General features: G+C 45.5%; 3 protein-coding genes across 7 annotated transcripts; 2 read left to right on the top strand and 1 right to left on the bottom strand.

The window, feature by feature from the left end:
- The first annotated feature begins 2,509 nt into the window (after nt 1-2,509).
- HDAC6 (histone deacetylase 6) lies at nt 2,510-39,218 on the top strand. 3 transcript variants are annotated; one of them, XM_066613996.1, is made up of 29 exons: nt 2,510-2,719; nt 6,200-6,298; nt 6,462-6,566; nt 7,490-7,578; nt 12,017-12,101; nt 12,253-12,293; nt 12,412-12,508; nt 14,589-14,686; nt 17,097-17,201; nt 19,896-19,964; nt 20,258-20,384; nt 20,623-20,688; nt 21,697-21,756; nt 21,968-22,057; nt 22,150-22,256; nt 22,349-22,416; nt 22,569-22,749; nt 23,177-23,305; nt 23,477-23,645; nt 24,066-24,199; nt 24,428-24,496; nt 25,582-25,774; nt 27,267-27,416; nt 28,335-28,509; nt 32,075-32,565; nt 33,829-33,948; nt 34,155-34,301; nt 35,281-35,409; nt 37,439-39,218. In XM_066613996.1, the coding sequence occupies exons 2-29, from the start codon at nt 6,224-6,226 to the stop codon at nt 37,505-37,507; spliced, it is 3,438 nt and encodes a 1,145-aa protein (XP_066470093.1). In that variant the 5' UTR covers nt 2,510-2,719; nt 6,200-6,223; the 3' UTR covers nt 37,508-39,218. The 3 variants fall into 3 exon arrangements, with proteins under 3 accessions (XP_066470093.1, XP_066470092.1, XP_066470094.1); XM_066613995.1 differs by lacking the exon at nt 2,510-2,719 and adding an exon at nt 3,093-3,200; XM_066613997.1 differs by lacking the exons at nt 2,510-2,719; nt 6,200-6,298; nt 6,462-6,566; nt 12,017-12,101 and adding an exon at nt 11,910-11,965 and having other exon boundaries at nt 7,506-7,578.
- Nucleotides 39,219-42,973: 3,755 nt separating this feature from the next.
- Nucleotides 42,974-48,928, top strand: LOC136641342 (LHFPL tetraspan subfamily member 5 protein-like). The gene is made up of 3 exons (XM_066617072.1): nt 42,974-43,451; nt 44,190-44,432; nt 48,855-48,928. The coding sequence occupies exons 1-3, from the start codon at nt 43,019-43,021 to the stop codon at nt 48,881-48,883; spliced, it is 705 nt and encodes a 234-aa protein (XP_066473169.1). The 5' UTR covers nt 42,974-43,018; the 3' UTR covers nt 48,884-48,928.
- A 612-nt stretch (nt 48,929-49,540) lies between these two features.
- On the bottom strand, nt 49,541-55,754 carry PCSK1N (proprotein convertase subtilisin/kexin type 1 inhibitor). Of its 3 annotated transcripts, none has more exons than XM_066617199.1 (4): nt 55,554-55,754; nt 53,967-54,177; nt 52,439-53,034; nt 49,541-50,438 (listed from the first exon to the last, which is right to left on the bottom strand). In XM_066617199.1, the coding sequence occupies exons 2-4, from the start codon at nt 54,036-54,038 to the stop codon at nt 50,177-50,179; spliced, it is 930 nt and encodes a 309-aa protein (XP_066473296.1). In that variant the 5' UTR covers nt 54,039-54,177; nt 55,554-55,754; the 3' UTR covers nt 49,541-50,176. The 3 variants fall into 3 exon arrangements, with proteins under 3 accessions (XP_066473296.1, XP_066473294.1, XP_066473297.1); XM_066617197.1 differs by having other exon boundaries at nt 53,967-54,074; XM_066617200.1 differs by lacking the exon at nt 53,967-54,177.
- Nucleotides 55,755-122,958: the final 67,204 nt, after the last annotated feature.

The following is a 122,958-nucleotide window of genomic DNA, read 5'->3' as shown; positions in this document are numbered from 1 at the left end:
GTTTCTCAACCAGTGGTATGCGTACCATCAGAGGTACTTGAGGTGGTGTCTGGTGGTACTCACAAGACCCCTGGACACCTGCCACCTGGCAGTGAGACCAGGAACGTGACACAACAAACAGTGATAAGAGGCTCAGCTCAGTGGGCAGAGCTCCAAAACATGCTTTTCCGCACTGTCTAACCTGAGCTTTTTACTGGCGTTTGCTGTGTTGCATCTGGCCTCCAACCCCAGAAGTAACTGGCGAATATGCCATCACCAATTACTTTTGGTGGTACTTTGAATAGGTGGATCATGTGAAGTGGTACGGTAGAGGACAAATGTTGAGAAACACTGTGATATGAAGATTGTGACATAGCTCACGACTGCCTCTGTCATTTTACAGCTGCAACTTGATTTCTCACCTGCTTTGTCAATCTCCCTCCCATTTCACAAGTCCTGCATTATTTTTAAAATATGTGAGACCTGCCTGGCATTCAGGTATCACAGCTCCAGGACCATCGTTGCCACCTTCCTGCAGCATCTGTCACGGGGGTTGCATGTCTTTATCTGTGTCAATGTCAGAGAGCTGGCCTATGCTGCGCATTCACATCGACACCTTTCCAAACACAAGTATTTTACTTCCACATTAACTTCAGCACTGAAGTATTTCACTTATGTCCTGCTGCACAGATGCTTTAGAGTTGATTTGTTTATTTATCTATTACATTAATCAGGGGATTTCTGCTCCACCTTTCTACACTTGGGGGGAGGGGATTCAATGTGCCTTACATGTTAAAGAAAAGTACAATTGTTCAATAAAATCAATACATTTAAAAACATAATAAAACAATATCAAACTAAACAACTGTGTAGACAAAGACCATTTAACCAAGTGATAGAAAACTGACAATGTAAGGTCAACCAGGCCTCAAAGGGGAGGAATTTCATAATGGGAGTTGTGACCAAGAAAACCCTGGTGTGGTGTCTAACCCCAGTGGATTTCAGAAGGAGGGGAAACACAGAGCTGAGCTTCACGTGCTGAACAAGAGTGGGTGGGCGGATTCAAATGAGGGAGATGGTCCCTTAAATAACTCGCACAGCCTCCTCAACCCTCAGAAGGCCTTCTGAAGGCCAGAAAATAGTTACTTCTGGTTCCAAAAACCAGAAGTGGCAATTTCTGGCCCTCAGAAGACCTTCTAAGGGTTGGGGAGGCCGTGTGCAGCCTCCCCGGTCCTCAGAAAGCCCTCCAAGTTGGCTTTTCTACAGTCCAATAACAGCTCCATCCAGTAGCATAGCGGAGTAACAGAGGAAATGCCTCCATTTTGCTCTAGTGACCCAGAATGGCTCTGAAGGGGAGAGGCTGCTTGCATGCCACAGTGAGGTGCCATGCAAAACTTAGTGCTTTGCACCTCCTCTAGCTATGCTACTGCCTCCATCTTGTCTGGATTAAAGTTTATTTAAGCCTCAGTTTATTTAGGACAGTGGTTTTCAACCACTGTGCAGTGGCTCACTGATGTGCCACAAATGGTCTGCAGAGGTGCCCCAGGAGTTTGGTGGAGGATCATTTATTAGTAGGGTCATTGGGGGATGTGAGCCTCCTATTGGCAGCGCAGTGTGCCTTGTCGATTGTCAAAGGCCTGATGGTGCACCTTGACAACTTTAGCGCCTTGTCAATGTGCCGTGAGACAAAAAGGTTGAAAATCACTGATGGTGCAGTATGGTCTGAGTCATAAAATCTAATCTACCAACCCCCTTACTTAAGCCACTTCCCACCTATCACTGCCTAGGGCAATCCCCCAAAGTCCTAGCCTGAGCTCATTTCAGAAGATGCTCATCCTGCTTCTCCAGTAATTTCACAGTCAGTTTTAAACAAGCAACAAGCTGTTGTTATAATCTTAGCCATTAAATTAGCACATTATAGTGGGATACATTAGAACAGAGGTTCTCACACATTTAGCACCGGGACCCACTTTTTAGAATGAGAATCTGTCAGGACCAACTGGAAGTGATGTCATGACCGAAAGTGACATCATCAAGCAGGAAAATTTTTAACTATCCTACTCAAACTTACCCAGAAGTAAGTCCCCATTGACTATCATTGTTAAAAGAATATACATAGTAGCTTGTTAAAAGTACAGGTCTGTAACATTTCCCCAAATGCAGTCACATACCATGGCAGCATCAAGTCTAATATTTTTTTTTAAAAAATTTGAAATTAATGGGGCCCCACCTGACATTGGCTCACGACCCACCTAGTGGGTCCCAACCCACAGTTTGAGAAACACTGCAGAAGTTGCACAAATAGAGACCCATCTCATGAAACAAAGAAACTGAAAGGGATGGCTTGTGTGACTCCACCCTATAAGAGGATTCCCCCCCCCCATCAGTGCAGTGAATGACCTCGTCTAACTTCCCCCTTTTCCTGCCGCTTTATCTCCCGATTGGTCCGGCCCAATCTTGAGTTTTCCCCCCCGAAAGCAGAATGGTTTCGCCCAGTGCCTGCTGGGTGCGTTCATGGTTTCCTTGTCAAGGCAAGGGCGGCGCTGGGTGACAGCATCAGCCGGCGCCCTGGGAGAGACCAAGAGCCTGGAAGTGGGTGGGTTCTCAAGACCCTCAAGTGAGGAGGAGACACACCCCTGTTAGAGGGGGGGGGGCTTGGTTGTTGCATCCCCCTCCGGATTGTTCGTGGTTGCAGCATCCAGACCCGTTGCTGTCTTCTGATTCCGTCCCCTGCAGGGAGGTGAGTGGGCGGGGTCCAGGCTGTCTTGCTTCTGGGCTGGGTCCTCTGAAGTTGACCTCTCGGGGGGGGGGGGATAAGACTAAGATCAGTATTGATATGTTGTCAGAGGATGGGGGGAGGGCTTGAGGATATTCCCTCCCCAGTCAGGGGATGGAGGTTGGGCTCCTAGGGGTCTCTGGAGGCTCCTTTGTTGTACCTGTTCAGGTACCTGCAACAGCAGGTGCTGCACATGGGTGCTCAGCATAGGCAGGGGGACAGGGCTCTCTCTGTGGGCTGAAAGGATTCATGCACCCCTGCCAAACAGTTTAGAACAGATGGTGGGGACAAGGGGGAAAAAACACTGATGGGAAGCGGGTGTCTGCAGCGCACAATAGGCACAGGGAGTGAAATGCTCTTTCCAAGAAGAGGGTGTGCAACCCTGGAGCTGAGAGCAGGCTTGGCAGAGGGAGAAATACAGGCAAGGAGATTTCCAGAGCAAAGGGTGAGTGTGCATAGCGGTCAATGACAGGTTGCACGTGTCCCACCTAAAGCACTTCTGGATCTCCTGTTGTTGGTGTGCGTGTGTGAAAGGTGGAAAGGCAATTTCGAGTGTGCTTTTCTTGTCATTTGAAAGTACTTGCTTCCCAGGAAGGTGACCTTTTCATTTTAGCCCATCTGTGCTTTTAAGTCACCCATTTCTATCAGTGCATTTTAGTCTTCTGCCTGCCTTTTTTTTTTTTTTTTTACCATTTGGTACACATTTCACAATGGTTCCTTTCACAATTTAGCTTAAAAACTGAACCTACATACTATTTAGAACAACAGTAGAACTCTACCCTTTGGGCTGGTACTCAACAGCCTGATTTTGCAAGTATGGTGTAATTTTTAACCTTGCTGGTTTTCTTGGTGTAATTTTTAACTTTGTTGACTGTCCTGTTTTTATACTGTTTTGTGTAGCTGTTAGTAGTTGTAACCTGTTCTGAACCCTTAAAGAAGAGACAGCCTAGAAATTGAATTCAAGAAATCAACAGAGGAACTTTGAAACCCTATGTGTGTTGACTAGAATGTGAATGAGTGGTGTCTGTTATGATAGATGCATGCATTATCTTTTTTTTAAAAAAGTATTTTTTTCCTTAAAAGAAAAAGGTTTGTATGCTATTTTATATGTTCCACAGCACAATCCTGTGCATTTTTGCTCAGATGTAAGTCCTGTTATGTACACTGGGGTTTACCCTGGGTAAGTCTGTATGGAATTGCAATCTAAATATAGTACAGTATTGGTTCATCAGCTAAGGCTACAATTCTTTGCGCACTTAATTGGGGAGTTTGTCCCACTGAATTCTGGAATGTACTTGCTAGTGCATATGTTTTGGGTTGAGCTACATGATTTCTTTAGTCAGCTAGATAACCTAAGTTAGGCAGTCTAATTCTATACATGGATATGTTTTGCTGTGTTCAAGGGGACCTCCTCCCAAGTAAGTGTACAGGGGATTGCAGCATTTAATTGAAATTCCTGAGGAGTTAAAATAAGAATTTTGAAGAAGGGAAATGTACTTTTCCTCTGGGTGGCATGTTTGTGCCTTATAGCAGGCACGGTCTTTCCCTTTGTGAGAGTGAGCAAGTGCAAGGGGGGGGGGAGGATGCCTCTTTTAAGATAGCATCTGCCACATGCAATTTCTGTAAGGCTGATCTGTTTAGAAAGGGCTTTGGAATTCTGGAGGGCTGAAAAAATCTGGTCTTTGTTTCCTGATGCTTGCATGGACTATAGTTGTTAGATGTGTTAGACGATCGCTTCTCGTCCAGACAGGCTGGTAGATAGTGCTGGGGAGGAGGTAGTGGTTGTGGTGCATGTCGGCATCAACGATGTGGGCAAGTGTAGCCGGGAGGTCCTGGAGGCTACATTTAGGCTATTGGGTAGGAAACTGAAAGCCAGGACCCCAAAGGTAGCGTTCTCAGAAGTGCTACCTGTTCCATGCGCAGGGCCAGCTAGGCAGGCAGAGATCAGGGCTCTCAATGCATGGATGAAACAGTGGTGTAGGGAGGAGGGGTTTAGATTCTTTAGGCACTGGGGAACGTTTTGGGACAAGCAGGGCCTGTACAAGAGGGACAGGCTTCACTTGAACCAGAATGGAACCAGACTGCTGGCACATAACATTAAAAAGGTGGCAGAGCAGCTTCTAAACTGATCCCTGGGGGAAAGCCAACAGGAGCCAAGGGGCATCCGGTTCAGGACTCCTCATCCCTATGAGATGAGGATGGGGAGGTTAGAGAACAACAAGATAAAGACAGAGTAGGAGAAGAAATTGGGATTGGAAGCATGATGGGATGTGATAGATGGTTTGGCACAATGAGAGGAGGCAGGGATAAAGGAGCTAATAAGCAGCCCATCTTGGAGGGGCGTGTTGGAGGTGGGGTGGTCATTTATGTTAAAGAAGGGGTAGAATCCAGCAAAGTAGAAATTCGAAGCCGGTCTGACTCTAGAATCTCTGTGGGTTAAATTACCAGGCCTGAGGAGTGATGTAATACTGGGGGCATACTATCCTCCTCCAGACCAGAAACCTGAAGGGGACCTTGAAATGAGGAAACAGTTCAGGGAGGTGACAAAGAAAAAGTGAACAAAGTGACAAAGAAAAGGTGACAAAGAAAAGGTGAAAAAGAGAGCAACTAAGATGATTACTGGGCTGGGGCACCTTCCTTATGAGGAAAGGCTACGGCGTTTGGATCTCTTCAGCCTAGAAAAGAGGCGCCTGATGTGGGACATGATTGAGACATACAAAATTATCCATGGGAAGGATAGAGTGGATAGAGAGATGCTCTTTAAAATCTCATATAACACCAGAACCAGGGAACATCCACTAAAATGAGTGTTGGGAGAGTTAGGACAGACAAAAGAAAATATTTCTTTACTCAGCATGTGGTTGGTCTGTGGAACTCTTTGCCACAGGATGTGGTGATGGCATCTGGCCTAGATGCCTTTAAAAGGGGATTGGACAAATTTCTGGAGGAAAAATCCATTATGGGTTACAAGCCATGATGTGTATGTGCAACCTCCTGATTTTAGAAATGGGCTATGACAGATGCAAGGCAGGGCACCAGGATGCAGGTCTGTTGTTATCTGGTGTGCTCCCTGGGGCACTTGGTGGGCCGCTGTGAGATACAGGAAGCTGGACTAGATGGGCCTATGGCCTGATCCAGTGGGGCTGTTCTTACGTTCTTATGTGTACATTTTTAATTAAAAATATTGATTCATATACCCCTGTTTAGCAAAATTTCACCAAACAAGAAGAGAAACCAGCATGCTTTTGATGGGTTTTTCAGTGGCATGTGTTAGGAATTCTTCTTATATTTATAAATTGCTTTGAGAGTCCCACAGGGCTAGTTGAAGCAATGCTCTGTCACTTGATAGTCATGACAATCTTAAATACCAATTAATTAGTGCACGAATTATTATATTTAGCATTTATGCCCATTTTTGTAACATGGGATTCCTCTCTCCCACAGGACTGGGGCTTGTTTGCCCCTGTAATGGCTTCTGAACTGGGAGATGCTGCAGTACTGGAACCTCCCTCTGTGCCCCTTTTGGAGACCCAGGCACCTTCGGTAAAATAATTGGGGTCTTATTGGGGTAGGGGTAATGGAAGGCCATGGCTAGTCCATTCTCAGTCAGGCTCTGTGGAAAGCACCCACTCTTGGAGGGGAGGGATGCGTGGTTTCTGTGGTATGTATTGAGTTGACACTTTCTGCAATTTCTTGGCATTTCCAGAGAAAAGCCAACAAAAAGGGAGGACTGCCAGAGGCCAAGCGGAAAGGACGGGCCAAGCGCTTGAATAAAGATGCAGAGGAACTGCTGTCAGGCCTGCAGCGATTGGTAGGTTGAAGGCTTGGGCATCAGAGCTCTGGGGCGGGAAAGCAGCAGTTGGAGGCTTCATTGGCTGTCCAGTGAAGGTGAGCTGTGCATTCAGTTGCGAAAGCGAGCAGGGCATGGTTGGAGACAGCATGGCAGTATAAGTTTTGGTGATGGCAGGGGAGTGCCACCTTTTAAAAACGTTCAACAGAGTTGTCCCTGAGGTGGGTACCTCCCAGTGCAGCACATACCTGGAGAAGTTTGGGGATCCGGAAGTTCAGGGATGACATAATGACGTAATCGCATCGCTTTTCCATGCTACCACATTAAAAGCAATGTGAAAAGCTTGCCTCCAGGCTGCCTCTGTTTGGCAATCTTTGGCCTGCTCCAAGCCAGTCACTTTGTGTTCTTGACAGCGAGTGATGAAAAAACATGAAAGTTAGTGAGAGCACAAGGCGGCTGGGCCCAGAGTGGGGCAAAGATAGCTGAAGAGAGTCTCAGGCAGTGGGGTGACACCCAGTGTAGGTCGCATTCCCATTGTGATGCAACTGGTTTCAAAGCAGTTCTGGGGGCTCTGTTCTCTGTATGTCAATAGAAGTGTGGAGAGTGTTAAAAACTTCTAAATATGGGATGCCAGATTTCTGCTAAGAATTCATCTCTTTGTCCTGGAAAGAAGTTCTGATCTGTAATTGTAAGAGTTTGGGGGCAAACTGTTTTTGCTTACTTGGTAGAAATGGAAGAGTACTCTGTACATGTGCAGAGATTCTTTTCTTTAGTGTATAATAATATCTGGTACTTTAAAGAGGAGGCATTGCTACAGATAAGAGAGAATGGAACTGTTGTAAGTGAATGTGGTTGGAAGAGGAAGGTTGAGGTTACAAGGCCATTGTTGCCTGTAAGAGAGTTGTCTGCTTATGCCATTGTTCAATTTTGTTCCTTTTAACCAGGATATCACCACAGAATGCGCAGTACCAGTGGGAACTGGCCTGGCTTGGGACAAACGGATGACTGAGTTTCACTGCCTGTGGGATGAGAGGTACTTTGGGGTGGAGTAGTAAGTGTTTGGAGCCTTGAGTGCAAAAGGGTTGAATGTATGCTTCATACTCAAAGTGGCTTAACTTTCAGTGTTCTCAAGAATCTCTGGAGATTATAGATGAGAAGAAATATTGAGATCTATGCAATGATCTCAGCCCATTTTAAAGAACTGCACTGCCCTTGATTCCTTGGGGTGATGCCATGATGGTGAGACTGCTTTAAAGCTTGTAATGTAGATGTGCTCCTAAATTCTTCCCCAAAATTTGAGGAAGGAACCCTTTTGTGCTTACCCTGATTGCAGTTCCTTAATCCCAGTCTCATGTGCTCCTAATCATAATTTAAAACTATCTCCATCTATCTCTGTTTGCTTCCCCCTCCTGCTTATGGGGTCATTCTTTTTGTGAATGATCTCATGTGGATTAACACTTGTACACGTTCACACAGTAAGGTTTCTTGAAAAATATATCTTTTTAATTGTGAGAAAGGGGTTTTTGTTTTTAAAGAGATGGAAATTTCAAATTGTTAGCTGCCCTGAGTCTTTGAGTTAGAGTAGGATAAAAATCCAAGAGATAAATATTCCAGAGAATAAAAGGAGAGCAAGAGGCTTATGTAGCAGGAGCCCTCTGTGAGTGTGTGTGTGTGTGTGTGTGAGGGAGGGAGGGAGGGAGGGAAATTGTGAACGCGTTGTTGTGCACTTATTTTAGTTGGCATACACTGCAAGTTCAAAGAGCTTCAAAAAAAAAAAAAAAAGGATCAGACCAGTTAATGGAGGGGCAGCCTATTGGTGGTTATTATCCGTGGTGTTGTAATCAAAAGCTATTTTCCCATGCAGTAATACTGCATTATCTGGGGGGGGGGGGGGGGAAATGAGAACAGTGGAGGTAGTGGATGGAATTTTCACCTTCATGCCCTTTCTTTTGGGTTGACTGGCCCTTGCTGGAAAAGGAATGCTGGATTTTTGTCTGACCCAGCTCTTCATAGGTTAATCCTAAACTTGTTTTGGATTGCTCAAGTCTCTATTTTATATTATGCTGAAATATGTAGTTTGTCTCTCTGTTTTCCTTTTGTAAATAGTAGATGCAAGGAGGGGATGATGATCAGGATGGGGACTACAGTGTAGGGGGGGAGAGAGTGGGTTTTTTTAACCCTTCTTTTCCTCCATCTCCCCCCAGTTGGTGCTGCAGCCCAAATAAATAATTATATATAAAACTGTAAAACTATAGATGTTGTAATAGCCAGATTGCATCAGTTTTAAGATCAGCACTGATGTTAACAATTCTGAATTGACAGTTTCAGGTCAAATGATAGTTTATATCGCTTTCCTCAGGCTTTGTCATTCCTCCTTTTATCTAATCCCAGTCTGTGCCCCACTCACTCAGCAATCATAATATAAGATGTCTACAGGTATGCCCAAAAGCTAGTTGGTATATAGGTGTTTTTTCATCTGAAAGGTGAGCCTTGTTTTCTCTTATCTTCACACTGCAAGTGTCAGAACTACTTGCCTCCAACTCAGTGTTCTAAAATAATATTTTGGTCTTCCCTTTTGCTCCTCCTCAGGTGGGCTATGGGCTTTTTGCTTTAAGTGTCACATGAATATGTGTTTGACAGTTCATTTTCTGCGGGTGGGGAGATGGATTGTTGATGTTCCAGGTGCTAGCCAATCAGTTCTATATACAGCTAACTTTTGCTGCTAGCTGGCAGAATGGGTTTTCTTTGAGCTTGGTCCTGGAAAGAAGATCTTATTTTTGACCAAAATACTGAGAATGCTAATCCATGGCAGCCTCATCACAGGTTCTAAGTGTGTCTGTACAAACCCAAAGCTTAGTGTTTGGTTAATGGTGATTGCTTCTACTGATGTTTGAAAGCTTGAAAAGAGAATGGGGTGGGAAGATGGAAAGAAGTTTCTTGTTTGAAAGCACATACTAAGGTACATGTGGGTATTGTAGTCCCAGACCCTGCAGGACTACATTCCCACTATGCACTGTGCTGTAAGCATTTTTGGAGTTTTATATATGTTTCCTAATTCCAAAACCATTGATTATTTTTTTCCTGGCAGAGGGGGAAAAGTACCCTTGGTTTGGATGTGGGTAAATATAATCCTGATTTTATTCCCTTTTGTTCTGCCTGTAAATGTATGGTGGTTTTTTTTTTATCCCACTCCACCTACCTTTTCTTGGCTCACTCTTCCAGTGTAGTCTTCAAAAGTTCCCTCATACATCTGGCATATGGTGGCCATTATCCTTCATTTCTCTCTTGACTTCTCTGACTGTCATTAATAACCAACCTTAATCCTCTCCCTACCACTGAATCCTCTAAATTGTCCTCACTGTTAAAAACAATCTTCCTCTCTTTCAGTGTTTCTCAAACTTTATGAAATCGTAAGCCCTTGAATTTGATATACTGTTTTTTGACCAGCTGCCTACAAATCTTATCAGGTTTTTGAATAAGTTACCTATCCACACACACACACACACCCCACTTCTCCCTCGTTCCTGTTTAAACCCTCTTTTTGTGCCACTTTGGGCCTTTCTTGTGTAGCATGAGAACCATTTCCATATAACTAGATCTCACAAAATCATGTGGGTCAGGAGAACCAGGCCTGATGTGACAACAGCAGGTATTACTGGAATGGCATGGATTTTTTTGTCAAAGTGGCTCCTACTGCATTTTGTAAAATCATCGGAGTACAGCTGCAGGCAGGTAGGAAAGTTCTTTTGTAAGTTTGGCTTCTACCCCATTTTAGACAACAGTCTCCTGCATGTAGAAATCTAGCATCTCAGGAGTCAAGGGTTTAGTCAGTCTTCCTGATATTTTTTTTTCTGTGTACAGGGTTTTTTTCTGTTTCATGTGGAGCATTCAAACATGCAATCTCTGTATCAACCCAAAGAATTGACTCATCTTCTCCTTCCTGGGGTAACTGGGTTTCTAGCATTCAGATGTCACTACACCATCTTCTTGCTGGTCTGGATGAATTTGTGAATTTTCCCATACGTGGAAAAACCCTGTGCCTTGGCTTTTTGGAGGCATATTACTAATAATTCTGTTTAGGGGCCCAAATAGCAGGCTGTATATTGGGGGGGGGGGCAAAGTGATATAAATAAATGCAAAATTGTTTGAGAAACACTGACATTATCTAGCTCCTTTCTACGATACAATCTTTCTGTGCCTTTGCTCCATGATTCCTATTGTCTGCATTCGTACTGGACCACTTCAAAAACTTTTTATCTACAAGGGTCTTAAAAATCTTTGAAGAGATCCATGTCACTGTTGCGTTTGAACTGCTGGATAATGTGTCCATTTCACATCAGTTTCACTGGTGAGATCTTGTTTTTAAGATTATGTTGATAAAAAGATGGCATCTGAAGTGGTTCGGCATCCTGGTATGATTTTCACAGAGATTAGAGCAGTAGATTATGGTGGTCAAGAGTAGAGAGGAAGGGGCTGGAGTTACATTGCCAAGTGGAGCAAGGTGTAGGTAGCAGGGGGAAAATCCAGATTCTGTTGTTTTGAATAAACTATCCTGATCAAGTACGTTTGTGCGAACTTGGTTTTACTGTACAAACATTTGTATGTGGAATTTGGAATTCTTATTTTCAGGAGTTTGAGACAAATGGGGGAGAGATACAAGATTGGGATTTTGACAAGAACATTGACAAGCAATAGGTGTGTTTGAGGCAAGAGGACAAAGGTTGCTGGCCTTGACTGTGGATTGGAAGCTATGGCAGTAAAGACGCATAGGCACGCTTACACTGGTTCCATAGAGTTCCCAAACTCTAAGTAGGAACTCTTCCCCATAACCATGAGACCTAGAAACTTGCACCATAGCAGTATTCTGCGTGATCAGACTTATCAGGAGTCTATATGAGCTAGTGGATTCTCTGCCAATTGCCATATTTAGTGTTTCTCAGCTCAATCTTAGCTATGCAGATTCTTAGACTCACATGCTAGACCACTGTGAATAGTGCTTGAGCTTGGTCGGCTCCTTTCCCTCAGCTCTTCTCCCCTAATATCCACTCTTCTCCACTTTAATCCCAGATTCCTCCTTCCACACTTTGCTGCCTTCTCTTTCATTTATCCTACTCTTTCTTGATGATAACAGTTTAAAATACTAAGCATAATTTGTTCCATATTACAACAATGTCCTGTGTCTCTTCATCCGCACCTGGTTGTCTTGCTATCCTCTTAATCTATCAGATTAAAGGACTGGGCTCTAGATTACCAGTTTTCCTCTGACTGGATGCCATCAGATCTTACCTCAGCTGAAGAGGTATTGAATGTGTGTCTGTGTATTTTGGTCAGGTTTGATATTGTTGGTGGTCTCTTGGTTCACAGGACAGGATCGGTCCCCTTGTTTGTTCTCCCATCCCACCCTTGCTACCCTCCTCCAGGTGAGTATGTGTTTGACCTACTCATACACCCCTTTGTTACCTCTTTGGCAGTTTCCCAGAGTGCCCGGAACGATTGATGGCCATGCGAGATAAATTGCTGCAAAGTGGACTGCTAGAGCGTTGCATTCCAGTGGCGGTGAGGAGGGACCTGGTGGGAGATATAAATCCTTGGTGGGAGGTGATGATACTGGCAACGCTGTTGGTTAATCCACAGTGGGCTCTAGCTGGAGAACAAGAAATCTGGATTCCTTCCCTGGGTACTTAGGTCTATATTTTTCTCCTTACAGGCCCGAGAAATTTCTGAGAAAGAGATCCTCTTGGCTCACAGGTGAAAGCTGGTCTTGAAGTGGGGGAGGAGCAAGCTGTGAACTTATGGGAGACAAATCAACATTGGGTAACATCTGCATGCCTAGCCCCGCTGACTGTAATAACTTTTTTTTAATCAGTCAGGAGTATCTGACTCTGATGAAATCAACCGAAATGATGAATGAGACTGAGCTCAAATCTCTGTCAGACACGTATGATTCCGTCTACCTGCACCCGGTGAGTATTTCTAAAGCTGTGTGTGTTCTACCTAGAATCTGACATCTAGTCTAGCATTTTGAGTTTTGGTTTTATTTGTATGCAGTTTCTAGTCCTTGCAGTTTGAGATGCCAATTCCTGACCCAGATGCGGTACCTCTGCTGCCTCCATCAGTATCTGTTGATTTTTTTAAAGAACCGCCAGGCAGTGGTGTTATGGAGCATTGCTTTTCCCTCCCAGATGCTACAGCAGTGTACTTGCCTGCTTTATGTGCAGAAGAGTTGCTGTAGGAGCAGACACTGAGTGTAAATGAACTTCTGCAACCCTAGAGTCATAAGTTGTTAAAACAAGAAGCTGATGGGTTTGAGTTTCAAAACTGGCAACTTGGTGCCAAGAAACCCTTGACAGTATGAGTGCATCTTGCAAAATCTTGTGGAGTGAACGGGAGCTCACTAGGCAGGGCTTTCCACAGTGATGGAGTTTGTATTTCAGTTCTCCTTCTTAATGTTTTCTCTGTAGCCATGGTTACGTGGAAGGGAGGCTGATCCCTGCACATAGCCTGCCTTTTCTCATTGTGAAAGTGTTTTGCACTAGTGCTTATAAATTCTTTAAAAAGCCAAATCTTAGAAGCCTTGTTCAAGCAATTTTGCCAAAGTCCGATTTAATAGTTTCTTCATATTGTGTTGTCTTGGTACAGGAATCAATTTTTCCTCTTGAAAACACAGAAGGCGTCTTAATGTGTGTATCCCCTGAATAGCAAGTCAGATTTGTTTGGCCCTGACCAGGAAAGGAAAGGAACTAAGAATTAGCAAAATTAAATCCAGCTGTTGGTTTTGATAAGAGAGTTTTAAGAACATAAGAAGAGCCCTGCTGGATCAGGCTGAAGACCCATCTAGTCCAAATTCCTGTATCTCACAGAGGCCCACCAAATGCCCCAGGGAGCACACAAGACAACAGACACAACCTGCGTCCTGGTGCCTTCCCCTGCATCAGGCAATCAGAGGCAGCCTGCCTCTAAAATCAAGAGCTTGCACGTACAAGAGCTTGACTTGTAACCCGTAATGAACTTTTCCTCCAGAAATTTGTCCAATTCCCTCTTAAAGGCATCCAGTGATGCCATCACAACTTCCTGTGGCAAAGAGTTCCACAAACTAATTACACGCTGGGTAAAGAAATATTTTCTTCTGTCTGTCCTAGCTCTCCCAACACTCAACTTTTGTGGATGTCCCCTGGTTCTGATGTTATGTGAGAGGGAAAAGAGTGTCTCTCTACCCACTCTGTCCATCCCCGGCATGATTTTGTATGTCTCAATCTTGTCCCCCCTCAAGTGCCTCTTTTCTAGACTGAAGAGGCCCAAACACTGTAGCCTTTCCTCATAGGGAAGGTGCCCCAGCCCAGTAATCATTTTGGTTGCTCTCTTTTGCACTTTTTCCATCTGCACTATATCCTTTTTGAGATGTGGAAGCCAGAACTGGACACAATACTCCAGGTGTGGCCTTTGTACAACAGCATTACAATATTAGCTGTCTTATTCTCAATGCCTTTCCTAATGATCCCAAGCATGGAATTAGCCCCCTTCACTGCCGCCGCACATTGGGTTGACACTTTCATCGAGCTGTCCACAAGAACCCCAAGATCTCTCTCCTGATCTGTCTCAGACAGCTCAGAATCCATTAGCCTATATGTCACGTTTTGATTTTTTGCCCCAATGTGCATGACTTTACACTTACGGACATTGAAGCGCATCTGCCATTTTGCTACCCAGACTCCCAGTTTGGAGAGATCCTTCTGGAGCTCTTCACAATCTCTTCTGGTCTTCACCACTCAGAAAAGTTTGGTGTCATCTGCAAACTTGGCCACCTCACTGCTTAGCCCTGCTTCCAGGTCATTTATGAACAGGTTGAAAACTACAGGTCCCAGGACAGATCCTTGGGGCACTCCACTTTCCACCTCTCTCCGTTGTGAAAATTGCCCATTGACACCCACTCTCTGTTTCCTGGTTTTGTTTCACCCTTTTGGGGGGAGGATAACCTATTGCTGGGATGGTAGATATCAAGTTTGTCAACTGTTTCTCTCCTTTCACCACCACCCCCAATTCAAGAATTCCTACCGCTGTGCCTGTCTTGCTGCTGGTTTCGTTCTGCAACTTGTGGAGAAAGTGTTGGCTGGAGAACTTCGAAATGGGCTGGCTGTGGTCAGGTATGACGATAACAGTCTTATTTAAATGTGGCCACAAGCTGCATTCAAGAACACACAGATTATCTTTCTCTTTTGGGTGAAAGGAGGAAAACACTCTCCCAAAATGTTGTGTGCGGATGCCTCTTTCTGACACTCTCCTCTGCAGCCGAGAGAGATTTACTCTGTCCACTACAGATCAGAGAGGAGCCAATGAGTTAAACAACGGGCTTAAGTTAAAAGCACAAATAAAATCTCCTAGGCTTATCTTGGCATTAGATATGATGTGGAGAATGCACATGTCATGTGAATGTGCTGGGAAGTGGGAGGCAGATTTGCAAGGTGTGTGTCTTTTTAACCTGTATCCATTTTTTTTTTCCTGTGCAACCTTCCCTTTCCAGGACCTTTTCCCAGCCTTAACAGGCTTCTTTTCAGTCTTGGAGCCCAGCCAGGTGAAAAGCAGGGTGGTGGCGGTAGGGTGCTGGGTAAGGGAAGGGTTAAGCACCCATCCACCTGCATGCCACCCCTTCAAATCCTCTTCATTCACATTGGGCAACAAATGTGGGGTCTGGAGTTCTACGTTCACTTTGTGACATCCGTTTCCAGCAGCTGCTTGTGGGATTTCGGTTTTATTTCATTACCACACAGAACATGAAAGCCCTGAATTTAGCCCAGTCCTGTTTCTTTAATGTAACTGCAGTTCTGGTGACCCCTCCCATAGGAAAAACTAGCATGGAAGTCAGGGGAGAGGGCAGGATGTGCCTGTAGTGTGAGCACCCGCGTTGCTAGTGGCATGGGACTGGTTCAAGCACTGAAGTATTGTCCAGATTACTATGCAACATCAGTAACTGTCATGTCTTGGTTAGAATACTGAGGATTCTCATGTGATTTCTTATAAAAGCTTATGATGGAATAAACGTGGTTACCCTTGAATTTACCACAGGGCCCTTGGAGGTTCCTGGTTTTCTCCCCTTGCCCACAGAACTACAAATCCCAGAGTTTCTGGAGAAGAGGGAGTGACCATTTAAATCTGAAGTTTAGATATACAGGCTGAGACTAATTCCATGGGTTCCATTCCAAGCACTCAGTGGATGGGGAAAAAACTGCACTATAGCAAATCAATTTAAAAAACAAAGTTTCTTTGCTCCAGTGATTTAAAAACAGCCTTGCTGACCTTTTGACTCTAAGATAAGAGTCATTAAGAAGACAATCCATCAATCAGTCCTCCTCCAACCACTTCACTCAGCCCCTCCCTTCACCAATACAAATGCACCAGTGCTCAGGGGGAAGGGAGGGGCCGCTGGAGAGAGAAGGATTGATGGATTGTCAGCCAGCTGCCCTCTCTCTTTCTCATTAAGGAGGCTGTTGTTAAAGGACTGTTCAGTTTTTTAAACTGATTCTAAAAGGGGTGCATTTTCCCCCTTCTCCAGGGATCAGCATTTCCAAGGATCAGCATTTCTTCTCATTTGCAAGAGAATTTGCAAGAGAATTTCCAAGGATTCTCCAAGGATCAGCATTCCTTCTCATTTGCAGGGGCCATTCCTGTTGAGTCAAATCCTTGTATTAAAAATCCATGTATAGATAGGCTGGACCTGTACTCTTATACTGATTTTCCCTCTTAAAGCTGTTTTTTCAATCTTTTTAAATGTTTGCTCCACAATGGGTATTTCTTGTTTTCTTTCTGTGATAGCCTGCCCCAGTCAAGATTGATGTGCTCCCCAGAGTTGTTTGAAGCACATAAATCTTGAATCTAAATGAGTGAGAGTGCAATCGAAACAGCACCCTAGGCCAGCGCAAGCCTGCTGCACTGGCCTCCCAGTGTTGCAAAAGTGCTGTAAGGCAGTTCTGCACCACTGAGCAAGTTGGGAGGCTGAATGCAGCCCTGACAGCACCGATGAAAGGTAAGTATGCGCTGGCAGCAGGCCACCAGCACAGGGATCTCAGGAGGGGAGGCGTTGGAGAGTCATTCCAGGGTGGGGGAAGGACAGACATTGGGCAGGCGGGCCCATAGGTGGACCGGACCCAGGAGGGGGGTGGAGTCAGGATCCAGCACTTAGGCCGGATCCTAACCCCCTCCTGGGCAGCCTGGCCTAGTGCCAGGTTGCTCGATCTGCACTGCCTCTTTTGGTGGCGCAGATCCAAGTAGCCCCATTTGGGCCACTGCCGTCTTACCCAGGGGAAGGGTAGTTGATTCCTCTTGCCCCGGGTTGCACCGCAGCCAGTCCCAACCCTGTGCTGAATATGGCACAGGCCAGTCGGCCTGCCTGTTCCAGCACAGAGTAGAATTGGGCTGCCCATCACAGAGGATATTTGTGCCAGTGTGGCATTCAACTTCGGGTGCTCTGGCACCTCCTTCTCGGTGCTTTGATCTTACTGATGGCCTTCCTGTGGCTTTCTAGTTCTGGAGTTAGCTCATGTATCTTCTGGGTTTCAGACCACCTGGACACCATGCTCAGAGGGACAGGATGGATGGCTACTGCATGTTCAACAGCGTAGGCATTGCAGCCCAATATGCCCGACAGAAGTTGAAGGTGGAGCGGTGAGTGACAGCAATCCAGTTGAGGTGGACAGAGCCAGGTCTTCTTGGATTCACTCTTCAGTTTAGAGCAGGTGTTTTCAAGCTTTTGCCTCAGTGGAGAGACCAAGGAAAATGGTCCTCAATTTTTTTTTTGTGGGGGGCTGGGGGCTCAGGTTAATGGAGCTGCAGAAGACAGAGTCCTACCCCCAGTATCCCTCTGCAGTCTGGCAGCTGCTCATATTGAAAATGGGTGGAAATGCTCCCCAATTTAGGTTTCAGTATCTATTACCATTTCTTTAAAGTCAAATGCATTATGAATCTGCATTTTATGTAGAACTGTGAATGGCGTAGCAGCTTATTATTATTATTATTATTATTATTAACAACAACTTTATTTTTACCCCATCTTTCTCTCTGGAGGGACTCAAGGCGGCTTACAACAAAGGTTAAAACAAATTTAAAAACATGGTTTAAAAACAGATAAATCAGATAATCAGATAAAAGCATATTAACAACAGATAAAAAACAGATAAAAGCATATTAACAACATATCATAAAAACAGTAGTCAGATAAAAAGTATTCAGGTAAAAGAGCATAGAGCAGCAAATCATAAAAGGATCAGGCTTGTAACCAGGTTTAAAAAAAGATATTAACAGATGTTAAAAAGGCCAGGAACTCAGAAGGCTTGTCTAAACAGAAGGGTCTTCAGGCCTCACCGAAAAGTTTCAAGAGAGAGAGCAATTCTTAAGTCAAGGGGAAGGAAATTCCATAGCGTTGGTGCCACTACTGAGAAGGCCCTATTTCTTGCCGCCGCCCCACGTACCTCCCTAGGCGGCGGCACTTGTAAAAAGACCTTCTCTGATGACCTAAGAGGACGAGCCAGATTGTACAGGAGTAGGCAATCTCTAAGATACCCTGGCCCAGAGCAGTATAGGGCTTTAAAGGTCAAAACCAGCACCTTGAATTGGGCCCAGAAACGAATGGGCAGCCATTGCAGCCACTGGAGAAGCGGACTGACAGAGTCAAACCACCTACCTCCAGTAACTACACGGGCCGCCGCATTCTACACTAGTTGCAGTTTCCGAACCGCCTTCAAGGGCAGCCCCACAAAGAGCGTGTTACAATAATCTAACCTTGATGTTACCATGGCATGGATCACCGTGGCCAGGTCTGCACGATCCAAGTACAGCCGCAGCTGGCGCACCAGCCAAAGCTGAGCGAAGGCCCCCCCTTAGCCACAGCCACCACCTGGGAATCCAGGAGCAGCTGTGAGTCCAGGTGGACCCCCAAGCTGCGGAGCTGCTCCTTCAGGGGAAGTGCAACCCCATTCAGTGCAAGCCGATACTCCAGCACCTGCATCGAGGATTTCCGAACCAGGCGAGCCTCTGTCTTATCCGGATTTAATTTCAGCTTGTTAGCCCCCATCCAGATCCTCATTGCCTCCAGACAGCACTCCAAGACCTCAACTGCCACCCTGGAGTCTGGAGGAAAGGAGAGATAGAGCTGGGTGTCATCGGCATATTGATGGCACCCCACTCCAAATCCCCGGATGACCTCTCCCAGTGGTTTCATGTAGATGTTAAATAGCATAGGGGACAGAATTGAACCCTGTGGCACCCCGCACCTCAAGGGCCAGGGTGTCGAACAGGCATCCCCCAGCACCACCATCTGGAACCGATCCTCCAAGTAGGAGCGGAACCACCACAGAACAGTGCCTCCAACTCCCAACTTGGCCAATCGGCCCAGAAGGATATCATCGTCGATGGTATCGAAGGCCACTGAGAGGTCCAGCAGGACCAACAGGGACGCACTCCCCCTGTCCAGTCCCAGCGTAGGTCATCCACCAAGGTGACCAAGGTGGTTTCTGTCCCAAAGCCCGGCCTGAAACCAAATTGAAAAGGATCTAGATAATCCACTTCATCCACACTTCATCCACACTGGATCCGTTTCATCCACACCCTGTGAGCTAAGGGTGTGAGCTCACCAGGAGCCCCTCTCACTTCTGCTGCAACCTCATTATGTGGGCAAGCCTAATAGCTTCAGTCACCACCACCTGAAATGTGGGTATAATAATATTGACCTGACTTGCAATAGCTCTGTAAGGCAGTGTTTCTCAAACTGTGGGTCAGGACCCACTAGGTGGGTCATGAGACAATTTCAGGTGGGTCCCCATTCATTTCAATATTTTATTTTTAATATATTAGACTTGATGCTACCATGATATGTAACTGCATTTGGGGAAATGTTATAGACCTGTACTTTTAACAAACTATTATGTACGATTATATGTAAACTATTATATACTCTTTTAAATGATAGTAAAGGAAACTTACTCCTGGGTAAGTGTGGGTAGGATTGCAGCCTAGGATAGTTAAAAATTTTCCTGCTTGATGATGTCACTTCCAGTCATGACATCACTTCAGGTTCTCATTCTGTCCTGTTGGGTCCCAGTGCTAAATGTGTGAGAACCCCTGTTGTAAGGACTAGTAGGATAACATATTAACACTTGAAGCGTGCTGGTTCTTGTAAGTACCAAGAACTAGATAACTCAGCCAATCATATCTTATTCAAATAATTGTCCAAAATGCTGAAAAATAGACAGAAGTTAGGGGGAAAGAACAGGGGATTCATTACACGCATAGTGTGTGCTTTTTCAGAAACTGTGCTCTTGTTTAGTTCTCTTTGTTACCTCTTGTATTTCTTTCCCTTTTCAGGGTGCTTATTGTGGACTGGGATGTGCATCACGGACAAGGCACCCAGTATCTTTTTGAGGACAATCCCAGGTGCAGAATAAAATGGTGTCTCTTGATTTCACAGTGTGCCCGGGGGATTTCCATTGTGGATGAATGGGAACTGGCAAAGGAGGAGGCAGCCTAATTCTAGGCTACTTGTAGTCTGCAGGCTGTGGTGTTCTCAGCCAGTCTGGATTAACTCATTTTTGCCTGGCATACAGGTGTACATATTTGGTCCCTGTTGTGTATATGCAATGTTGGGCAGAAATGCCTGAAGAGGGTTGGGGCTTTGCTGGAGGGCAGAATTTCTTCTCATTGCTGGATCTGCTGTGTCTTCCCCCCAGTGTCCTTTATTTCTCAGTCCATCGGTATGAAGGGGGCAGCTTCTGGCCCCACCTTCCAGAATCTGACAGTCATGCTGTGGGACGAGGGCGAGGAGAGGGTTACAACATCAATGTGCCCTGGAACCAGGTAGGAAAAAGCAGGTGGTGTGGTGCCATTAGGGTTAATCTTACTCAGAACTGGGAAGAACTTCCCTTTGTTGCAAGAAAGAACCAGCTCAGTCCATTGAATTTGGATCTGGGCTCCAAATCTCTACTCAGTAGAAAAAAGACATTGGGCAGATCCAAATCTTGAGCTTGTGTGTGTTTAAATGGATTCTCTCTAGATTTGGGGTCTCCTGCAGGAATTTAACATCCTCTCTCCCTAGATAGGAATGCGAGATGCTGACTACCTCTCTGCCTTTTTGCATATCTTGCTGCCTGTGGCCTTGGAGGTAAGACACATGGCAGGAAATAATATCTGAAGGGATGGGTGATCTCTGTATTCAGTGGACATGTGATGACCTAGTGGAGCAAGACAGGTGTGGGCTCAGTCATCTTGTATGTGAATGGGAATGTGAATGTGAATTGGGATGGGGAGGAGAGACTGCTACCTATCACAGTTTGGGGTCACACGCACAACTTGCTTCAGTTCCCTTTATTCTTTAGGATTCCCCAAACCTATTAAAAGTTCTTTTCAGGTACAGTTGTTGATGTAAGGTGACTCTTTATGCTTTGAGTTTAAGATGACCACTTTATTTTATTTACCAATTTATACCCTGCTTTATCTCCCTAATATACATTCAAAGCAGATGATGCCCCTTCTCCCCCGCCCCACACCTGCACATGTGGATGGTTCAGGAACAGATCTGGAGCTGTCATGTGTCTCTCCATGCTCTCCTCATTATGCATAAAACACAGTGCCCAAACTGGGATACCATGTTTATTTGTATGCCTGATCTCCCTTACCTTGTAGTCCAGATCCAGTCAGAACACTGTCTTCTGAACAAACTCTAAGGGTGCTCCCTGAAGTCTTTGGATGGAACTCCCTCCTTTTCAGGGCATGGAATTCCTGAAAAACCAGCATTCCCTACCCCCCAGACCCATGCATTTTGGGCTGCTGCTTGCATTGCCATTTCATAGGTGTAGAAGGGTGAATCGTGAATTGCATGCAGTAGATCTGTGTGTTTTTGAAACAGTCAAGTGAGAAGTAGCTCTTAGTTCAGAGTTACTCACCTGACCTTGTTCTTCGGACTCCAGTAGACGTACCCAGTTTCCAATCCCTGTTATTGGTTCCTGCTTCCTGGCAGTTGTTCTGACAATTAGCTAAGAGCACATTTATCTGAAAGCCCTTCTAGGGCCTTTGGCTTTCATCGATCCCAGTGTTGCAAAGCAAAATTAACTGGCCAGTAGGATGACAAATGAGGTTTTGACCAATGCCTGTGTTTTTTTTTTTCCCCCAGTTTCAGCCCCAGCTGGTCCTGGTTGCCGCTGGTTTTGACTCCGTCATTGGTGATCCTAAGGTATGAAAAATATCTTCAGGAGGTTTTTTTCAGGCTTCGGTCTCAAGGGTTTTTTTTTTTTTCTACGTAAGACATAGGACAGGGTTTTTTCTGTGGCACAGCTTTTCCTTTTATAAATCAACCAAAAATGTGTCCTCTCTCCCACCTAACCCTCAAAATCTGTGCCTCTGGCATTAAAATAGGTGAGTCTGACCCTTCTTTGCATCCTTAGGGGGAGATGGCAGCCACCCCAGCATGCTTTGCTCACCTGACACATCTGCTGATGTCATTGGCTGGGGGCAAGCTAGTTCTGTCTCTGGAGGTGAGTAGCTTGCCCTTTCCACTTCTCTGCTGGAAGACCAGCTGCTCTGCCAGTGAAGGCAGTCTCATTTCTCCCCCCCCCCTTTTCTTCAGGGTGGGTACAATATCCAGTCCTTGGTGGAGGGAAGCTGTGCAGCCCTCAAGACTCTCTTGGGAGACCCTTGTCCTCTGCTGGAATCTCCCCTCGCTCCATGTAGCAGGTGAGAGAGGATCCTTTTCCTGCCTTGCTCCATCCCAAGCATCAAGCCTGAGCTCCAGCTGACTGGCCCTCTTCATCTTTCCGTCTTGACAGTGCCCTCCTCTCTGTGTCCCAGACACTTGCGGCTCACAGCAAGTATTGGAAGAATCTACGCAGGATCAGTAAGTGCCAAAGTCTTGCTCTTCTCTTTGGTCAGCCAAGATTTCCAAACCTCTTTTATAGCCTCACAGCCCTTTCCTGCCCAAGCTCTGCCGGTCCTCTGGAAAACGGAAGAATCCCCAAACTCCAGTTCTCTCCTCTCTCTCCAATTCAGGTGCTGACATGCTCCAGGTGGACCAAGGGGAGGAGACTGTAACTTCACCTTCAGCTAGCCCCCTGTCTGTAGATGAGGTCCTGTCCAAGTCAGCAGCTGAATTGAAGCAACCCCTGCCCCCTTTCTGCACAGGCCTGGTCTATGATGAGAAGATGACAGAGCATTACAATATGTGGGACAGGTAAGGAGTAACTTGATGCATGGCTTGGTAATTTGAATGGTGGTTGATGGTTGGCAACCTCCAGTCTCGAAAGGCTATGGTATAAGCCTACAGCACCCAGTATTCCCAGGTGGTCTCCCATCCAAGTACTAACCAGGCCTGACCCTGCTTAGCTTCCAAGATCAGACAAGATTGGGCATGTGCAGGGTTACAGTTGCTGATGTTTGCATCCTTTTTTTAAAAAAAAAAAAAATTCCCTGGCAAGTGCATATTGCCCCTTCCTTATTTAGAAATAATTGTAAACACAGCTAGTAGAGCAGAATGATGGAGAAACTTTAAATTCTTGCCCTTAGGGTTGGGAGCAGGGTGTCGCAGCTCCTTGAATTCCATCTCTGTTGGGGGTTCTGTCTCCCAGCTCTTCTGATTCTCTGTTCTCTCTTTTCTACAGCCAACATCCAGAGCTGCCCCAGAGGGTCTCCCGGATCTTCCAGCGTCACAGTGAACTACGTCTGACAGAAAGGTGCTGCCGACTCCCGGCCCGGCTGGCCTCTGAAGAGGAACTGCAGATGTGCCACAGGTGGTGTGGAGTTTTAGTGACTGGAGCCCCTCCCAGCTTGTATTTCTATCTCTTGGAGGGATGACAGGCTTCTAGTGGGTAGGGGTGCTGCTTACATTGGGAGGGTGTCTTTGTTTTCCTACCTACCATGGAGGAGGGAGTCGGGGCTCACTCTGTCTCTCATTTCTCCAGCCTCACCTACGTGGAGACGGTGAAGTCCACCGCCACCATGAAGCCCCGCGACCTCCATCGGCAGGGTGACCAGTACAATTCCATCTACATCTGTGCCAGCTCCTATGAGTGTGCCCGGTTGGCAGCTGGTTCTGCATTCAGTGCAGTACAGGCTGTGCTTTCCGGAGAGGTGAGCAGCACAGGAGCTTTCTGGGGCAAGGAGAGACATAAGGAGCAGTCATTGCTGGTAGTTGGTGCCGATCACCCTGGTGGCATGAAAACAAGAAGGGGAAATATTTTTTGCCAGTTTAAAATGGGTGGATTGGTTTCAGATTATACCTCTGAGACTGTCCTGTGTAGGATATTGGGGAGTGCCTACTTCACAACTCGATGATGGACTTTTAGGTCTTGAGACCTCAGCTGCTTAGTGGTGGCATCATCTCCATGCTGTGGGTTGTAAAGGCCTCTGGGCAGCTCTCGCCCTGCCTAGGAGCCTTTTTAGCATATCCATGCCCAAGTGGAGATAGACTTCCTTATTCAAGTGTCAGTGATGGTGCTTAACTTCTGTGTGACCGTGAATCGAAGTAATTATTCTGTTTGGGGTCCTCAGGTCCGAAATGCTTTGGCCATTGTCCGACCACCGGGGCATCATGCTGAATCAGACACAGCCTGTGGCTTCTGCTTCTTCAACTCAGTGGCCTTGGCAGCGCGATACGCTCAACGCCTGGCTGGGCGACCTATGAAGTGAGGTGGCCCCAGTGCTGGTAGTTCAAGAGCACAGGTTGCTCTGCAGATTTAAGCAACTCTAGCTGTCGAGATTCATTCTCTGACTTGGAACCCTGAGAATTGCTCTGTTTAGGCTGGGCAAAAATTCCTGGGGGGAATGCTTGACAGTTAATCTATATGCTTGAGTGTCCTTTAAATTTACAGCACAGGTATAGTTGCAGATCTGATTTTTGTCTTTTTATTCAGGGTGATGATACTAGACTGGGATGTTCACCATGGCAATGGGACACAACACATGTTTGAAGAAGATCCCAGGTACTGTGTGTGGTCTTTCCCTGCCCCTTTCAAGTCACTCTGACACTAATGTGGCCTAGTGATGGGGGGGGGGCAGGTTCCTGCTTGGCCACGGGTGAGCTTTCATTTTCATTTGGGTAGCTGTGTTGCTTTCTACTGAGGGATTTCTACTAGGGAGCAAAAGACTTCAAATCTGTGACCAGAAACCCCAGGCTTGGGCAACAGATATAAACTATACACATTATAGAAACTTTACACCTTTTACCTTTATACCTTTATACCCTGGGGGCTGGGGATAAGAATAGGCCCTCGGTTTGGCTGTACTTGTCGTAAGAGGTGACTAAACAGCCACGGGGTAGATGGGACTCATTAGCCTAGGAAGGCAGCTCATCTGAGAGAAGGAAAACTCTGATCCCAAACCTCCACTGCCTTGTGGCTACATCCAGTTATGGAAGAGGCTTCAGGAGTCAACCTCGAGGCAAAATCTGGAGCCGGAGTCCCTGAGGCAGTTCATGGCTGAACACAGTCATGTTCTGGCAACTCCTGCGACGCCGCTGGAACCAACCGTATTGGCTTCTGCCTTTCCATTGGACCATTTCAGCAGCATGGAGAGGGGGGATTTGCTGCATGGGTAACAGTCTGTCCTCCATATCTACTCTACCCAGGCTTTGCGCACTGGAGAGGACACTCTGTTCCAGAACCACCATTCAGAGCGCAATACCATAGTCTTCCGAGACTGAAGGGTGCCAACAACACCTTTTATATACTTGCCTTAATGATGCTGTGCATCAATTGCTAAACATCATTGTTCAAAAATGAACTGTCTTTTTTAAAAGTGAAAATTGTGTTGACTGTCCAATTTGCAGGGAGGGAGAGGCCCAGGGGTCACAAGAGTTACTAGTGTAAGGAGGCAAGTGGAGGTCTACAAGCATCCCTGTGGTCTTTTCAATCTTTAGGGAAGAACTTTCCAGTGGTTTCAGTGGCAGGCTGTAACCACATCCTGTGCTTCTTAGGCAGCCTGATATGGCAATGTTGAGAATGGAGGGGGTGGGGGGACAGGCCAGGCATTCATCTCCCTTTCTGATTACCTTCCTCTACTAATCTAGCGTCCTGTATGTCTCCCTCCATCGCTATGACAATGGAACCTTTTTCCCCACCTCCGAGGATGCAGACTATGATCAAGTTGGCCGGGGAGCTGGCGAGGGCTTCACCGTGAATGTGCCTTGGAACTGTCCCCGCATGGGAGACTCCGAGTACCTGGCTGCATTTCACCAGATTGTCTTGCCTGTCGGCTATGAGGTAGGGGATGCAACTGAATATTCTGGAGTTGGAGTGGGTGGGTCAGTACGGTGCTCCAATTTCTAGGAGCCACACACACTTCTACTTGTACTGCAGATATAAAACTATGTCAATTTAACTGATAAATTGACATGACTTCTCCTAAGTGCAGTTCAGTGAAGATGCTGAGAATTGTTAGATTGCTAGCTTAGAGATCATGCTCCCCCCAACTGTAGTTCCCTAGGAAGAGAAAAATTATTAAGCTACTCTGAACTCTGTAGTGTGACTATATCCTCAAATTTCAAATAACAATAGTTAATTCCAAGTGCGTTTTTCATACCAGCTGCCCAGCATGTCTGCATGTTCACAAATATGTCAGAAAGGATACAATGCTGCAGGGACTAGATAAGGGGGGTCCACGTGCACTTTTGTGCTCATTACAGTTTTGGGATAGGGATGAATTTGGTGCATGTAAGGGAAGGGAAAAGACTCCATTTATAGAGCAGGTCTAAGGGAGCAGGTGGCAATTGCTTTATCAGTAGATACTGGAAGCCACTAGGCCGACCAAAAATGGACTTGCACAGAATGAAGTGAGCAGAGACATGTTGCTGAGATGGAGGAGAGATGGTCCATGGACGAGAATGTTAAAAGGGCTTTAGGGTGAATTTTTGTTTAAAGCTTAACCCTTATTTTCTGTAAATAGGTACATTTCGTTTCCCATAATAAAAGAATTATTATTATTAACAGTATTTATATACCGCTTTTCAACCAAAAGTTCACAAAGTGGTTTACAGAGAAAAATCAAATTACTAAATGATTATTTTGTACAGAGAGCAAATGAGAGATTTTACTTTTTTAGCATGCAACCACAAGTTTCCCCCTCTCCCAAGAGCAGCAGAATAAAATATATTTGACAACCCAGGCTTCCCTATCATTATATATGAGCATTTTTCAAGTTTTCTTCACTCTCAAGATGAGTAGAAGCTAGTTAGTTAAGAGCAGAATTTGATGGTATAGGGTAAGCATGACTGTCACTAAAAATACTAGCTCCTCCCCTCTCCCTCAGTATCATCCTAGTAAGGCAAAGCTCATCACAGAACATCACATCTGGTATTTTCCCTTCCCTACGAGCAGCAGACATTGAACTGGAGCAGGCCTGGAGAGAACTGGAACGTGATGTTGGTGTGACATGCAGCATATTTCCTTTTTTACAGTACTAGGCAATACCAGGGAGACACAGGGCGGCAGTGGTTGCTTCTGCTTTTAGCGGCCATGTGTCTCTTCTGTCATGTAGTTCCAGCCTCATCGAAAAGATCAGTGTTAGGGCTGCTCTTCCGTGCTCTGCAGTCAGTCACGGTCATTCACTCATACAGAGAGATGGACAGGCCTACTAATTCCAGTGAGATGTGGACTATGGTGGTCATAGCCTTTTGCGTCCTATTTCTGCATCAGGGAAGCAGAGTGGATTAGCATGAGAGGAGTGCCCACTTTTTTGTCTTCTTTTTAATTGTAGTTTAATCCAGAGCTGGTTCTGGTTTCTGCTGGTTTTGACGCTGCTCGGGGGGACCCATTAGGTGGATGCCTTGTGACTCCAGAGTGTTACGCACACATGACCCACCTGCTCTTGGGCTTGGCAGGTGGCAAGATGGCTGTTGTGCTGGAGGTAGGCCAACTTCAATAACTTGGAAGGGTATGACTCACGAGCCAGCTTTGGGTCAGGAAAGCACCTGGCTGTCTTGGGGCAGGAAGGGAAGTGTGGGACTGGCAGCCACAGTAAAATAAAATAAAAATCAGTAAATATGGCAACAATTTAGGTATTTTTGTAAACGTAAACCTTGCAAACATGGGTTTGGAATGCTTGGAGTAAAAGGAGTTGGGAAAAACAGACGATCATGTGAAGAGTTGCCTCATCTGTCTCATGGAGTAAATGGTCAAGGCTAACAGCCTGTCCTGCTTGCAGCCTGTGCCAAGTTGGTGATGCCAAGTTGGTATTGGCTAAGAGAAGGAGCTATAACCTGGGTACTCCTGAGTCCCTCTCTTGGCCTAAGTCTCATCCCATTTGGCCCCCCCCCCCCATCGGAACTGTTGGGTGAATAATACTGACTTATCTTACAAGGTTGTAAAGGTTACAACAAGGTAATGAACGTGAAGTGCTTTGAACACCTAGGCAGTATGTAATACTAACCATGAATACTTAAGCACTATGTAAATACTAAGTACTGGTAGTATTAAACCATCTTCCATCAGTCTTTCCATTCCATTCCTTGTTCCTTTCTGTTTCATTTCAAATACAGCAATTGACATCTTGGTCTTCATTTGACACCCCAGAGACTGTTGAGGATGCCCTCTGTTTTCTAGGGCTGCTGCTGAACTTGATTTGGTGTTTTGGAAGCAATAAGGGCTAGAAACCTGCTTTTAGTGTGTTTAAAATTTAAAGTGGACACTTCTGAGATTCAATGTTCATGTAGGGTAGCAGGTTCCATGCCTGTGTTGTAGGATGTGAATTTGCATAGCAGACCTGCACAGAGACAACCAACTTGTTGCGTGATGGGTCAGGTCTTTGATCCTTTTCCTTTTCCAGGGTGGCTACAACCTAGAATCCATCTCTGAATCAATGACAATGTGCACACGCAGCCTCCTGGGGGATCCTCCTCCCCTACTGGGACGCCTCAAGGCTCCCCACCCCAGCGCCCTGCAGTCTTTGGCCCATGTTGCTGCCGTGCACCGCAAGTATTGGGCAAGCCTCCGACTGGAAGGTAAATGATCTGAGGGTCTACAATGCTGAATGGAGCCATTGTAGGTTGGCGGCCAAGTGTGTGAGCCATGGGCTGGGAGGTTCTCAGTTCTCATCTTGTCTCTTCCAAGAACTGTTGTTCTTATGTTCTTAACTCACTGGGTAGCAGGCCACAGAACAGTGGTAGGCCACTGTTTCATAATCCTGGCACTCCTCATCATCGGTCTCAAATCTAGGGTTACTAGTCCTGGGTGGTTATGAGAATTATTGGGGTAATGTGAAGCCTTCTGAGTACTTTTGATTCTCTGTCACACTATTCCAGGTGTCTGCACTCATCTGTTTTCATTCTTGGGACTATCTCCCCACTGTGGGTTGGAGAACTTTGGAATGGAGAAGGGAAATGGCTATCTTGGGGGAACCTTTGAGTGCACCTGAGGGATGACTCAACAAATGCTACATCCTGCTAGGAACACCAATAGGGACAAACAAGCTCTCAGTGCAGTTGTGACATTTCCAGCCCAGTCATTGCCTTCTGCCCCGTAGATCTGAAAATTCCAAGTTCCAACCACAAAGTAAACTTGTGCTTAGGGGATCCTGTGATGGTCATGTTACAGCCTGTTAAGACTGTTTTAAAAGGCGTAGAGCAGGGGTGCTCACACTTTTTTGGCTCGAGAGCTACTTTGAAACTCAGCAAGGCCGGAGATCTACCAGAGTTTTTTTAAAATCCCATTATAGTCAGTGGGGCTTACTCCTGTGTAAATGTGGACAGAATTGCAACCTCAGAGCCCAACCCTATGGTGTCTACTCAGAAGTAAGTCCCATGCTAGTCAATGGGGTCTACTCTCCGGTAAGTGTGGATAGGAGCTTTAGAGCAGGGGTGCTCAAACTTTCAACTTTAGGGATCCTGGACCTTTAAAATTGTGTAGGAGAGAATTTCAGCAGGTGCAGCTTGTCATCTGTGGGATGACAAGTTGCACCTGCTGAAATTCTCTCTTCTATACACTTGTTAAAGGTCCAGCATCCCTAAAGTTGAAAGTTTGAGCACCCCTGCTTTAGAGTCCAATCTTTTGCATGTCCCCTCAGAAGCAAACTCCATGCTAGTCAATGGGGCTTACTCCCGGATAAGTGTGGAGAGGATTGCAGCTTGGGTGCCCAAGCCTAAGCCTGTCTCCTCAGAAGTAAGTCCCATGCTAGTCAATGGGGCTTACTCCCGGGTAAGTGAGGAGAGGACCGCAGCCTTGGGCACCTGCATCTCTCAATTGCTGCTGAACTTCCCCAGCCAGAGGCTGCCACCACCCTGCATCAGCGGCACTTCTGAGTGGCTCCAAGCAACTCCTCCAGACAGTCCCGGGCTGCTCCCGAGCCCTTCTGGAGACGCTCCTCAGGTTCTCCAAGGCACAACCGAAGTTCTGCTCCGAGCCTTCCCTGCAAAGTCAAGCCCAACCCTTGTTTAGCTCCACTACAGTTACCTGGGTGTAAGAACCATTGACTATAATGGGACTGACTTCTGAGTAGACAGGCATAGGATTGATCCTATGCACATTTACCTGGGAGTAAGCACCATTGCCTATAATGGAATTTAATTCAGGGTAGAACAAGCATAGGACTGTGTTGTAGGGCTGCAATCCTATCCATGCTTTCCTGGGAGCAAGTCCCATTGATTATAATGAGATGTACTTCTGAGTAGACATGCGTGGGATTGGGCTCCAAAGCCCATTTTATCAGATGCATAAAGTGTCTGCATTTAGCAAACAGAAGCACAGGGGGATACAAAGAAAAAGTTATAGGGGGAAAAAAGCGATTAACAGTACAGTTTTCTGCATGTTTACTCAGAAGTAAATCTGTGATCAAAGGATTCACCTCCAGGGAAGTGTGAAGTGATGGTACAAAACAACCTTGCAGTTCCTTTGGGACTGAATTGAATATGTGGCTCAGTTTTAGTTCCACGAAGCCAGAGCCCCATCCTATGCATGTCTACTCAGAAGTAAGCCCCATTAGAGCCAGTGGGGCTTCCTCCCAGGAAAGTGTGGACAAGCTTGCAGCCTCAGAGCCCCATCCTAGGCATGTCTACTCAGAAGAAAGCCCCATTAGAGCCAACAGGGCTTACCCCTGTGTAAGTGGCTAGCACTGCAGCCCCAGCCAGGCTCCTTCCCACACATACCTTGGGGCAGAAATCAGCAGCCTACCTGCTGCCCCCGAACCAACCTCTCCGCTCCCACGTGGCCCGGTTGGGAGAGGTCTAGCTAGAGCTCCGCAATGATTAGTGAGGGCTGTCCTGCAAAGTCAAGCCCAACCCTTTAGCAGCTAAAGGCAAAATGAGTCGATCGCAGAGCCCTTAGTCTAGTCTAAGGGCTCCGCGATTGACTCATTTTGCCTGGCGATCGACCGGTAGCTCGGGATCGACGTGTTGAGCTCCCCTGATTTAGTGAGTGTCTTCCTCAACTGGCCTCGAAGAAGAGTTGCAACTCAATAGGAGTACAGAGAGGAAGGAGGCAGGGCCTGGAGGTGAGAGTTCAGAGTGGTGGAGGGCAATTAACAGCTGTACATCTTAAGCATTGTGGGAGGGGTTTGAACATAACAGGCCCTGTAGTCCTGAAGACTACAAATGTATTGGAATGCAACAGATGTTTACAACTGAAACTACTTCCTCCACACTTGGAACATATATTTACCTTCCCTGGTATGGAGAAGAAAGCAGGAGGCAAGGAAAAGAAATGTAGGGGAAAACCAACTATGGAAGAAGCTGAGGCTGGTACTCACTCAGCTGTGGTGCATCTTTATGGCCACCTGTCCATGGATGATGTTCCCTTCTGGTGGGAAGGAAAGAGAATATCTTGAAGTTGAGTCGGAAGGGAAGGTCACAGAATGTGATTGGGTAAGCGGCAGCCTTTCATCTGGAAGGAAGCTCCAGTAATAGTTTGGATCCCTCCCAAAATTGTGTAAGGCAGTGTGCTGTGGTACCTGAGGGCACCATGACAAACTCACAGGGGCTCTGTGGGATGTCCCTGGCATTCTTCCTGGCTCTCCTGAGCACTGCCATCCTGGATCATGGAAGATCTCATGCGATCAAAGATGGTGGCACCCATGAGACCCTGGAAGAAGAGGCTGCTGTGAATTAAGGGCGCCATGACTGTGGTAAGTTTGGGAACCATGTGTGAGGAAATAGATCTGTTTAGTCCCCAGGGGCAGGGGAGACCAGGGGCTTTTGTGATGACAGCAGGCGCTGCACCAATCCCCAGGTTTTTCTGTGGTTGCTGCAGCACACCTAGCAACCAGCAACGTAGCAACGATTGATGTTGCAGAAGCCTCCCTTGACTATATAACACAGCCACAGGGATGGGCTCCAGCAGGTTAGTACTAAAGGGAGGAGAGGAAGGAAGGAGTAGGAGGACAGAATCAAGGAAGATGTTACGGGGCTAAGGGTAAGTGAGGCAAAACAAACTGAGAAACTTCCAAGGGAAGTTGGAGCAGTTACTCATCAATCTTCTCATTTACAGCACAGCTTTGTCACCCTATTTCCATAGGTGTTCCAGCATTTTTGGTGGGCATCTCACTTGTACCAATAATGTTATGTCTTCCCCCACTAGTGCCTGCTATTCTACGGGAAAAGCCCAGGACCCGGGCTGGAAGAGGAATTCCCATTCCAGATGAAATCCCCAGAAAAGACTCCCCTGAACTGATGACAATCCTCACTGCTCAACCTGTAGAGACAATGTCTGATGAGGCTGCAAGCCCTACACCTCAGCCTGTGGAGACTTCGGTCAATATGGTTGTCAACTCTACACCTCAACCTATGAAGGTTACAGTGGTTGTGATCACAACCCCTACAGCTCAGCCTGTGGAGACTGTGGATGATGCAGTCATGGCTTTGGGCTCCCTTCAGCTAGAAGACAACCCTGTGGAGGAGAGTGAGACGGCCTCAAGTTCTCTCTCTCCTGACTCCAGTCCAGTGGGTGGGGCTAGGCAGAAGGACAGAAGCTCCCCTGACAAGGCTGAGCCGGCTGAGGATATCAAGAGAGGAGGCTTGTCAACAGAAAGTTCTTCTGGTGAAGCAGAATCTTCTGACAAAGAGGCAGAGGTAGGTTTCTCTAGGCTGGTGCTTGTCTCTAGGTTTCTCTAGGCTGGTGCTTCAGGGAATGCTTTCTGCATCTGCTCTTTGGCACAGAATTCCTAGGCATTGCAAAGGATTCTGGGCCATGTTGCAGCTGCATACTCAGGCCATGGAGTTTATTGGCTAGACTTGTTGGGCTTCACCATCCCCTGCCTTGTATGAGCAGAGTGTGTCCTAGAACACACCAAACACTTTCCCTATGCTTTGCACTTTCCCTATGCATTGTAGGAGAAAGATTGATAGAGGTGAGGAAGATGCTTTCCTGGGAAACTTGTTCTCTATTCTGCTGTTGAGGAACCTGTAATTATGATGATCATGTAACTTGAAGACTGAATTGAAAGGAGAAGTTTTCAACTTCTCAAACTTGGGTGCCACATGGAAGCCTCATCTGATTTTTTTTTTTGCATGTGTCTGTCCTTTCCTTCTCCCTCCCACCCATCAACCCCACAGTCTTTCTCTCTTAAGCTGTTTTTAAAAAATGCTTGCAGTGTTGCTGAAGCTGGAGTCACAAATCACTTGTGGGTTCCAAATCTACCAGTTGAAGACTGGTGCCCTAAATAGCAAGCCTGGAAAATGTTTTTAAATGAGGGCATCTTATTTCAGAATTTTGTTTTGGGTGAATGGGCAGGAACTATAGGGTCAGGGTTCTGCATTTGTATTGAGGGGGATGATTGAGAATTGCCATCTTAGAGTTAGAAGGGGCCTTCAAGGCCATCCAGTCATAGAATCATAGAGTTGGAAGGGGCCTAATAGGTCATCTAGTCCAACCCCCTGCCTTAGGCAGGAAATCCTCTTAGAGCATCTCCAACAGGTGCTTGTTGAACCTGTGCTTGAATATCTCTATTGAGGGAGAGTCCACCACCTCTCTCGACAATCTGTTCCACTGCCAAACTGCCCTGATTGTCAGGAATTTTTTCCTGATGTCCAGTTGAAATCTCCTCTCTTGCAGTTTGTACCCATCAGTTCTAGTTCTACTTTCAGAGACAGATGAGAATAAATTATTCGCACTCCAACTCCTTGCTATTTGGCCCAATCAGGAGTTCCATACAAACCAAAATGGAAGAGAGCGTTTCCTCCACCCCCTCCCACTTCAGCAACTGCCCCACCTCTACTGAGTGAAGTGTGGACTTGCAGGTGGTGGTTCTGGTACAATAGCAGGACTTCAAATGCCCCTGTTTTCAAGGGAGCATCTCAGTCTCCTTCCTCTTGTTTTCTCACTTCCACCCCCAGTCCAGCCAGGTGAGCCCACAAGATCTCCCCCCTTCACCAACTGAGATGACTCTGCTTGATGAAGCTGCAGGTGGCTGTTCTGCTTTCTGTGAACTGCTTGGAGAAGATCTGAAAGACACAGTGAGTGTTGGGGAGCCAGGATAGTGGCGGGGAGGGAGGAAGAAGGTTTTGAAAAATAACTAATAGAGAAGGATTTCTTCAACTTCAAGGAGATTGGAGACTGGGCTGGCTTATATGCCAATAAAGGTATTATTGTATTGTATTGTATTGACTGGGATGGCTCCCAGGATATATGGATTATATACTGCTTTTATTCCCTCCTCCAGGGGCTGTTTTATGCTGTGACACCTCTACCATGGTGCCCTCATCTTGACTCAGTGCTACCTGTACCTCTGACTGGCTTGGATGTGCTGGAGCCCTGTGCAGAATGTGGGAGCCAGGATGAGAACTGGGTCTGTCTGATTTGCTATAAGGTAAACTGTCTGATACAGTCTGCCTCAGCATGGAGCGTGATGTGCCTGGAATCCTTGAATTTGGTTCCCTTGTTCAGTCATCAGCTAATTTTGGGTGGTCTTAGGCAAGTCATTCTGCTAGCCTGGAAAGTGGAATTAACCATGTCTGGTTTAAGAGAACTTTTGAGGAAGATAATGTTAGAATTGTATTCACGCAGCCTACTTACTGATATAGAGGAGCAGAGGATCAGGAATCAAAATACAGCAGGAATTTTTAAGGAAATTGTAGTAAGTTAATCAGTCTTTATATAAATTGAATACATCTGCATAAATTTGCATATGGCTAAAAACATTTTGAGGGAAAAGTACTTTGCTTTTAGATGATGTATTCATGTGCTGTTGGAGGTGGCAACATGGAAGAGGCAGTCCCTGCTCTGTGCATAAGAGAGAAGAGGGAATGCTTCCTTTTATGGTGGTGCTTGCCATCTTCACTTTGGAAATTGTCTTCCCAGTGCTTTAAAAAAAACTGCACGAGCTCCCAGGATTCAGAGCATAATTCCAAGTGCTGGTGTTTACTTTTGAAAGCCCTACGTGGTTTGGGACCTAAGCAGCCTGCTCCTTTCAGAGAGACAGGTATCAGATACCTGTGTGGTTGGCAATAGCGAAAGGCTTACCTTATTTCCTGGGCCTTCTGATAAGACTGTTTAGTCCTCTGAGCTTTTTTTTAATAGTCTGCTATGTTCTAAAATTCTTTGAATGTTATTGTGTTCTTGCTTTTGTATTTGGCTAAGTCACACTGAACATTCTTATTTTGAAGGGAGGGATATAGATTGCTTAAGTAAAGGGGGGGAATGTAGCTGTGTGGACTGGGAATGGGATTGAACTTTTTGTGACTTTTTGGATCCAGACAGTTTTAAAATCTTCTGCAGATGGATATTGGTCCATTCTCTCAACTACCTTCCATCTTTGCCTGACTTGTTCATCTTTGCCTCCTGTTCAGGTTGGCTGTGGCCGCTATATCAATCAGCACATGGTAGCTCACAACTCGAAGACTGGGCATCCACTGGTACTCAGCTTTGCAGACCTTTCTGTCTGGTGCTACGAATGCCAAGCCTATGTCCACCACCCAGTGAGTTGTTTGTCATCTGCTCCTCTTCTTCTATCCAGGGATTTGCCTTTCAACTTTAAAAATATAGAATCAACACAAGATAGTCACTTGATAGAATACTGTTAATCTTTCCCCCAAACAGGACCACAATAGAAGTTAAAGAAAATTGTGGTGGATTCAAATCCCTTGGTCAACACAAATAGTATATAGCCATCCATGCTGCATTCATTGGAAGTTAGTGTTACAAATCCTAACCTTATCAAGAATTGCACAGACCCAAAATGAGAGGGCTTGAGGTCAGTGAGGCAGAGTTTGTGCCTTTTCTCATAACTGCCTGCTCTATAAGGTTTGAGCAATACAGCTTTTAAGGGAGTTCCAATACCCAGTACAATTTGATCAGCATGTATGGTTTACAGTTGTACTGGGCTGTCTGGGTGATAACCAATTCTAGGTATATAATGTGTGCTTTGTCAAGATGTGGCGGTAGTAATTTCCCCCAATCCACATGATGGCCCTGCCACCCCCATAGCAGCTTTCAAACAGAAACACGAAGTGAAGGCTGTATGTCTGTCACTCTCATCTTTTATTAGTAGCTTTAAAGGGAGTAAGCTGAGGGTGTGTGGATGGAATATTCCATTTGTATTGATAGGAAATCATTCTCTGATAGGTAGAATTGTTCCATTAATGTAGAATCTAGAGGGATTTCTCTTCCAGCATGTGCATGTTCTATTTTGTTCCATTCCATTATGCCAGTAGTTGAGCAAATGTTTACCTTGTGGGGAAAGTTCAGTAAGCTACTAAATGGAATATCTCTGGTGGTGGTTGTGGTAAAATGTACATCTCCAAAAGGGAAGTGTGTGTGTTGGGGGGGGGGATGGTGGTTTTGAGACCTATTTTTAATTGGTGGTTATTTAATGCAGAAACTTGATGAAGAAGATTCCTGGGTTTTTAGCTGGAGCATCCTTGCTCTATAGATTGCCTGTCCCAGGGGTGTCAAACTCACTTCATATAGCAGGCCAAATAGCATTCATGGTGCCTGCTGAGGGCCAGAAATGACATCATTAAGCAGGAAGTGACATCATTAAGCAGATGATGACCAAAAATAAGCACTTTGTTCTCAAGTAGGAACACATTAGCTGCTAATGACAGAAGAAAAAACACACAAATCTAGATCATATTTTCAAAATATAGCCCAGTTATCATACGAACTGCTCTTTCAGTAGTGCTGCTTCTGCCAAGGTGTCACTTTGCAGCTCAGCAGCTGAGAGGTCCTCTGTGGAGTGACACCTCAACAGACACAGCGCTGCTGAAAGGAAGGTCCACATGATGATTACAGTCTCCCTGTGCCTCAGCAGAGACTCCCTCTCTTACCAGTCTTGGTCTGCCTCTTCCCTTCTGATGCCTCCTTCTGTCTCTTCCTCCCTGAGCCTCAGCAGAAGCAGTGCTGCCGAAAGAGCAGCACAGGGATAGCCCAATTATCATGTGGACTGGATAAGTAGCTTGCATGGGGCATTTTCAGCTCATGGGCCTTGTTTGACATTCCTGGTTAATACTGTAAAATAAGTCTTTAAAAAAATGAAAAAAAACCAAGCTGAAAACCATTTGGGAAAGAGACCATTGAGAGTCATTGTCTAGGTAGTGCAACCTGAAAATAGTGAGGCAGAAAACGTACCAGCTATGAGTCACCATCTACTTTGGTGGTTTCATGGCACTGGGTAATGTATTGCTATTGTTTGTACTGGAAAGTATTCGTGATTGCATCTTTCCTTGTGAAAGGAAGAGTAGAGCAGGGTACTCACAATGGCTCTAAAACGTAGGTTAAGATTGAGAGTGCATCTCATCTAAGGCCACCCAATAAGCTTTCCAACTGAGCCCTCAGTCAGTGTATCAGTCCAACCACTACACCGTGCTTTTTCTCATCCTCTGTGTTGCTAACGGTGTCACTATATGAGCTTACCTCTCTTGGATTTTCTGTTTTCTGGGACTCAGTTTTCTATTTGGATTGTGTATTTGTGTATGTGAGGTTGTATAAGTGTTTTTTTTTTTTCAGGCTCTCTTTGAAGCCAAGTGTCAAGCTCACAAGATGAAGTTTGGAGTGGACATGGCCGTACCTTCCTAAAACGACTCCAGGAAGGAGCAAATAACAAATGCAGCACAATCTGTCATTCCATCATTTGACCTCAGTGACCTGAACCTGATGCTTAAAGGGCTCTTTGATGTGCCAAAAATAGTCAGCAATCATCAATGCAAGACCACCAGCAGCCATGAATCAAACACCAGCAACCTCACTGCTTCCACTAGGACCAAGAATATTCTCCTCCCCCACCATCCTCAAAAGAGGTCAAGAGTGGCGCATTGCATCACTGGGCACAACCAAGTCAGACTGTAGCAGAGATACTTTCACTTCCAAATTTTGGAGGGAATTGGCTTTTCCCAATGCTGAAAAAGCATCAGTGCGATTTGTTTTTGTGATGGGTGGGGTGAACATCTGTCTATCCTTTCTCCTTTTCTCTTCCACCTCCAGTCTCTTTTGTATTTCAACAGATCAGTTCTTCCTCCTGTAACAATGGCTTTCTGTTCAGCTGGGGGGAAAACCGTACTGAATTTGCAGGCAGGGAGTGGGTCGGTGAATGTGGAGAAGCAGAACTATTGCTTCTTTTTCCCTTTCTTTCCCTTCCCCACCTCCCCATCAAGAATTACCTGCATCTAGTTGAGAGGGAGAGAGAAGCATGTTTTGATACATGGGATGGCAGTCTTTGGTTTACTGGCTCAAAGGCTCTGGGATTTGGTCCTGCAGTAAGGGAATGTTCAAGGAGCTTTAAAAAATGGGATACAGCATCTTTGCTGCCTAGATTAGGGGAATAGAGAGGTGGGAGCTGAAAGATGTAATAGACCAGACTCTCTTCTGACCCTGACAAGGACTTCAGTCGTGTTTCTGAGGCTAAAGTCTTACGTTTAACTTCAAAGGTGGTGGCAGCAAACTTCATGTGTTTGTGTAAATGAGCGAGGGAAGCATTCCCAGAGCACAGTGACTGTGGCCGCCGCCTCAGAAACACTTGTTTTCAGGTGCTTACACTAATGACTCAAAATGGTCATGTTCCATGCATAAGAAGCCTTGCGTGCACTCTGCATCTCTTGGAGCTCATCCCAAATGGGCGGGACTGTGTCCACCATGCTGCAGAAGACATGAGAATTGGACTGCAGTTAGCAGGCTGATGTTTAAGAGTGGGGACAAGCAGGAAGCTGGGCTGGCTCTGCCAAATGGCAAGTGGAAACCCCGCTCTGTTCAGTGATTGGGGATGGTGGTCACTGCTTGTTCCACAGTATTTCCAGGTTCAGATTCCAAAAGAACCTGAAGGAACTTAAGTATGTAAATTGAAAGCCTTCCTTTGCCACCCTCTCTCGCTCAGCATGGTTGGAAGCCACCTCTTGGAGCTTCCTAGCAAGCGCAAGTTGCTCCTGTACCCGGAACCAGGTAACAACTGAATGGGGGTTGAATGGGAAGGGGCAAGTCTAACTTAACCTCTCTGTCTTAAAAAGATAAGGGGGTGGGTGGGTGAGAGAGCCTGGGTTGGAAAAGGGATAATTGGGGAGGATGGCAGGGAGGAAGTGGGGCATGTTGCCAGGACTGGCTCCTGTGGGGTGGGGGTTGGACATAGACTGAACTTGTATGGGTATTATGGAAGGGGGAATGGGAGTGGGTGGATGCTATCTATAGAAAGGGGGAGTTTGTTATGTTGGAGCCTCCTGAAAAGTTTCTTTGTGTATGTTTCTCTGCTTCATTTTATAATTCCTTTTGATTATTCAAATAAAGTGTTGCTGTACAAGTAGCTGTGATCATGTGTGTTCCAAATTTGAGGATATTGAGGCAGCTTGATGCCGTGTTTTAGCTGTTAAATTGTGGGACAGGTCAGTTCTGACCTACCCCTCCCTGTGAATTGTCACTGATACAGATGCTGCTTTCACTGTTTGCCAGCACCGTAGTGAACTTTTGCATTGGTCTACACTCGTTGGAGAGGCTTCAGCCACAACCACCATCACCACCCTGTGGCTGCAGGGAGAAGTCTATGCTCCACCACAGAGGGCTGGTGGAAGGTGGGGTTCTGATGTGTTTTCCTCCCCCACTGGTTTCTACATGTGTGTTTGGGTTTGTACACCAGTATGGATACTAGTGTAGTGTTCTGCTGATACTTGGGATGTGTCTGTTATGTGGAGGGGACCTAAAATATGGCAGCTTTCAGTTCCTCTCTGTTCATGGCTCCACCCCATCTGAGTGCTGTTGTGTCAGTTGTGAAGTTATACTGACACTGAGGTGTGCTGGGGTGAATGAATAAACCTTTATTAGGCATAGATAGAGAAATCATAAAAGCAAACATAATTAGTCCCAATCCCATTTATCAGAAACGGAGTTAAGATACTAAATTATTAATAGAACATTTACAGTTCAACATAAAATATCAACATTTTTGACAAATTACATTAAGAAGGCTTAGAAATCGCCAAAAGTAAAAATTTAGAAATTCCCTCTAGCACATCTGGTGAGCAGTCATTTAGGAGACACTTCAGTTTTGCCTCTGCCGAAAGCCCATTCATTTTGCCAAGAAGTGGAGTCATGTAAGTGTGGCGGGATCTAGTGTGCCGAGGACAATAAAAAAGAATGTGTATGATTGATTCAACATTTCCCAAATTACAAGGGCAGAGGCGTTCTCTATATGGTATTTGCCTATATCTGCCTTCTGTGACCTTGGATGGAAACACATTGAATCTTGCCAAGGAGATTGCACGACGTTCAGAAGTGTTGATCAGAATACTCAGATAAGGAGCCATTTGCCCATACTTTAGCGGGATAGAGAAATTAAGAGGGGTGCTGGGGTGTATCTGCAGGCTGGACTGGGGCTGTACTGGCAGGGCTTTGATGCCACAACTAGAGTTGTGCCAGTGTTCAAAGGTGGCTATCATATCCTGTGCTCCTCAGAATAATATTTCCAGAGTAACAATAATAATAAAATAACTAGGTATTTATATACCACCTTTCTGGTCATCGGATTACTCCTCTGACTTCATTCAAGGCGGCTTACATAGGCAGGTGTTTCTAAATCCCTCAAGGGAATTTTTACAATCATAAATGGTTCTCTCTCTCTCGAGAACCACACATTTCAAATGGATCTTCCTGGTCTGATCTCACTTCTGGCCTCCAGTGCCTCCCACGCAGGCTGACAAGCAGCTCCTTCATCTCTCACATGGAGGGCAGCCAAGACGCTTTTTCACACACACCGAGGAGCAGATGGAATAACTCGTATAGGATTGGGCTGTTCAAGGCTTGCCCTGGATGTATTCAAGGGCAGGAGTTTGGCTTCTGCCCTCTTGCTTACCGTGAAGTCTTCAATTTGCTGGATGATAACTGAAGACTGTTCTTCACAATACTGACCCAAGTACTTCCTAGCCTTGTGCTGGGTCCACAGTGCTCATTCTTTCTTCTCCATATTGTCTCTGGTCTTGCATAACACTGTCATCCTCTGTTAGCTCTTCTTCTTCCACCCTCTGCATCCTGTTTTCATTACTCCACTTTTCCATCATCCTCCCTCAAAGCTCTCTCTGCACCACATTTTCTTCAGTCTCTGTATCCCCAGTTGTCACTTCCCTTTTTGTCCTTTTCTACCCCAAAGATCTCTGGTCTACACTTCAGTTCTCCCTTTTTCCTCCCCCCCCCCCATTTTTCTGTGTTCTCCTCGCCATGGTTAGCAGCAAACATGCTCCCAATAATTCTAACAGAGACAACATCTTAGGTACAAGTCAACCCTGGAAGATGAGTGAGTGTGTGGCAGTTTCCAACAGCTTGGAAAGATTCTACTATGTACCTCTGAATCCATAAAGAGAAAGACCAATGCAGGCATTCTTCTAACCCCAATTCTTGTTAGGCAAGCCTTGGGTATTCCTCCTCCCCCACAAAAAAAGGAAAAGGTAGCAAACAAGGGGAAATTGCAGTTTCCCCCAGGGAGTGCAGAATAGTCAAGGAGGAGGCTGCAATCTATTGACAAACCATGTGATGCTCATGTCTGCTGTAGCCATTTGGGTGCTTCTGACCTCTCTTGCCTTTCTGAGAGCTAGAGTGACACCCTACCTGCCTCCCTGGACGTAAGGCTACTGTTTTTTCCCCATCTCCTCCCATTTCATAATGACGAAACAAGACATTTGGAATGAACCTACAATTGGTGTTGGCAACGTCTTGCAAAAAACTTGTCTAGAGACATCTAGTTTCAAATTCTTTCTGGCCCGTAAGAGATTGACTCACCAGCCTTAGGAAACTATGGGCTTCATTACTACAAACTAATGTGATTGATGGCTGGTTCCTTTAAAAAGGTATTGGCTATGGTGAAGTATAAGCATCTATCACTGGTCATCTAAATGGTTGCTAAATGGAACCACCACATATAGAAGGAAGATGCTTCTGAAAAGCAGACACAGTGGTCACATGGGATGTTTATCATCGCTAGGCTAGACTTTCTTCTTGATTATTGTTTGCATGGTGGAGCAATCGCACAAGTCCCCATCTGTATTCTGAAGCGGGTATAGCTCAGACAGTGTTACCGCCACCACGAAGATCTAGCCCAGGGGTCTGCAACCTACAGCCCTCAGGCTGCATCCGGCCCAAAGTTATCTAACCTACATGGAGCTTAGCTTGGGAGGTAAAGCCTCCTGCCCAATTTGCCAGTCACCAGTCAGGGAACAGCACACCCGCCTGCTCAGGTTTGTGGAGTCCCGATGCTGCTTTAACTCTCAAGTTGATCTCCATGCAGCCGCTTCTGGGAGCACAGCAGCCCAGAAGTTCAGTGATGATGTCATCGCCACACATCTGGTCCCTTTGAATGAAAAGGTTGCTGATCCTGATCTAGCTCCTTTGCCACTATGTATACTAATGGTGAAAGAGGTATCCAGAAAAGTAACTCCAACCCGCCCCCCCCTTGTCCAATTCCTCCTCTGCAGAGGACAATGTGGGGTTGTGTTTGTGAAGCTTGTGCTAATGTGAATTGTTTCACGCTTGCCTCCTGTGTGGGCGATGGCAGTGGACGGGTGGCCTGAGCCAGGCAGTCATCTTCCCTCCCGGTCTTCCCCACAGCTCTTGCAAAGTGACAGAGCGAAACGGGAACAAGGCGAGAGTGACTAGAACTGGGCATCTGGCCAAGTGGCTGCTTCTTTCTCCGGCACTGGAGGAGTGAAGCTGAAGTATGAAATGAGGATGGGGGGGGGGGAAGCAGCTCCCTCCTTCTGCCTTCTGCAAAAAGAAAGTAACCAATCTCTAGGAAGGTGGTAATGTAGCAGCCCCCAGCAGAGACCGCAGAGGAAGAGAGCTCAGCAGCCCTCAGCCTGAGAGGGTACTTGGAACCAGCAACTGTGCCAGCTTCCAATGAAGGAGAATTGTAGCTGCTGGAGCAGCAGAATGCAGACATTTCCCAGAGGAGGAGAGCCAGAGTAGTGCAGCTGGATTCTGGAGTGAGGGAACCTGCCAGCTCCTTTCGAGGAGAACACTGTAGGCCATCTCTGGAAAGAGGGAAGCAGAGCCTGTTTTCCTGGTGAAGGGTGTTTGGAGTGAAGGAGCGCCGCAGCAGGCCCCTTGAAGGAGAAGTGGGCCATGCTGGCCGCCCGAGAAGCAGCAGCCCTCTACCAGACGGATTTTGTGCGTAATGCTCGAGCAGTGGGTGCTCTCTGGGCCGGCTGTACCCTCTGCTTTGGTATCCTGGAGGTTGTAGTGCTGATCCAGCCAGCGTGGGTGCAGACGGCACCACTGACCTACCAACTGCCCCCCTCGGGGATACTGCCCGATCCCAGCGTGAGTGCCGTGGGAGCCTTTGGCCTCTATCAAGTCTGCACAGAGCGGGAGGGCACCCTCCAGTGTGAGGGTTCGCTGGTGACCCTTATGCCCATCCCGTCCTTCAAGGCAGCCGCGGTCTTTGTCCTGATGGCCCTGGTGCTGGTAATGGGCAGTGTGGCCTCTTTGGGTCTCTTCTGGGTCTGCAGTCCTGGGACTGTCTACAAGGTGTGTGCTTGGCAACAGCTTTCAGCAGGTGAGAGAGCATGTGTATGTCTGAGTGCGCAAATGGCTGATTCCTGGGGTATGGCTGTGCGGGAAGGTTTGGGTCCCTAAAAGGAACCAGGGCGGGAGGACATAACTGTGCTTAATCTGCAAAACGAGAGGTGCTGGGGCCGAATCCCGGGTTTGGTGCAATGGTACAAGCAACTTGCATGGTTACTTAGTTATCCATTTAAAAACCCATTTCCAGCATTCTATCACACTTTTGTGTGTGACCAAGAAACACAACCCAACTTCATAAATGAGCTTTGTGTTGTGGCTCTGATGAAAATTCCACCCCCACCCCACTATTTGCCTCTTGGCAGGTGCAGAGTGTCCTTTGCCTTGCCCTTGCATTTTCTCTTTCATAATTTCTCGGTTTCCAGGACTGAGTCCTAGTAGAAACAAGAACTCTACTGAGCTCTGCTTCAAACTGACTCTGGGTTGGCAGGCTATGGAGGCCGACCCTGGAAGTTCCAATATATTGCCACATGGTCTTCTCCTACTATGAGCCCCCAGAAGGAACCTGCTTCAGATCAACCTGATTGATCTTGTTCCCCATCAGGACTTAGAAAAGAAGAAGAAACATTTGAGAACCCTGTGATGGGGCTTAGGTGGAATAGAGGAGCAGGGAATCCATCTGGAGAAAAGTGAAAGTGGGCTTGCACCATATGAGGACTGTCAATATCAATAACACCTGCTTTCTCCCCACCCCTTAATGTCCGTCTCACAGCGACATGTCAGGCACTTGGCTGCCTAGTTTTCCCAGATGGCTGGGGAGCACCTGAGGTGAGAGCTCTGTGTGGGCCTCGGGCGAGGAGCTACGCTCTGGGCACCTGTACAATCCACTGGGCCTTTGCCCTTGCCTTGTTGGGCATAGCCGATGCTTTGGTCCTGGCTACTCTCGCTTTTGTGTTGGGGAATCGGCAGGATGCTCTGCTACCTGCAGGATACACACCACCCCTGGAGGGAAGAGGTAAGCCATGGGTTGCTCCCCTCCCCCCTTTTCCCTGGAAATAACAGGAACCAGCAGATGCTGCAAGCCAGTACCAGCTGCTAGAAGAAGCAGGGTCTGACAGCTGTGTTAGCTGTTGCTTGGCAACAGCCAATGAGACACAAGGGTGAGACCAAACTAGGGGAAGGTGGAAGAGGCTGGCAGTTCTCTGAGACTGATGAAATAAAAGAAGCACTTGCATTCCTCTGACATGTCTAAGCAGACACCCTCACTATAAAAAATAGAGGGCAGAGCATTGCCTCTTTCTCCTCTGCCACACGGTGGGATTCAGGACACTTGATTCCTACTCCTAATGTTGGCATTGTTGCCACAAAAATGAAGGTGGGGTACCAGGCTCTTTTTCTCCTCCCCCATTTCTGATAGCCTAATTCTGGACTCTGTGTGTAGGCACATGCATGTGTTCTAAAAAAAAAAAATTCCACTTCATGGTGCAAAGCTTGCACCAAGAAAGGCTGGATCCTATGACTTGCAAATTGACTTCTTTAGTACAATTCTGCTAGTTGTGGGGAGAAAGATGAGAAATGTGCTGAACTTATAGCCAGCACCAGATGTCTATGGAGCTGGGAAGGTATCTGCCCAGTTCCAAGGTCCACCTGCCAAGAACAAGGTCTGCTGTTTTGGATTCTCACTTGAGGCCTGACCTGGTCTGATTAGACAAGGCAGTGCATACTTATCCCTCGACATTCCTGTGGTGGTGCACAAACAGCTCTGGAAAATTCTCCTAGTTTGCCTACTTCCTTCCTATATTAATCCTAGACAGTTATGGGACCCTCTTAGGCAAAGATTTTCCCAAAGCAGAAGCTGGTCCTTGCAGTCCCATGAAGCATTGGCTACTAGAAGCCTTCCCATCCCCGTCCCTTCTGAAACTTCATAAGGTTTCTGCCCATGTACCTGTAAACCTATCTTCCTAGCCTTCAAGGTAAGGTGGATGAAAAGCAGCAGCTACATCTGCTGAGATTCTCAGTCAAATTCTACTACACCTTCATGGAAAACATACAACTCTAATATGGGCAGCACATAAAAAATGAACAACTCCAAATTGTAAGCTTCTTTTAAACTAGCAGTGTACTGGGCTTTAGTGAGAAGGGATCAGTAGCTAAAGCAAACTGTCTTGGGAAAGGAAATGGAATCTGGAGTTCTGGAGGAAAGAATTGGAAAAGAAAAAGACAGAAGAGAGGAAGAAGCAGAAGATCACAATGTCCTCATCTGTCTCTCATATTTTGGATCACAGGTGATTTGGCAGGGACATTTATTGGCCAGTGCTGTATTCTGAAGGCATATGATGCTTAGCTTCTGTGTTGAAGCTAAGCAGTTCTGGATAATACAGTGCTTTGGGCAATTCAATTCTAAATTAGTTTAAGCAGTTCTGTGAGCCTTGTGAATCTTATTTTCCTTGTCTCCTTGCTCTTTGTCCTAGGGCTGCCAGCTGCTTCTGCCTGGTCTCCTTAGCTGTGCTTTGATATGTAGACATTAAGGAGGTGGTAATGGGCTAATTCAGATACTGTCCCTACCTGCCAAGCCATGAGGGAGTACACTCATGTCCTCCCCCCCCCCACCAGCTTTCAATCCACATAATTGTGTGTGCACACAGCAGCAGTGTTGTGACACTGAGCCATGCAATGATCAAGAGGGAGGAGTTAGCAGAAAAAAAGTGCCAAAAAGGAATGGGTTAAATTGGGATGCAGGGGATGAAATGGTACAGAATTAGATGGGGATCCACACACCATATTTCATTATTTGTATTATTTCTTTGTTTATGACTTTCCACCTGCAGGACTCTTTCCCTGCCAGAGACCACAATGAGACAGTAAATAAAGATTAAAGGTTTGTGAGTGTTAGTCAAAAGGTGGTTAGATTAGCTGATGTATTATTAGTTTTTCCCCAGTCTTATTAGTTTTTCCCCAGTATTTCTTAGGGGGGGGGGGGTTTAGGTTGTATATCTTTTATTTTTCTGGATCACTATTTTTTTTAATTATAAATAAAGCCATGTTTACTTTGCTTCTTGCTTTTTATAGTCATGGTACAGAGAACGCCACTGTTTCTAAAAGAAGAGTGGTCTGAGGGTTTGCTTAGTTTAGAACTGTCTAATGAGAGAGAAGACTTACTGCATGGAGGAAATGTCTTTCTCCATTATTTATTTAAAAAAATTGCTGTTAACATTCTGCCAAAAACATACTCAAAGCTATGCACCATAAAAGCAAAATATAAAAAATCAAAACAAAAACACTTAAGAAGAGCCCTGCTGTTTCAGGCTAAAAGCCCATCCAGTTCAGCATCTTGTTTTCTCCCAGTAGCCCACCAGCTGCCTCTGGGAAGCCCATAAGCAAGAAAAAAAAAGCATATGTCTCTCCCTTCTGAATTCAGATTCATTCCTTCTGAATACCAATTGCAGGGGAGTATACTGTTGCTGAACCAAGTGCTAATACACAGACATCATGACTGGTAGCCATTGATAGGCCTGTCCTCTGATGGTTTTGTCTAATCCTCTTTTAAAGCCAACCAGGCTATAGCCACTTCATGAAGGCTAACCAGAGTATACCCACTTCTATACCCACTGGGTGAAGAAGTACCTCCTTTTGTCCATGCTACAGCTCCCTCAACCAGTTTCATTGGATGATTCCTGGTTCTCCTATTTGAAAATACAATGGGTACAAACTCCAAGAGAGGTGACTCTGGTTGGACATCAGGAAGAAATTCTTAACAGTAAGGGTGGTTCAGCAGTAGAACAAATTACTAAGGCAAGTGGTGGACTCTCCCTCACTGGAGATCTTCAAGCAGAGGCTCAACAAACACCTGCTAGAGATACTGCAGGAGGATTTCCTGCTACAAACAGGGGGTTGGACTAGATGATCTTGAGGGTCATTTCCAACTCTATGATACTATGAAAAACTTATCTCTATCCCCTCTCCCTGTAGCTTGCATAATTCTGTCTCAATCACACACACCCCTGCCTTGCCTTGCCTTTTTTTTCCAAACTAAGAAGCCCCAAATATTGTAGCATTTTCTCATAAGGAAGCTGCTGCAGGCCTCAGAATATTTGAGTTGCCCTCTTTAATTGCACCTCTCCAGCTCTGCAACATCCTTGTTGAGGTTGAGCGATGAGATCGGTACACAGTATTCCAAATGTGGTCGCACTGTGAATTTGTAGAGGCATAATATTAGAAATCTTATTCTTGATTGCTTCCTAATGACCCCTAGCAGTAATTTGCCTTCTTCATAAATGCCATGCTCAGGATTGATACTTTCATTGAGCTATCCAACATGACCCCATGATCTCTTTTCTGGTTTGTGACCATAGCTCAGGCCCCATCAGTATGGGGTTTTGTTTGTGCTTGTTTTTGCCTCAGTGTGTATCACTTTACACTTATTGACATTGAACCACGCTTCCATTTGGTTACCCATTCACCCAATTTGAAGCGGCCCTTTTAGAGCTCTTCACAATTCACTCTGGTTTTTTTAACCAACTTGAAGCATATGTTGCCATCTGTAGACTTGGCCACCTTGCTGTTTACTCCTAACTCCAGATTACTTACAAACCAGTTAAAAATCATTAATCCCTAGACAGATCCTTGGGAGACCCTTCTTCTTACTCTCCTTCCCATTTATCCGTTTCCTGTTCTTTGGCCAGTAACCAGTTCATAAAAGAACCTGTCCTCTCATTCCATAACTAGGTTTACTCAAAACATTGTCAAAAGACTTCTTTGGAAGTCCAAGTATACAATGTCAACTGGATTGCCTCCATTCACTTGTCTGTAGAAGTTCTCAAAGAACACTAGATGTTTAATGAGGCAGGACTTACCTTTGCAGAAATGAAGCTATTTCTCCTTCACTAGGGCTTGTTCTTCTATATGCTTTATAATTTTTTTTAATTATGCTTTCCACCATTTTAACCAGAGCAGCTATTGAGCTGACTGGCCTGTCACTTCTTGGATCCCTTTTTAAGTACTGGTGCTACAGTGGCAATCTTTCATTCCTCTGGCATAGAGACTAATTTAAAAAACAAGTTACGTAGTTGTGCTTAGAAGATCAGCCATTTTGCATTTGAGTTCCTTAAGAACTCTTGGGTGGATGCCACTTGGACCCAGTGATTTGTTAATTTTTAATTTGTCAATAAGCTCTACATTTTCTACCATTAAAAAACAAAGCAGCCATCAATCCATAAGAATAGCCAAAGCTGAACCAGGCAGGCCAGGCCCTAAGCCTAGAAGAAGAGTGGCTTCCCACTTTCTCTTTTTTTCTTTGCCCCTTCTTTTAGCAACAAGAACGAAAGTGATGGTAGTGCCTCTTTTGAGTCACAACACTCAGCTAAACACCAGTGGGCTGCTTAGGAAGTCTTTCTTACACTCTCTCTTCCTTCTCCCCTGCCCCTATGTCCATACACAGGTGTTACCTCAGCACTGACTCCAGAATGATTCTTTCCACCAGTAACCTCCTTTTCCAGTGGCCATTCTTCAGTCGGACACTCACTACACGGGGGCTATGCCTGACGGCTGCAATAAAGATGTGCTTTTCAACTATAACAGACTGGTGTGATGTGATTATAATGCCTAGTGCAGTTGTAATGTGGTTTAACAAAAGAGCTGTCGTCTTCTCAGATCTCCTCATGGGAACCCTCTGAAGCAAGTAATTATTTAGACTTGCTTTAGGAATAGGGTACTGAGGCCGAGAACAACAACACTGAGGCTAGTGCCACTGTAAAGACTTGCCACTGTAAAGACTTGCAAGTTTATTTCAGCACAAGCTTATGTGGACTACAGTCCACTCCATCCAGTATGTGAACTAACATGACTCTAGGGCAAGAAGGGTGTAACTGCCAATGGTTCTCTCAAGTTCACATGTGTGAGGGGACTTGAATCCAACTTGAAAGTGGACTGTTCTGGCCAGAAGAATAAAATGGCCTCTGTTCCTATAGCTTTACAACAAAAGTGAGGAGTGAGTGGGGCACAGGGCTTTGTAAGCTGCAGTCCTATTGTTTCTAGTGTGCTGCTCTTTACAAAAGTCTGTGAGCAGAAGCCCCCATTTGGCATTTCAGCAAGGTACACAAAAGATGACACCAATGAAGCTGCAGCTACGTTAAAATACCTGATGGATTTTTTATTAATTCATCAACACCAAAACTCTGGCCACAAGCGTTATCAAACATGGCAACAAGTCAGCAGGGGCTTTATATGATTCTCTGTGTGTGTTTGTATTGAGTGGTGGTTGACACAAGAGGTGTCACAAACCAGACAGACATAAGCAGGTGGAAACTGTGGGTTGGGGAGGGACAGAGGACAAGGTCAATTGACCAGGGAATATTAAGGCAGAAGGAAGATTGGGGGGGGCTGGAAGTTTGTTTGAGCCACACCTTAAAATGCCAGGATGTTAGGAAATGGGGGGGTCGAGGAGCATGGACTCCATATCTGGGTACAGTGGGTGGGGAAAGGCTGATCATCATTAAAATGCATCAGCTTAACTGAAGTGGCAATTTCTAACAGGGCACTCAAAAGTGTTTGGAGAAGGGCCCCTCCCACTATAACAACAGGACTGAGATAGGGAGATCCCAGCCAAAAGCTATCCTCTTTCCTCCCCAGTATTTTGGAATCAAGAGGCAGAAACAAGCAGGAAAAAACACGAGGTGTCACAGTCCATTGATACTTGAGGCCTGGGGGAGGGGCAGTGGCAAAGTGGCTCCCCCAATTTTTTTACAGAGCGGCAAATTCCTGCTATTCAGGGTGGTACTGCAGCCTCTGGGTTCCCCCAGTCACAGCCTTCCTCCTCCCACCTCCTTCTCCCTCTGTCCGCTTGACCCGTTGCAGCTGCAGCTCGCCTCCGTTCTCCCCACCGAGTCGCTTGACCCGCAGAAGATTGGGAGGTTCCGGTAAGTCCCCTCCATCAAAGAGGGCACGCCGCAGGCGCCTGGGGGACACAGGGGGACGCTGGGGGCCCAGGTTGCTCATTCCTGACAAGATCTTGCCTACCAGGTACCTGCAAAAGACAGGAAGACAAAAAGAGTGATGGAACTCTGGTACCCTGTCCACCAGCTGGCTCTGCCTCAGTTTCAACTCCCCAAACTCTCTTGCTAGAGCCAGGAATAGATCTTTGACTCCTAAAGTTGCCCCCCCCCCCACTTCCACTCCAAGAGACATGGATGAAAATTATAATTCCTGCCTCACTAAGCCGGGCTCCTAGAAGAACTTGGAAAAGCCAGTGTGGCCAGGAACCCATACAAAGGTGTGGGGCTGGGTGAGTATTTCTGGATCTGCCTCTCTGGAAAGATTAGTCATTCCTGGAGCCTTCTAATTCCTAGATTGGTCTCCCCATACCTGAGGGCAGTTATCTGCTAGCTAATGTTGCAAGCAGCACAGACAGGGCTTCTCCCAAACCTCAATGAAAAGATCACTGAAGACGGCCAGCCCATCATGATCAATCTCTCTTTGCAGTGTGCAGCCAGGATTTTGGAGGTGCTCTGGGGGAGCGCTCCCTTTGTGCAGGAGCCCAAATGGCTGGCCAGTGTCCTGTGCTCACTAACTGTCCACGATGTCTCTGCACTAGGGCTGAGGCTCCATGGGCTAATGTACAGGTTTTTCTCAGGAGATAAGTCTATAACCCCTGCTAACTGGTTAAGAGGCACTTTTTCAAGTGGGTGCTCCTCTTTTATTTAGCAGAAGGAGAGTAACTGGCCCACCTCACCCCAGCAGTGCCTTTTTTAGTGGTTGTCTGCTGGTGTTGCATCTTTTTAGATTGTGAGCCCTTTTGGGACAGGGAGCCATTACTTATTTGATTTTTTTTCCTGTAAACTGCTTTGTGAACTTTTTGTTGAAAAGTGGTATATAAATACTGTTAATAACAACAATAATAATAACAATAGCAATAATGTGGAGAGGGTTCCCCAAAGGTAGAAAGAAGGGAAAACATTTTGGACAGCCTATGTGGTGGTGTGTAACTGAAGAGCATCGAATTCAAATCCTCACTCAGTTATGAAACTGACAGTAGGTGAATCACTGGCTTGGATAGAAGGGGGAAGGGAAAGAATCCTGAACCCCAGTTGAAGCTCCTTGGAGGATGGGTGGGATAGAAATGAAATAAGTAACCATGCGCCCATAGAGTGGAAGGGTAAACCAGGAGAGCCAGCATTTGGCAATGCATGAGAATTTTGGAATCATAGCGATCCAAACTGGCCTGTTAGGGCACCATCCTAACCCACTTTCCAGCACTGGCATAGCTGTGCCATTGGGGCATGTGCTGCATCCTGCAGTTAGGGAGCAGTCATGGAGGCCTCCTCAAAATAAGGCAATGTTTGTTCCCTTACCTCGGAGTTGCATTGCCCTTACGTCAGTGCTGGAAAGTGGGTTAGGATTGTGGCCTTCATCTCCTATCTTAGCAACTATGTAATATTTCTAAACAAATGATGCCCTGAAGGGACAGTTTATGCATTCAGCACAATCAAGGCTTTTTGGATTACACCACTGGGAGAGTAGGTTTGGGTGTATGAACATAGCAAAATTGCACATTAGGGAGACGGCTAGGCCAAAACCTTTTCCCTGACATGCATCTTATATAGATGAAAGAGGATTCTTTTGTTTTGTTTTGTTTTTTTAAATGTTAGAGGGAATATTCAACTTATTCATGCAAACCCCCACTTAAAAATACCTGCAAAATGAAATGATACAAAGCAATCTCTGCTGCTTGATTCTGGTGAACACATGCACTGGTCTCGGATGATCTCATGAACTGCTTCCCATTTCACAAAGTATTCCCTGCACCATGGCCATTTTGTTGGCTTTTAAATAAATACATAAAATAAAATGAAAGCCTTCAGTGCTGGAGGAAGGGTGGATAATTTGCACATGCTCATAAGTACCCCTTTCCTTATTATGTCCTACATTCTAGGACTGAGACATGGCATTCAGAATAAGTTCTGGGGTTGAACCCTGGTTCAAATGAGGGCCAAACATTTTTTTCTCTAAGGAGCCCATTCCAGCTACCTCAGCATTTCAGGGTCCATCTCTCCAGCAGGTTCTTCCTCCCCTCCCAGCTCTTCTTGGGGTTCAAAATTCCCTTCGGGTGCCCAATAGCGATTCAGCAATGCTCTAGGTGGAGAGGAGCCCCCAGCCAGACCAGTCTCATCATACTCAGGATACAAGGCGGCACCCTTCGCTTCCTCCCAGAGCCTCAACAGGTTGGCCAGATACACAGATTCCTGGTCCCGACGATGCCCATCCTGAAGGAGACGCTGCAGAGCAAGAGCGAGGCGCTCATCTGGCTGGAACTGGTTAGTTGGGGGTACCACAGCTCTCTCTAGTGCCTGGGCCAAGCGCTCTTCTTGAAGCTGGTTGCCAGAGGAAGCCATGGCTCTTTCAAATGCTTGGGCAAGGTGCTCATCCTGCAGCTGACCTCCAGGGGGCGACATGGCTCTCTCCAGCGCTGCCAGCCGGACCAGTTCAGGATAATATACTTCATTGGCCAAGGCACTCTCAACAGCCTCATATGGCGCCCCCTGAAGGTCACGGCGAACCCGCCGGACCCCCCCTGACAAATTGTTGTTCAGCCCTCCATGGAAGCTGCCTGTGGTGGAGAGAGGCTGTAAAAAAACAGGGAAGGTTATTGGAAATGAGTGAAGACAAAGATAAAAAAAATCAAGGTGGTAACAAAAGGGGGGAGCACACACCACACGCACCCCAGCAGGTCTGTAGCTGGAAATGTGGGGGGGGGGGCATCATAAGTCAATGTGAAGCAGCAAAAAAAAGATAAAGGCCTAAGCAGAAATACTGTAGCTGAATACATTTAAATGACTTTAGAATTAACATTTTAAAATTCTGGAAAGTAAAACCCAGCCGCATGAAGCACCTTCAAGTCCCACAGACTGAGTGAAGGGAATGTGCTCAGTTCTCCCAGTGAAATCAACGGGGCTTGAACATGACTGGGTTGCGCTTTATGAACCAAGAGCTTGTCAGTCACCTTGGTATCTTCCTTTCACATATAAGCCAGGAGGAAGAGGGACAACAAACTGGGTCAAAAACTACCTGTCCATTTTCCCTTATTATCTCTGTCAACAAATGAGCTAGAGGCACCATAAAGAATATTTAGACAGCTGACCATTCAAGAAATGGGGCTAGCTGAAATACCCCTGAGTCCACTCTGACCCACTCCCCAGATAGCCAAGGCCCTTCTTGAAAGCCGGAGACATTCTAGATTTTTCTCTTCCATTTCAGACTGAACTTTCCTCCCACAAATGATTGATGAGTAGCCTTCTCCAGCAGCAAGAAGACAACAAAAGTGGTGGTAGTTTGTGGAGACCCACCGGAATATGTAGGTCAGAACTACATGAGTATTTGGAGGACACAAAAACAAGCACCACAACAAATGAATTTGTTTGTTGACACACACCACAACCTTTATTTATTTTTGCTTTTGTAGATATGAGTGTGTTATACTGCTGCATCTCCAAATGTTATGCATGCACACACACATAAATGCATGCAGACAGAGTCCCTGGTCCCCACCTCTGCCCACCTTCTCAATAGATTCCAATAGAATGTACGTGGACACTCTCTTCATCATTGCAGATCCCTGGCTCTTCTTCATGCAGCCAAAAGGAGGAGGGGAACAGAGAGCCCTTGGCTGGGTAAATAGGGATGATCCATGAGGGTCAGGGCTCTCCTGAGCTTTAGATGTCGGGGTGATCTCCGCACTCCACCTCCCACTCCTCCACCTCCACTGATGTCTGTTTCACAGATCCGAAAAATCCTTTCAACATCCAATCTGTGCCTGGCTTTGTGCTCAGAGCTAACTGCCACACCACCTCCACCCCCAGGTCCCTATGGATCAGTCCCAGGGCTCAGATGTGTGACACAAGATTACAGACACACCGATAGCTTACATAAAAGTCCCTAATGGCATGCATTTCAACACACTACACGTCACCTTGCACACATGTCCCTGTGCGCACACATGCCACCTTGCATAGTCCTTTCATAACAGCAAACATAATGTTGCACTTCTTTTTTGGGCACACCCACCCAAACATTACACATCTGTTAGGAAAAGCATTCCCTCCATGCGCTTTCTACACACAATCAAATGCCTTCACTTTTTAGACCTCTTCCATAACAGATGATCCCAATTTCGTCACATGTGCCCACATTTTGCACACTCCTTACACACTACAGTGCCTCTTATCACTCACTCACTTGTCCTTTTACGTACACAATCATGCTTGACACACACACACACCTATACACTCCCCAGCACATAAGCACATGCAGTTTGTAACACATCCTCACCTTCCCACCCACAAGCACCCACACACCAGCTCCACGATGTAAAGGCAGTTTATCAATATGCACACATATGAATCATGCACACATGTCAAATTACAAATCCCTCTCCACTCAAGTCAAGGAACACACACACACACTGGATTACTGGGTGAAAAAGTGCGCACTGATTCACTGCCTCTGCTTTCCCACAACCCTTTCACTAGGATTGCCAGATGTCCCTTGCTAATTACAGAGCTACATAATCCCAGATCACAACAATTGTACACACAAATATATAAGACAATGGAGATGGAGGATCTCTTGCTTTTCCATGTTTCACCCTTGCTTTGAATGATCACAGTTGCTCTTCCCTTCATGCCACACCTTTGACGTGCTCCTTAGTTTGGGCAGGTTTTTATTTTAATTATTGTCTGTTTTATAAATGAATCATGGAGTCAAAAGGGGTGAAAAGGTCTACTCCACCCCCTGCTGGCAAATGCTGGTGGGTTATTCAGCCACCAGCCTCCACAGAGATCAACAGCCCAATCCTATCCACATTTTCCTGGGAGTAAGCCCCATTGACTCTGATGGGACTTACTTCTGAGTAGACAGGCATAGGCTTGAGCTGCAAATCTACACAACCCAGGCGGAGGCTTTCTAGAGGAAAGGAAACAGAGAGATGCTGGCAAAATCAGTGGAGATGTCTCCAGCCAGTGAGCCAAGCCCTAAACCCAAGGCCACCAGCAGCCCTCCGCAAGGGCATCGGAGACCAACATATAGACTGGGTTGCATCGCTGGCAGAGCCCCAGCAGAAGGTGGGCTCCGGGTTGGAATGTCCTACCTTGGCGGCTCCGAGGCCCGAGAGCAGCGCGAGCAGCAGCGCCGGGCCCATCGCTCCCTTCAAGGCGGTCGGGAGACAGAGGCTGCCCAGGCGGCGGCGGCGGCGACAGCAGGCGAGCGTCGGATCCGAGCCGGGACTGCACCAGAGGAGAGGAGAGCGCCAGACAACACAGGGCGCTCCGCCCAGCCCTGCCCTGCCCAGCCGCCTTGGCTCCGCCTCCGCCCACCGCCCCGCTCCCGGGCATCCTTGTGTCAAGGGCAGGCGAGGGAGGGACACTCTCTGGCGTGACCCACTGAGAAGCCGTGTCCATCGTTTCACACAAAACCTCCCAGCCTTCTTGAGTGCCAGCGGGCATCTGGATCCAGGCAACCCAGCCAGCGATTGTCAGCCTTTTTCAGCTCACTGCACACTCACAAGCTACTGAAATTGTCACCAGCTTTTGGACAATTGACAAGGCACACCGTGCTGTTGGTGGGGGGCTGACATCCCGCAATGGCTCTACTAATAAGTGACCCTCCCCCAAACTCCCGTGGCACACCTACAGACCATTCACGGCACACCGGTGTGCCACAGCACAGCGGTTGAACTGATCCCAAGTTCTTTTTTTTCTGGTTGGTCACTGCCAGCTCAGGTCCATCACTCACTATGCAAAGCTGGAATTTTGTGCCCCACTGAGCGGCTCTTTATACTTACTGACGTTGAACCACATTTGCCTTTTGGGGACTCAGGGCCCAATCCTGTCCAACTTCCCTGCATCAGTGCAGCCACAATGCAACCCTGCGGTAAGGGAATAAATGTTCCCATATCTTGAGGAGGCCTCTGAGACTGACTCCCCAACACAGGGAGCAGTGCATACCCTATAGACACAGCAGCAGCAGCACTGGAAAATTGGATAGAATTGGGCCCTCAACCAGCAAACCTCTTAGCCACACTTACCTGAGAATAAGCTCCACTGACTATAATGTGACAGAAGTCACCTTATAGTCAATGGGGCTTACTCTCAGGTAAGTGTGACTAAGAATTGCAGCTTGAGTCCCCAAAAAGCAAATGTGGTTCAACGTCAATAACTATAAACTGATGCACTCTGGGACAAGAAAAGATACAGTATCTCTAGGCTGGGTGATCAGCAGCACAATCCTATGTATGTCAACTCAGAAGACATGTGTAGGATTGGGCTGCCAATCACCCAGTCTGGAGATACTGTATCTTTTTGGACCTCTTTGTAATCTGCAAACTTGGCCACCTCTCTGTTTACTCCTAACTCCAGATCATTTACGAACAAATTGAAACCTTGTGGGATCCCGCTTCTTACTACCCTCTGTGCCAGCCATTTTCAACCAATGCACCGTGACACACTGGCGTGCCACCGATGGTCTGCCGTGAGAGTTTGGGGGAGGTACATTTGTTAGCAGGGCCACTGGGGGTCGCGAGCCCCTGCTGTCAATGGGTGTGGCTTGCCAATTGTCAAAAAACTGGTGATGTGCCTTGACAATTTTAGTGACTTAGTGTACCATGAGATGAAAAAGATTGAAAATCACTGGGTTAGACTGTGCGATGAAAATCTTGACACAGTATGTGGCAACTGTTGGAATACTACGTCCACTTCTGGTCACCACATCTCAAGAAGGATATTGTAGAGCTGAAAAATATTGTAGAACTGGAAATGATCAGAGGGCTGGAGCACTTTCCTTATGGGGAAAGGCTACACTACAGCATTTGGGGCTATTTAGCTTGGGAAAAAAGGTGATTAAGGGGGGGATGTGATTGAGACTAACGTCCCAATCCCTTGTTATCCACAGCATGAGTACCCCACCGGCGCGGCAACCCCTACACTAGTCTGCTCGCTACTGCTGCTAATACAGCAGGCAGAAAGCCTTGTGCTGCCATCAAATTGACCACTAGTGGTATTCTGCTGTCAGAGGGGCGGATTAGGGTGGGGATTGGGATGGGACAGTGTTGAGTCACTGTAGGGCCAGCTGCCAGTCTCTTCACAGGATGCTGCATTGAATGTGATGGCCAAAGCACTGGCAGCCCTGTATCCCTTGCACCTGCACAGGATTGGGCTTTTAGAAAATTATGCATGATGTGGAGAGTGGAGAGAGGTCTGCCCGTCTGAATACTACAACCATGGTCATTCACTGAAATTGATTGTAAGGAAATTTAGGACTGACCAAAGGAAGCAATTCATTACTACAAGATGTGATGATGACCAATAGATGGGTGAGTTTTGGGGAAGAGGACTTAAAATTTCTGTGTTGCTACAGACTGAGAAGGAATAAACAGGAAGCAATGAACTGCATAGCCTGACATGTCCTTGAAGCAAAATCCGTCCATGCCGCGCCCTCAGGCAGCTCCTGGAGAGCTTCTGGTTCAGGCACTTCTGGTAACCAGGCTACCAGGACCCATGACTACGCCGGCAGTGCCTGTGCTTGACTTCCAGCAAACTCTGCATATCCTGTGCAGTTGGCTAGATGACTACTTCAAATGGCTTTTATTAAGACATCCCACTCTGCATTGGAGAAATCCCTAAGAGCAGTGTCCCCATCATCTCCTTGGAGGAGATGAAATATGCTGCCCAAAGCAGCATCATGCCCGGAGTGGTAGAGTGATGTCCCCGGGTGGAAAAAAACCCAAGACCACCACTGTCCTCACATCTGTTCATAGCATATCTCTTCTAGCCCCAAGAGATCCATTTTCCTCTCCTCTTTCTCCATCCAGCCCTTCTTGTCGATTCTACATTTTCCTCCTGCTGAGCAACATTTCAGGGAAGGAAATCCCTCTCTGGTTTGGGATCAGATATGTTTTTAAAAAAAAAAATGGAGAAGTGGTCCTCCCATCCTGTGTCTCATTTCCGAACATGCAAGGCCATAGTCTCAGACACAAACTTCTGTGAAAAATTCCACTGAAATCAGTAGGATTGCTCTTCCCATTCCATGCCTAGGTGAAGAGTGTCAAAAAGTAGCTCTCTTTCACTTCCTCATGTCAGAGACATCAGAATCAAAAGCCTCACAGAGAGCTGGTGTGGTATAGTAGTTTGAACATTGGACTATGTTGAGGGAGACCCAAGTTCAAATTTCCACTCAGCTATGAAGTTCCGTGGGTGATCTTAGACCAGTCTCAAAGCCTAACCTACCTCACAGGGTTGTTGGGAGGAAAAAATTGAATTGGTGGGGGGGACTGTGTTTGCTATCATGAAATGTATTCAACAGAATAAAATGAATGATTTGTTCTTATTGGCTCTGTTGTCATTTCTTACTTCTTTTGGAGACTTTTATGTCTAGCAGGGTTTCGAATTTAGGAAACGTAGGTACACTCCCATGTACCATGTATTACTGGTGGCTGACCTGTTCCTGTTGTTTAGATTGCTAGTTAAAAGATTAATGGCTCAATCCTATTCAGATGCTGCACTGATGTCACTTGGATGCTGATGTGATGTCCATCATATTCTAGGCCCGTTCAGGCAACGCCACACTAGCGTAGCCCTCCCAGTAACGCCAACACAGCCCTTCCCAGCAACACTGGCAGTGTCCATGGAAACCCTGATACAGCCCATGACCCAAAGAGCAGCATTGTCACATTGGCATGCCATTGGCACAATGTCTGTTTCTGATCAGTATTACATCTAGGTGTCTTCAGTGTGATGTCCAGGGAGCCAATCTCAGCATCCAACCAGCCTGAATGTGGGCAGCAAGAGTGGTATCACCAGAGTGAATGGAACAGGAGGCAGTGTCATGTGCAGAGCCAAAGAGCAGCCAATGCTGGGGGGCACCCTCACCAGCCATTGGAAATCAACAGCAGATCAATGTGCACCCCACTAACCATGGGGAGATGACCCCACCACACAGACACACACACAACACACACACACACAACTAGTGGGATTACCAGCCTTCTCCCAGCAATGCTATTGTGCCTTTACAAGTTATCCAACAGGAAGCCAATCAACAGGTGCAAGTGAGGATTGACCACATCAGTTGGCTCATTGCCTGCCATGGAGCTTGAAAGCAACAAGGGTCTGATGCAGGGGTGCCCAAACCCCAGCCCTGGGGCCACTTGTGGCCCTTGAAAACTCTCAATGCAGCCCTCAGGGAACTCTCAGTTTCCAATGAGCCTTTGGCCCTCTGGAGATTTGTGGAGCCCGCACTGGTCCCACACAACTGCTCTCAGCGTGAGGGCGACTCTTTGTCCTCTCACGTGAGCTGTGGGATGAAGGCTCCCTCCACTGCTTGCTGTTTCACGTCTGTGATGCAGTAGCAGAGGCAAAGAAAAGGCCAGCCTTGCTTTGTGCAAGGCCTTTTATAGGTCTTGAGCTATTGCAAGACCTTCATTCATTCATATAAGTTCATCTTTAATATATTCATTTATGCAAACTTATGTAAATTTATTCAAATTTTAAATGTAAATTAATTCTTTTTTCCCCCAGCCCCTGACACAGTGTCAGAGAGATGATGTGGCCCTCCTGTCAAAAACTTTGGACACCCCTGGTCTGATGGAATGAATAGTCCAGCAGTCCTGCCAAACAGCAGCTGGTCTCACATTGGTCACTATGGCCAGATAGACTTCCCTTGGAGTCTGTACAGTGTACTCACCTGAGGGATAGCTGCCTGTGGGGAGCAAAGAGGAACACCGAAGGCATAACAAGGAATTGACAACAGCATCTGGTTCCAAGCTATGTATCTTTTCATGGGCGCTATCAGCACCTGCCAAGATCAGATAAGTCTCTGATGTCTGTAGATGTTCCGAGGATTCACTAAGCTGGGCCTCAGAGTTAGTTCCCCCTTATATTGCAAGTCAACAAGGACTCACCAGTTAGAAAAATAGCTGGACAACACAAATCAGTATGGACTGGCACTCTAAGCTCATACAATTCTTGTGATTTCTCAGCCCAGTCTTAGACCTCTCTTTGTGCCCTTTGACTGTTGCTTTATCTGCTCTAGGTGGGGGTCAAGGCCCATGTCTATCAGAGGGTTCAGCCAGCTGAGCCAACTCCAAACTCTCAATTATTGCTCAGTATTCAGTGGTAGGCAGGGGGTGTCAGCAACACCCCCCAGGGCAGAGCTTTGCCCCAGGGCCCTCAGCAACCTACAGGCAGCACTAGAAGTACCCCTGGCTTTGTCCCCTTGTCATAGTCCTGAAAATTGTTATATTTTTTCTATTTTTATTTTTTTTTGCTTTTGAATGTAAATTTTGTAAAACTGAAAAACTATTTGAAACATAGCTTTAAAATAAAAGAAGAAGAAATAAGCAAAGACCATGGATGTGACCCACCCAAGCAATACTCTCCCACCTTGGAAAGGGCCAGATCTCTTGACCAGGGACCCCCAAAGGTCTAGAACTGGACTTGCTTTCTTCCCTCTCAAAAAGTCACGAATGACCATACAGTATAGTGAGCACCAGTTGTTTGGTTAGGTGACTTGTGGTTTGGTTGGTTAGTTGTTTGCTTGTGGTTGTTTTTTTTTTTAAAACCTGATCAATGTGCACAGTCAGGAGGATTGTCACTGGTGGGAAGGGCAGGGTGGGGTGAGTTTGCTTTTGGTAAATCAAGGAATGGAACCTGTTATTTGGTTCAGGGAACTTTGGTGGATCAGAGAACTTGGCAGATTTTGGCAGATAAGGGGCCATCTCAATAGCAAAGAAAAACACTGCTCAAAATAGTTACTTTATTCAACAAAATCTCCAACACCAAACTGTAAGTAAAAAATACTGAATGGGCGGATAAAATATCTGGCAGCTGGCACCCCTGCTGTTGAGGTCACCTCCACAGGCGATTTGTCTTTTAATAGCTGCAGCATCAGATGGCAACCTGCATGTGTGAATGAATCATGACCAGTCAAACTACACAGTTGGTTCACATATTCCATAGTGAGTCAGTGAGTGCTGAGTAATCAAGGGATGGGCATGAATGTGTGAACCACCCTGAGGCACTCAGGTGTGGGTTTTGGATGCAGAGGATCTGCTGCACTCTCCTAGAAGGTGAAGGTTGTTTTGTCTCCTGAGTTCCACCTCCTCTCTTCAGTCAGTTGATTTTTCCCCCCCAGATGCTATAATAAACAGTTATTGCCATGTAAGTCACAAATGATCAGAAATAACAGATAGGGTTTGGTTAACTTTCCATTCTGCCGGATGTACCCAATTTTCTGTGTGATATAAAAGCAGATATATATTGGATCAACTCCTGCTTGTTTCAGACTATTTTATGTAATCCGTAAGCAGGGCCAGCTCATCCATAAGGCCAATGAAGCAGTCACCTCAGGCAGCAGATTGGTGAGGGGCATTCCTCTCTATCTACCTTCCTGTCCCCACTGCTGCCCCTCCCCCTCCCGTGGTTGGAAAAGGAAGAAGGGGGCAGAGAGGAAGGAGAAAATGTGGAGGGGAGAAGAGTGCTGAGCTAGAACACTGGAGAGCAGCAGCTGCAGAGACTGCCATGTCATCAGGGAAGGAGGGAACGGACTTAGCATGCTGCCTCGGGCATCAGGAGGCCTTGGATCAGCTCTGTCTGTAAATCAGCAGAGCTTTGGTGAGTCCTGGACAAGTACTATAGGGGAACTGCAGATGTGAAGATCAAGGATGATAATAAAATCCAGAGTTTTAGGTAGAGAGTTTGACTTGGGAGACGTCAGCATCAAGTTTGTCCTCAACCAGCAAGCCATTAGACAACCTTCTGCAAATCACTCTCCAAATCAATTCTCCTGTTTGTAATATGGGAATAATGAGCTGTGTAATCAGGTTATAAAAGAAGTAAGAATTACCTTGCTGGTTGAGATCAAAGGTCTCTCTTGTCCAGCATTCTGTTTTATTGGAGTGATCAGGTCTCCAAGCAAGAGAGAAGCTTTAGAGCCAGTGCTACTGGCTTAACTTTCTTTGTATGAGAAATCACGTGTGGTGCCTTGTGACATTTGTTTTATTCACAAATGTATAAGGAGAGTATAGCAGCACAGGAAAACAGTGGGCAGTCCTCCAAAGCAGCAGATCTACTAATCTGGCATCAGATCCCCTGGAAGAGACCACCCTGCACCCCAAGGTGCTACAGCTTCAAACAGCTCTCTCTGTCCTTATCTGGCTGCCAACAAGAAGCACTGCAGTTTCCCACACACAGTTTGCCAAGCACTCATCCCAGACCCTACCCTTGTCAGATAATTACCCACTCAGGGAAACATCCTTACCCATTAAAGGAACATTAAAGTCCTTTTCTATCAAATCCTGGCTCAGTATAGGCAAGACTGTAGACTCCTTCAGAACAATCTGAGAGTATGCTTCCAACAATATGCTCTTTGCCTAATTTGATCAACATTTTTCTTCCAAAATATATGGATAAGAAGAATATATTATATTTAGTTGCACTTTCATCAAATACGCAAAATCGGCATTAAGGAATCTTCATCTCCAGTAATGAACTTGGTTCATTTTTATAAGCCTTGCTTTTTAGAAGATGTAAGACACCAACAATCCAGTACTTTCCAGTGAATCTTTCTAAAATGTTTACATGGAGATGCTGCTGGATCCTTTGTCAAAAGCAGGAACTCCAGTAGTTTTTGCGATATCGTGCCTTGTGAATTTGCACATTCAGCCATTGTAGAGACAGACATTCAAGTTCTTGCTCCCCTTCCCCCACATAGTTATTACAATTTTTGCCTTCTGCAGCCTCCGTCACCATGGGGACATAATGACTCATTTAGGAATTAGAGATGGTTGTGGTGGGAGACAGGTGTGATGCATGATGGGATTGGCCTGCAGCAATCTGCAATGAAGCAGATGTTTTCCTTTTCTAATGATGCTCTAGGGAGCCAAAGAGAGGAATTTCCGGATGCCGCATGATGCCCACCTCTGCTACCCCAGCCCTGCCTATTTTTCCCAGTCTACAAACACAGATGCAAACACACACACACCCCACTGTCCTTGCCAAGCAAGCCACGTGGTCCCCTCCCACTGTCTCAATGTCCCTCCATTCTAGCCTACAGCAATCAAGTGAATAAATGGATGCTGAGCTTTCCTGGCCCATTTCCCATTCCACCTCAAGTTAATGGCTCTTTAGAAATCTGTAAGTAATCCTAGCCCAGCCTGGAGCTCTGGGAGGCATAGCCCACCCCACTGGGAGACCAGTTCTCACACTCTCCTAAGTGGGATGAATTACTTATGGTTGAATCCATTACCTCTTATGCTTTTCTTTATGTCCTCTGGTCTCCCACACAGCTTCCTCTATCTCCCATCTTTATTTCCCACCAATCTAGTGCTCAGATGCAGCTGCTTCTGGTGTACAGTGAGTTTTTTGCATGTCCAGTGAGGGTGATGCAGCAGCCTTTGAAACAGAAACAATTATACTGAGCTAGATGTTCCTGAAACACATGCTTGCTCCATTAATCTGTACAGTGGGGATAGAGAATATACCTTTCATACCAAAAGCAAAGTGCAGGGGAGGGAATGACTCCCCACTCTGAGCTCAGCTGTTTTAAATAGCTTTCTTCTTGCCCTGTTGACTTTGATGACTGGAACAGGGCTGGGAAAAATTAATTATCAACAGTGAACACTGTCAGGTGGAGCATGTCATAGTAAGGATTGCTTTGCTTCCCCACACACTCTTTTTTTCTACAAGAAGTACAACAAACCTGTAAGGCTGGCAAATATATAATATGGCAAATGGTGGGGAGCAGAGAAGGACTGGTTTGCCTTAGTGAAATCATAGTTCAGGTGAGATTTGAATGGGGGATTTCTAAATTCACAGACTTAGCACCTGCATTGTCCCATCCCATTTAAAAGACATCCAAGCAGTGGCGTAGCTAAGAGAGTGCAGGGGGTAGCAGTTGCACTGGGCAACAAGTTTTAGGGGGGCAACAAGCTGAGCTAGACATTAATGGCCAAACTGTGAAACCTTTTGGTATGTACAAATAATACCATCATGTTATATGTCATTGGAAAGGTAGAAAAGGTAATTTAATGCAGAATGCAATGAAACAAACTGCATTGGACTATCTGTATTCTATCAAAAGTTATGGCCAATTAACTGGAAAATGAAAACACAATTGCCTTATGGAACAAAAAGTGGACTTAATTATTTCAGTGGAAAAATGGTGGTTAAAGATACTGAACCTTGCAGAAATGGACAAAGTTAGAATAATTAAAGATAAGTCAGTACAAACATTTGTGGACAATTGGAAACCGTTCATGGACCCCCTGCGCACAAAGGGGAAAATGGGTCAAATGAACTATGGATTTGATGAGTGGACAATGGATATATAACATTTTTTCTTTTTCGTTGTTGAAAATGCACTTTAGAATAATTATCAGACTGTTTAAGATGTGATACCCAATATGTTATATGATTTTGTAGAACAAAGAAATGTAGATTGAGAACACTGCACCTGCCACACAACTTTCAATATCTGTTTTTTTCTTTTTTAAAAAAAATTTTTTATTTTCATCTATTTCTAATTGGTATTTCTAATTTACTGAGTTTGAATGTTCCAATCTTTGATCTTTTAAAATAAAACTATAACTTTAAAAAAATAGGGATTAAAAAAAAGTGGATTTCTTTAATGCAAAACTGACCCATGAGACTGACTGTTTTGAGAGCCAATGAGATGTTGTTATGATACAGCATGGAACCAATAAGGTGTTACTGTGAATAAGCTCTCATTTCCATGTATCATAATACAGTTACCCCTTCTAACTGGGTAGAGAGACCAAGTGGTGCTCCTCTTATATTCAGCAGAGGGGGAATAATAACCATCTCTCTCCACCCCAGCACTCTCTAACAAATAAAGGGCACACTGTATTGATTTACTTAATTAAATTTGATTTTGTTGTGGGGGTGGCTACAAAATCTTCTTTGACCCCAGGTAGCAGATAGATGCCTTACAGCCCAATCCTGAGCTGCCTGGGGCGCCCAGGCTTGGTGGCACCGAGAACGGCTGCTGCTGGATCCTGTGTGCCCTGGGCTACCACGGGAGGCACCTCGGGAGAAGGGGACTTTTGTCCCCTTCCCCTGGGTAAGGTAAGCAGCCCTGCAATGGGGTTACTCACTTTAGGTGCTCACTTTTAGTGCACTTTAGGCACTTTACTACTCACTTTAGTAAAGTAGGGTGCGGAGCCCTCCACGAGCGCCTTGGATCCTGCCGAGCGGAGCTCCACAGACCCACCTCCCTCCCCCCAGCATGCTCCAGCCCCCCGCCTCACGCTTCCACGTCACATCTCCCCCCGCCCTCTCTCCGCCCCGCGCCGGCCTCCCCCCTCCCCGGAACGCCTCCTCCCCGCCCCTGTCCCCGCTACTGCTTACCGTGCCGCAGCTCAGCAGTCCAGGAGACCGCCGAGCTGCGGAGTCTGCGCGACCACCCCACACTGTGCAATCGGCCGGCAGAGAGGCTCGCAAACGTACCATAAGGCACGTTTGTGACAGTGCTCAGTGGCACAAAGCCGTGCCGCTGAGCACAGGATTGGGCTCTTAGCTATACCACTGGCTGTGGGAAGGTGGCAGAGCAAGTGGGTGGCAAGCTGCTGGGGGAGAGGAGGCAACTTTCCCCCTGATTTTCACTTTTTTAAAAGCCCGGACATTCTGGTTGTGACATCACTTCCAGGGCATCATTTTGAGTTCATCCCCAGTCTACACGATAATTAACGACGCCACTGCATCCAAGCTCGTGGCCATTGCCACATCTGTGACAATGAGTTCCACAGACTGATCATGTGATGACATGAAATGTCTGCGATGGGCACATGGTTCCCGGAGAGCAGCAGAAGTGACCAACAGCCGCAGCACAACCAAAGCGGTAGCAGTTGTTAGCGACCTTTTGATTTCGCAGCAGAGCAGCTGCTTCTTAGTGACTGCCCCAGGAGGGGTTGTAATCAGGGAGGTATCACCAATATTCCCCCTCCCCCAATGCATTATCAGAGGGAGGACAAGGTCAACTTGGGGAGCCCAGGCAGGCTGTTGCTCCAGGGCCCACAGTAACTTGGTGACGGCACTGCTGTTCAGCAGTGTGTCTTTTTTCCAGGTTGCTGGTGTCTCTTTTGTGCCCGTCCTTTTTTAGATTGTGAACCTTCTTGGAACAGGGAACCATCCTTCCATATTGTTTGTTATGTCAGTGGTTTCCAGCCTTTACAAGCCCATGGACCACTAAGCAGGGGCGTTCAGTGGGTGAGGAGGCAGGTGAGGCAGAGCCTCCCCACCAGAGTCCTTCAAAAAGTGCCAGCACTGTGTTGTAAGGCGTGCAAGCACTCTCAGCCCACATGCTCTGCCACCTCACACGGTGGCGGCACTTTTTGGAGGCTCCTGGTGGGGAGGCTCTGCCTCACCTGCCACCCTACCCACTGCAAGTCCCTGCCACTAAGCCAAAAATTGGAATAGTTGTGGAAACACAGTGCAACGTGGGTGGTCTCTGCCCTCTCTGGTGGTCTGTCTCCCAAGTGCTGTCTGTCTCACAGGCTATCAGAGACAATAGGGAATGGACCACCCACAGCCACAGCTGACATTTCAGTGGCTGTGGGCAGTCTGTTCTCCTCCCTCTTTGGTGGTCCATGAGATATTGCTTGGTTGGTGAGACACTGGAAGAGATCAAGGGTGATTTTTTTCCCCTGAGACCTCATGGACCACTTCTCAGGGTCTCATGAACCACAGCTGGGAACCAGTGTGCTGTGTAAACCACAGTGACCACTTTTGCTGTCATTGAGTAAGTTATACTATAAAACTATGCATCATCATGATTGACTTAATTACTTGCCTGCATGTCACACTGGTTAAATATGGTAGGCTGTGAACCAAGCATCAAGGATGTAGCCTAGTAAAAGATGGCGCCTGAGGGCTTAGAGCGCAGGGAAGGACTGCTGCAAACATGGCCATATAAGGGAAGATGAAGCTGCTTGAAGCTATAAAAGAGACATGCAGGCATTTGGGGTTGGGCTTCTCTGCTGAGTTTTGTACCAGTAACTTGTTGCTTGTGAGTGAGCTAATAAAGTTACTTAAGAACTTGCTGGCGTTGTTGATTGACTAGCAGTGGGAGAACAAACTTGAGACAGCCCCTTTGAAGACTGTTCAGGGCAGGGGCTCACATAACAACATACAGGGTACTATGGCCAAGAAAGCGCCTTCCTCAGATAGGGGAGCAGTTCTGAGAAAGATCTCTAGCAAAGAAGGTAAAGTTCATGGAGGTTTCTGTGATGGACAGTCATCCGTTATTACAGTACCATGGACTGGAGTTTGAGGCTGAGAAATAGCAGCTTGTTTAGGCTGCCCAGTGATTTTAGTTTGTGGTTAGATTTGTACTAAGGACTTGCCAGATCACAGTTGATCTCTTGGCCATACGTTATACCAGTGCTGGGCCAACCCAAGAGGCAGTGAAGGCAGTGCCTAGATGGTAGTAGTGCCACGGCTTCAGGGTAATGGAGAACTTTGTCTTGGGGGAACATAATCTCTTTCCACCCTAGAATCTTGGGACAGAGATTTTCCACTTCTACCACGCCATACAAGTGGATAGATGGATTTAACTTGCATACACTGGTAGCATCCCTTCCCTTTGGTTCATTCACTTGTGGTATGGGCTTGGATTAGGAAAAACGTGAGTTGAAATTCCAGGTCATTTGTGAAGCTGACTGGAAGCTCGTTAACTTCTCTCACCTTAAGCTATCTCACCGTGCTATTGTGAGGAGTTTGGTCATTTGTGAAGCTGACTGGAAGCTCGTTAACTTCTCTCACCTTAAGCTATCTCACCGTGCTATTGTGAGGAGTTTGTAGGCAGTGGGAGAGGACAGAGGGCCTCAGAGGAAGGGTGAAATAAACATGTAATAAAATAAGGTAGAATGAGGTCTGAAACTGGGGAAAAACTTGAGAAGAAAATGCAGTTCTCTCCCTGCATCTAGCAAGATACAGGGGAAGAGTGGCTAAAGGAATCTGTCAAATGAGTCTGTTCTCAACTCCAACCTCTTTTCCAGTGTGAGGTGCAGTTGCCTGCCTTTGGAGTGGAGGCTGTTGTTCAGTAGAGCAGGCACTGAGATTCAGCAGCATCTTGGGTGTGGAACAGCTTACAGCTGAAATTCCAGAGGGAGATAAAAGGCTCTTTTAATGTGAACCTATCCAGCTCGCTCCCTGGACCCCTGCCCAGGCCAGTACCAAGGCAGGGGGATGGGAGTGGCCACTTCATGTGATATGATATTGTTTCCCTCCCCGGCTATCAGGCTGAGCTACACTCAGGATGTTATGACGACAGAAGAACTAGAGCATCAGCCAGCCTGGAATGGACCGAGTGTGAAAGGCGGGCATTGAGGAGCCTGTGCCAAGCTGCCCGTGTGCATGGCTTGCACAGCACCTGTGGTAAGGTGCTGTGGTGAAGGAGTGGAAAGAGAAGGCTTGGCCATTTCTGGGGCCTGAGCTGTTTACAGGTAAGTGGGGGCTTCATCAGTGCTGAGGTTGTCTTTTCGGAGGCTTCAGGGCTGTTGCCACCTTAATACCCAGTTCCTTGTCGTTAATCCTGACACTTGCCTGTAATGTTCCCTCTGCCTTGATCCGCCTGGCATCTGTTTCTACAAGGCTTCATGCATGTTTAGCTTTTTAAATGTGTGTGGAAGTTAGCATGTTGTGGATGGACATCCTTTTGCATGAATTCACACATTGTAATTGAACATGTTTGCTGAGAAATGTGTAGCTAACCATCTTCAGTTTTTTTTTTTCTTTCAAAGATATATACTTATATCTTGTGCAAAATTTTGGGAGCTGTGTACAGTTGCATGCTTTGTTTAGGGCTTTCCCAAAATGTTCTTGTGCCTGCAGAAGACAATCCAAATAGGACTATCTCCCACTGATTGACATGGTGTAAATCCTGCACGATGGTGTTTCACGAGAGCCTCTTTGAAACAAATGCTCTTGTGCAACTTCTGCACATTCCTGGAAGGCCTGCTCAGGAAAACGTGATTTATGCCAGATCATCTCCCACTCTGCCACGCTTTGTGGCACTCAGAAGCTGCCACTTAAAATGATGTTTAAAGTATGCATTTCTCAAATCAAGTAGCTGAGCCCCTCTCTTCATTTGACTTTGCTGTTTTGGCAGGGAGGGAACTGCTGCTTTGACCATGGGCTAGCTTTTTGAAGAGTATCCTGGATGGGTTTCATCACAGAGGGGCCCCAAATACACTGTCAGTCGCCATTATGATTAAATGAGATGATCTTGTTGCTGATAAGCCTGGCAAAGTGCAGCTCTCGAATGGAAGAAAAAATTCCAGGAAGTGGGATGTACAACCACCAATCAGAAAAGCCCGTAACACAAATATACTGGCATTTTGAATATAGGTCATACTCCCCCCCCCTTTAATCCTTGCATATGGACCCTCCAAGTACAAGGCCAAGCCTGGTCTGTGTTTACCTCCAGCTTCTTTCAGTGGTACCTGAAAACAGTGGCTTACCTGGTGCAAGTGAGGGAGAATGGCAGGCTGTACATGGGAACAGGTTGCAACTACTGTGGCATAAACATTGCACAGATACAGCGTACGCACAAACCCTGCTTGTATGTGTATCTTTGTGCTATTCAGCCAGCTGGATATCAATAAGTTGATCTCATTAAGGGCGCAATCCTAACCCCTTATGTCAGTGCTTTCCGGCACTGACATAAGGGCAATGCAGCTTTGTGGTAAGGGAACAAACATTCCCTTACTTTGAGGAGACCTCCATGAGTAACACCCAACTGCAGGATGCAGCACACGTCCCGTTGGCACCGCTATGCCAGTGCTGGAAAGCACTGACATAAGGGGTTAGGATTGTGGCCTAAGTGGGTAAATGGATTGGCTAGACTGCAAAAAGTGGCAGGGCAGAAATTAATTGGTTGGTTGTGGCCCAGGCATTTGACAACTACCAGCTTTAGCAGAAGCGGAGTTACTCTATCTCTGACCTCAAATGAGTGGCATCTACCTCACCTATACAAGGTATGCCATGCTGAAGCTGGTCTGTAGTGAAAACAAAGCCAGAGTCTGCATGCCAGTGGTGGAAATGGGAGCACAGAGCACTATCCAAACCCAGATGTGCTGCCTGATCCACTTTGAAATGAATTCAGGGAGAGGGTTTAGTGTGTGCCCCTCTGAGCCAGTTAGTCCTCGACCTCCCAATCCAACACATACAGTATTTACTTGAAGTTCTGTGGAAGTTACTTGAAAAACTATGGAGTTCTGTGGAGTATTTAATCCCAAGTCAGCATGCACAGGTGAACTGCCTTCAATACCAAGCAGTTTTACGTCTTTTTTCTATTATGGACAAGGTGCAATCTTGTACTTAAAACAAAAAAACAAAAAAACAAAACCTAGTTTGAGCAGCAAAAGATTTAGTTAAAGCTCCTTAACTTGAGAAATGCCTCTGCTTTGCTGCTGTGTCAGTGGAATGCTACACCAGCATGTCTGCACCATAGGATCACCCAGTCCCATACTGACTGTTCTGGAATGCCTTATTGCTTCATGTTTGTTACATTTCATTCTCTTTGTTTTATTACACTTTTATTCCAGTCTTCCTGTATGGTGCTCCCCCCTCCCTATTTTATCCTCACAACAACACTGTGAGGTGGATTACACTAAGAGAGCACAGCTGGCCCAAGGTCACCCAGTAAACATCATGGTTGTATGGGAACTTGAACCTAGTCTCCCCATTTGCAGTTAGACACAGAAACTACCGCTGTACACATTTTTTATTGAATATGCAGAGCTATTAACATACATGGGATTCATTAGCAAAAGCATAAAATAAAAGGACAATCCCTGCCCAAGGGAGCATACAACCTTGAAGTAGTACAAGAACATAGTATAGGCATTCTTGAGGCAGCAACGGAAAATGGCGAGAGTTTGATTTGTTGTTGCTGATTGTTTATATCTGTGCCATGATCATATATGGCATCTTGCAGATTACAAAGGGCACAATCCTAACCAGGTCTACTCAGAAGTAAGTCCTAGTTTGTTCAATGGGGCTTACTCTCAGGAAAGTGTGGTTAGGATTGCAGCCAGAGAGACATATCCTTGATCCAAGAAATCTACAATTTAAAATAGATAATGGTAGAGTGGTGATGGTGGGGGAATGAATGTTGGCAAATGCAACTACTGTATGTGTTGCAGTGGAGAATGAGGACTGAGAGCCCAATCCTATGCATGTCAACTCAGAAGTAAGTCCTATGATAGTCAATGGGGTTTACTCCCAGGAAAGTATGGATAGGATTGTAGCCTAAGACAATAAACCACAACCAGGAAGTATTTGAGAGATGATATTTGAGGAAAGTGAGAGAGATGGCACCACACATGGTTGGAGGTAGAATTCTAGGCATAACAAGCTGCAATGGATAGAGTAGTTTATTCAGCTCATTTTCTTTTCAGTGCTTAGAAAATATTGTTCTTCTTTGAGACTTTTAGTCTGCTGAGGGCTGTGGAATTGGAAGAGCCAAGGTCCCAGGCGAGGCAAGCACCCTCTCCTGTTTGCTAGTAGTTCCAGAAAAGTGGCTGAGGGTTGGAGAGGACCAAATGATCATTTTGATTGTTGGGGTAAGAAGACAAGCTCTGTAATGAGTAGGACAGGTTTTTTGTTTTGTGTTTTGTTTTTCTAAGCGAATTTAGCATTTAGAATTTAGTGGAGTGAATCTAAGTGAATTTAGCAGGTTTTCACTGTGGAATTTTTGCATCTTTTGTCTGACTACGGTTTGTCTTTTAAAAAAAATTGGCAACCTTGTGCCCAAGCTCCTAAGCCCCTCTGCTCCAGCCCACAAAAACCATGCTGTTCTCCCTGCCCAAGAACCCAGGCATCCGGGCTGCCTCCCAACTCCTATGCTTTTGTTCCTGCTGTTTTGCCTTCCCCTGTTATTCTAGCCTCAGTAGGGTGGGAGGTTAATGGGCCTGTTGTTTCCTGTCTCCCCCTCCCAGAGCTTTGAACTGACTGGGTTAGCTGGGAGGATGGGGGAAGCTCAGGAAACCACCACCCAGCAGCAGCCTCACCTCTAGGCCCCTTGTGCCTTTCATCTCCACACCAGCCCAGCTTCCTCCTGTGCGCATACAACCTGATCTATAAACCAGTTAAACTGAAATACATGCTATACATCTACAGCATCTCCAACAATAGGCTGAAATCCAAATGCTTTACTTTCACTGCAGCTGGCTGTTAATGCTAACACCACCATCTTCTTTTCCAGTTTCAGATCAGTAGTGGTATTTAGTTAGGCTGATCTGTCCCGTTGAAGAAGGAAAGTTGGGCTCTTCCCCCCCCCCCAATCAGTCTTTCAAGGCAGCTGACATCCCCCTTCAATGATAAGGGATGTTAGCAGATGGTTGAAGGTGTCCAGTTTATCTAGCAGTCCATCCCTGATAAGTTGAAACAAACAACATCTCCTTTTGTCTCTCTCCTGTCTCCCCAACTCTGGCAGAATTCTTCATCATGCAAAGATATATCAGTAGTTTTTAGAGACTATTTTTGTGTGGTTTTCTTCTTCTTGTATTATGAGGAACTGCTATTGCTTAGTTATGACAAAGTTTGAGAACTTTGAGAAAGCCACTTAATTACTCAGTGGAGGATCTGTGAGCCATTTCCACCTGACTCTCTAGCTTTTATCTCTTTTCTCTTTTCTATTACTAATAAATAGATATACCCTAATTATTCACAGATTTTTCACCCATGGTTTTATGAGAAATTAAAGGAAAAACATCCCTTTTGAAAACAGCCTCACATACCATTGTAATGGGGGAGAACTGGCAGCAGTCAGACAATCAATCTCTCTGTCTCTCCAGGCACTTAGAAAGGCTTCATTCCTAGGCAAGCAACCCCTCTCTTCCCTGGAGCATGTGAAAATGAAAAGCAGAAGTGATTATCACCTCTGCTTTACATTCTTTTTGCATTCTTTCCTGAGCTCCAGGTGAAGTGAAGGGAGGGGTCACTTGTCTAGGAGCGAAACCTTTCTAAGTGCCTGGAGAGGGGGAGAGAGAGAGAGAAAGAGAAATTGATTGATTGACTGTCTGTTTGCTGCCACTCTTGTGCATTACAAAGGTAAGCAAGACTGTGAGCAAAGAGACATAGTTTTTTTTATTTTTATTTTTATTTTCACTCTTTATTATCTTAAAAGAAAAAGAGGAAAGAAAAAGAAAACACACAATAAAATGAGAAAAGGGACATTGTTTTTTAAAGGGATTTCCTTGAACATGATTTTTGGCATTGCAGGGGTTCTGGGAATGGTACCCTCGCGGATACAGGCACTCAACCTGTAGTACTGTATATAGAATCCAAAAGACATGGTTCTACCCAGAACTTAAAAAAGAAAGAAAAAGTATGGAAACTCAGTTTCACAAAGAAGCTATATTTGATAATAGTTTGATAATATTTATTTGATTTGAATTTGATAGTTATTTGATTTTTCTCTATAAACCAGTTTACAGAGTAAAAAGTTTACAGAGTAAACCAGTTTACAGAGTAAAAAGTGTAAAAAGTTTGTGAACTTTTTTTGCTGAAAAGCGGTATACAAATACTGTTAATAATAATAAATAATAATAATTAATAACTTGAATGTTTTGTTCCCTAAGCTGAGCAAGTGCTATGATAAATGAAAAATCTTCTGTACGTGCTCTTGGTAACTCCCCTCTTTGTTATTTCACCTCTCAGGAGTGTGCCAAAGCCTTGAAAACAGCTTCATTGTGGGTGAATCCTGGCTTAAATTCAGCCACTGTTCCACTCCTTATATGCTTGGATGAGCACAAGCCCACAAAAGTGACTTGCCTTCAATTTTCTTTTTATGAGTCTGTCGACAAACACATAACTGTGATGACTAATTGTTGTGGATGACCTGAAAAGAGGGAGGGAAAGAAGAAGCTGCAAATATTTCTCTGCCTTGTGACCTTGAGAGAATTCTTATTCCTCGTAGGAGTTGTAAATAGGCAAATGAACGTGGGGTGTGGAGGATCTGAAGACAGAGCCCGCCTCTTCTCCCCTGATCTGCCCCTGTGCCAGGGCCAAACTCAGTAGTCTGCTGCCATCAGAAGGACAATGCCAGCATAGAGAGAGACCATCCTCAAAAACTTCCCTCTCAGTTATGTGGAGAATTTCCCCAAAAGTTAAACAGTAGTGTGTAGTCAAAGGTCCAGGAGAACCGGGACAAGGCTCTGACTGAATTCAACTGACCATAGGAAGGTAAAGACTTAAAATATATAAAGAGTTTATTTTTAAAAAGGGAGGTGGATAATGCAAGGAGTACAGAATAGAACAAGTAGGCTTGGAAATGGCCTGGATATTACAAATGTCCAATTATGAATCTTAGCAAAATTAAACCAGGCAATTGCAGACAATCTAATTCAAAATAACTCTCTAATGCAGTGATGTTCAATCTTTTTCATCTCATGGTACACTGACAAGTCACTAAAATTGTCAAGGCACATCACCAGTTTTTTGACAATTGGCAAGCCACACCCATTGCCAGCAGGGGCTCACAACCCCCAGAGGCCTTACTAACAAATGTACCTCCCCCAAACTCTCGCGGCAGACCTTCCATGGCACGCCAGTGTGTCACGGTGCATTGGATGAAAATGGCTGGCACAGAGAAGAAGTGGGATCCCCCAAGGTTTCAGTTTGTTCGTAAATGATCTGGAGTTAGGGGTAAACAGAGAGATGGCCAAGTTTGCTGATGATACCAAACTATTCAGAGTGGTTAAGAGTAAAGCAGCTTACAAAGAGGTCCAAAAAGATACAGAATCTCCAGACTGGGTGCTTGGCAGCCCAATTCTACACGTCTTCTGAGTAGACATGCATAGGATTGTGCTGCCAATCACCCAGCCTGGAGATACTGTATCTGTTTTTGTCCCAGAGTGCATCAGTTTATGCTTATTGATGTTGAACCACATTTGCTTTTTGGGAACTCAAGCTGCAATCCTAAGAACATAAGACCAGCCCCGCCGGATCAGGCCATAGGCCCATCTAGTCCAGCTTCCTGTATCTCACAGCAGCCCACCAAATGCCCCAGGGAGCATACTAGATAACAAGAGACCTGCATCCTGGTGCCCTCCCTTGCATTGGCATTCTGACATAGCCCATTTCTAAAATCAGGAACAAATCCTGGACTTCTGTCACCTTATAGTCAATGGGGCTTATTCTCAGGTAAGGGCCCAATCCTATCCAATTTTGCAATGCTGGTGCTGCTGTGTCTATAGGGTATGCACTGCTTCCTGTGTTGGGGAGGCAGTCACAGAGGCCTCCTCAAGGTATGGGAACATTTATTCTCTTACAGCAGGGTTGCATTGTGGCTGCACTGATGCAGGGAAGTTGGACAGGATTGGGTCCTGAGTCCCCAAAGGCAAATGTGGTTCAATGTCCATAAGTATAAAGTGATGCACAGTGGGGCAAAAAATTCCAGCTTCACATAGTGCAGTGATTTTCAACCCTTTTCATTGCAGGACACACTGACAAGGCACTAAAATTGTCAAGGCACACTGCCAGTTTTTTGACCACTGACAAGGCACACCACACTGACAACAGGGGCTCACATCCCCCAGTGGCCCTACTAACAAATGATCCTCCCCCATACTCCTGTGGCACAGCTGTAGACCATTCATGGTGCCACAGCACAGTGGTTGAAAATAGCTGCTCTAATGTGTATAGCAGCGCAAACTTAGACAGATTTACTCAGAAGTAAGTTCTACTATGTTCAGTGAAGCTTACTTCCAGGCCAGTTTGCCAATGATTGCATTATAAGTCTGACCATTACCTCACTGTACTTACCACATAATCAACTTGCAGGGTCCGTTCCACCACCCTGATTTCCAGGGATGCAAGGAAGGTGCATTATCTGAGGAAGCCAAGCCAGCACACACATGCACTGGTGTTCCTGGAAGGGGGAGCAAAATGCTAAGTTTTTTTCAGGTGCAGGGACACCTGTGTAAAGTGCTCCCCCCTTGCCTTCTTAGCCAGTTGCGGCTGCAAAGGCAAGGATGAGGGAGTGCTTTACACAGTTATAAAGGTAGGTGAGGCTGAGAGAAAGTGACTGGCCCAAGGTCACCCAGGAAGCTTCATGGCTGAGGGGGGATTTGAACCTGGATCTTCCAGGTCTAAGTCCACCTTTCAAACCACTACACCACCCTGGCTCTCAACTGATGATGTCATTGATGATTGATGATGTCATTGCCCCATGTGATGGATGTTTAATGACCACAGGCATCCTACCTTCTCTCTACCTTCCCTCTGACCTCTCAGTTGGACTTGGATACCCAACCAACAGGTGTATCCCAGCAGGTGGGCTGGCTAGATTTGATTGTTCTTGGGAGCATCCTGATGAAGAAAACAGAAAACCACAAAATGACCTGCCTGCTTGCCCATTCCATCTTTCTACAAAGGTGTCTCTTGAGCTTGATGTAGAGGCTTCCTTGAGGGGGCGAATTAGAAAAAAAGGGAGCAAGGGGTCATCTCTCAGTCATCACAGAGAAAATTGAAAATAATGATAGTAAGTATATGGAAAGACAATTAAGTAAGATCATGATGTGGAAATTAAGTAAACTTCTCTCACTAACTAGCATTCTGAAGCAGGGATGGGCAGAAGGTCAGTCAGGATCAGCTAGTTGCTCGCTGGCTGCTTTGTGGTAAGAGTTCCTAACTTCCAATTGTCCAGTGACAGCCACAACAAAACAGTCTCTTTCCTCTAAATTAGGCTGCTGTGTTGAAGAAAATGAAAGAGAGGATTTTTATGTGAAAAGATTCTGAGATTAGATCTGGTACTGAAATCAAATGGCTGGCTTGAGCATATCCTCAGAGGGTACCCTATTCCTGAATTCTAAATCTCCCCCCTGAGCACCTTGCGCCTGGCTCCAGGTGGCAGACTTCTGAATTCTAGTGAACAAGTTCCCACAAGCTGGATGTTTGTCCACCTTTGCTCTATCGCACGTTTTCAAGTGTTTGAAATGCTTGAAATAGGTTAGTGTTATTTTTCCATATTGGCTTCTTTGGTCTGGGTCTTATCATGGCTTTCCTTGCTTGTGGACAAAAGTGTCTTTCAAACCATCCTCTTCCATCTGCATCACCACTGGTAAGAGTTTACAGTGGAGAGAAAAAGGAAAATGGACTGTAGTTTGGCATTGAGCAGCATCAAATCTGGGGAAAGACTGTCTAACTCTTATTCCATCTTTTTCCCTCACTATTCCACATTTTCAGCCCCCAGATGTCAGCAGTCAACTCGGATGTACCTGATGCCACTGACGGAAGAATTACAGAATCCAGAAGCAGCACAGCAGATGCTACAAAAAATGCTTCAGATTCAGGTAAGAAACTGGACTACCTTTTTCAGGGTAAATTCTCCTGGATATCAGGTAAGGTTGATTGATTTATGGAACCTTATGTCTTACGTATGTGTGTGTAATGCTTTCTCCCATGGTTAGTTATTGCTCCTCACCTAGTTACATCCCTGTTATGAACAATGGAACAAACAACAAAGTGGCAACAAGACTTGCTGGCTGGGTAATTGCCTGGTTTAAAAAATTCTTCCACCCCAAGTGGGTGTACTGCACAATAAGGGCCTCTATTCATGGAGGATAAGTCTGTCAACAGTTGCTAGCATGATGATTACGTGCTACCTCTGGTTCAGCAGCAGGATGCCTTTGAATGCCTGTAGCAGGGGAGCAACAGCAAGAGAGCAGTTTGCTTCTCTCTTCTGCATATGTGCTTCCCAGAGGCAGCTGGTGGAATATGGTGGGAAACAGGTGGAAATGCTGGACTAAATGAGAAATGCTTGACTAGGTGGGCCTTTGGCCTAATGCGGCAGGGCTCTTCTGTTCTTTCCAATGGACCACAAAAAATTGAACTGGCAGGGGTACTGCATTTGTTCATTTTTTACTTTGGGACGAGTTTCTGGAAAAGCAAAGAGAGAGGCCATTCCCTCTGTACACATAACGACTGTGTTCTGCCTTAAAATGAAAAAACTGTACAACGTAGATGAACAGATAACTTTTGCATAATTGGACTCTGCCCCTTGACCTGGCCCCATCCATGGATGAAGATCCACTAATGGCAATCCATTGATCTGGCCAATAAACAAACACCAAGCTGTGAACTCCAGGGGCACAGCACTGCTTCGTTGATGCCCTTAAAATATTGCTGTTTCAAGTGACTGTTTAGCTTGGCCCAGGTACTCTAGGATGCGGGACGTTAAATGCTAGAGGCATGCTGCTGTGTTCCACTGCTGGGTATGATGAGTACAGAGTCTCTGAAAGGGGGGAAAGGAGGATGTTGGTGGGGGGGGGGGAAATGTTGTTGCCAAATGACAAAGTATTCTAAAAAGCATGTCTGTGTAGGTGATAGAGTTGTGAGCTGCCTGGCAATGATTCAGGGAAAGTTCTATTATTCCAGAGGTGGCCCCACCATGTGGAAAGTGAGGTGGCTGCCTCAAGTGGTTGATTTTGAATGTCATTAAGGGCAACAGAGCCGAAGATGAACTGATCCGTCTTATGCAATCCACTACAGAAGTCCTTCTGCCCAAGCCCCATTGAAATGAATGGGAGCTGGGCAAGAGCACAGTACTGCTCTTTCCCAGAGGCTTAGGTCCACTGTCCATTAGTGGAAGGGATGGAGATGTTTGGATTTTCTGCTTAAGGCACAAAAGTATTTTGGAACAGCAAGTCATATCTCCACAGCAAAATATGGTGGGAGAATTGTGCATGCAAAGGCAAGGATTTCTATATTCTGAGCAACTGCATTTAGTGCTCTGAGTGCTGGGAAATGATGCTTTGCTGGAGGCATGAGGGATTAATGGTGGCTACTGTGCAGTTTATGTTCCAGAACCACCTTTCAGAGCACGATACCATAGTCTTTCGAGACTGAAGGTTGCCAACATGTGCAGTTTACCACTCTTCTGGGAAAACCAGTGTCTGTAGTGTACAGCTATGCTGTAACTGTGAATTCCTCAGACTGCTTGGGGGGTCTTTTGCTCTTGAGGTCAGTAGAATGAATCTATGGTAAGTTTAAAACCTTGCTTTGATGAGACCTAGAGAGCAACAACTCTCTATAAAGAATCCTGACATCACAATTAAAATTAAATCAAAAAGGGCAATTAAACCTCTACTAAGTGCCTTTTAATTTGATTTGATCTTCTTGTTTTATTATGCTATGCTGTATACAAGTGGTGATTAATCAGGATTTTGCATTATTCATTCAAAATTATGAGAGCTATTCTTTAAAGTGTTTTCTGCTATCAATGGGCCACAGTGTTCATAAATAGATGGAATACAGAAGGCAAGCTGCATTCAGCTCCAGAGCTGGATAGAGATTGAATTAACTATTGCAGGGCTGCGTAGTAATTTCTAAAGGAGAGGGGTTGGGGCATCAAGGATGACTGGAAGCAAGGTTGGCCAATGACTTTTTTGTGTGGACTGCCTAAATGGTACCTTCATCCCACTAATTAACACTGGGAACAAACCACTGGGAAGCGATCTTATGAAGCTCTGTTTATTTTAGTGGGGCTTGCGTGTGAGAGCTTCACAGTGCATTGTGCCATAATCTTTTTTTCTTCCTTTGTTGTGATGTTATAATTTTCTTCCTATGTCTCAGTATAAAATTGTAATGATATGGAACATGATATTTGGAAGGTACAAAATAGTACTATAACTGTGTTGATGTTTGCTGATGAACCATTTTATAATACAGTTTAATCCCCAAATGCATTGTGCCCCATGTATCAGATCTGTCTGTCTCTCTCACAACTATCTCCCACATATTTGGCCTTGGGTAGAAGGGCTTCCAGATCAGACAGCATGCTTTTCTGGTGAGCTTGAGTCCCAGCAGCACTTTGAAAAGCAAACACTGCATGGCTATTATCCACCGATGAGCCTCAAGACAAAATGACACATTTGCAACCCAATCCTATGAGTCTGCTGTGTTGCCAGAACACGGGTTCCTGCAGCACAGTGCACTTTAGGGTAGTCTCAAAATGCCATGAATCATAGAGCACAGCCTGGCTGCTGCTGCAAATGGTGAGTGGTGGCAGTCAAGCAATAGCAGCCTCTGTGGGAGCCCTGGTGCCAGTAAGTTCGTGCGGGTGGGTGGTCGGAATAGGGCAGAAGTTGAGCAAAATGGGGTGGGGACTGGAGCAGGGATGCAAGTGTGTCAAGGGTGGAAAGGGGCGGATATCAATGGCAACAGTTCTGCCAATATTCTATCCTTCTTCCCAGCCTCGATCCATTGACCCAACTCCACTGGGTCTACGCACAATCACTGACACGGTTCTGAGTAGACCCATCAGACCAGCTGAGGCTTCCCCCTCCCCGGGGCCTGGAAAAAATGTTCCCTTGCCTGGAATAAACCTCCAGGTCCACTTCTGCTGTGGGATGCAGTGGGTCAGCAGCATTGGTGGGTGGGAGGGGGATTTGGATAGGATTGGGCTATTGACCTGGCAAAGATGGCAAAGACCTGGCAAAGTCCTGAACCCGTGTTTGCCAAATAAACATGAAACACGAATCAGAAGCAAGAGTGACTCTTCACAGGCAATGGGATAGTGCTTGACCCTTTCTGGCACCCTGGCTTATTTCCCATTGAAGTCCAGCAGAGGAAAACATGGGTAGAAAACAACCTGGAAAAGGGGGACTAGGGGGAAGAACTGGCAAGCAAGGGAAAGATTAAGCCCTATAGCAAATGGCATTTCAGGTAAAAGGAAGTTTCTGAAGTCCTCTCCATTTGTTACCTTTTTTTTTTTAACTGTTGTAGCCCCTTTTGATGCATGGTCGCTTGCATAATTTATCCCTGTCATTTTCCATTTGCATGCATGGATCTGTCAATCTAGCCTAGCCATACAGAGGCAAGTGCTTCCTCTCATCTTTTATAAAAGCTAATTTTTATAAGCCCCCCCCCCCCAAGCTTGAGGCTGGGCTACTTGCTCCTCTATCTGGCAAGCTAAGTAGTGCTGGTGCCAAGTTGCTGGGGACCCTGGGATAAAACCCTGCACTGGGGCCTCCTGACACTTCTGCCAGCTCTCTGATTTACTCCCCACAAATACACCCACCTGCCCCTTCCTAAATGGTTGGCAACCTTCAGTCTCGAAAGACTATGGTATAAGCCTACAGCACCCAGTATTCCCTAGCAGTCTCCCACCCAAGTACTAACCAGGCCTGACCCTGCTTAGCTTCCAAGATCAGACGAGATCAGGCATATCCAGGATAACAGTTGCTGCCAAATGTTCTGAGGGAAACATGGGGTTGAAACCCTCCATTTGCCTGGAGATATGTAATTCCACCCTCTGAAATAATTGCACTTTAACACAAACAGGGCAGTTCTGTGCTTCATTTCTAATTAGTGCCAGAACATTAGATCCAAGAAGGCTCCACATTGCAAAATTAAGATTACAAAGAATATTCTAGCAGCAACTGACCATCTCTGATAAACTGATTGGCTGAGGGACAAATCCTATCCAATTTTCCAGCGCTGGTGCAGTCATGCCGACAGGGCATGTGCTGCATCTTGTGGTAGGGGGGCAGTCACAGAGGCCTCCTCCAGGTAAGAGAATGGTTGTTCCCTTTCCTCAGGGCTGTGTTGCAGCTGCCCCGGCACTGGAAGTTGGATAGGATTGGGTGTGGATATAATACATCCTCAGTGGAAGCTAAAAGCTGGGGATGATGGCTTAATGTGGCTTCATCTGCCTGCAAGGTGAGGTCTGCTGCTCTGTACAGGGAGGTGTTTTTTGGTGTTTTTGTTTGTTTGTTTGTTTTTTGCATCTCTGCAAGAAAAAAAGGCAGTTGGAATTTAGGGAGAAAGAGTGAGTCAGGGAGGGGATTTGGAGTTTAGCTAGAATTAGTTGAAGCAGAACTGAAGGCTACTGGGATGGTGATGGTGATGGTCAGGGTCAAAGTTACTGCTCTTTGGGGGATCTGAGGCAGGATTAGCAGCTGTGAGTCAGCTTGCTCCAGATAGCTTGCTTTATGAGTCAGCTTGCTCCAGATAGACTCTGCATATAGATTTGATAAGAAGCAGATATTTAAAAAGATGCTGTGCGCTCCAGTGTGCTCTCATTGCAAGGAAACAGCTGCTGCAAAGAGGATGCCCCTGGAAATGTCCCACAGCTCAAGGGTAGGCTGAGCATCCTTTTATGCAACAGAGTTTTTAGAGTTTTATGCACACAGACGTCATACCATTGATGTGCTGGTGTCACAGTGATGGCACACTGCAGTCAGGACATTGCTCCCTGGATAACAGGGTCTGTCGGTGTTTCCATGGACACTGGGGGTATCACTGGGAAGAGCTGCGCTAGCACTGCTTTGCCAGGACAGGATTAAGATATAAGCCTGCCAGTGTTTGTGTACCATCAGTGTGGCATCCAAATACAGTTGAACTGGAAGTCTCCTGTCCTCAGGAAATCAGAGACAAGCATCAGTTTATCGTTCTTTCTTTTTCTTACCAGAACGTCAGAAATCCTTTGGAAATAGCCACTTCTCTGAAAGCCAGGGGTACCTGCCTGGGAAATTTAGTTCCAGTGAAGAGTTTTCCCTCATTCCTGGCATCCAGCTGATAGAGAAAGATGACAATGGTAAGATTAACTGGGACAAGAGCAGGAGCAGGCAGTGTGAGCTCATATCCAAATTTCTAATTGGAGATCCCAGTTGTATTACTGAATTATTGCAATGGTGTCAGTCCTTCTGCTGGAAAATTACTTATTTAATAGAGACCTGTAACCAAAGGCATGACTGATGATTAATGAAATTTGCCCCTCCTTCTTCCTTTCTACCAACGGAGGTCATACTCCACTTGTTCTATACATCCATCTACTTCCTTTGCTCCTTCAGTCTTGCCTTCCTGCCAAACCCTTGCAGTTCTCCTATGCTCAGTGGCACATAATTCCTCTTTTTCCATTGAACCTGTGTGAGATATTTCTTTCAGCCTTTTGCCCAAAGGAGGGGTTCTTCCACACCCCTCACAGTAGTAGCCCTGATCAGTGGCGTCACTAGGATTCGCGTCACCCGGTGCGGGAGACCTGCACACCCCATGCAGTGGGCGGGGCAACACCCCAGGTGGTGGGTGTGGTGATGTACCATTGCCCCACCCCCACTGGTTTTTGGGCTGTACCTTTTGATAGAACACAGATATTTCGATGTGGTTTGTTTCATTGCATTCGGCATGAACTTATGCATTGATTGATTGATATATAACATGATGGTATTATTCCTCCAATCTCTGATTTTAGTGATTTTGAAAACTTGTAGAGTCGCACACAACTTACTAACACCTTATTGCAGCAATTCTCAAACTTTTAGCACTGGGACCCACTTTTTAGAATGACAATCTGTCCAGGACCCATTGGAAGTGATGTCATGCTGGAAGTGACATCATCAGGCAAATTAAAATAAATATGTATAAATAATTAAAATAAAAGAAATAATTAAATAAAGGGGAGCCAGTCCTGTTCCACCAAGTGAATCTTCTCTGTAGCCTGCCTGCAATAACACCCCCCCCCCCAAAGAATGAGTGAGATTTCCAGCCCTCCCTAGTGCCCAGTTTAAAGTTCTTCTACTTTAAGCATATCAAGATAAAGACCCACCTGGCTTAAAAGTGCAAAATAGAAAACATTCCCCTTACCACCTCAAGCCTCTTTTTCATCCTTTTTAGTGGAGGGGGGGGAGGCTGCATTCTGGAGCATTTGTTGCGCTCCAGTTCCATTGGATCGGGACCATTCTGTTGTCCTCACATTCCCCTTTGCCTGGCCTGATCACAAGCCAAGGCACATCTGCCTACTCGCGAGTAAACATGACCATGAGGCTGCTTCGCTTTCCATAGGGCTCAATACATTCACAGCTGGGAGGGAGGGACCTCCTTCTCGGGTGTTTTTGGGGGCTGCATTCATTGGACCAGGACCATTCTGATGTTGTTGGAGTCCTCTCAGCCTGCCCTTTCAAATGGACTAAGGCAAGTTACCTACTCATGAGTAAACATGGCCACGTGGCTTCGTTTTGCTTTCCATAGGGCTCAATACACTCATAGCTGGGAGGACCTCCTTCTCGGGTGTTTTTGGGGGGCTGCATTCATTGGATAGGGACCATTCTGGTGTTGTTGGATTCCTTTCAGCCTGCCCTTTCTGACAGACTATGGCAAGTATGCCTACTCACGAGTAAACATGCTCAGTTTCACTTTCCATAGGGCTCCATGCATTTTTTCTTTCTGGTTTTTTGGCCATAACTTTTGAAGGAAAGGAGCTATTTCACTCTGATTTTTTGCATTGCATTCTGCTGGAAATTCCACATCCAACAGTGTATGGCATGATGGGGTTGCTCCTAAAACTGCAATTTTAGCGTGTCATCCCCCCACTGCGCGTCACCCCCTTGTGCATCACCTGGTGCGCCCACACCCCCCACACCCCCTAGCGACACCACTGATCCTGATCTTAAGGATTCTAGGACTGACCCTTCTGAGCTCCTACACCTCCCCCCCATAGTTAAAATTTCTGACATAATAGCGATGACCAACCGGGTTTTAGCCAATTATATATGTAAGGTAGACATTTATTTTCTGCCTATTCCTGGGACATGCTGCAGTTTCTTTTTGATTAATTTTATCCTTCCTAACAGTCCTGTGAAATATTTTTGTAGATTTGAGAGAATAGTGGGAATCTTTTTTGTAGCCCAAAACTGTTTACTTGTTTGGAAATAAGTTCCTATGAATTTCAACAGAGCTTATGCTTCCTCTAGTAAGTGTGGATAAGGTACTGCCTTCACAATTCCCACACTGGTTGAGAACTGTGACAGTTGAAGTAGATTTCCATTTGCAGTACAGACATGTCTCAAGGTGGGCTGAGAAAGAGAGAGAGCCAGAGACTTACACAGGGTCATTTGGGGACTTTAAGATGTGAATCTGCATATTCCATGATCAAACTGAACATGCTCTGAGGGCCAAACTAGACATGGCAAGGCAGCCATCTGTATTTTATTCATGTATCTGTCCTGTTCACATATAAAACAGGGAGAGAGCTCTGTATTGTACATGAAATAGAGCATAGGGGTGAGGGGAGCTAAATCCCTTCCCTCCCCGCCTTACAGTACAACTCTCAGCCCAGCCTCAATAGTGAGCTAGACTGCGGAGAAAATTGCTTGAAATCAGGGAGTGAGGTAAAGTGTGGGAAGGGTGGGATTTAGCTCTCCTCACCTGCGTTTTCCACTTCATGCTCCCAAATTATGCTTCCCTACATTCCCATGAATGCTTCATACTGCCAGACGTATGGCACACTCATAGCTGTCTTTGTTGAAATTAGTTTGGCCCTTTGGTCCTTAGTTAGTAGCAGACTGTTTAAACTCATATTAGATAAAAGAGATATTAGATATTAGAAAAGTATTAGAGAAAAGAGATGATAGAGAGGGCAGATTTAGGCAAAAGAAGGACATGGGTGATAGAACTGAGCTCTCTCCATGCCCATGGCTTCTCCTCTGTCATAAATTCCCTTCCATCCAAATACTTCTTTCCCAGCCAAGCTGACTTTTGGTTTTAGAAATCAGCTGAAGAGAAAAGCACCTGGGGAGACAAACTGCCATGCATAAGCACCTTGCTTTGCATTCATATTGCTCTACAAATTGGACCCCTCTCAATTAAATGTGTTTGTTCAAACCTGAGACTGACCAAATGGGCATTCAGGTTCACTTTAGCCTCTGCTATGTGTAAATCATGGTGTATTGTGCAAGTTCTTTAAACAGTGAATCTTATTTTCCTCCATCCTCTACACACTGACAAGATGTGCTTCAAGAATGTTTTGCATAGCTGTAGAGCAGGGGTGTCAAATATAAGACCCACGGGCTAGATGCGGCCCCCAAAAGCTCTTTATTTGACCTTTGGGCTCTCCCATCACCACCATCAGGTGCTGTCAGCTGCTGAGTTGTGCTGTGGTGTCACCACTGAAATGGCAACCTGAATGATAATTGGGCTCTCCCATATCTTGAAAATATGATCAAGATTGGTGTATTTTGTCTGTCTTCTGTTATTTGCAGCTAATGAATTCCTAAGTGCTTATTTCTGGTCATGACCTGCTTAATGACATCAATTCCTGCTTTATGACATCACTTCTGGCACGCAGCAGGCATCATGATTACCATTCAGCTTGGTATGAAACTAGTTTGATGCCTGGTTTAGTGCATCTTGTGGTAGCTTTAAGGCTCACAGACTGATTGTAGCATAGGCTTTGGTGTTTAGAGCTCGTTTCCATTGCCAACGTTTGTACCTCTGGGTTCCAAATTCTGTCTTCTTTCTTTGCAGGGGTACCTCATTCAACCAAAAGTAGCACAACCAACTCCCCTTTTCATCAGGGGAAGATTCCCTTTCATCCTGTTTGTACCAATGGCTGTGGAGGTTCTCAGGTGTCAGTGAGGCAACAGCCGCAGGCTTCAGGGAAACGACGCATTGGCTCCACCACCTCTGTCTACACCACCACTAGCAAGAAGAGCAGCAAATCAACAGCTTCTCAGATCCAGGAGGTGGCTGGAGACGGTGAGTGCATGTGAGGAGAGGGTAGCCTTGGACTGAGGTCATTTAGAGCAAGAGGTGAGTGAGTGAGGGATTTGTGCATGAGGAGGCAGGGCCAGATTTATACATATGCTGCAGTTTAGGACCTCTAAAACAAAAGTTTCACATTTTACACAAGTATATGCAAATATAAACCTTCCCCATTTCTATTTTCTTTGTCCTCGCTGTTAGAATAATACGTGTTTGGGCGGGTAAGGTGATGGGATGAAGCCTCTTAGGCTTGACAGCGTAGGGCCCCAGCATGATTTAATCCAACCCTGACTGCAGGAACATTGTTGGGGAATAGGGAGGAACAGATTCAGAATAAGTGAAGCTGTGGCTTCTGGGTCCAGATCTTGAGACGAGAAGGGCATTGGACTTACAGAAGGCACTGACAGAAGATGAGAACAAGAAACCTTCAGGAAGGCTTAAGTAGCTCTTGGCCCCCAGGGCTATGCACACTTCCTTCCATACGTGCCAAGACTTGGGCAAAGGACTTTTAAACCTGTCCTCCTCCATGTGGCCCACAACGGAGTCTTTGGTAGAACTCTCCCCTTCTCCTGCAGGCCAGCTGCTCACTCTGAACTGCAGGCTCATCAAAGGGCTCTTCAAGTCTGTATTTACTGTTGTGAATTACAATACGAGTACAATCTCTGTCAAAGTTTTACTTTGCCTAAGAAAGAAACCTGAAATATGCATTTTCTAAATCTTTTCAGAAAGGTGCCAAGGCTAAAACCAGCAACTAATTTTTAACAAGTGCCATTTTGGCAATGTAGCAAGGACCAAAGGGTCAAGAAATGTGACTCTGTCAATTGTTTCACATCAGCAATAGGTGAGAGTTGATCTACCTCCTCCCCAGCCTTTGGCAGCAACCTCTCCTTATTACGCCCTATGAGTCTGGTAAAAAGGCTCTTCAGCCAATTCACACTGGGAAGAGGGCTAAAGAGTAGGCTGTTATTTACACAGGGGAGCATTTAAACACAAAGTCCCCTGCTTGTGGTCTGAAGTGGTACAGTGCCAATACAACTACACCATGTGATTGTACCTGCATATGGAGGCTGGCTCAGCTTTCTTTAGAGCCTAAAGAACTTAAGTGCCTCAGACCAGACATTTTTGACTATCTCCATCGCCTGAATGAAGACAGATGAAATATAAAAAAGCAGACTTGAAGCCAGTCCTTCAGCCATGAGAAGAGCCTGGCTTCCTCCCAACTTTGCAACGAAAATGGCAGATGTGCCAAGCAGCAGACTGAATGCAAGTTCAGCAGTCAGTTTTGTATCTCTTCCTGTACCTCAGGCCTACCATTTTTCTATATTTTTTCCAAGTACATGATGTTGATTCATTTAAACATTTGTTTCTTACCTTTTCCTTAAAAAAAACTATTTGAAAATAGTTACTTTTATTCCCGCCCCCCTAAAAGTTGTAAAGTTGCCCTGGGATGGGTTGGGGTCAGAGGTGGCTCGATGCACAGGTGCTAGCCAGTCAGCACTGCCCTTAGCTGACTTGTGCTGCAAAGCTGGTATTTTCAAATCTTGATCCGGAGAGGAAAGGTATGTTTGGATGGAAGATTGTGAGGAGACTTCTAAATCACATTCACTGCTGTAAAAACCTGCCTGATGTTCTTCACCCTCTCATTCCTCCCCACAGAGCTGTGTGCCACCCTCCTCTTGGCCTGTCTCTTCTGCCGTATTTCTGATATTCTGCCTCTTTTGTCCTGGCCCTCCTGCTCTTGCTTCCCTGTGCCAGGCTGCAACTCCAAGCTTCTAGGGCTTTGCTCTGACCCCCAAAGCTGCTGCTGCTGCTACTGTGGGTCTGACGGGTCAGCTATGGAGTTCTGCTACCAGACTGGCGACTGCCTGGAACTTGCAATGGAAGTGTCAGAGCTGTGCTATCACTGACTAACCCCTGGTTTCCAAAGAGACATCCTACTAACCTTAACTTGCTTCTGGGACCTTTGTGACAGGTGAGCAACAGGCAGGCTGAGTGACACTAGAATTTCTCTATTGTTGTCGATGCTGTCTATTGTTTACATTTCTCAGGATATCAGGACTAGCTATTCTGTAACGTTTGGATCAATGCTGCCCCAGGATTACTCGCAGAGGGGTAATTAACTGGAACCACCAAAGGGCCCAACAGCCCTGCCACTCTCAGTCTGCCCCTAGACAGCCAATGTGGTGTGGTGGGTAGAGGGTTGGTTTAAGACCAGAGAAACCTGTGTTCAAATCCCTGCTTGGACATGAAGCTGTCCTGTGGCTAGTTACTCTCTCTCCCTCTCCCTCTCCCTCCCTCCCTCTCTCTCCCTCTCCCTCTCTCTCTCTCTCTCTCTCTCTCTCTCTCTCTCAGCATAACCTACCTCATATGGTGGTGGTGAGAATAAAATGGGAGGGGAGGCTCACATATGCCACCCTGAAACCTTTGGAGTAAGGGACAGGTGATAATAATAAAAATCCCCCCATGGGACATTACCTTGTAGCGGTGGTGGGGCTTGTGTGATTCAGCGAGGGGGCTAAGCTGGACAGGGCTACCCAAACCAGACAGGTCTGTGCTGCCTGATCTTGTCTGATCTTGGAAGTTACGCAGGTTCAGGCCTGGTTAGTACTTGGATGGGAGACTGCCTGGGAATACTGGGTGCTGTAGGCTTATACCATAGTCTTTCGAGACTGAAGGTTGCCAACCAACCATGTGCTGAGAAGTCAGACTAAATGTGTCCTAAACCCATTCTTAATATGGTGAAACAAATAAAACATAATCATATACCAGATTGGTTGTTGCCCAGGTCAACAAGTACTGCATCAGGTGGTAGAGTACCTGGACATCTGCCAACAAATGGGCTACAGGAGCTACAGCTGGGCAGCCAGGGCTGAGCCCTGTAAGGTTACTAGAAGGAAAACAACTAAGGGCCCAATCCTATCCAATTTTCCAGGGCCAGTGTAGTCATGCCAATGGGGCATGTGCTGCATCTTGCAGTTGGGGAGCAGTCACAGAGGCCTCCTCATGGTATGGGGACATTTGTTCCTTTACTTTGGGGCTGCGTTGTGGCTGCACCGGTGCTGGAAAGTTGGATAAGATTGGGCCCTAAAGCGGCAAAAGTATAGTGTTGCTGAAAATTGCGCCATAATGGTTTGTTACTACACCTCTGAGCCAGAAAAAGAGGAAGTCAGGAACTAATGTATCAATTAAAAAGATCATGAAGAATTAGGAAACATCCGGATTTAAAAATCGAAATCCAAAGATTATGGTGCAAACCAGCAGTGGTTATCCCAGCTGTGACTGGTACATGTGGTGCAGTTCCAAAAATGCTTGAACTGCATTTAAAACGTCTGAACATTGACAAAATTACTATTGGTCAAAAGCAGTTTTTCAAGTTTTATTGAACCTTTTATTTAGCAAGGGGAGAGTAACTGGGGAGGTATGGGTAACTGGGTGGCAAGATGCCTTACCCATGTTGCTAATCTTTCTCTTTCTTTTCTTCTCCCCCAGACCACTGTGCACACTGTGCCCTGGCCTGCCTCTTCTGTGAGTTCTTGTCCCTCTGCTCACTTGCCCTGGACTGTGTGGGCTGTGGAGGCTGCCTGGAGGCTTGCTGCAGCGGCGATGGAGGGGAATCCCTGGCTGAGAGCTGCTGTGGGGAAGCAGGAGGTGGGAACTGCCCTTGTGGATTAGGCTGTGGCATGTTGCAGGATTGCTGCAGTTCCTCCGACTGTCTTGAGATCTGCCTGGAATGCTGTTCTATTTGCTTCCCAACCTGAATTCAGGAACCCTGTTGCAGCGGCCATGCATAAGTCCTCCCTTTTGGGGTGTGCGTGTGCGTGTGTGTAGCCCTTTAAGAACCCCCAAATTACAAAGCATGGTAGCGAACTATTCTAGGCCATCTTTACCATGGCCTACGTACTGACTTCATCAGACAAGCTCCTCCCTCTTTTCTGATACCATCATAACAACCAGGGTATACCCCTGTTCGTATGTGCATGTGCATGCACAAACATGCACATAGAGCTCTTTGGTGGTCTTCTACTAATTGATGTGAGTCCTGTTGATTTATGTTTCAATGATGTGATGTCACAACCAAACTCTGTGCCAGTCAAGCTAAGCTATATTTGCACTGCAGATACAGTTCATTCATGTCCTGAAATGTTACTGGATTGAAACATTTTAGCTACTGGGATCTCACAAAACAGTTCACACCTTACAATGTTTGACAGAAGTAGCCAAAGATCAAGGCTACAGGAGGGATTTCTTATTTGATACTGTGATGAAAGGACCTTTTCTCTGATGCTGTGATTGCACCTAGGTGGCTCAAAGCAGAAATCTCTGCTGTGATGCCCCAGGGAAGCCAAGGAAACTCCTCTTCCTCTGACCGGGCAGTGTGTGTCTTTGACTTAGGGCGCAATCCTAACCAACTTTCCTGCAGAGGAATAGCTGTGCCTGTGGGGCATGTGCTGCATCCTGCAGTTGGGGGCAGTCACAGAGGCCTCCTCAAGGTATGGCAATGTTTGTTAACTTACCCATAAGTTTCATTACCCTTATGTTGGCACTGGAAAGTGGGTTAGGATTGTGCCCTTAGCCTCAAAACACAACCCAGTGGTTAATCCCATAGGCTTGGGGTTTCTCTTGCAGTTATTTGTGCCTGAAAATATTGTGTTGCTCAGAATGACTGACTATACAATAAATTAAAGGAATGGAACGTGGTCTTGCTCATTTCACTGTTTTAACTCTGTGTGTGGCCCACCCTGCCCCCCAGCTCTCACATGCTCCTGTGTTCCCCATGCTGTTAGACCTTCAGAGCACCTGAACCTGACTGAGTCATATCTCCAGCATCCTTTCATGCTGGTTTAAGGCCTTAGCCTTTTGCTTCCACAGAGCACACCCAAGCACAAGTTGATCTCACAGATAAGTTGAGGGTAGGTTTTGAGCCAAAATCATGGAATTTTCTATGACCATCAGATAAGTTGGGAGGGGAGGGGAGGGGTTAAACTTGGGTGGTGGTGGTAACTGACTATAATTTTGTCTGATTTTCATCAGAGACCAGATCCTGAAAAATAACCTACCAGGAATTGTTACCTACAGTCTCTAATTTACTAAAAATATAGTAAAACATCATAAGATACATTTTTATTCATTAACTTTTTAAATTCTGGTCTTCACAACCTTTTTGTAAACACTATCAGAGTAAGTGCAGTATAAACAACATACCAGTAAAACACTGTTTCTCAAACTGTGGGTCGGGACCCACTAGATGGGTCGCGAGCCCATTTCAGGTGGGTCCCCATTCATTTCAATATTTTATTTTTAATATATTAGACTGCTATGTGACTGCATTTAGGGAAATGTTACAGATCTGTACTTTTAACAGGTTACTGTGTACATACTTTTAACAACGATAGTCACTCCTGGGTAAGTGTGGGTAGGATTCCAGCCTAGGATTGTTAAAAAAATTTTCCTGCTTGATGATGTCACTTCTGGTCATGACATCACTTATGGTGGGTCCTGACAGATTCTCATTCTAAAAAGTGGGACCCAACACTAAACCCTTGAGAACCACTGTAGTAGAACCATTAATCAAATTCTTCTTTAAGGTGCCTGGTGTGTTAAGCAAGAGGCTATATATATAAAATACAACTTATAACACATAACTGGGAGTGTGCAATTCAATTCACAGTGCAGAGACAAGCAACAAGGAATGAACATGAGCACGTGCAGCTACATATAGTTGGAACCTGATTTACTCAGAAGTAGACCTATTGCTTTCCATGGTTATTATTCTTAAGTAATGGTGTGCTGAATTGTAGCCTCCAACTTTGTTTTCAGATGGAAATGAGGATTACATCCTGGTGTTTTAAAAACCAGGGTTGGGTGTGATCCTGCCAAGGAGAACAAGGCTTGCTTGATTTAAATGGAAGTGTTGAGTCCTGGCTTACTTTTTTCTCAGGAGGAGTGAAAATGTTAACTTTGGCTGCAGCTTGCAGCCTCGTTGCCCTGGAGACTAATTGCTCTCTATCTCTGCATTGTCCTCTTTCTCTGGGCTTCTCCTGGCTGCCATATGCCTGAACAGCCCTGACCCCTGAGTGACCCACAGAGAAGGCAAGGAGATTATTTACACTTGATTATGTCTTTTGGTCTCACTGAATTTGGACACCCCTACCCCAAATGTCACACCTTTCATTCTGAAATGATGAGGAGCTTACAATTTAGGTAATAAGAAAATATTAGGTGAAAGTATTTATAGAAATCTAGCTGCAGATGGCTGGCATGTGTGTGTGATGGTGGTGGTGGCGGCAGCTGGCTTATGTTATTATTATTATTATTATTATTATTATTATTATTATTAACAGTATTTATATACCGCTTTTCAACTAAAAGTTCACAAAGCGGTTTACAGAGAAAAATCAAATAACTAATGGCTCTCTGTCCCAAAAGGGCTCACAATCTAAAAATATGTTAAAGATGCCAGTCTAAAGAAGCAGGTTCCCACTGTTACTCTGCAGAGACTTCTGGCCCCTGGCAGTTAGTGATGTTCAAGAGGAAAGTGACACCTGAAGTTCAGTAACCACACAGGAGAAAAAGGGGGGTATATGTGGGCATCATATGAAACTTCATATTTTGATGTTAAAACCCATTTTTGCCAGGCCCACAGGTATACATATTTGGTCCCTGTTATGTATATGCAACATTGGCCAGAAATTGCTTAACTGTAGAAACAATGGATAAAGTACCACAGAGCACTAAAACCATATACTTCAACTGAGTGAGTTTAATATATGAAATTGCAAAGCGTATTATATTCAGCAAGACAGCAATGCACGTCCTTCGATTTTTCCTCTTTGCCTGCTGAGGAGCTATATTGTAGCTTTATTCTTTCCTGGTGGATTGGAAAAAGATGTTCATCATTCTGATTAAGAACATAAGAACATAAGAACAGCCCCGCTGGATCAGGCCATAGGCCCATCTAGTCCAGCTTCCTGTATCTCACAGCGGCCCACCAAATGCCCCAGGGAGCACACCAGATAACAAGAGACCTCATCCTGGTGCCCTCCCTTGCATCTGGCATTCTGACATAAACCCATTTCTAAAATGAGGAGGTTGCGCATACACATCATGGCTTGTACCCCATAATGGATTTTTCCTCCAGAAACTCGTCCAATCCCCTTTTAAAGGCGTCTAGGCTAGACGCCAGCACCACATCCTGTGGCAAGGAGTTCCACAGACCGACCACACGCTGAGTAAAGAAATATTTTCTTTTGTCTGTCCTAACCCGCCCAACACTCAATTTTAGTGGATGTCCCCTGGTTCTGGTGTTATGTGAGAATGTAAAGAGCATCTCCCTATCCACTCTGTCCATCCCCTGCATAATTTTGTATGTCTCAATCATGCTCCCCCTCAGGCGTCTCTTTTCTAGGCTGAAGAGGCCCAAACGCCATAGCCTTTCCTCATAAGGAAGGTGCCCCAGCCCCGTAATCATTTTAGTCGCTCTCTTTTGCACCTTTTCCATTTCCACTATGTCTTTTTTCTGATGCGGCGACCAGAACTGGACACAATACTCCAGGTGTGGCCTTACCATAGATTTGTACAACGGCATTATAATACTCGCCGTTTTGTTCTCAATACCCTTCCTAATGACCCCAAGCATAGAATTGGCCTTCTTCACTGCCGCCGCACATTGGGTCGACACTTTCATCGACCTGTCCACCACCACCCCATGATCTCTCTCCTGATCTGTCACAGTCAGCTCAGAACCCATCAGCCTATATCTAAAGTTTTGATTTTTTGCCCCAATGTGCATGACTTTACACTTACTGACATTGAAGCGCACCTGCCACTTTGCTGCCCATTCTGCCAGTCTGGAGAGATCCTTCTGGAGCTCCTCACAATCACTTTTGGTCTTCACCACTTGGAAAAGTTTGGTGTCATCTGCAAACTTAGCCACTTCACTGCTCAACCCTGTCTCCAGGTCATTTATGAAGAGGTTGAAAAGCACCGGTCCCAGGACAGATCCTTGGGGCACACCGCTTTTCACCTCTCTCCATTGTGAAAATTGCCCATTGACACCCACTCTCTGCTTCCTGGCCTCCAACCAGTTCTCAATCCATGAGAGGACCTGTCCTCTAATTCCCTGACTGTGGAGTTTTTTCAGTAGCCTTTGGTGAGGGACCGTGTCAAACGCCTTCTGAAAGTCCAGATATATAATGTCCACGGGTTCTCCCGCATCCACATGCCTGTTGACCTTTTCAAAGAATTCTATAAGGTTCGTGAGGCAAGACTTACCCTAACAGAAGCCATGCTGACTCTCCCTCAGCAAGGCCTGTTCATCTATGTGTTTTGAGATCCTATCTTTGATGAGGCATTCCACCATCTTACCCGGTATGGATGTTAGGCTGACTGGTCTATAGTTTCCCAGGTCCCCCCTCTTTCCCTTTTTAAAAATAGGCGTGACATTTGCTATCCTCCAATCTTCTGGCACCATGGCCGTTTTGAGGGACAAGTTGCATACCTTAGTCAAGAGATCTGCAACTTCATTCTTCAATTCCTTAATAACTCTAGAGTGGATGCCATCAGGGCCCGGTGACTTATTGATCTTTAATTTATCAATGAGATCTGAAACATCTTCTCTTTTAACCTCTATCTGACTTAACTCCTCGGTCAGGAGGGGCCGTTCGGGCAGCAGTATCTGCCCGAGGTCTTCTGCCGTGAAGACAGATGCAAAGAACTCATTTAATTTCTAAGAACTCATTTAATTTCTCTTTAATTTTACTCCTTGAGGTGCTACATCGGTTGTACAATTAACTGTTGCACATGCGCACATACATGGAAAATGGTGTTATATGCTTTCTGTAAATGACACAGAAAATGCAAAAAATGATTCGATGCAATACAGTCAAGAGTGTCCCGATCCTATAGAAACCTCATAAAGACTAACATGCTAAGGGTGCCTCAATAGTCTCAGGCACTTTCTTGAAACATAGTACAGTCCCCCTTCTTCTTCTTCATCATCATCATCAACACAACAGTATTTATATACCACTTTTCAACTAAAAGTTCACAACGTGGTTTACAGAGAAAATGAAATTACTAATGGCTCCCTGTCCCAAAAGGGCTCACAATCTAAAAAGATGCAAAAGAACACCAGTGAATAGCCACTAGAAAAGACACTGCCAGAGTGAGGAGGGCCAGTTACTCTCCCCCCTGTTAAATAAAAGAGGAGCATCCACTTGAAAAAGTGCCTCTTATCCAGTACATCGTGTGACTGATGTACTAAGTAAATAATGGTTCCACTTGATTCTTGGCTTCAAGTTCTTTGATCAAAGATGCAAAGTTTTGCTGCCTTCTGCTGGGGGACTGGGAAATAACATCCTGCTTAGACAGAGATCTAGATTTACTGCTCATCCAACCAGGTGAAGTGGGGAGGCAGAAAAATGACAACTCACACAGAAGAAAAATGATGCTGTTTTGACTGAGTCCAAACACAAACACATAATCTTTCTTTATTCCATTCCTTCTGTGCCTTATTTGAATACAAAGTACTGCATTAAGGCAGACATTCTTGGCTTAAAAGCTGGATGGGTTTTCTGTTTAAAGACCCAGCATAGGACTGTGGTTGAGAGGTTGAACTATGAACTGAGAGGAACCCCTACCCTATTTGAACTTCACCTCTATTGCAAAGTGATTGTAAGCAAACCACAGCCTGTGCTCGGGGAATGAGATTATCACAGTCCGAACCCCAGCCCAGACATTCTGCTGGCTGCTGGTCGATGAGGCAGGCCTGATGCGAATACAGGTTGAGACTAATTATTCTCATGGGTTTGAAAGGCACTATAGCAAATCAATTTTTTAAAAAAGTTTCTTTTCTCCAGTGATTTAAAAACAGCCTTGCTGACCTTTTGATCCTAAGATAATAGTCATTAAGAAGACAATCCATCAACCAGTCCTCCTCCAAGAGTTTCAAAAAAAGCTTCACTCAGCCCCTCCCTTCACCAATGCAAAGCGATCACCTTTCTTTCATGTGCTCAGGGGGAAGGGAGGGGTCCACTGGAGAGAGAAGGATTGATGGATTGTCAGCGAGCTCTCTCTCTCTCTCTCTTTCATTAAGGAGGCTATTGTTAGACTGTTCAGTTTTTTAAACTGATTTTAAAGGGGTGCATTTTCCCCTTCTCCACATTCCTTCTCATTTGCAGCGGCCATTCGTGTTGAGTCAAATCCGTGTATAAAAAATCAGTGTATAAATAGGCTGAACCTGTACTGTACACATTTTGAAAATGTATATCCTGCACTTCTCACACAGACTAAGGGAAGTTTACAACAAAAGTAAGAACAGAAAATAATTTTAAAAATTGTTAAAAGAAATTAAAGTTAGTGTAGCATAACGACTCTAGAAATGCCCTGTGGCTGAAGAGGGCATGCATGAACAATGCAGGTGGGGGGGCAAAACACGTGCAGTGCCTTGTTTTCCTCCCCTTCCCTTTCCCAATCAGTTGGTCTGATTATTTGGGAAATTGATAGGTAAAGAAGGCAAAATAGAAGAAATGCAGACGGATTGAAAACACAACACAAGTCAGAAGGTGGCAGGGCTGTATGAAAGCATGTTTTGGCAAAGTTGGGACATTGCTTAAAAGACTATCAGAGAACAACAAAATAAAAAAAAATCCCTGAAGGCAAGTTGCTAGATACTCTCCTGTCCTGAGCTACTCACAATGACCTAGAGAAGGGGGAAAGGGTTCAGTTCTTGCACTCTCTTTGAGGGGTGGAGGGCCTTTCAGTAATGCACAGACATAGCACCAGTGGCGTAGCTAATGATCATGTAGCCCGGTCCCAAGTTCAAAATGTTGCCCCAGAAGTGATGTCACAACCGGAAGTGATGTCATGCCCAGGGTTTTTAAAAAATGAAAATTGGGAGGAACCCATCTTCTCCCCCCAGCAGCTCACCACCCACTTGCTCTGCTGTCTCCCCTCAGTCAGTGGCATAGCTAAGGCATCTATCTGCTACCCAGGGTTTGTAGCCTTCTCGTAGCCACCCCCCCGCAAACAAAATCAAATTTAATTAAGTAAATAAATAAAAAGTGTGCCCCTGACTAGAGATTTGAAGGCCAAGAAAAAAACCAGAAAAATTCAGAAAAAAACGGGTTTTTTCCTGGTTTTTTCCTGAAGACTTTTTATTGTTTTCCGAAAAATTGAAAAAAAAGAAAAAGGAAAAAATCAATTATGGAATGTTTTATTTTAACATGATGAATAAAATATTTTAAGACAAGCTGTTCAAATATTTTCCAAATCATTTCTAAAAAAATATATATGGTATCAGATTATTCTAATTTCTGTGCACTGAGGACAAGCAAGTCCTAGGTTACAAACCGAACTCTCCAATGCAAGAATAAGATGCATTTCTTCCATTAGGAGGTGCTGCCATTGTCACAAGAAAAGAAAAAGGTTTCAGTTTTGTTTTTGCATGTGGGTGGGTATGTTTGGTTCTGTTCTGTCCTCTTCACAAGGCCTCAAAGCATTGGAAGAAAATACAGAGCAACAAAAAGGACCTGAAAGTATATAATTAATTTAAAAAGGTAAGAGTTTATACTTATTTATCTGATTCCAGAAAACTGCATCATTTAGCTACATTAGTTTATCCTTATAACCTTTTCGTAAATAATGATTTAATTACTACTAATCTGGTTTTTTTTACTTCCCCTACCCACAACCATAGATTAGTGTCTTCTTGCAAACTAGCCATTAAATTATTTTTCTTTCCTACTCCCCTCAAGAAAATGGTGAGACCAATATCTAGCATATGGAGGCATTTTCACATTACAAGTTCTTCTGAGAAGAAAAATGTGATTTGCAAATATTGTCAGATGAAATATGCATTTCCAAATGCTACCAGGATGACAAAACACATTCTTGTATGTAACAAGTGTCCTGTAGATATTAAAAAACCCTTCAAGGATCTAATTGAAGAGGACCACAATGATGAAAATGCACAAAGTTTTTCTCAACGTTCTCGTTCAAGAAGTCCTCTTTCTACTCCATCTGTAACATCAGCAGCAACACAAAGTGCTGTTGTCCCATCAGCAGCAACTTCAAGTAAACAGATACTGAGGACAGCTGCATCCAAAAATTATTCAATGACTTCATTTATAGACACAATGACACCTGAAGATCAGGAAAAAAATGATCAAGCTCTTGCAAGAGCAATATATTCTTCTGGAACACCATTTTCAATAACTGAAAATACATACCGGCAGGATATATATGTGTAAAGGGATGTTGGTTTTAATTTTGTGTATTTTGTTGTGTTGTTTTGTGACTAGCTGGTCGGATGACCGTTAATAAAGTATCTATCTATCTATCTATCTATCTATCTATCTATCTATCTATCTATCTATCTATCTATCTACCTACCTACCTACCTACCTACCTACTGGCAGGAAGCTTTGAAATTATTAAGGCCATCATACCATTTGCCCAGCAGACATTCTTTGAGCAAGCCTCTTTTGGAGTTGGAATATGAAGGTGTAATTATGCAAGGAAAAATTAATGAAGCACTGTGTCTTGCAGTATTTACAGATGGTTGTACAAATATGAGAGGAGAAGGAATTATAAATTTTGCTATAAAAACACCTCAACCAGTTTTTTACAAGAGCATTGAAACAGGAGAGAACAGACATACTGAAAATCATACTGTATATCAGCTGTAAAATATGTGAAGTCCTACAGCAAATTGGGAGTGGTAAAGTATTTGCTTTGCTGACTGACAATGCCAGCAATATGAAAGCAGCATGGGAGATCATAATGGAGAAGTATCCACATATTACTGCAATAGGATGTGCATCTCATGGGCTCAATTTACTTCTTAATGATATTATGAAACTGGACACCCTTCAAATGATCTATAGAGGAGCAAAAGAATTTAGAAAACATGTAAAAGGTACTCATATTGTAGCTGCAGTTTTCAAGAAGAAGCAAGTAGAAAAAAATGCAAAGAATAAAATAGTGACACTGAAGCTCTGCAGTAAAACTCGGTGAGCTAGAGTGGTGATCTCCTCTGAAAGTTTACTAAAAAGCAAAGAAGCTCTTCAAGAAACAGTAATAGTTGAAGATCTTAAAGTACCCAGAAGTGTGAGAAACACTCTTCTTGATCAGGATGTCTTCTGGGTTCAGCTGCAAAATTCCCTGAAGATTCTGAAGCCAATTACGGCAGCAATCACTGCATCTGAATCAGACAGTGCACTTTTGTCAGAAATTCCTTATTTAATGACCAAAATAAAAACAATTTTTGAAAATCTCTGTATATCTCTACTTACGAGATATACTCCACTCCACTCATACAACTATAGAAGAAAGTGAAAGATTTTATTTTAAAAAGGGAAGAATTTTGTTGCCATCCAATTCATGCTGCTGCTGATCTGCTGGATCCAAGATTCAAAGATGGAAATATAAGTGATGATAGCACTGCTACTGCATTTGACTGGATTACAAAACAAGCATCACATTTAGGACTTGATGTTGGGAAGGTACTTTCTAACATTGCAGAATATAGAACATCTTCAGGGATTTCGTCCAGGAATGCAATCTGGGATTCTGCCAAACATATTCCTCCTGCAACGTGGTGGCAAGGTCTTTGCACAACACAGCCTCTGACTCCTCTTGCTTCTCGCCTTCTTCAGATTCCTCCATCTTCTGCAGCATGTGAAAGAATCTGGTCTATGTTTGGAAACACTCACACTAAATCAAGAAATAAACTGACATGTGAAAGGGTAGAGAAGCTTGTTTCAATCCAGGCAAACCTTCAGTTTTTAGAGGTCCATATAACTGTGATAATGACAGACACAACAGAGTAGCTGCAGAAGCAGAGACTGAAACTGATACTGATAATTACAGCTCAGAAAATGATTCTGATTGAATTTCATGCCCATTCATTGAAACTTGGTCCCACTCCCTTCTATACACTTCCCACCTCTTCAATTCTTTTTATGAGAATGGGTTTTTTAAATTTTTATTTAATATTGTGGAGAGGAAATATGACTAATTGTTACTTCTGGATTTTAAAAAATTGTTTTGTGGGGGTTTTCTTGTCTGTTCCACATAAACTAGTAAACAGTTCAGGAGATTGTTGTTCCATTTGTTACAATTACAAATAAATATTATAAAACAAGTAAATTCTGTTTGTAATAATTGTTTGGATACACTATATTTTTAATATGCTAGTTGTGATAATTTTATGCCAAGTCAAATTGTCCGTAGTCATATTTTATGTTCCTAAAGTAACAGAATGACTTTCAATCTGGAAAAGAAAAAAAAAGTGCTAATGTAGCATTTTTTTCAATTTTTCTGAAAATTTCTGGTTTTTTCTGGAAAAAAAATGGGTTTTTTTCCAAGTTTCAAAATTTCTGGAAATTTTATATCTCTATCCCTGACACTGTGTTGGGGTGCAGAAGGATGGTGCATTCTCCCCCTGCTAAATATTACAAGAGCACCGCTTGAAAAAGTGCCTTTTACCCAGTTAGCAGGGTAACTGTATTATGATACATGGAAATGTGAGCAGACTCATACCACTCACTCATGAAACCTTATTGGTTTCATGCTGTATTATGATAACATGACATTGCAACATCTCAATAACATAATAACATGTCATTGGCTCTCAGAACAATCAGTCTCATAGGTCAGTTTTGAGTTAAGAAAATCCACTTTTTGTTCCATAAGGCAGTGTTTTCATTTTCTGGTTAATTGACCATAACTTTTGATTTTATACAGATATTCCAATGCAGTTTGCTTCACTGCATTCAGCATTAAATTACCTTTCCAATGATATTTAACATGATGGTATTATTCATATGTACCAAGATTTTCACAATTTTGGTCACTAGTGTCAAGCTCAGCTTGTTCCCCCCTAAAGCTTGATGCCGGGTGCAACTGCTACCCCCTGCATCCCCTTAGCTATGCTAATGCATAGCACATCAGTGATGAACTGGAGACTGTGACCCTCTCTCTGCACATCCTCACAAAATCTAAGAGTGCTGGTGTCATAGGGTCATTTTGTTGGAGAAGTGAGGATCACATGGGGACTGCCATCTCATGCTCTCACTTAGCCAGATGTGCTTGGCTGTCCTACATTCTCACTTTCTATGCCAAACTCAGCAGGACAGTCAACCAGAATGTCTTTGGGGAAGCTTCAGCCGTGAAGACAGTAATGTTGGGAATCTGGCCCTTCAATAATGGTGCTCGGTTCAAAGACCAAGCTACTGCACACAGGTAACTCAGAGACTTTTAGGGTGCTGAGACATCACAGAAGCCTCTGAGGAGGGTGGTTTAAAAGGTCTAAACATAGGCAAAAGTAAAGGGCATAGAAGGGTTTTTGCCACAAGCCCAAATTCAAATTCTTTGAGACAAATTATTAAAACATTAGGGGGCCAAGCAAAGAAGCCAAGACTTCAGCTACTGGTGAAGAATCTGAAAGGGAGACGCCAGCCACACCTCCAGAGGGAGGGAATGCCATCTAATGGGGCCCACCACTGAGGAAGCCCTGCTCATGAGTTACTGTCATTTGAATTTTTGACTATGGTAGCATACACAAGAAAACCTCCCCAAAGGATCTTATAGGACAGGATGTTTCATGTGGGAGAAGGCAGTCCATCAGATGCTTAAAAGCACTGTATAAATTCTAAATTCTACGAGAAATAATTTCTTGCAAAACTACTCACATGGATAAATGATCTCTTTCTAATACATCATTTTGTGTTTAAAAGTGGGGCAAAACCATTCATAGGGGAAAAGCAGGAGTAGTTTTTATTCTTATAAGGTATGTCAGGTGATTAGGCATTCTTACCCAAATATCACAATTGTTAATTTCTACTTTCATTTTCTATCTCAGCTAGAGCTATCAGATCTTTTGCTTAAGGGATCATTTCTCATCATTGTATGTAACATAGCAAGGTGTCTCTTATTACAGGATCAGTCAATTCCCCAGAAAAAGTACCAGAATTCAATCTAGCTACCTTCTTATTTTGGATAATATAGTCTGTCAGCACATATTAGGTATCAGCTTAAATTGATAGGACAGTTCATAGATTTTTCTCCCACTCTGCTTAAAGCACAGAGGATATTTGAATGGTTGAGATCAGTTCAAAATGTACTGTACTGTATTGTAATAGAAATAAGAATAGTTGCTAAAGTACATGGGAAGATTATATTCCTTCTAATTCTTCTGCCAGAGAGCTGAGGATTTGGGGGCTGTGTGTATTTTATTGCTATCCATGTATGAGCTAATGGGAAGGCATTGTGTTCAGAATGTATCCTCATAGTTTTTGAGGGAGAGTTGCATACAGTATCCAATCACAGAAATCTTAAAAGTGCCCATTTCCTGTACTATCTCTTACTGAGAGCAAGGGTGAGAAATTATTTTTTGCACCCCCAAATCTAAGCACAAGAGCTTAGGACAGAGCAAGCCTCCACTGCAAAATAGGTCTGCTGCAAAATTGGCAATGTTTTTGAGAACTGTGATCCAAAAGTGCAATGACCACACACACAAACTGTCATTAACACTACCATTTCATCCTTTTTGAAAAGTGTGGTTGGATGTATTCAACGACAGTTTGTGGGGAGCCGAGCTCCACTGCTACACCTCTTGACTTCCATGAAATTTGAACTGGTTAAAGAGAAGAAAAAAGGTCTATGTCTATGAAGATAGACATAGGCGTGCCTCTAAGCTTCTGCTGAGCACAGGGTGGGCCAACATTTGACAGAGGAAGGGAGTGTGCTGGAAAACAAGACAATTGTAGATCCATATGTTAACATACAGCAACAGTTATAGATTTTGAAGGGGGAAAAAAAACTCACAAGAAGTACACTTATGCACATGTTCAGATATAACAGTAGAAACTAGAAACAGGACAAGTTAAAGAAGAAGGGTCAGTCTTGTGTGACACAATGATGTTCTTCTGTGCACTGCCCTCTAGTGAGGATGACACATTGCACAATGAAAGCACCCTCAGGGTGCAGAAAGCAGAACGCAGAACAGGGTGAGGGGAGGGTAGAGACAGCTGGAAAAGTATTTGGAGCCCAGGTCTACCCACACATGTGTCATCAGTAGTGTCCCCAGCATCCCCAGTCATGGTAATGTCCCCAGCATCCCACATGGGCAACAAATCTGAGTAGATAGGAAAATGACAGATCCCAGGAAATTTCTGGGGCCCCCTCTTTGACTTCTGGGTCCCCCTTTTTGCCCTGGGCCAGGGTACAAATTACCCCCCTCTCCTAGGCCCTGTGTATACACAACAACTGGGTGGCACTACAAGGAACCCATCTGGATGTGCCCATTGACTCTGCACTCAGGGTCAGCCTTACCATAAGCAAGACAAAGCAGGAATATTAGGAGTCAGACTCTCAGATCTACATCAGGGGTGGGCAAAACCTGGCCTGGGTGCCATTTGCAGCCCTCTGGGACCCCCAATGTGACTCACAGGTTGCTCTCAGTCTCCAATGATTCTCTGGCCCATCAGAGACTGTTGGAGCCTGCGCTGGCCCACAACTGCCAGTTGTGACCACCAGACATGAGCAGCTGGCAAGTCAGAGCAAGGTCTTTTAAAGTTTCCATGTGTTTTCTGCTTTTCCCCTGCATTATTTTAACTCCCCCCCCCCCATTGCCTCTGAACAACTTACATCTCTATGGGTGCATTCCTAATCCCTTTTGTCAGTGCTTTCCAGCCAATGGGATGTGTGCTGCATCCTGCAGTTGGGTGTCACTCATGGAGGCCTCCTCAAAGTGAGGGAATGTTTGTTCCCTTACCTCAGAGTTGCACTGCCCTTATGTCAGTGCTGGAGAGCACTGACATAAGGGGTTAGGATTACGCCCTATGTGTTTTGAGCTTGGTCTGACTTGGTCTGTAAGTTTTCACTGAGCAAGAGGTGTGTGCAAGAGGCAAACAGTTCATAGTTCTCATGTGGCTCTACACGCTTGTAATATAGTTCTCATGTATTATAAATAAGCTCAGTAAAATTCATTCATTCATATAAGTCCCATCCCTAATGTACTCATTTATGTAAATTTATTCAAATTTGAAATGTAAATTAATTGTTTTTTTCCCCCAGCTGACATAGTGTCAGAGAGATGATGTGGCTCTCCTGCCAAAATGTTTGCCCACCCCTGATCTACATGAAGGACCATTAGTGCCTTTAGCCTTCCATTTCCACACACTTGGAGGCACATTGTAGAGACTGGTGAAGGTGCCATTTTGACTTTTCAGGTATTCCAGTTCTCATTTAATTTGCCCATTTTCCTGTCTGGTTTGGCATTCAAGCACTGGACGCAAAACATGGGTGCTGTCACCTGGCACACCCCGATTGCATTTGCAGAATGCCTGTCTTTGTTTTGCCTGTTTCAGCACTGTCAGCTTGCTGCAACTTAAATATAAGTGTGCGACTTGTTTTATTCTGAAGTCTTCATTCCTTGCCCAGATCATCCCCTTTCAAGCCACCCTCCTCTTCATCGCTGTCATCTTCTTCCACCTCTTGGTCCAGCTCCAGCAAAATGGACATTCTAATCTCATCTCTTGTGCTAATATGTTGAGGACAACTGAAAGGCTGCAAATCTCATATTTCACAATCCGCATTCTGCAGTGTCCTCAATCACCCGAATGGCTTTATAATCATGAGATTATCTTTAAACAACTATTTAACTTGGGAACTCCCTTCCCTTGGCCTCTAGTCTCTGAGCCTGCTGCATATATGCTGCTGTCCTGGCTGTGGAGCATTCACTGTGACCTTTTCTCTCGCCTCTTGAATATCTTCAGAGATATGCATGCCTTCAACAGATGGAGCTGGCAGAATAAGAATCGTGACTGCTGGTTTTTCCATTTTCAAAAGCAGACAGCATGCATGGGATAACCTAATATCTTGCATAAACTAACCTAAGTAGTCTTCAAAAAGCTTTTGAATCAACATCCCAGTGTAGCTAGAGGGAGGCCAAAACTGTAAGTACTGCAAGTGCTGCAATATGTGCAAGTGGCCCCTCTGACTTGCCATTCTGGGCAGAGATATAACATGCAGGAGACACCCTTTGGTTTGGCAAGCACCTGCGTGTTGCCATGGTTGGCCGGAATCACCCCAACAGCAAGTGAGAGGGGCCAGTTATGTGGTGTGTTGTGGCATCTGCGGTACTTGCTAGTGATGTGCACCAGTGGTTCTCACACTTTTAGCACTAGGACCCACTTTTTAGAATGTGAATGTGTCAGGACCCACTGGATGTGATGTCACTTTTTAGAATGAGAATCTGTCAGGACTCACTGGAAGTGATGCCATGACCGGAAGTGATCTCATCAAGCAGGAAACTTTCTAACAATCCTAGGCTGTAACCCATACTGACTCAGGAGTACGTCCCATTGACTATCATTGTTAAAAGCATATACATAGTAGACTGTTAAAAGTACAGGTCTGTAACGTTTTCCCAAATGCAATCACATACCATGGCAGCATGGAGTCTAATGTATTAAAAGTAAAATATTGAAATGAATGGGGACCCACCTGAAATTGGCTAGCAACCCACCTAGCGGGTCCCAACCCACCGTTTGAGAAACACTGGTGTACGCAATCCCAACCAGACCCCCACACAGCGGAGGGGGCAGATTTTTCAGGTCAAAGAGAGTGTCTCCTGATACCTGGATCCCTCCCTCCTGATGCGGGAATCCTATGGACACTGACTTACTTCCGAGCAAACCTGCCTTGGAGTGGACTTGCCTAAGAGGAGGAGTGTCTGGTCAGGCAGGACAACGGGAGGGGGGACTTGGTTAGCACCGCATCGTTTACTTAAACCAAACCTCTGCTCCCCTTGAACGTCTGTGTTTCAAAAAACAAATCGTGGCAACAGAACTTTAAAAATAGACCATTAATTCATGCGAGCCATGAAGTAACCAAGTGTTGCAATTGCTGGCGCGCGCCAGCGACCCCTGCTGGCGAGAAGCGGCGCGGTGGCGGCGCGGACCGCTTGCGGGCTCCGGAGGAGGGGAGCGGTGGCTGCCTGGCCTTGCGGATTATTTGCTGCTACGCCCTGCCATTGGCCGGCCTGGCCGTCCGTCCGTCGCTCTCCCTCGCAGCCCACCCCACCCCGCAGCACTTTCTGCCGGCCAGGAGAAGGAGGGTAGCAATTCCCGTTGCCTTGGCTACAGCCGCTGGTACCTCCCCTGCTCTGCTGCTGCTGCTGCTATTTCGGGCGGCATCAGCATCCAGGCTGCTTCCAGCCCAGGAGCTCTTTCTGCGCCCGCCGCTGGGGCAGGACCTCCGAGGGACGGGCAGGTGGGAGTCAGAACAGCGCTGGCTGCGGGGGCATCGCTGGAGGTAACGGAACCCAGCGCCCCCGCCTCTCTTTGCCCAGCATGGAGATGGCTGGAGGCTTGGCTGCGCTAATTGGATTGCCAGTCTACTCTGCAGGGGGCTGCAGGTGGGAGGAGGGCGGAAGGCTCAGTGTCCAGCGTGGGGTGCGGTGGGGGGGGCAGAGGAGGACATCAGGTGGCTGCGAGGATGATGGATGGGGCTGGATGTGAGCAGGCTGATGAGACGAGAGAGTGCCAGGGAAAGGTGAATGGATGATGTGCAGAGACAGATAAGACGTGACAGCCAAGCAGAGAAGGAGGAGTGCGGGGGGGGGGGGGTGACAGGGATAGGCAGACAGGATGTGACAAGGTGCCATAGCCCACCCCCTACAGGGGATGTACACTGCTGAGTGCGCCCCCCCCCCCTGTGATCCTCTCTCCAGATCCATCAGGGGCTCTGCACACCCAGCCCCAACCCCACCTGCCTACCTGAAGTCCCAGGGAACCAACCAGGGGGGAACTGGGCAGACAGCTCTGTGCATGATGGGAGGGGGGGGGATTAGCCAAGGCCTTACTCCAGGGGCATGGCCTTAGCTCTGTCATGGTTGCCAAGGAGGAGGTCCGGATATGGCACTATGGTGGGATTTCCCGGCCCAAATCCTAGGATTCTCTGAACTGCTGATCCAGAAATAACATGATTTGCTGACCATTTTTGTTGGGCAGGGGCTGCTTTCTATCTGTTCCATCAGCCTGGTTAGAGAGGTGCTGAAGTCAGTCTTCAGGGAATCCCACATTTTCTTCCTAGATACCTCAGAGTGAGGTTCATTTCCCTGGCCTGGGAGCAGCCTCTCTTCTAGACTGTTCCCTTAAATGGATCCTGATAGGCCCTTTCTTCATACAAGGGCCCCAGAATCCACTGGCAAAGTTCTTCCATGCTACCCTGCTCCCAAAGCATTCTCATTTCTCAGAAAAGGGCTGAGATTTTTCATATGATATGACTCAAGATAATGTAATAAAAGGCCTACAGGAGCCAGATCTCTGCAGATTAGGTGACTGGTCAGTGAAAGGGCCATATGAAGTGCAGAACTGATGAGAAGGAATGCACATTGAAAGAAAATAAGCCTATTACATTCACAGTTGTGGATTTTAGTATTGTAGTAGCTGCTAAGAATTGCAGCTACTACAGAATTGCTGTGGAATTGATAGCATCCAAGATACTGCAGCACTGATGGTCCAAAAAGGTTGAGAGAGTCTTAAGAATGGTTAGTTCAGTACAGAAAGTTATTGCTACATCCATTCGAGAGCAGTGTTTCTCAAACTGTGGGTTGGGGCCCGCTCAGTGGGTCATGAGGCAATTTCAGGTGGGTCCACATTCATTTTAATGTCTGTTTTATATTTTATATCATTAGACTTTATATTTTATATCATCATCACTGCATTTGGGGAAGTGTTACACACTCAAGTCTGAGTCACAGAAACCAGCACATTTTTTGCTGATTTGTGTACACTCAAGTCATGTGTGTGGAAGACTCAGCAAAGCACTTGAGTCAAGAGGCCCTTGACTTGGCACTTGTCCCCATGCACACAGACTTGAGTCTGTCTGGGTGTGCTTGCTTACTGTTTTTGTGGCATGAAAAACCTTGTGGGGCCATCATTCAGACCAGGTGAGCAGCCAGGAGGCAGGGAAGGGTTAATGTATTGCTTTTGCAACAAATAGGAGGTGGGAGGCAGGAGCAGGCTCTCTTGCCATCTCTGAAAAAATTTATGATTACTGGATGAAGGATGGGAGGTCTGATATTTTCTTTGGCTGAGATAGGGCAGAATGAGGAGCCCTGGGGAACTGGCTGGAGAAGCCCATGGAGGGAGAGGGAGGCACGAGCAGGCTCTCTTGCCCATCTCTGTGATCATTGGACAAAGGATGGGTGAGTCTGATATTTTCTTCAGCTGAGTAAGGGCAGAAGGAGGAGTCCAAGGGGGTTCTTGCCTTGGAATTGACTGGAAAGACCCAGGGAGAGAGAGAGAGGAGGTGTGTTGTAGCAATCACGCTTTTCAAATATTTGGCTCCATTGTTACTTGGAAGGAGGGAGCCTCATTGAACAACTGGTGCAAATGGGACTACTTCTGAGTAGAGCTTCGAAGGATTGGGTCATCCTGGTAAGCCTTGCAGCTACTGCACATGACCCTCCTCCCTCTTGCCGCTTCTGCCCCTGTTCACTCACAGTTTGTCCCACCCCCCTCCTGCCTTCTTTACAGATGGGATGGGGACAGTAGGGGTGTAGTTAAAGAGAACTCCAACACACACACACACACCTCAGCAGCAGCCCCATATTTTTGCACAGCTGGGCTTTTTAAAGGGAATGACTCGAGACTGGAGTCGCTGGAATCATGAAAATGCTCCGGGTGACTCAGAAAGTACCCCTGTTATGACTCATTTTTGAATCGAGTCGCAGGAGACGGAGACTCATGACTCGACTTGTCAAACCGTACTGCATTTGCCCATTCCTGCTTTTAACAATATGGGGCTTACTTCCAGGTAAGTGTTGATAGGAATGCAGCCTTTGGAATGTTTGAGGATTTTTTAAAAACCAATCAGCAACTGCTTGGGGGGGGGGCTAGGAGGGTTGTTCTTTATTTTAAATAAATTTTTAAAACGTATTATAAATTTTTAATTTACTTAATTTGATTGATTTTGTCATATTGGGGGTGTTAAAAATTTTCCTTCTTGATAATGTCATTCCCGCCATGACATCACTTTTTGGTGGGTCTGGATCATTTTAAAAAGTGGGTCCTGGTGCTAAAAAGTTTGAGAACCACTGTTAGAGAATAAGATATAGAAAAGTAGTTGGTTGTTTTTCTTTTTAATTGAACAGACCGCATGAATTTATTTTTATATCACCTGCGTTCTGTCCATACATAAGTGTTCTAGTTATGCATAACTTTTTATCAGACATTCTATGGAATGAACAATTCAGGCTAGTTTACAGAGATACAAAATGGGCCAAATTTCTTTAAGTGGGCCAATCTTGGGTGCATCTTAGGTCAATCAAAGGAAGCCCTGCTGGATCAGGCCAAAGCCCATCTAGTCTAGGATCCTGTTTGCCACTGTGGCCTACCACCTACCTCTGAAAAGCCCACAAGTAGCAGAGAAAGGTTTGCTTCTCTCCTACCCTTGCTCCCCTGCAATTGGTATTTGTAGGCAGCACTTAGCTGTCATGTTTAGGAGACAACATGGAGCATGTCCTCTATGAATTTGCCTGATCCCCCTTTAAAGACATCCAAGTTGGTTTACTAAAATGTAGCTTGGGTTCATGAGGTCTGTGTAACCTGAAAATGTACGCACCACTACAACAGAATAATGCTTAACACACAAACACTTTAGAACAGTGGTCTTTGACCTTTTTCATGCCCCAACCCCCCAAAATAAAGATGCAACTGACCCACTGATGATCCCACCCCTTGCCCCTATCACCACCTACCCCTTGCTTCTGCCTGCCCCATTTCCATTTAACTCTTTGTCTTCAAAACAACCTGTGAGGTAGCAACATGAGCAGGGCTGGCCTTAGGAGCTGTAGGACAAAACAGTGAGAAGAGGCTGTGCAGGATGATATCAAGAACTCAGTTTTGATAAGGCTGTACCATTGTTAAATTGGATCCAAGCCCTCACTTGCTCAGGCTTTGAAAGGTTGCCACAACCCCCCAAATGAGACTTCATGACTCCATAACGGTCATGACCCGTAGGTTGAAGAACACTGTTTTAAAATGTTCAAAACACTTCACTTTTATTCTTTTAGTAATATTGTTAACAACCCTTTAACCTACGGCAGTGTTATTTATCCCCATATTATAGGTGGGTGGATGTGTCTTAGACCACCTGGCAAGCTAATTACAGAAGAAACATTTGAACCCAGGACTTCCTGGTTCATTGTTCATCTCCTAGTCATTGTGCTACACCAGCATTCTCAAACATTGATCTAAACTTTACATGGGTCTCCAAACCCTAGCCCAGGGCAAAATCCAGCCCTTGGGAGGATTTGATTCGGCCACAGCATGTGGTGGGGAAGCTTGGCTTCTGGTCCACAGCAACCTGCTGATGGGTCAGGAATGCAAAGCTTTGTGCAGAGAGGTGCTTCTGCTGAAGAGACTTCCCTGAAGATCGCCCTAGAACAGGGGTGTCCAAACTTTTCGGCAGGAGGGCCACATCATCTCTCTGACTCTGTGTCAGGGGCCAGGGAAAAAAAGAACTAATTTACATTTCAAATTTGAATAAATTTACATAAATGAATATATTAGAGATGGAACATGTGAATGAATGAAGGTCTTGCAATAGCTCAAGGCCTATAAAAGGTCTTGCACAAAGCAAGACCAGCCTTTCCTTTGCTGCCACTGCTGCATCACAGATGTGAAACAGCAAGCAGTGGAGGGAGCCCTCGTCCCACAGCTCACACTAGAGGTTGAACACTTGGTTGTCACGCTGAGAGCAGTTGCATCAGGCCAGCGTGGGCTCCAGCAAGTCTCCAGAGGGCCAGAGGCTCATTGGAGACTGGGGGCTCCCTGAGGGCTAGATTGGGAGTCGTCAAGGACCGCAAGTGGCCCCAGGGCTGGGGTTTGGGCACCACTGCCCTGGAAGACCAAGAGTGTGTGTGGGGACAGACGGATGACAAGAGTAAACACAAGAGTAATTTCTGCCTGATTCTCAGCTCCCAATATTTGGAAACCTGAGAGAAGGCATTCCAGATACATTCAATATTCTGATCAGTCTGCTGGCCAATCAGTCCCTTCTATCCAATGCATACTGAAAGCATGTATACAAATTAATTTCTCAGATTTCTCCCAACTTTACTGATTACTCAATTGTTCCCCAACTTTTTATCCCTCCCATTCATTAATTCTCTCCTTAATCTCTCCAAATAATTTCCCCGTCAAATTTTTTCTCCCAAAATATTGATTCTTTAACCATAATCCTTCTTTCAAAAATCAGTTCTCCCAAAATTAATTTTCTTTTACTAAATCCATTCCCCCCTCTTCTTGTACTAATCAGTTTTGCCTTCTGCTTTCCCAAATGCTTTTTGAAAACCCATTCCCCTCTTTTTCATCTCTAATGTATTTATTTATTATTTACATTTATTAATTTTCCAGCCCTCAGCACCGTGTCAGATATATGATGTGGCCCTCATGCTGAAAGGTTTGGAGACCCCTGATCTAAACTAAAGTATCATGTAGGAAGGGGTAGCATAATGAAAATATTGTAATAATTCTGTATAAAGGTATAGTGTTCTCACATGGCTGCAAGTTTTATAGGTACTTGTATAGGTTTGAGTGCACAAAAATAAACAAAAAAATACCATCCTTCATATAGAAAACTGGTATATTAGATAAATGAACAAGTTGAGAACTACTCTGGCACATTAGTTTTCTATGTGCAGGGAGTTTAATTCATGATAGAATATTCTATCTCTCTCTCACACACACACACATGTGCACTGAGCCCACATGCAGGTTGAAGTAATCAATTTCAGAAAAACTTTAGCACTTGATTCTGCTGATTGTGTAGCTCCTGTGTGAATGAAAGGGGTTGCAGAGACTGTTCAACATTGCATGCTCAACATTCATCATCAGTTTTGAAGAGTTCAATTATGTGGAAAATGCTCCATGATCATGGGGGTTTGGGTGTGCGCAATCCCACTCCAAAACTTCACATATTGCACAGTCCTAACCAACTGACCAGCGCTGATGCAGCCTCAGTGAACCCCTAAGATAAGGGAACAAACATTCCCTTACCTTGAGGAGACCTCTGTGACTGCCCCCCTCCTGCAGGATGCAGTGGACATCCTGTTGGTGCAGCTACATCAGTGCTTGAAAGTTACTTAGGCTGATAATATCTTAAAGGGGCTCATAAAGTAGAACTAAGTGGTCCTCCTGGAACTTATAAGAGACTCAAAAGAATTCCCTGCCTGCAAGTAAAACGGAGAGGGGGTACTGGCAGAAGTGACCCTCACATCCTGACATTTTCCAAGTCAGTTGAACTTTATGCAATGCATTTTCCTTTCATACATGTTTCCTCATTAGTGCTGTACTTGATGGATTGGTTGGCAGATGCACCATTTCCAGGTATGCAATCACACTATAGTGAGGTATCACTTTTAAATATCACAGCCTTCTCCGAATTGGGTGTGTACATCAATCTCAGCCTTGGGCGGGTTTTGGATTACCTTGGCCTGACATGAATACTAGGAGCCTGGCCTTCTGCCTGGACCTGCTCAATTGGAACAGTGCATTCTCCTTGCTGTGGCTCTAGCTTTTCCATCTTAGGCTGTAGTCCTCAGCATCTCAAGAGACTGGATCTGTGTGTGCCTGCCCAAGCCCGCGGCCCAGTGACCTTGTCAGTGAAAAACGCATTATATATAAAAGTGTAGTTCCCTATTTTGTTACAGACAGACATATGTTTGTGACAAAATAGGAAACTATAACTTTTAGGCAAATTTTCTCTTTCATTCATTCCTCATGGCAGGTTGTTCTATTTTCCATAATTAAAAAAATACTCTGGGGAAATCCAGAAAAATCTCCTGATTCTCTGTCCAACTATAGAGTGGTCAGGGAAAATAATTTGTGGGGCAGGGATGGATATGATGGCTATGAAATATATTTTTGCCTTGGTGTAGTGGTAAATATAAAAGTGCAGGAGCATGTCATGATACTAACCCAGCCCCTCTTCACTTTGACTATAAAAAAAATGAACTTTATATTTCTTCCTTAGGATGTTTCTTAATAAAAATAATAATATTCATATACTGCTTTTCAATGAAAAAGTTCACAAAGGGCACAATCCTAAGCAGGTCTACTCAGAAGTAATTCCTATTTTGTTCAATGGGGTTTACTCTCAGGAAAGTGTGGTTAGGATTGCAGCCAAAGTGGTTTACAGGGAAAAAAAAATCAATTATAACTAAACATTTCCCTGTCCCAGAAGGGCTCACAGTCTTCTTCTGCCACTTGTTCCTACTTCAAACGTGCTATACTTCATTTTATACTTATAGTATACTTCATATACTAGCTCATATAATTCCAGGCTCCTGGAGTGTGTTACAATAGTTTTAAAGCAAACTATTTTTTGGATAAAAATTGAACTGGAATTAAAATGCCTGATGCTTCTGTGCTGATGTCCTTTGGGAAAAAATTTTTTGTGAAGCAGCTCTTGAGCACTCTTGTTGATGACATCACTACCCTGCTGTGGAGAGCTCTCAGAATGCCACTGCTCCTGCCCCGCAACACCCCTGCAGTTGTCATGCTTTGATGCAAGTGACTCCTTTAACTACTAAAGAGTTCTCTGCTTAGAGGGGCAGTGGAGGGAGGACGGATGTAGAATTCCAAGTCATTCCTGAACCCAACTCTTTTCTCCCATTATTTTCACATCCATTATTCCGTCTCCCTTCCAAATACCATTACTGGTCTGTGTATGGGCTGTACAACATTATTTATATATTTATTAATGTTTGTTAGATTTACATTTCAGGCAGCTTGTTCGGTTTGGCGCTCTTTCTGTGTGTGTGTGTGTGTGTGTGTGTGTGTGTGTGTGTGTGTGTGTGTGTGAGTGTGTGAGTGTGAGTGATTGCCTACCTGGGCAATCTGAGGCTACCTGGCTTTGTCTCCTACCTGGGCAAACCCCTGGGCCAGGGTTTGGAGACCCCTGCCTTATGGTAACCTGACTCCATTAGAACATGATGCTGCAATCCTATTCAGAGCCCAAACCTGAGCTTCCAGGGAGTGCGGCTGCAGCGGCACCAAAAACGGAAGCTGCCACATCCTGCACACCAAAGGCAGCCATGGGTGGTACCTCAGGAGAAAGGGACTTTTGTCCCTTTTCCCTGGGTAAAGGGAGTAGCCCTGCAATGGGGCTACTCAATTCTCCTGTGAAGTAAAAGACCGAGCCTGACACAGAGGCTCAGGATCCAGTGGAGCAAGCCCCATTGAATACAGTGAAACTTACTTCTGAGCAGACATGTATAGGATTGCACTGCAAGGCAGGAATGCAAGCAGAATGAATGCAGCTTTTCAGACAAAACGGGGTTGATTTACAAGGACACTATTTCTCTCCCTTAGTTCAGCAGTGCAATCCAGCAGTGGTACAGCTCAGTGATTTAGCTAGAGATTTTCTCTGCCAACCCCATCTTCCCAGGCTGAATGGCTAAGAGCAGGCCCTCATATATGCTTTTGGGGCTCCTCCTCAGCTAGCCCTTTGGTAGGGAAATTCAAACCAAACTGCCCTTCCTGCCTTTTTTTCAACATGGGTTTGTTTTGTAATGTTAGAATCAAATCCAGCAACTTCAGCAAAGCAAACCTCCAAAGCCTTTTGGTGCAGACTATGTCAGACAGCCTTCAAAGGTCACGTCTCACATGAGCATCATGAATGAGGCCTGGAAGCCTTTCGTGGGTACTTCTAGGTTTCTCTACCTACCCGCAGAGGATATTTGAATTGAAATCACTGAAGTGTTTGTGTCTCTCACAGGACAAAGTGAGGCAACCCCTGGAGGCCCTGCGAAGCCCCCCTGTTGGATGCGGGGGGCTGAACTTGGGCCCCCGAAGTGAGATCCCTGGCTGTGCTGACTGCGGGGCAGTCATGGGGGGAGCTGGCCCCCATGTCCACGACTGGGGATCCGAAAGGATAGAGCCCTGCGGCATCAGGTCAGTGGAAAACATGTCTGAGAGGACTGATCCTGATTAATAGAGAGGGGGAGGAAGCTTCGGAGTACCTGTCACCCTAAATTGTCCTATCTCTCAATTGTCCCCTTTCCCAAAGCTGCAGTACCCGACAAAGCCCTCAGGTGACTTGTGAAGCTCGTATTCCTGCCACAGAGACCACACCAGCTGCAGGAGGTGAGTGCAAGAGCATTTATTGCAGGGAGGGGGGAAATAGGAGAACGTGTGGATAGGCTGGGGTGGGGTCCTGTTTGGCAAATAATGTTAAGCAGGCACCAGATTTTCAGCCAAGCAAGGGCTGAAAGGCCAGCCATAAGAATAGCCCCACTGGATCAGGCCACAGGCCCATCTAGTCCAGCTTCCTGTATCTCACAGTGGCCCACCAAATGCCTCAGGGAGCACACCAGATAACAAGAGACCTCATCCTGGTGCCCTCCCTTGCATCTGGCATTCTGACATAGCCCAGTTCTAAAATCAGGAGGTTGCACATACACATCCTGTGTGGTGCCCAGTGAGATGCAAGCGATGTTTCAGCAACTGGGAACACTGACCACACTGAGCCACACTAGCTCCACTCCCTGACTTGCTCCCACATAAACTGATGCTGAGGCAAAGGGCTCTTTAGTCTCCTTTCTCCAAACATGAACAGCGAAAGAGGTTTGGCACAGCCATTCCTTTTAGCCGCTTCTGCTGCTCTCTGCCATTTCCCTCTCTCTCTGAACTGTGGTCAGCAGCCATTGTGCTTCTTAGGAGGAGGATCCTACAAGAGCCTCTCTTGCTCTGCACCCTGCCAGAGAGGAAATGAGTGGGCCTTTTACCAGCTTAGAAGATAGTGGCTGAGATGCAAAAAGTGGGAAATGAATTTAGAATCCAAAGCTATGCTGAGGGCCAAATGAAAAGCCCAGGATTTGGCCCTGGGTTTCCAGCCACTGGGGTTGGTGTTATTATAGTGTACAGCATACAACCAGTAGGGTCTATTAGTAGAACTTCCCCAGTTGACTACAAGGCCAGGCTTGTAAATAATTGGTTTCTGTGTGCCGGGGCCCCAAAGAGGGGGGGATCTTGGTTTCCTGCCCATCATTACTGTCCTTACCTTTATAGGGGCAGCAGCCTATGGGGGTTGTCTGAGCTATCTGCCTCTCTCGATCTCAGAAGGGGGGGCACTTGCCTCCATGCCTTCTTCAGCCATCCTGGAGGCATCCTGGAGGCAAGGCAAGGACCAGCCTCTTTCATCCCTGGTCCTTGCCTTGTATTCCCATCTGGTCCCTCCACCCTTCCTTGTTCCACCCACCTGACCTGGTTGTCCTCTGGATCCTAAGCCTTCCTGCTGAAGGTGGGGAAACTCCTGCAACTACTTGTTGCTCCTTGTCTGTTCCACCAGGCTTCACTGAGACCCTTCTAGCCTCTCCTGGGCTCTTCCTGGTCCCATGCCCTGCTTCCTGGGTTGGGCAAGTGCAGCCCTGAGCACTGTGCAAGTAAGGATTGCCCAAAAGCCTTACAACATGTTGGTTCTGCTTTTTGCTTTGTTCTTTAAGGTTGTCTAACTCATAAATCGTCAGCTATCAATTATTAAACACCCTTACATTGCTATTTTTCAATATAGTCACATACAGTAAACCTTTGATTTAACACAATGGTTCCCAACCTTTGGAAGCCCAGGGACCACTGAAGCAAAAATTGGAATCATCGGGGACCACATGCAACCCTCCATCCCCAAAAATACAACTGAGTTTGTAATAAGATGAATCTAATTAACCCCAGCCCTGCACACAATACGTAATAATAAGAAAAGATTAATTAATAGTCAATGTGATTGTTCCGCTTCCCAAGTGCTGCAAACCATGCTACAATGCAGCTAGCATGCAGGGAAGGAGAATGTTAATAAGTTAGTGCTCCTCAATTTTTGACATATAGACCAAGCAGTCCTCCTTTCTCTGGATCCAGATCCTTGCAGCATCACTTTCCATAATCACAAGAAGAACAGCTACTGCTGATATTATGTAACTTCAGTGTAAAGGGCACTTTTCAGAACAGAAGCAAAAAAAGCAGGTCCCTGGTGATAAGCATCTTGCTGTCTTCCAGTCTAAGTTTGGACAATTAATGAGACAAAAGGAGGAAAACAGAAACACAGTTCACAAATATTTATTCACAAATATGAACAAATGTACAGCAGGTATTTACATACACTTGCAGTGCAATCCTATGCATGTTTACTCAGAAGTAAGTCCCGTTGTGTTCAGTTGGGACATACCCAGCTGTAACAGAGCCATGGCCAAATTTGCCAAACTTGGAGTGGGGGAAAGAGGCAATTAAAGGGGGGAGGAGCAGGAGGGAGTAGGGGAAAGCCCAGGTAGGTGCCAGCATTTGCCAAACTTGCAGTGGGGGAAGAAGCAGCCCTGATCAGTGCAAGGTGTCTGTAGCAATTTCCCCCCCCCCCTTCCTGAGAAACACCTCTAAGCAAGGCTGAGCATGATTGAAAAGGAGGCAGTGCTGGGACTTTCCACAGTTGAAGTCTCCAAGGGGAACCAGCTGCCACAGGAACTGGTGGCTACAATCCTATCTGCACTTTCCTAGAAGAAAGCCCCATTGACTAAAATAGGGCTTACTTCTGAGTTGACATGCCTAGGATTGGACTCTGAGACTGCAATCCTCACACTTTCCTTGGAGTAAGCACCATTGATTATAATGGGCTTACTTCTGAGTAGACATGCATAGGACTGGGCTGTTCATCCCCCTGTCGCTCATCACCAGCAAGTTTGATTGCCTGCCCCTCCATCACCCCATGTAGAAAAAAAAAATCATGCGGAGACTTGTCCCAGCCTCTGCTGCTCTGCTTGGTGGCAAGGCAGTCTGATTTTTTGTAAGAGGCTCTTTGTTATTTTTTCTCCGAAAAAATAGGTGCGGACCATCTAGCAAGGTCTCATGGACCACCTGTGGTCCACAGACCATGGGTTGGGAAGCCATGATTTAACAGACTCCATAAATTATGAACATTTTCTGCTTCTTTGAACACTAGTCTTACATGTTTTGCACATGTGCATCTCTGTTGACTTCAGTGCATTATGATTTAACAGACTTTGAGCATTAACGGACATCCCTTCCCCCTATTAGTTCATTAAATCGAGGGTTCACTGCACTATTGCTTGACAACCATCACACTTTGCCAGATACAGAATACCATCTTGTGCGTAAGCGTATTGTCAAAGTGCTGTTACATAAGAACATAAGAACAGCCCCACTGGATCAGGCCATAGGCCCATCTAGTCCAGCTTCCTGTATCTCACAGCGGCCCACCAAATGCCCCAGGGAGCACACCAGATAACAGGAGACCTGCATCCTGGTGCTGTCCCTTGCATTTGACATAGCCCATTTCTAAAATCAGGAGGTTGCACATACACATCATGGCTTGTACCCCATAATGGATTTTTCCTCCAGAAACTTGTCCAATCCCCTTTTAAAGGCGTCTAGGCTAGACGCCAGCACCACATCCTGCGGCAAGGAGTTCCACAGACCGACCACACGCTGAGTAAAGAAATATTTTCTTTTGTCTGTCCTAACCTGCCGAACACTCAATTTTAGTGGATGTCCCCTGGTTCTGGTGTTATGTGAGAATGTAAAGAGCATCTCCCTATCCACTCTGTCCATCCCCTGCATAATTTTGTATGTCTCAATCATGTCCCCCCTCAGGCGTCTCTTTTCTAGGCTGAAGAGGCCCAAACGCCGTAGTCTTTCCTCATAAGGAAGGTGCCCCAGCCCCGTAATCATCTTAGTCGCTCTCTTTTGCACCTTTTCCATTTCCACTATGTCTTTTTTGAGATGCGGCGACCAGAACTGGACACAATACTCCAGGTGTGGCCTTACCATCGATTTGTACCACGGCATTATAATACTAGCCGTTTTGTTCCCAATACCCTTCCTAATGATCCCAAGCATAGAGTTGGCCTTCTTCACTGCCGCCGCACATTGTTACATGTCACCAGTCAAATACTGTCAAATATCATAGGATATCAGCCACAGTTTGCAGATATTTAACAAATGATCAGAAAATTTCTGAAAAATATTTGACGTAAAATTTTGCAGAGCAGAATCTGGAAGAGATTTTTGGGGACCAACTGTGTTTTAGCCCTTCTCCGGTCTCTGTGTTGCTGTCTCTTATTCATGAGCAAACACAGCTCTCTTTTTATTCCTGTCTTCTGCCTTACAGTGAATGTTGTTGTAGTGGTTGATGGAAACTGCATCCTCCAGTATACCCATCGGCAGTCACCTTGCTCCTGCCTCTCTGATGGGGAACCTCTTCTGGCCCGCCGCCCCCCACCAACATATGGTGCTGTGCCTCCCAGCCCCACAATCCCCCGGGGCCCAGCCTGTGGCCAGGAAGCTGGACCACCCCCCTCCCGTAGAACCCGTGGCCTCAGCGTCCGCTGTTGCACCAAAGCCTGCCTAGGTGACGAAGAGGAACATGCTGAGCGGCACCTCCACCGGGGAGTGCCCTGCGGCCGCCTCACGCCAGTGCCTTTGCCCCGCAGCCCCTCGGGGCCATGGTTTGGAGTTGGCTCTGTCAGTGGGGGCAGGCCAGGTGCTCGAGTTGTGAAGATATGGGACCAGCAGCGATGCCCTTTGCTGGAGGAAGGCGATGTCATTGCAAAGGTGAATGGGGCTGACGTCAGGGATCTCAGCCCTGGAGAAGTGGAGAGCGTCTTGCAAGAGCACACGCGAGCAGGAGACGTGATCCTACTGGTGGAGAGGAAAGGTAAGGGACTAAAGCAGAGCAAGCTGGTCCAAGTCTTTTTGTCTCCCTATAGTCCACTCCTAATCAACTTTCCAGTGCCAATGCAGCTCCAAGGTAAGGCAACAAACATTCTCTTACCTCGAGGAGGCCTCCGTGACTTTCCCCCTCCACAGGATGCAGCACATCTCCCATTGGCACAGCTGTATCAGCGCTGGAAAGTTGGATAGGTTTGGGCTTCTTCAGTAAGTTTAAAATATGCTTATGTCTATCGCATTTTGATCAGTTTGCAGCATAATAGCAGCACATGAATGATCAAGAATTGACCAGAATTATTATTTTCTCTGACAACTATCACCCTGCTGTGCACTGCATTAGTTAGTCTGTATAAACTGTTCTTTTAGAGCAGGGGTCCACAAACTTTTCAATTTGAGGGCCACATCATATGTTTTACACATTTTCATGCCCCCCCCCCAAAAAAAAACATTAGTTTTATGAATGAATGAAATCTAAATGGTTTTACTTGGATCTTTTTGTAATTGGCTTGATGCAATTCAGAGTAAAAGAGAAATGTGACAATTACAAAGAAACAATGCCATGCTTAAATTGAGAAATGATATATAATAAAAATGTTAGAGCATTTGCTAATTTTTGACTTTAAAAAATTGCTTTGTTCCAGTTAAAATCTTGTGGCTGACCAGATGTGGGCCCCAAGCTGTAGTTTAGAAACCCCTGTTTTAGGGTACCACTTTTAATATAACACTCAAAGTAACACTTTTGCCAGTACCACCACTGCCAAGAAAACATAAGAACATAAGAACAGCCCCACTGGATCAGGCCACAGGCCCATCTAGTCCAGCTTCCTGTATCTCACAGCAGCCCACCAAATGCCACCAGATAACAAGAGGCCTCATCCTGGTGCCCTCCCTTGCATCTGGCATTCTGACATAACCCATTTCTAAAATCAGGAGGTTGCGCATACACATCATGGCTTGTACCCCGTAATGGATTTTTCCTCCAGAAACTTGTCCAGTCCCCTTTTAAAGGTGTCCAGTCCAGACGCCATCACCACATCCTGTGGCAAGGAGTTCCACAGACCGACCACACGCTGAGTAAAGAAATATTTTCTTTTGTCTGTCCTAACCCGCCCAACACTCAATTTTAGTGGATGTCCCCTAGTTCTGGTATTATGTGAGAGTGTAAAGAGCATCTCCCTATCCACTCTGTCCACCCCCTGCATAATTTTGTATGTCTCAATCATGTCCCCCCTCAGGCGCCTCTTTTCTAGGCTGATGAAAATGGCAGCTGTGCACAGGACTGGGCAATTTGCCGCACAATTGGGGCTTCTCCCTGCACCCTCCTTCCGTAAACCATGGTACTTTGGAAGGACCAGGCAGCTGCATCCAGCCCATCTTGACTATGACTCTAGCTGTCTCCTCTTCCAGTGATGTCCAGTTACTGTACTATGTGGTCACCATGATAGTGTGGAAAATACCATTTGCTGTATTGTCAAGTACTGCTAGTGGAATTGGTATGTCTGGTTGAAAAGGACTGTTCTGGACTAATTGCTGCAACCAGGTTCTTAAGTGAAATGGCAGGTTGCACTTCTGCTTGCCTGTATTGTTTCATGCATGAATTATGGAGGGGAGCCCCTTAAAGATAATCCTCAAGCCCAGCCTCCTGAGTCCCCCAGTTTTAAACCAAGGATGGTCCACTTGTTGCCACCTATAAATAATCACCATGGGGACCATCACAAAAGTTAAAGGGTGCAGGCCCGTCTGGCCCTTCTGTACTGGTTTTGTTGCTCCTGACTAATGAGCTTACTCACTGACTAATGAGCTTGCTCACTGCACTCACGTTCAGCAACTTGCCCGTGACCCTTGCATAGCCTTGTTCCCTGCAAAAATCACAGGTTCAGCGGGCAGCTATTTGAAAGAAGCATCACTCCTAGTTGTTAGAAGTGAGTGTTAAGCTGGGGCAGGTATGGAAATGGTGCAGCCAAGTACAGTACTTCATTTTCTTGAAGAGCATGATGGTATGTGCGCTATGGTTTAGTTTTTTTCTGGGTGGGATGTCAAGTTCTAAAACCTCTTCTCTTACCTGCCTTGTCCTTCAGGTCATCACTCGCGGAGACATCCCCAGGAAAACTATTCTTTCAAACGGGACCATTACTTGCACAATCCCTCCCACAATAAAGGAATTCCTCGAGAAGCTTCCAACCCTTGGGGAGGTCCTCCAGGCGACACACTGGCTGTGACCAGTTTTGTTGGCCCTGAGCCCCGAGAT

This window comes from Tiliqua scincoides, chromosome 2 (genome assembly GCF_035046505.1).
Source record: "Tiliqua scincoides isolate rTilSci1 chromosome 2, rTilSci1.hap2, whole genome shotgun sequence".
NCBI classification, from domain to species: Eukaryota; Metazoa; Chordata; class Lepidosauria; order Squamata; family Scincidae; genus Tiliqua; species Tiliqua scincoides.
The sequence above is the reverse complement of the archived record's forward strand: the minus strand, read 5'-3'. Positions and strand labels throughout refer to the sequence as shown.

Excerpts from the sequence above, each read along its gene's own strand:
- HDAC6 (XM_066613995.1), top strand. The coding sequence starts at position 3,108 with ATGCTCTTTCCAAGAAGAGGGTGTGCAACCCTGGAGCTGAGAGCAGGC. Across the intron at positions 22,257-22,348 it reads CCCCTCGCTCCATGTAGCAG|TGCCCTCCTCTCTGTGTCCC; the intron begins GTGAGAGAGGAT and ends CCGTCTTGACAG. Across the intron at positions 23,646-24,065 it reads AGGCTGTGCTTTCCGGAGAG|GTCCGAAATGCTTTGGCCAT; the intron begins GTGAGCAGCACA and ends TGGGGTCCTCAG.
- LOC136641342 (XM_066617072.1), top strand. The coding sequence starts at position 43,019 with ATGCTGGCCGCCCGAGAAGCAGCAGCCCTCTACCAGACGGATTTTGTG. Across the intron at positions 43,452-44,189 it reads TTGGCAACAGCTTTCAGCAG|CGACATGTCAGGCACTTGGC; the intron begins GTGAGAGAGCAT and ends TCCGTCTCACAG. Across the intron at positions 44,433-48,854 it reads ACCACCCCTGGAGGGAAGAG|GTGTTACCTCAGCACTGACT; the intron begins GTAAGCCATGGG and ends GTCCATACACAG.
- PCSK1N (XM_066617197.1), bottom strand. The coding sequence starts at position 55,604 with ATGGGCCCGGCGCTGCTGCTCGCGCTGCTCTCGGGCCTCGGAGCCGCC. Across the intron at positions 54,075-55,553 it reads CGGGCCTCGGAGCCGCCAAG|CCAAGGGCTCTCTGTTCCCC; the intron begins GTAGGACATTCC and ends CTATTTACCCAG. Across the intron at positions 50,439-52,438 it reads ATGGACCCTGAAATGCTGAG|GTACCTGGTAGGCAAGATCT; the intron begins GTAGCTGGAATG and ends TGTCTTTTGCAG.